The sequence below is a fragment of the Microchirus variegatus genome, assembly GCF_963457635.1.
Source record: "Microchirus variegatus genome assembly, chromosome: 1".
NCBI classification, from domain to species: domain Eukaryota; kingdom Metazoa; phylum Chordata; class Actinopteri; order Pleuronectiformes; family Soleidae; genus Microchirus; species Microchirus variegatus.
The window spans coordinates 39,998,132-40,142,310 of record NC_139802.1 but is presented as its reverse complement, the minus strand read 5'-3'; the positions used below and the strand labels follow the sequence as shown (position 1 = coordinate 40,142,310).

The following is a 144,179-nucleotide window of genomic DNA, read 5'->3' as shown; positions in this document are numbered from 1 at the left end:
TTCGATAAGCAGCAGAAGCTCTGTAGGGTTGGTAGAGGAGGAGGTGGAAAACATGCAGAATAGCCATCCTCTTAATTACTGGGAATGTGTAAAAGCACCGAGGTGTGACCTTTACATTCTCGCCGTATTGGCTCAGATCTTGTATAATGACCAGAAGTGAACAGTGGCTATTGAAAATCCCTGCTCACTGTCTTAAAGGAACAATGAGAAAATGCCTGTTTGTTCTCTCTCTCTGTATATATATATATATACTAGGAGAACTCAGCTCTCTGACCTTGTTCAAGGAAATCACTTTTCTTATCCACCGCTATCCGTCTGTGATAGTGTAACTGCCGGTGGCGCTCACGCCGCAGCACTGTGGGGAAATAAAGAATGGGACAGATAAGGGTGTTTGCAATATAATCCTCGGCCCCCTGAGCGCGTCTGATAGCGGATACGTGCACGCGAGGCCGCCGTTTCCACAGTGATTGAGACCAAAGTGTCGGACCTAAAAAACCCTCGAAGATTATTTTTTCCTTGTTGTCGTCCTCCTCATATGGTACGGGAAGCCTCAGGTGCTCTAGCATCATCATCACCATCATCATCACCATCACCAGTGGCCCGTATCGCCTCCAAATATAGACACCTCCATGATGTCATCACATCCCCACAGGCTACAGTCACCTCTGAGAATAGACGCAGCCCCACGAGAGAGAGGCCAACATTCTCCCTCAGTCTTCTTTAACAATTTACCAGTGGGTAATATCGATAAGGTGCCTTCTAAATTAGTGTTTATGATTAGTGTACGGTGCGGTTTAGCTTTTTAAATGGCCCGTTTAGATCATTTAGATCGTTTCCTTTACACTCTTAGAAATAAGGGTTCCAAAAGGGTCCTTCTACAAGGGCTGAGGTTCTACCTGGAACCATTTGCTCCTGAAAAACCCTTTCCCGAAGAAAGGGGTTTTTCAAGGGTTCTTGGTTCTTCCTGTAAGAACTATTTTGATCCAGAGAACCCTTTAAACACCCCTTTCCTGAATAAAGGGTTTTAAAGGGTTCTTGGTGGAACCTTTATGATAACCCTAACCCTAACCCTGGAGCCAAAAAAGGGTTCTCCTATGAGGACAAGCCTAAGAACCTTATATGGTTCTACTTAGCACTTTTATTTCTAAGAGTGTAGTTTATTACTTAGTTTTATTTCGGTTTACGTCACTGTACAAAACACCTTAAACCTGTCTCATTCCCTCAGAAATCTCAAAAACAGACAATTTTTTTTGCATCTACTTCATTAAAAAACTGTCTTACATTGTTTTTTATGTACGTGTTATTGTATAAAGTATCCATGTGTACATTTATATATTATTCACCCTATTGTGTTTGTATTCTTGTTTCTATTCTTATTTAACTGAAGGGGACAGATAAGGGTTTGCTGCCGCTTAAGGGATGAATAAAAAGTGCTTATCTTACCTTATCTTATCTCCGTTTTTATTTGCTTTAGGTGATTATTCATGTTTTTGAAGCATTAATTTCAGTATTTATAGCCATATAACATAGAGTCACATGTACTGTACGCTCCGCCCCACCATCCCTGCTGAGGGTGGTGTTGGAGTGGGTTTTTAATTAAAAATATTGAAAGTCTCACAACATAACGATCACACGTAAGACCACAAATCCCCCGTGGATTTAACCGGAGCAGTAAACGTCTTGGCGGCGATCAGCCGCAGCTCACGGGTCATTAAACATCGACATCGTCGCCGGACTCAGGTGGACACATTCAACCTCGAGTCAATCCAATAACAAACATCCGCTCATTCTACACGTGTCAGATATTTCTGTCCTACAGTGTATAGGCAATTATACGAAGAAAAAAAAAAAATCACTAAGACGTTCCCCTTGTTTGTTGGATTAATGTTCTTTTCTGGTTTCTCCGTTCAGTGTCAGAAGGACCCGAGGATGGTGGAGAAGATCATGAACGACCTGGACTCGAACAAAGACAACGAGGTGGATTTCAACGAGTTTGTGGTGTTGGTGGCCGCTCTGACCGTCGCCTGCAACGACTTCCTCCAAGAGAAGAAGAAGAAAAGCAAGAACTAAGAATATCTGGCCCCAAAAAAACTGTAAATCTCCTTCAACTGTTAAAAAATAATAACTATAATAATAATTATAATAATAATGATAAGTTGTTTTAGTATTCCAGACAGTACAGAATAATAATAAAAAAAAAATATATAGACTGATTTAGGCACTGCTTTTCCCAATTTTCAGCCTGGAGCTGTTGAAGACGGACTTCGTGATTTCACATTAGTTAAATGTGAACATTTTTGTGATGTAACTTGTTTTATCCCAAACTTTTCTTTTAATCCATATATTATTCCAGTGGTTGTCTTTGGGGGGCGTCTGTTCGTCATCTGTGCATCATTTTCCTTATCTTTTGTCCCACGCAGCAGACGTCCCCGGTCAAAAAGCTTAGAAAAGATTAGAAATGTCAAATGTTCACAATGTCGTATTTTACCCTTCGAGGCAGCCTGGTGGTCACTCTCTGATGCTATACCTTTAGCAGAAAAAAAAAAAAAAAAAAAAAAAAAAGACTTCTGTCCCTTTTGTCAGTCTGGTCTCTGTTGTTCTTCTGTTTGTGCTGGTGCAAAGTTAGACTCATGAAAAAATAAAAACTGGATGGATATTGTTCTGTTTTGTGTCATTGATTGCCCCCCCCCCCTCTGCCATGGTTAGAAATATTGAATGTGAACAGTCACATGTGATAAATCCCAGACACAATTTAAGAATGATTTTGGTTGGAGACCTTCATTCTAACGGCTGTGATGTCATGGAGACTTACTTCAGTCCAGAGTCACGTTATAGACGACCTTTCACGTCTTCACAAATCCAAAATTTGAAAATTCCACTGTTCTTCTACAGCATGACCATGTGTGTCCCATGATTGTTATATTTGGGCTGATTATAATTATATGGTTTATCTGTGGTTTTCCATGGTGCCCCCGCCTTTGTTTGCCCACATCCAGCCCATGTCCAATTAATTCTCGTCTTAAAACTCACTTTTACTCCTTGGCTTTTAACCCAGCCTGAGAATTGTGTGGTCTCTGGTGTCTTTTAGTCTTTTTTATGTCTCTTAATGTTAATTTAGGCTATTAGCGTTTTGTTTATTTAGTCATTGTTAGAGTTCTTTTTATGTATTTTAACTTTGTGCTCTCAATCTCCAATAGTGGGAGCTGAAGATGATTTTTCAGTTATGGTAAATGCATGATAAGGAACGTAAAGGCTAACATGATACAAACACTGTGCAACCTCATTAGGCACAACAATTTTTTTTTTCAATTTTCATTTTCAATTAGCGTTCGCGTTGCAAACCATTGTGATAGTCAGCCACGCCAGTGGTCACAACAGCTAGCTACGCTAATGCTAATTGAAAAAAAAAAAAAATTGCTTTGTGCCTAATGAGGTTGCACAGTGTTTGTATCATGTTAACCCTACGCTAATGCTAATCGTAGCCTCGCTAGCTTACCTTTGGAAACAGGTTCGCCAAGTTAGCCGCAAGATAGTAGCATGCTAATGCCAAATAAATGTGCGCTCACGTATTGTCGAACGGACAAAGACTTTGTCGTTCCGGTATAACACCGTGTTCTGCGTTGAACCGTGTGAAAATGTCTCACCCACCGTGAGGACAGCCTCTTCACTCCCACCTCCGCGCTCCAAACAGCGCAGCCGCTGCTGATGAGCTGCTGCCTGCCTGGTGTAGCGTGATAAATCAGCGAAAATTAAAAGTACTCCAAAAAATGTGAAAATTAAGGATGCACACCATCGGGCCATGCTCAACCCATATCCACAATCTTAGGGCGATCTGATAAATGGTCAGCGAGAGAGACATACAGACATACACATGGACACAACTTGTTTTATAGATAGATGTTCTATATAAATAAAATGGATTGGACTGGATTGAATTAAAGTTTCCTTTACCAGGCGACCTGGATACCAAGTGGGCAGGAGCTTGAAGTGGGCAAATGATGCCGGTCCTATATGGTCTCAGCAACATGGGCCCCACATTGGATTAACTCACTTGGGGCCCATATTGGCAACCTGAATATAACCCTTACATCGACATGCTGGACGTAAAATATGACAAATCTGTCCCCAATTGTAAAAATGTGTTTTGCATTGACTCTGACACAGAGAGAAATCATCATATTGTACTGTTTCAGGCCGTCTCCATGGACCAGTCAGTGATGATGAAGATGATGAACTGTCAGACCATGACGTCACAGATGAGTCCAGAGCTGGAAGAGACAGTGATGACGATAATAAGAGGTGAAGGGATGAACCTCTGAACCGCTGTACCAGTGTTAATTCTTAGTTAATCATGAGTGTCAGACGAGCAGAGTAGAAAAGAAATTCAATTACATGTTATGGGGTAAAACACCAACAAAACTCACACCTCAAAAAAGAGCTTATTAAAGCAGTACGACATGAGAAATTATGGTATTAGGGTCAAATGTAAAAAAAAAAAGGAAAGAAAGGAAAACAGCATGAATTGAATCTAAAAAAAAATGAAACTATTCATAGACAGAGAGGCTGAATGACGCTTCCCAGAATGCACCGAACACCTGCGTTCCGGCAGCGTCGGCCAATCACAGAGGCCGACTCGTCATCTGACCCCCCCCCCCCCCCCCCAGAAACGCTGATGCTCTCACCTTGGGAGGGACAGACGGGAAGTGCCAGAAGACTGAAGCTTTGTGAGGGTGTTCCTCCCACAGATCGCCCCCCCCCCCCGCAACCCATGCCACCACCCCTGAGTTCCCACATGTGGTGACATTTTCGTCTATGACGTGGAGGGAAAATCACTGAAAACGACAACGCGCCGCGGCGAGCGTCCCCCGCTTTTATGCTCGCAGATGGTGCCCTCACTGTTTGCGATTGCAATTTGTCTGTGATTGGCTGTAATCGAGCGCGATAATCACCCAATCTACCACGGGAAGATGCCGCGCGGTAATTATGGATTCTCTTGTACCAGTTTTTAAAAGGTTGCAATCAATCCCGCAAGTGTCATTTGATGATTGTTTTACGTGCGGATACTTCTATTCACCATTCCTATGATTGCCCTCCACTTTCCCACAAAACGTTCACGATCGTCTTTTGCGCTTGTTGACTTCCTGCGAGCGCGGAGGAAACGGCCCTGAGCGGAAAACACGTCCAAGTCCGATCAATTGTGACCTCCTTCCTCAATCTATGTTATTATAAAATAACTGTCAGTTAAAAAAATGTCTAAGAGCGACAGCCAAAGGGACATTTTCTCGGTTTTTGTGCAACATTGGTACGTTTTTTATGGCTGTATGGAATCAAAGGCGGGTGAGTCGACCCTTTTGTGAAAGCACAGTGATTGATGAACCCTTAAAAACAACGTCTTAAAGACTATCACAAGAGGACAGAGGGAAAAGGTACAAGACAGCTGAGTTTTCCTTATCGACAAACAGGTGGGCAAATCAAGATTTGTTTCCAGGACCGTTTCCATCGCTCATCCTCGCTGCTGTCTGTGACAGAGATGTCGAGAAAGCTCACTCCGAGCCCCGAGCCCTTAATCTCACAGATGCTGCCTTTGCCTCCAACCCCCCCCCACCCCTCGTGGCGTCATTGTGTGCGTCATTGTTCGTGTCGTTGTGGCTCATTAGGAGATATATATATATATTGAAACACAGTCCAGTCATAAATTTATGAGTAATTGAAAACGATGAAATATTAGATTAGAAATACAAACAATCCACTACAATTTCTGTATTAGATAAATGGTAAAAGATTACATTTAATTAAATTAAATGGATTAAGGACCCATTTCCAAAAGATGACTCACTTTTTTTTTTTTGTGGTCCTCCTCAGTCTAAGTACAGGAGATAAAACACCACGATGTTGACTTCCGCGCTCACTGGGACGTCATAATGCGCTAACTTCTTGGAATCGTTGTCTCGCTGAGCTCCGCTTTGTCCGTAAAAACACGCGAGAGTGCTGGCGAGGGCAACGGTGTCCGAAAACCGGAAGTCCACTAAAAAGTTCTATTCTTGGCTCCACAGTGCAGCACAGAGTTCTACACAAACTTCCAGCCTCAGAGGATTTATCTGTCCAGTGGATACATGTTATATATGACGGGGAAATGTCACAACATCACTTTTCCAAATGCTAACTGCTGTTAGCTCCCAGTAGCCTCTGTGGCTGATGTCATTTCCTGTCCCTTAAGTTTCGTTTTACTTTTTTTTTTTTTTTAAAGTGGACCTAAAGAGAAAATCATAAAGAGGTAGAATCTAGTAGGATCTGTACAGATAAAATGTTCTCTCAATAGTGGGGACAAATTTGATTTAAATGGCTAAACCATTCCATTACTCGGGGGGGGGGGGCAGCAATAACACAATCTACATAGAAAAGTGTTTTTTAATCTGAGTTTTGGGGATTTCTAAGAGTAATATATTTTTCATATTCTTATAAAACAACAACAACAAAAAAAAACAATAGCTTTATTTATAAAACGTTGAGAGAACGGAAAATAATCAGAACCGAAGAAGCCTCTTCTTCTTAATTCAAGCAAGACCACATGCCGACAGCAAATTACCGAGGATAAACGAAAACACAGATTTGTTTTGTGGGAACATCGATTTTTAGGAAACCATGTCCGATGGTCTGGATGGAAAAAAACCAGAAAGAAATCCCATTTGTTATAATTTTAATGACCAGATTGCAGTTCTACAGTTTAACGTTAAGTAATATAAGCGTTAATATAATGTAATTTAAACATTAATATAATAACGCTTATAATTTACTGGGTTATTACCCAGTATTTTGGCCATTGTTCTTACCTTCTAATTACAGGTTAATACCAAGTAACACATTTCTGTTACCATATATTTACTGGGTAAATAGCTAGTAATTGGTGGCTGTAGCTACTTGCTTATTACCAGCTTATTACCCAATAATACACTAAAATACACCATATAGAAACCAGGTAAATACCCAGTATTTTTGTTTACACTTATTGGTCTGTATCCAGTAATGTCCAATAAACATTTAACAAGCTTAGTCGCTCCTGGATTAAAACTATCAACTGTAATTCATTGCGGGGCCGCCAGAAATGTTTCTGCGGGCCACCATTGGCCCCCGGGCCGCACTTTGAGAACCAATGCACTAAATGATTAGGCTAAAATATGTTTATATTTTTATACATTTTATATGTTGCCATAATATCAACTCTAAGAGTAGATTTTCAAAGTCCAATGGGGGGGGGGGGGGGGCTGAGCTACCTTGGCGGAGGAGGGGAGTAGGGGGGTGTCAGCTGATTCCAGGGCCGGATGACTATCCTTGGACGACTACTTGTTCTGTTGTGATATTTCTGCTTGGTGAGTGGGGCTCAGAGGTGGAAAAAAGTCCTATAATATTGTACTCAAGTAAAAGTACCAATACTTTGATGAAATATTACTCAAGTAGAAGTAAAAGTAGTCATCTGAAAATGTACTCAAGTAGAAGTAAAAAAAGTAGTTCATTTGAAACGTACTTTAAGTAAAAGTTACTTTGCGTGGGGTGTGAGGGTAGTAGAAATAATGACAAGGGGTCAGAAATCCAAAACTATTTTGCAGCTCACACAGGATATTACGTCACTTTTGGCGCGGCGCCCTCTATGTTCACGCACCACTGCTGGTGCTAATCAGAAATTCAGTTTGTGTTCTCTTTGTGCAGGGTTCCAAAATCTGGGCTGCATGTGCATTGCACATTGATAATGCAAAATTGTGACATGTGCACGATGTGCGTTGGGGTAGTATACCGGGACCTTAACCTTCAAAAATGTTTTGCAGGAATGTAGGTTATGGTCAGCTTTGGGGGTTAGTGATGAAAATTCAGATCTGGTTCCAAGATTTCCTCAAATGATCTATTAATCTTGTGAAATAGGGGGAGTGTGAACTAATGTATCAAGCTTGTCAGGAGATGATTTTCCTCCAGTTTGTAACCTTTGCCCCTGTTTCCTGTTTGAATCTCCTAGGGGCTGATTGTGCACTGACCTGTTGCCATCTTCACTGCCTAAACAGTTGAGCAACTTTTTCTGAAGCTGCAAACAAAGGTAAACAAAAACCACAAAGCAAAGAAAACTATGAAACAGAAATAGAGAAGCAGGCCCTGCACTGACATTATTGAGTGTCTATATCTGCTCTAAGCCCCTGCTGAGTGACTGACAAATTATTGATAATTTCCCCTCTCAGAAAGGGCATAGTCAAATGTCATGCTTGATTTTTTTTTTTTCATTCTGTAGAGTATTAGAGTAGTAGAGAAGTTCAGTAGTGCCGTCATCGTTGTGATGAAGTTGTCACTGTTACAACAAAACAGCCCCTTACTAGCGTCATAGTATAAGTGTGATTATAGTTGGGGTCCGGATTCTGCAGACAATTTAACCATCAGAATCACAATCAGAATACTTCATTAATGCCCGGGGGGGGGAATTGTTTTTGTTCCAGATGCTCGGTGCAAAGTGAGTAAGAAGTACAGCATGAGGAAACAAGGGCTAAATATACAGATATAAATAAAGCAGTAAAATAGGCGATAAAATAATACAATAATAAAAAAGACTATCTGGAAATATGAATGATGATGAAATGAGAATTGTAATTGTAATTGGTTTTGTTTTGTTAGTTTTATAGATAGCCAAGAGTCCGATCATCAGAGGGAGGAGTTTGGACGACATAGTGTAGTATGACGTACTACACAGTGTAGTATGGTGTTTTTGTCTAGTTTTGGACCAAAAAAGGTTTTTCAAAAAAATTGTCAGATTTTGGACGACATAGTATAGTATGTCGTTTTTGTCAAATTTTGGACCAAATTTTTTTCCTCAAAAAATGGTCACATTTTGGACAGCATAGTGTAGTATGATGTACTACATAGAATAGTATGATTTTTTTGTCTAGTTTTGGGCCAAGAAAACGTTTTTCAAAAAAATTGTCAGATTTTGGACGACATAGTATAGTATGTCGTTTTTGTCAAATTTTGGACCAAATTTTTTTCTCCAAAAATGGTCACATTTTGGACAGCATAGTATAGTATAACGTACTACATAGTATAGTATGACATTTTTGTCTAGTTTTGGGCCAAGAAAAACGTTTTTCAAAAAAATTGTCAGATTTTGGACGACATAGTATAGTATGTCGTTTTTGTCAAGTTTTGGACCAAAAAAGGTTTTTCAAAAAAATTGTCAGATTTTGGATGACATAGTATAGTATGTCGTTTTTGTCAAATTTTGGACCACATTTTTTTCTCCAAAAATGGTCACATTTTGGACAGCATAGTATAGTATGACGTACTACATAGTATAGTATGACGTTTTTGTCTAGTTTTGGGCCAAGAAAACGTTTTTCAAAAAAATTGTCAGATTTTGGACGACATAGTATAGTATGTCGTTTTTGTCAAATTTTGGACCAAATTTTTTTCTCCAAAAATGGTCACATTTTGGACAGCATAGTATAGTATAACGTACTACATAGTATAGTATGACATTTTTGTCTAGTTTTGGGCCAAGAAAAACGTTTTTCAAAAAAATTGTCAGATTTTGGACGACATAGTATAGTATGTCGTTTTTGTCAAGTTTTGGACCAAAAAAGGTTTTTCAAAAAAATTGTCAGATTTTGGATGACATAGTATAGTATGTCGTTTTTGTCAAATTTTGGACCACATTTTTTTCTCCAAAAATGGTCACATTTTGGACAGCATAGTATAGTATAACGTACTACATAGTATAGTATGACATTTTTGTCTAGTTTTGGGCCAAGAAAAACGTTTTTCAAAAAAATTGTCAGATTTTGGACGACAGTATAGTATGTCGTTTTTGTCAAATTTTGGACCAAATTTTTTTCTCAAAAAATGGTCACATTTTGTACAGCATAGTGTAGTATGACGTACTACATAGTATAGTATGGTGTTTTTGTCTAGTTTTGGGCCAAGAAAACGTTTTTCAAAAAAATTGTCAGAATTTGGACGACATAGTATAGTGTGTCCTTTTTGTCAAATTTTGGACCAAATTTTTTTCTCCAAAAATGGTCACATTTTGGACAGCATAGTATAGTATGACGTACTACATAGTATAGTATGACGTTTTTGTCTAGTTTTGGGCCAAGAAAACGTTTTTCAAAAAAATTGTCAGATTTTGGACGACATAGTATAGTATGTCGTTTTTGTCAAATTTTGGACCAAATTTTTTTCTCCAAAAATGGTCACATTTTGTACAGCATAGTCTAGTATGACGTACTACATAGTATAGTATGGTGTTTTTGTCTAGTTTTGGACCAAGAAAACGTTTTTCAAAAAAATTGTCAGATTTTGGACGACATAGTATAGTATGTCGTTTTTGCCAAATTTTGGACCAAATTTTTTTCTCCAAAAATGGTCACATTTTGTACAGCATAGTGTAGTATGACGTACTACATAGTATAGTATGGTGTTTTTGTCTAGTTTTGGGCCAAGAAAACGTTTTTCAAAAAAATTGTCAGATTTTGGACGACATAGTATAGTATGTCGTTTTTGTCAAATTTTGGACCAAATTTTTGTTCTCCAAAAATGGTCACATTTTGTACAGCATAGTGTAGTATGACGTACTACATAGTATAGTATGACGTTTTTGTCTAGTTTTGGGCCAAGAAAACGTTTTTCAAAAAAATTGTCAGATTTTGGACGACATAGTATAGTATGTCGTTTTTGTCAAATTTTGGACCAAATTTTTTTCTCCAAAAATGGTCACATTTTGTACAGCATAGTGTAGTATGACGTACTACATAGTATAGTATGGTGTTTTTGTCTAGTTTTGGGCCAAGAAAACGTTTTTCAAAAAAATTGTCAGATTTTGGACGACATAGTATAGTATGTCATTTTTGTCAAATTTTGGACCAAATTTCTTTCTCCTAAAATTGTCACATTTTGTACAGCATAGGGTAGTATGACGTACTACATAGTATAGTATGGTGTTTTTGTCTAGTTTTGGACCAAGAAAACGTTTTTCAAAAAAATTGTCAGATTTTGGACGACATAGTATAGTATATCGTTTTTGTCAAATTTTGGACGACATAGTATAGTATGTCGTTTTTGTCAAATTTTGGACCAAATTTTTTTCTCCAAAAATGGTCACATTTTGTACAGCATAGTGTAGTATGACGTACTACATAGTATAGTATGGTGTTTTTGTCTAGTTTTGGACCAAGAAAACGTTTTTCAAAAAAATTGTCAGATTTTGGACGACATAGTATAGTATGTCGTTTTTGTCAAATTTTGGACCAAATTTTTGTTCTCCAAAAATGGTCACATTTTGTACAGCATAGTGTAGTATGACGTACTACATAGTAAAGTATGACGTTTTTGTCAAATTTTGGACCAAATTTTTTTCTCAAAAAATGGTCACATTTTGTACAGCATAGTGTAGTATGACGTACTACATAGTATAGTATGGTGTTTTTGTCTAGTTTTGGGCCAAGAAAACGTTTTTCAAAAAAATTGTCAGATTTTGGACGACATAGTATAGTATGTCGTTTTTGTCAAATTTTGGACCAAATTTTTTTCTCCAAAAACGGTCACATTTTGTACAGCATAGTGTAGTATGACGTACTACATAGTATAGTATGGTGTTTTTGTCTAGTTTTGGGCCAAGAAAACGTTTTTCAAAAAAATTGTCAGATTTTGGACGACATAGTATAGTATGTCGTTTTTGTCAAATTTTGGACCAAATTTTTTCTCCAAAAATGGTCACATTTTGTACAGCATAGTGTAGTATGACGTACTACATAGTATAGTATGATGTTTTTGTCTAGTTTTGGGCCAAGAAAACGTTTTTCAAAAAAATTGTGAGATTTTGGACGACATAGTATAGTATGTCGTTTTTGTCAAATTTTGGACCAAATTTTTTTCTCCAAAAATGGTCACATTTTGTACAGCATAGTGTAGTATGACGTACTACATAGTATAGTATGACGTTTTTGTTAAGTTTTGGAACTAAAAAACGTTTTTCAAAAAAATTGTCAGATTTTGGACGACATAGTATAGTATGTCGTTTTTGCCAAATTTTGGACCAAATTTTTTTCTCCAAAAATGGTCACATTTTGGACAGCATAGTGTAGTATGACGTACTACATAGTATAGTATGACGTTTTTGTCTAGTTTTGGACCAAGAAAACGTTTTTCAAAAAAATTGTCAGATTTTGGACGACATAGTATAGTATGTCGTTTTTGTCAAATTTTGGACCAAATTTTTTTCTCCACAAATGGTCACATTTTGTACAGCATAGTGTAGTATGACGTACTACATAGTATAGCATGATGTTTTTGTCTAGTTTTGGGCCAAGAAAACGTTTTTCAAAAAATTTTACAGATTTTGGACGACATAGTATAGTATGTCGTTTTTGTCAAATTTTGGACCAAATTTTTTTCTCCAAAAATGGTCACATTTTGTACAGCATAGTGTAGTATGACGTACTACATAGTATAGTATGACGTTTTTGTTAAGTTTTGGAACTAAAAAACGTTTTTCAAAAAAATTGTCAGATTTTGGACGACATAGTATAGTATGTCGTTTTTGCCAAATTTTGGACCAAATTTTTTTCTCCAAAAATGGTCACATTTTGTACAGCATAGTGTAGTATGACGTACTACATAGTATAGTATGACGCTTTTGTCTAGTTTTGGACCAAGAAAACGTTTTTCAAAAAAATGGTCAGAATTTGGACGACATAGTATAGTATGTCGTTTTTGTCAAATTTTGGACCAAATTTTTTTCTCCAAAAATGGTCACATTTTGTACAGCATAGTGTAGTATGACGTACTACATAGTATAGCATGATGTTTTTGTCTAGTTTTGGGCCAAGAAAACGTTTTTCAAAAAAATTGACAGAATTTGGACGACATAGTATAGTATGTCGTTTTTGTCAAATTTTGGACGACATAGTATAGTATGTCGTTTTTGCCAAATTTTGGACCAAATTTTTTTCTCCAAAAATGGTCACATTTTGTACAGCATAGTGTAGTATGACATACTACATAGTATGGTATGGTGTTTTTGTCTAGTTTTGGGCCAAGAAAACGTTTTTCAAAAAAATTGTCAGATTTTGGAAGACATAGTATAGTATGTCATTTTTGTCAAATTTTGGACCAAATTTCTTTCTCCAAAAATGGTCACATTTTGTACAGCATAGTGTAGTATGACGTACTACATAGTATAGTATGACGTTTTTGTTAAGTTTTGGAATGAAAAAACGTTTTTCAAAAAAATTGTCAGATTTTGGACGACATAGTATAGTATGTCGTTTTTGTCAAATTTTGGACCAAATTTTTGTTCTCCAAAAATGGTCACATTTTGTACAGCATAGTGTAGTATGACGTACTACATAGTATAGTATGACGTTTTTGTCTAGTTTTGGGCCAAGAAAACGTTCTTCAAAAAAATTGTCAGATTTTGGACAACATAGTATAGTATGTCGTTTTTGTCAAATTTTGGACCAAATTTTTTTCTCCAAAAATGGTCACATTTTGGACAGCATAGTATAGCATGACGTACTACATAGTATAGTATGACGTTTTTGTCTAGTTTTGGGCCAAGAAAACGTTTTTCAAAAAAATTGTCAGATTTTGGAAGACATAGTATAGTATGTCATTTTTGTCAAATTTTGGACCAAATTTCTTTCTCCAAAAATGGTCACATTTTGTACAGCATAGTGTAGTATGACGTACTACATAGTATAGTATGACGTTTTTGTTAAGTTTTGGAATGAAAAAACGTTTTTCAAAAAAATTGTCAGATTTTGGACGACATAGTATAGTATGTCGTTTTTGTCAAATTTTGGACCAAATTTTTTTCTCCAAAAACGGTCACATTTTGTACAGCATAGTGTAGTATGACGTACTACATAGTATACTATGACGTTTTTGTCTAGTTTTGGGCCAAGAAAACGTTTTTTTCAAAAAAATTGTCAGATTTTGGACGACATAGTATAGTATGTCATTTTTGTCAAATTTTGGACCAAATTCTTTTCTCAAAAAATGGTCACATTTTGGACAGCATAGTGTAGTATGACGTACTACATAGTATAGTATGGTGTTTTTGTCTAGTTTTGGGCCAAGAAAACGTTTTTCAAAAAAATTGTCAGATTTTGGACGACATAGTATAGTATGTCGTTTTTGTCAAATTTTGGACCAAATTTTTTTCTCCACAAACGGTCACATTTTGTACAGCATAGTGTAGTATGACGTACTACATAGTATACTATGACGTTTTTGTCTAGTTTGGACCAAGAAAACGTTTTTCAAAAAACTTGTCAGAATTTGGACGACATAGTATAGTATGTCCTTTTTGTCAAATTTTGGACCAAATTTTTTTCTCCAAAAATGGTCACATTTTGTACAGCATAGTGTAGTATGACGTACTACATAGTATAGTATGATGTTTTTGTCTAGTTTTGGGCCAAGAAAACGTTTTTCAAAAAAATTGTCAGATTTTGGACGACATAGTATAGTATGTCATTTTTGTCAAATTTTGGACCAAATTTTTTTCTCCAAAAATGGTCACATTTTGGACAGCATAGTGTAGTATGACGTACTACATAGTATAGTATGACGTTTTTGTCTAGTTTTGGACCAAGAAAACGTTTTTCAAAAAAATGGTCAGAATTTGGACGACATAGTATAGTATGTCGTTTTTGTCAAATTTTGGACCAAATTTTTTTCTCCAAAAATGGTCACATTTTGGACAGCATAGTGTAGTATGACGTACTACATAGTATAGTATGACGTTTTTGTCTAGTTTTGGACCAAGAAAACGTTTTTCCAAAAAATCGTCAGAATTTGGACGACATAGTATAGTGTGTCCTTTTTGTCAAATTTTTGACCAAATTTTTTTCTCCAAAAATGGTCACATTTTGGACAGCATAGTGTAGTATGACGTACTACATAGTATAGTATGGTGTTTTTGTCTAGTTTTGGGCCAAGAAAACGTTTTTCAAAAAAATTGTCAGATTTTGGACGACAGTATAGTATGTCGTTTTTGTCAAATTTTGGACCAAATTTTTTTCTCCAAAAATGGTCACATTTTGGACAGCATAGTGTAGTATGACGTACTACATAGTATAGTATGACGTTTTTGTCTAGTTTTGGACCAAGAAAACGTTTTTCAAAAAAATGGTCAGAATTTGGACGACATAGTATAGTATGTCGTTTTTGCCAAATTTTGGACGACATAGTATAGTATGTCGTTTTTGTCAAATTTTGGACCAAATTTTTTTCTCAAAAAATGGTCACATTTTGTACAGCATAGTGTAGTATGACGTACTACATAGTATACTATGACGTTTTTGTCTAGTTTTGGGCCAAGAAAACGTTTTTTTCAAAAAAATTGTCAGATTTTGGACGACATAGTATAGTATGTCATTTTTGTCAAATTTTGGACCAAATTCTTTTCTCAAAAAATGGTCACATTTTGGACAGCATAGTGTAGTATGACGTACTACATAGTATAGCATGGTGTTTTTGTCTAGTTTTGGGCCAAGAAAACGTTTTTCAAAAAAATTGTCAGATTATGGACGACATAGTATAGTATGTCGTTTTTGTCAAATTTTGGACGACATAGTATAGTATGTCGTTTTTGTCAAATTTTGGACCAAATTTTTTTCTCCACAAACGGTCACATTTTGTACAGCATAGTGTAGTATGACGTACTACATAGTATACTATGACGTTTTTGTCTAGTTTGGACCAAGAAAACGTTTTTCAAAAAACTTGTCAGAATTTGGACGACATAGTATAGTATGTCCTTTTTGTCAAATTTTGGACCAAATTTTTTTCTCCAAAAATGGTCACATTTTGTACAGCATAGTGTAGTATGACGTACTACATAGTATAGTATGATGTTTTTGTCTAGTTTTGGGCCAAGAAAACGTTTTTCAAAAAACTTGTCAGATTTTGGACGACATAGTATAGTATGTCATTTTTGTCAAATTTTGGACCAAATTTTTTTCTCCAAAAATGGTCACATTTTGGACAGCATAGTGTAGTATGACGTACTACATAGTATAGTATGACGTTTTTGTCTAGTTTTGGACCAAGAAAACGTTTTTCAAAAAAATGGTCAGAATTTGGACGACATAGTATAGTATGTCGTTTTTGTCAAATTTTGGACCAAATTTTTTTCTCCAAAAATGGTCACATTTTGGACAGCATAGTGTAGTATGACGTACTACATAGTATAGTATGACGTTTTTGTCTAGTTTTGGACCAAGAAAACGTTTTTCCAAAAAATCGTCAGAATTTGGACGACATAGTATAGTGTGTCCTTTTTGTCAAATTTTTGACCAAATTTTTTTCTCCAAAAATGGTCACATTTTGGACAGCATAGTGTAGTATGACGTACTACATAGTATAGTATGGTGTTTTTGTCTAGTTTTGGGCCAAGAAAACGTTTTTCAAAAAAATTGTCAGATTTTGGACGACAGTATAGTATGTCGTTTTTGTCAAATTTTGGACCAAATTTTTTTCTCCAAAAATGGTCACATTTTGGACAGCATAGTGTAGTATGACGTACTACATAGTATAGTATGACGTTTTTGTCTAGTTTTGGACCAAGAAAACGTTTTTCAAAAAAATGGTCAGAATTTGGACGACATAGTATAGTATGTCGTTTTTGCCAAATTTTGGACGACATAGTATAGTATGTCGTTTTTGTCAAATTTTGGACCAAATTTTTTTCTCAAAAAATGGTCACATTTTGTACAGCATAGTGTAGTATGACGTACTACATAGTATACTATGACGTTTTTGTCTAGTTTTGGGCCAAGAAAACGTTTTTTTCAAAAAAATTGTCAGATTTTGGACGACATAGTATAGTATGTCATTTTTGTCAAATTTTGGACCAAATTCTTTTCTCAAAAAATGGTCACATTTTGGACAGCATAGTGTAGTATGACGTACTACATAGTATAGCATGGTGTTTTTGTCTAGTTTTGGGCCAAGAAAACGTTTTTCAAAAAAATTGTCAGATTATGGACGACATAGTATAGTATGTCGTTTTTGTCAAATTTTGGACGACATAGTATAGTATGTCGTTTTTGTCAAATTTTGGACCAAATTTTTTTCTCCACAAACGGTCACATTTTGTACAGCATAGTGTAGTATGACGTACTACATAGTATACTATGACGTTTTTGTCTAGTTTGGACCAAGAAAACGTTTTTCAAAAAACTTGTCAGAATTTGGACGACATAGTATAGTATGTCCTTTTTGTCAAATTTTGGACCAAATTTTTTTCTCCAAAAATGGTCACATTTTGTACAGCATAGTGTAGTATGACGTACTACATAGTATAGTATGATGTTTTTGTCTAGTTTTGGGCCAAGAAAACGTTTTTCAAAAAAATTGTCAGATTTTGGACGACATAGTATAGTATGTCATTTTTGTCAAATTTTGGACCAAATTTTTTTCTCCAAAAATGGTCACATTTTGGACAGCATAGTGTAGTATGACGTACTACATAGTATAGCATGGTGTTTTTGTCTAGTTTTGGGCCAAGAAAACGTTTTTCAAAAAAATTGTCAGATTATGGACGACATAGTATAGTATGTCGTTTTTGTCAAATTTTGGACGACATAGTATAGTATGTCGTTTTTGTCAAATTTTGGACCAAATTTTTTTCTCCACAAACGGTCACATTTTGTACAGCATAGTGTAGTATGACGTACTACATAGTATACTATGACGTTTTTGTCTAGTTTGGACCAAGAAAACGTTTTTCAAAAAAATTGTCAGAATTTGGACGACATAGTATAGTATGTCATTTTTGTCAAATTTTGGACCAAATTTCTTTCTCCAAAAATTGTCACATTTTGTACAGCATAGTGTAGTATGACGTACTACATAGTATAGTATGACGTTTTTGTCTAGTTTTGGACCAAGAAAACGTTTTTCAAAAAAATTGTCAGAATTTGGACGACATAGTATAGTGTGTCCTTTTTGTCAAATTTTTGACCAAATTTTTTTCTCCAAAAATGGTCACATTTTGTACAGCATAGTGTAGTATGACGTACTACATAGTATAGTATGGTGTTTTTGTCTAGTTTTGGGCCAAGAAAACGTTTTTCAAAAAAATTGTCAGATTTTGGACGACAGTATAGTATGTCGTTTTTGTCAAATTTTGGACCAAATTTTTTTCTCCAAAAATGGTCACATTTTGGACAGCATAGTGTAGTATGACGTACTACATAGTATAGTATGACGTTTTTGTCTAGTTTTGGACCAAGAAAACGTTTTTCAAAAAAATGGTCAGAATTTGGACGACATAGTATAGTGTGTCATTTTTGTCAAATTTTGGACCAAATTATTTTCTCAAAAAATGGTCACATTTTGTACAGCATAGTGTAGTATGACGTACTACATAGTATACTATGACGTTTTTGTCTAGTTTTGGGCCAAGAAAACGTTTTTTTCAAAAAAATTGTCAGATTTTGGACGACATAGAATAGTATGTCATTTTTGTCAAATTTTGGACCAAATTCTTTTCTCAAAAAATGGTCACATTTTGGACAGCATAGTGTAGTATGACGTACTACATAGTATAGTATGGTGTTTTTGTCTAGTTTTGGGCCAAGAAAACGTTTTTCAAAAAAATTGTCAGATTTTGGACGACATAGTATAGTATGTCGTTTTTGTCAAATTTTGGACCAAATTTTTTTCTCCACAAACGGTCACATTTTGTACAGCATAGTGTAGTATGACGTACTACATAGTATACTATGACGTTTTTGTCTAGTTTGGACCAAGAAAACGTTTTTCAAAAAACTTGTCAGAATTTGGACGACATAGTATAGTATGTCCTTTTTGTCAAATTTTGGACCAAATTTTTTTCTCAAAAAATGGTCACATTTTGTACAGCATAGTGTAGTATGACGTACTACATAGTATAGTATGACGTTTTTGTCTAGTTTTGGACCAAGAAAACGTTTTTCAAAAAAATTGTCAGAATTTGGACGACATAGTATAGTATGTCATTTTTGTCAAATTTTGGACCAAATTTCTTTCTCCAAAAATTGTCACATTTTGTACAGCATAGTGTAGTATGACGTACTACATCGTATAGTATGACGTTTTTGTTAAGTTTTGGACCTAAAAAACGTTTTTCAAAAAAATTGTCAGATTTTGGACGACATAGTATAGTATGTAGTTTTTGCCAAATTTTGGACCAAATTTTTTTCTCCAAAAATGGTCACATTTTGTACAGCATAGTGTAGTATGACGTACTACATAGTATAGTATGACGTTTTTGTCTAGTTTTGGACCAAGAAAACGTTTTTCAAAAAAATTGTCAGATTTTGGACGACATAGTATAGTATGTCGTTTTTGCCAAATTTTGGACCAAATTTTTTTCTCCAAAAATGGTCACATTTTGTACAGCATAGTGTAGTATGACGTACTACATAGTATAGTATGACGTTTTTGTCTAGTTTTGGACCAAGAAAACGTTTTTCAAAAAAATGGTCAGAATTTGGACGACATAGTATAGTATGTCGTTTTTTGCCAAATTTTGGACCAAATTCTTTTCTCAAAAAATGGTCACATTTTGTACAGCATAGTGTAGTATGACGTACTACATAGTATAGTATGGTGTTTTTGTCTAGTTTTGGGCCAAGAAAACGTTTTTCAAAAAAATTGTCAGAATTTGGACGACATAGTATAGTATGTCGTTTTTGCCAAATTTTGGACCAAATTTTTTTCTCCAAAAATGGTCACATTTTGGACAGCATAGTGTAGTATGACGTACTACATAGTATAGTATGACGTTTTTGTCTAGTTTTGGACCAAGAAAACGTTTTTCAAAAAAATTGTCAGAATTTGGACGATATAGTGTAGTATGTCGTTTTTGTCAAATTTTGGACCAAATTTTTTTCTCAAAAAATGGTCACATTTTGTACAGCATAGTGTAGTATGATGTACTACATAGTATAGTATGGTGGTTTTGTCTAGTTTTGGGCCAAGAAAACGTTTTTCAAAAAAATTGTCAGATTTTGGACGACATAGTATAGTATGTCATTTTTGTCAAATTTTGGACCAAATTTTTTTCTCCAAAAATTGTCACATTTTGTACAGCATAATGTAGTATGACGTACTACATAGTATAGTATGACGTTTTTGCTAAGTTTTGGGCCAAGAAAACGTTTTTCAAAAAAATTGTCAGATTTTGGACGACATAGTATAGTATGTCGTTTTTGCCAAATTTTGGACCAAATTATTTTCTCAAAAAATGGTCACATTTTGTACAGCATAGTGTAGTATGACGTACTACATAGTATACTATGACGTTTTTGTCTAGTTTTGGGCCAAGAAAACGTTTTTCAAAAAAATTGTCAGATTTTGGACGACATAGTATAGTATGTCGTTTTTGTCAAATTTTGGACCAAATTTTTTCTCCACAAACGGTCACATTTTGTACAGCATAGTGTAGTATGACGTACTACATAGTATACTATGACGTTTTTGTCTAGTTTGGACCAAGAAAACGTTTTTCAAAAAACTTGTCAGAATTTGGACGACATAGTATAGTATGTCCTTTTTGTCAAATTTTGGACCAAATTTCTTTCTCCAAAAATTGTCACATTTTGTACAGCATAGTGAAGTATGACGTACTACATCGTATAGTATGACGTTTTTGTTAAGTTTTGGAACTAAAAAACGTTTTTCAAAAAAATTGTCAGATTTTGGACGACATAGTATAGTATGTAGTTTTTGCCAAATTTTGGACCAAATTTTTTTCTCCAAAAATGGTCACATTTTGTACAGCATAGTGTAGTATGACGTACTACATAGTATAGTATGACGTTTTTGTCTAGTTTTGGACCAAGAAAATGTTTTTCAAAAAAATTGTCAGATTTTGGACGACATAGTATAGTATGTCGTTTTTGTCAAATTTTGGACCAAATTTTTTTCTCAAAAAATGGTCACATTTTGTACAGCATAGTGTAGTATGACGTACTACATAGTATAGTATGACGTTTTTGTCTAGTTTTGGACCAAGAAAACGTTTTTCAAAAAAATTGTCAGATTTTGGACGACAGTATAGTATGTCGTTTTTGCCAAATTTTGGACCAAATTTTTTTCTCCACAAATGGTCACATTTTGTACAGCATAGTGTAGTATGACGTACTACATAGTATAGTATGACGTTTTTGTCTAGTTTTGGACCAAGAAAACGTTTTTCAAAAAAATGGTCAGAATTTGGACGACATAGTGTAGTATGTCGTTTTTTGCCAAATTTTGGACCAAATTTTTTTCTCAAAAAATGGTCACATTTTGTACAGCATAGTGTAGTATGATGTACTACATAGTATAGTATGGTGGTTTTGTCTAGTTTTGGGCCAAGAAAACGTTTTTCAAAAAAATTGTCAGATTTTGGACGACATAGTATAGTATGTCATTTTTGTCAAATTTTGGACCAAATTTTTTTCTCAAAAAATGGTCACATTTTGTACAGCATAGTGTAGTATGACGTACTACATAGTATAGTATGACGTTTTTGCTAAGTTTTGGGCCAAGAAAACGTTTTTCAAAAAAATTGTCAGATTTTGGACGACATAGTATAGTATGTCGTTTTTGCCAAATTTTGGACCAAATTTTTTTCTCCAAAAATGGTCACATTTTGGACAGCATAGTGTAGTATGACGTACTACATAGTATACTATGACGTTTTTGTCTAGTTTTGGACCAAGAAAACGTTTTTCAAAAAAATGGTCAGAATTTGGACGACATAGTGTAGTATGTCGTTTTTTGCCAAATTTTGGACCAAATTTTTTTCTCAAAAAATGGTCACATTTTGTACAGCATAGTGTAGTATGATGTACTACATAGTATAGTATGGTGGTTTTGTCTAGTTTTGGGCCAAGAAAACGTTTTTCAAAAAAATTGTCAGATTTTGGACGACATAGTATAGTATGTCATTTTTGTCAAATTTTGGACCAAATTTTTTTCTCCAAAAATTGTCACATTTTGTACAGCATAGTGTAGTATGACGTACTACATAGTATAGTATGGTGTTTTTGTCTAGTTTTGGGCCAAGAAAACGTTTTTCAAAAAAATTGTCAGATTTTGGACGACATAGTATAGTATGTCGTTTTTGTCAAATTTTGGACCAATTTTTTTCTCCAAAAATGGTCACATTTTGGACAGCATAGTGTAGTATGACGTACTACATAGTATAGTATGACGTTTTTGTCTAGTTTTGGACCAAGAAAACGTTTTTCAAAAAAATTGTCAGATTTTGGACGACATAGTATAGTATGTCGTTTTTGCCAAATTTTGGACCAAATTTTTTTCTCCAAAAATGGTCACATTTTGTACAGCATAGTGTAGTATGACGTACTACATAGTATAGTATGACGTTTTTGTCTAGTTTTGGACCAAGAAAACGTTTTTCAAAAAAATGGTCAGAATTTGGACGACATAGTGTAGTATGTCGTTTTTTGCCAAATTTTGGACCAAATTTTTTTCTCAAAAAATGGTCACATTTTGTACAGCATAGTGTAGTATGATGTACTACATAGTATAGTATGGTGGTTTTGTCTAGTTTTGGGCCAAGAAAACGTTTTTCAAAAAAATTGTCAGATTTTGGACGACATAGTATAGTATGTCATTTTTGTCAAATTTTGGACCAAATTTTTTTCTCCAAAAATTGTCACATTTTGTACAGCATAGTGTAGTATGACGTACTACATAGTATAGTATGACGTTTTTGCTAAGTTTTGGGCCAAGAAAACGTTTTTCAAAAAAATTGTCAGATTTTGGACGACATAGTATAGTATGTCCTTTTTGTCAAATTTTGGACCAAATTTTTTTCTCCAAAAATGGTCACATTTTGTACAGCATAGTGTAGTATGACGTACTACATAGTATAGTATGGTGTTTTTGTCTAGTTTTGGGCCAAGAAAACGTTTTTCAAAAAAATTGTCAGATTTTGGACGACATAGTATAGTATGTCGTTTTTGTCAAATTTTGGACCAAATTTTTTTCTCCACAAACGGTCCCATTTTGTACAGCATAGTGTAGTATGACGTACTACATAGTATAGTATGACGTTTTTGTCTAGTTTTGGACCAAGAAAACGTTTTTCAAAAAAATTGTCAGAATTTGGACGACATAGTATAGTATGTCGTTTTTGTCAAATTTTGGACCAAATTTTTTTCTCCAAAAATGGTCACATTTTGGACAGCATAGTGTAGTATGATGTACTACATTGTATAGTATGACGTTTTTTGTTAAGTTTTGGAACTAAAAAGCGTTTTTCAAAAAAATTGTCAGATTTTGGACGACATAGTATATATAGTATGTCGTTTTTGTCAAATTTTGGACCAAATTTCTTTCTCAAAAATGTTCACATTTTGTACAGCATAGTGTAGTATGACGTACTACATAGTATAGTATGACGTTATTGTCTAGTTTTGGACCAAGAAAATGTTTTTCAAAAAAAATTCAGATTTTGGACGACATAGTATAGTATGTCGTTTTTGTCAAATTTTGGACCAAATTTTTTTCTCAAAAAAGGTCACATTTTGGACGGCATAGTGTAGTTTGACGTACTACATAGTATAGTGTGACGTTTTTGTCTAGCTTTGGACCAAGAAAACGTTTTTCAAAAAAAAGATTCAGATTTTGGACGACATAGTATAGTATGTCGTTTTTGTCAAATTTTGGACCAAATTTTTTTCTCAAAAAATGGTCGCTTTTGGACGGCATTGTTTAGTATGACGTACTACATAGTATAGTATGACGTTTTTGTCAAGTTTTGGACCAAAACTAGACAAAGTTGTGTGTGTGCGCGCATACACACACACACACACACACACACACACACACACACACACACACACACACACACACACACACACACACACACACACACACACACACACACACACACACACACACACACACAGCTAACCTCTTAAGGACCCACACTGATTTATTTGGACAGCCTAAACAAAGCCATATCCCGAACCTTAACGATAACCAGTTAATGTCTAAGTTTAACCTTTACCTAACCACAATTCAAATCTTAGCTGTAAACTTAAGTAGTTCTTCATAAATTACATCTTGACCAGGTTTTTGTCTCCATAAGGAATGCTGGTCATGACAAGGTCAGTGTTGGTGCCAGAAAAGGTCCTAGAACAGACACACACACACACACACACACACACACACACACACACACACACACACACACACACACACACACACACACACACACACACACACACACGTTCTGTTGCACAGATCATGCGTCCATTCATCGTCAACTATAGCTGCAGGTGTCTGTCAATGATAATACACCCGCAGGCCTTCAATCACCGGTCGCCCCATTGGTTTGGGCCATTCCAGCCATCATTTTCACATCTGTCACCTGCTCCACTCTCGCTTGTGACAGTGGGGGGAGTTTCATACCAGAGTCATTGGTATTCCACATCCGCAGGGATGATGAAAAAGCATGAGCTTCTCCCACAACCTTGGTGACACCATGGATGTTTACTACCTCAGGAGAACCACAAGCCCTGAAAAGGTTTATCGTACAGACAATATGTCTAATAAACACTGTTACAGCTTGGTGCATCATCGCCGTGGACAAATCAAAGAAAGAACCACAATCTAGTTCCAAGCTCTAAATAAAGCAGTAACTGCATTGGATACTTCCGCAGAAGGCGATAGCAGGCTTCACCGGTTCAACTGGCTGTGGGATGTGATTCACTGCATTAGAAGGGTGACCAGCAAATGAACACATGGTGTGGCATGGAGCCATGTGGCCAGGACTAGGACAACTGTTAGGGGGGAGCAACCAAGGATTCTGATGCCCAGAGTCATCGGAGTCGCCTGGTGATGGACAGGGCCTGGGAGACCACCAGGGTTCCAGGTGGTTCATCCACTGCAAACTGCAGTGTAGATCCCCCATTGATCTCCATCATGGGCTCAGACAACAGTGGTGTACTGCCAGAGCAGAGACTCTGACCTGTTCCTCCATAGACAATGACGACAGATCTATGTCCTCCATCTGCTGCTGTCCACCAGGGGCAACTGTCTGAGAAAACGATGCGGCGACACACATGGCACTTCAGTGATTCCCGAAGGAAGGCAAACTCAGGGGGTACAAGCAAGCCAGCAGGCAAACCAGAGGTCACAAGACTGTGGAACCCAAAAACTGTTCAGAGCAGGTGCCTGCCACGATCTTCATGGCACCACCGGGAATACATCAATACGCCCTCTTACCTCTGACTTCTGCCCTCCCTGGACCATCCCCGAGGGGTCTGAGCATCCACACACCAAACTCATCACTGACTTCTGACGGGCTCCACAGAACCACTCTCCACTGTGCATCAATGATCTTCCGGTAGAGATCGTCCAGTTTCTGGGTTTGCGCTTCACAGACGACCTGACACGGACTCGAAACACCACCCATATCACAAAGAAAGCCCAACAGTGTCTGTACTGTCTGCGTAAAGCCCATCTCGCATCTCCCATACTAGGGACTATTGAGAGCATCCTCAGAAGCGCCATCATAGCATGGTTTGGCAACTGCGCTGCTGCAGACCGAGGGACCCTGCAGCGGATTGTGAGGGCTGGGGCCTCTCTATCTTCTCTCTCAGACATCTACATCTACACTCGATGCCTGCGCAAAGCCACAAGGATTGCGAAAGACGCCCACGCGGCTCATCCCCATGTACTCTTCGCCCTCCTGCCATCAGGCAGAAGGTACCGCAGTTCCACAATTGGGAATGGCTTCCTTCCCAAAGCTGTCAGACTATTAAACAAAACTTGACGCGCCCTTGCACATTGCACACTGCACCATGACGCACTCTTACACCTTTACCTGTCTGAATTGAACGTGTTTGCCTGTCTCTTACACTATTGAATGTAGCACCAATGTGATCCTGTTGAAACGCCGTTTAGTTGAGTGCATATGGTCGAAATGACAATAAAAACCCACTTGACTTGACTTGACATGACTTTTTCATTCTGCATGTCGCGGTTTGTCAAGTTTCCATTGTGTTTATTTGTCCCCGGGGGCTGCACATGTTTTCATTCCCCCCCAGAGGACTTGTGTTCCTTCCTCGTGATGCGAGAATAAATAAAGACTGTCTCACTGTGGTCGCATCCTCTTCTTCAAGCAAAACACAACTCATTGTTGGGCACCACCCACACATTTGGAGCAATGGAAGTCTGATTTTGGAACAGTGCTAACATATGTATAGGTTTTGAGGGAGCTATTTTAATTAGTGGTGATTATGGAGGAAAGTTGGGCTTTTAATGAGTAGGCACGTGTCATTACACACTGGTGGAATGACCTACCGTGTGCTACCAGAAAAGGGAGGGGTCCCTGTCTATCTTCAAGAAGCTCTTCCAAGAGCATCTTCTGTCGTACCACTTGCGTTACCCCCTCCTTTTACCCCCTCCTTCTGCACTTGGATCCACCCTGGCACTCTCACCCTCTATCCATTCTAGTCCACTGTTCCTATTTAGTGGAGTTCTTTCCAAGACTACTTCAATGCAGCTTATTCCTCTTTTGTAAGTCGCTTTGGATAAAAAAGCATCTCCTAAATGCTTAAATGTGCATTATGTAATAAATCTAAAGCAACTGGCCATAAAATCCTCCTAATATGTCACAGAGACTCAGGAATAATGTTCTTAAACATTCTGAACTGACCAACAACAGTACAGCCAAAATATTTGCATTAAAAAAAAATATTTTGCAGACTGCAAATCATGTTTATGTTTTGAAATCATGTTTTGGCATGTGGCGCCACCTACTGCCGTCTACCAATCATTGCCATCAGTAGAGTCTCAGCTGCCGAGCAACCACGGGTTGCCAGTTAGGTCAAAAAACGAAACCTAAAAGACCCCTGTATTTTGAACGTAGTAACCATTTTTGGCCACATTCTTACATATGGCGCCTTTAAATGTACATCAGCAATACTTTATGAACCTGTTTTGTAGTTTAATCTCTTCACCATTTTAATAAGTCAAAAGTGCACCACTCTACCACAACATCAAATTATCTTGTGGTTGACTGGTTTTATTTGTTGTGCATGTGACTGTTATGGAACTTCCACTGAATGCTGACTATTGTTGTCAGCGCTGGTAAAAGGTTAAAAAGGCAGCAGGCACACATGCATGTTCGCTAACACTTAACAGAGCGTTTTCTGTGACATACAACAGCCAGATGGTGGCCATTACTTGTTGGTTTTATAATGAGCGGAAAATGTTGCCTTCTGAAGTCCTTCAACAACAGTACAAATTGTCCTCGTTGCAGTGCACGACCGAGCAAACCTAACCAGTCTGGGGAAGGTGGAGAAGTAAATACCTCCCATATGTGGTCCTCCACTGGAACTGATGAATTCAAAGCAATTTAATGGGGCAGTGCACAGGACAGACAGGAACAGTTGCAGGAATTTCTTGCCTTTCTGTATGGTTTTCCGGGTTCACCGGCTTCCTCCCACAGTCTAAAAACATGCAATATGGGAATTAGGAAAATTGGACACTCTAAACCACAGGTGTCAATCTTTCATTTAATATATGAAAACATGGCCCACGACCTCACCGTCTTTGAAACACAGTGTTTAGCTTAGGCACAGCTGCCAGTGAGGTGACAGAATATAATGTAATATATGTTTGTTAGCAATGTCAGCAAAGTTGTCCAAAGTTTTTGCCGTTTTGGCGAATTTCGACCATTCGCCACGATACAGGAAGTGCCCTATGACTTTGGCATAGATTGAGTTCCACCTAATTTTCCCCCCGAAACTTGGCGGGAAGACCATGGCCTCAACTCAACAGGAAGTCGGCCTTTTTGTATTTCGGCGCCCATTTTGGTGATTTGCACCCTACGAGCTAGACACATCGAAAAAAGTTGTCGAAAGTTGTGTTTTTTTTTCCCACTTTTTGGTCTCTAGGCCAGCCCCCTATTGACCACACTAGACGCTCATTGGCCACCAGGTCATTAGACTTTGACACCCCTGCTCTAAACTGACCGTAGGTGTGAGATTGGTTGTACTGGCCAACTGTCCACGGTGTACGCCGCCTATTGTGCCATGTCAGCTGAGAGAGGCACAGTAGGATAACGCGGTAGAAAATGGATGGATGGATATCTGATATACATATACTGTATATGTATAACTGATAAAAATGAGCAGACCAAAAGAAAAGCATTAGATAAATAGGTGTATTGTTAGGTTTATTTACAGCATGAAACTTCATTTTAATTTCTTGCTGCTAGAATTTTAGATTACAGTATTCTACTATTTTTTTTTTTTACGTTTTAATATTTGCACATTTTTGGACACAACCGGAACTAGAGTACTGTCATTTAGGATCAAATGATAAGTGGGATGGATGGAAAACACAGGCACCGTTGCATGCTTTGTCATGCAGTATCATTTTATTACAAAAAGGCTTTATACAAACTGCATAATGACAATGAATAGTTGTATTTATTACACTGAAATACAGATTACCCTTCAACATCATTCCGCAAAAATAATCAGAAGGCAACTTTCTTTTTTTTTAGCACCATTCCTTTTCAAGAATGTTGACGAACCCACAACATATTAAAAAAAAACGGAAAGAAAATATGCTGAAATTTTGAGATAATATAATAAATATTGTATTATCTGTGTTTTTCCCATACAGTTATTATTGTCTTTGGATTTAATGAGTGTTGTCTAATGAGAGGGACCGGCCAGGTAGATCTGCTGCCTTTAAAGAAATTCAGTAAAAAAAAAACAAAAAAAAAAACAATTGCCGTCATGTGACACATCTGTCAGGTCGCCGTCCTGCTGTGATCAGTTGTTGAAACAGAAATCCTCCACGTTGTTGAGTTTGATCGTCTGAAGTTCCTGGCTGTCCAGCAGCCGGTAGTTGAACGTCACGCGGCTGACAAACTTCCCGCTGGACACTATCCTCACCACGGTGTTATCACAACCAACCTTCATATGAGCTGCAGGGGGGGGGGGGCAGATAAACAAAGGAAATTAGTGTTAACCTGTAGTTGTGTGTTGAAAGGCAGGGTGAACGGGTGCGTTTACTCACTGGCACCAGTGAAGGACGTGCAGAAGTCTGTGATGGTCAGAAGCTTGGATGTGTCAAGGCCACGTCCTCCCAGCAGCTGCACAAAGTCTCCCGTCTCGGTGCATCCAGGCAGGGATCTCTGCAAAGAAGAACACCACCTTTCAAACACGACACTTCAAAAGGGGACTCAGTGGAGTGATATTGAATTCGTCCGATTCATGCAGATGAAGGGATAGTTTCAGTTTTAGAACGAGTTTGACGCGCGGTGTTTCAATCCGAGCAACAGGATATTGTCAAAGAATCCATTGTTTTGGACCGAAATTACAAGAAGTGATTAATCCAATACTTTGCAGTGTGTCTTTCAAATTTGATATTGTCCATTGTACAGCCGTATTATGAACAGAAGACCAATTTTCATCGTGTTGTCTGTTGTGTTGTTTTGATGTGAAGAGGGACAGCAGAGGACCGATGCAGCAATGCTGTCTTTCAAGCCGAGTTACTTTCAAAATCATTTCGAGATACTTTTTGTTTTTGAGATTAAAGTCAGATCACTGTCAAAGTGCGTCAGGGCAGATGGATAATTTTATGATTTTCAAAATTTTATTAAAATGATTTCTTAAGAGATTTGCAAATATTTTCAACAGATCCTTATTCAGGGCGATGCCGACTATTATGATGCTAAATTTCAAGTAATTCCGAGATACTTTTTTTTTTTTTTTTTGACTAAACTCAGCTCACTGTCAAAGTGTAACAGGGCAAATGGATCATTTCCTGATTTTCAAAAATTCATTAAAATTATTCCTAAGAGATTTGCGAATATTTTCAATGGATCCTTATTCAGGGCGATGCCGACTACTATGATGGTAAATTTCAAGTCATTCCGAGATACTTTTTGTTTTTTTGAAAAAAGTCAGTTCACTGTCAAAGTGCATCAGGGCAAATAGATAATTTCCTGATTTTCAAAATTTCATGAAAATTATTCCTTAAGAGATATGCCAATATTTTCAACAGATCCTTGTTCAGGGCGATGCCGACTATTATGATAGTAAATTTCAAGTAATTCCGAGATACTTTTCGTTTTTTTGAAAAGTCAAAGTGTATCAGGGCAAATTGATCATTTCCTGATTTTTTCGAAAATTCATTAAAATTATTCCTTAAGAGATATGCATATATTTTCAACAGATCCTTGTTCAGGGTGATACCGACTATTATGATGGTAAATTTCAAGTCATTCTGAGATACTTTTTTTTTTTTTTGAGCCTAAACTCAGCTCACTGTCAAAGTGTAACAGGGAAAATGGATCATTTCCTGATTTTCAAAAATTCATTTAAATTATTTCTTAAGAGATTTGCGAATATTTTCAACGGATCCTTGTTCAGGGCGATACCGACTATTATGATGGTAAATTTCAAGTCATTCCAAGATACTTTTAGTTTTTTTTGAAAAAAGTCTGATGAGCGACCTTGTGCACAGACCCGCTGAAAAGATCTTTGATAAAAATGTAATGCTGACGCTTCCAAACAACAAAGCTATTTAATACTGAGGTGAATATATGGCAAATATTGGTTTTTAGCTGCTGAATGACGGTGATACAGAAGTAAATCAGCAAAGCTGTAAAACCAAAAACAAAGAGCTAAAATATACTAAAATGATCAGTTAATTAAGGAGTCAGTAATTCTGTAGTGAGATTTTTAGTTGACATTACAGCTGGATTTGTCCGTTTTCATGCATGCATTAAATGGTCAGTTCAGTAAAATTAGTAATAATAGTAAAACAGTACTTTTGAGAGCTTTCTAATATTTTCAAATGTGTATGATGTAGTTTCCTAGTGTAACCAGACCCAGTAGTATCATTCCTACTAATTGAAACAATCAGCCAAACACAAAAAGCACATTTCCTTCCTTTTTTTTTGAAATTGTTCAATGTTATTTCATGCTACAGCAGCGTGAGTAGTGCTTTGATTCACTCAGACTCTGTTTGTGTCACTCAAACCGATACACGGGTGTGAATGCAAGTTTCTAAACATTATGATCCGTTATTTTATCAAATATCAAAGATTTTCTTCACCTTGGGGAAGTTGTCGTCGTTGTTGTTGTTGCTGATGTGTCCCAGGCTGAACTCAGAGATGTCAATCTCCACGGGATATATGATGGAGAAGCTGCAGTTCCTGTGCTGCTGTGGGATCACCATCGTGTAACTGCCCTCTGGTGACTGGGAGATGGCATTACAGGCTGCAAGGATAACACAAAAGGATGTTACCGCCGTGGTCTCTCCACATGTTGTTTGGGGTTTTTAGCCATTTTGTATAACAGCTTTTGTTATTTTTGAATACATAAGCGAAACGTTTTCAAGAGCATGTTCCATGACCTTCAAAAAAACACAATCTGTATTCAAGTAGACGTACAAAGGGAAAGGATGGACATACGCATATGCAGAATTTAGATACTAAAAGAAAAATCTACAATACCAAATGGTTGTATCAATTTGTTTTAAACCAAAAAGTATTTGCATTTAAAGGTGCATTATGTAATAAATCTAAAGCAACTGGCCATAAAATCCTCCTAATATGTCACAGAGACTCAGGAATAATGTTCATATAACAAACTGAACTCACCAACAACAACAGTTCAGCCAAAATATTTGCATTAAAATTTTTTTATTTGCAAACTGCAAATCATGTTTATGTTTTAAAATCATGTTTTGGCATGTGGCGCCACCTACCGCCGTCTACCAATCATTGCAGTCAGTAGAGTCTCAGCTGCTGAGCAACCACGGGTTGCCAGTTACGTCAGAAAACAAAACCTAAAAGACCTCGGTATTTTGAATTTGAATGTAGTAACCGTTTTTTGGGCCACATTCTTACATATGGCGCCTTTAACAACAGCATAATCTCTGCACACATGTATTCTCAAATGCGTGCCTTTGTGCCATTGTATGCATTTCGTAGCTTTGCGGACTTACGGAAGGGGTTGACGTGCTTCTTGACCGTCAGCGTGAAGCTGCTGCCAGCGTTGTGAACGCGAAAGAAGACCATGGCCACGTTCTGCGAGGAGCGCACGCTCCTCTTCGACGCTCCCGCGTCGCAGTAATCCACGTAGCGCTCGTTCAGAGGCAGAGGGTGATCGTGGGAGCTGGGGAACTTCTCTCCTTTCATCACCCAGCCGTCAAACACCTTCACACAGAGACACGGGGAGGGAAATAAGGACGTTACACTCAAACTCAATCATGACATCAGTGTGTGGCCATGGAGGAGGTCACCTGAAGTAAGTATGTCCATGTAATTGCCTTATGTTAAAGGGGCTTTTCGTCTAATCAGGAAGCTTAGTCAAGCATGTGAAGTGACCACAGTGAAAAATACGCAACAGGCTGCAACTACATTTTGCACACATTTTTTATCACAACTCTAACCCTTACATCGTACATATAGTTTTTTTTTGTTTTTTTTTGTTTACCGTTATGAAGTCTCCTCCCCTGCAGTCGATGTCCACATTTTCTAAATCCACGCTGATCACCTCGCTGGGCTCTGCCATGAGGAACGCGGCACAGCTGAGCTGAGGGTTCTCCGTGGTGAAGGTGAACTGACCCTCCACTGCTATCATGTCCAGACAACCTGAGACACAGACCCGCATGCATTTTAATATTGATGAACATTTTTTATTAGAACCTGCCTTTATTCTTCTTTTTTTTTCTCCTTGTCTAGATTTTTTGATGATTTTTACATCAGTTAAAGTAGATGAAAATTGGAAAAAAGCAACTATCTCACCAAATCATACCATACACTCTTAGAAATAAGGCTTCCGAAAGGGTCCTTCTACAAGGGCTGAGGTTCTACCTGGAACCATTTGCTTGTGAAAAACCCTTTCCTGGAGAAAGGGTTTTCCAAGGGTTCTTGGTAACACTAATGGTTCCAGCAAGAACCATTTTGATCCAGAGAACCCTTTAAAACCTTTTTCATGAATAAGGGCTTTTAAAAGGGTTCTTGGTGGAACCCTCCAAAAGGGTTCTCCTATGAGGACAAGCCGAAGAACCTTATATGGTTCTACCTAGCACTTTTTCTAAGAGTGTACAGTGCATTACTCTAAGGTTGTTGTGTGAGTGTAGTGACAGAAGCACCGATATGTTATTATTATTACTATTATGAATAAAGGTTTCATATTATAGAAAGTCCAACAAGATGAATATATATATACATATATATATACACATACATACATATATATAGACACACATATATACATATATATATACATATACATATATAAATACATATACATATATACACATATATATACATATATACACACACACACATATATATATATAAAGACACATATATATACACACATATATACATATATATATATATACATATACATATACATATATACACATATATATACATATATACACATGTACACATATATACATATATATATAGATTTTCTTTAACTTACGTAAAGGACGACGGTAAATTGACTCTTCAGGTGTTTCTCTCCTGAGCTGAGAGTTGAAAAGTGAAAATAGTTCATCTCTCGAGACGTCGTTGCTCTGAAGAGGAAACACAATAAACGACAAAGTTGAACAGGAACTTCATTCATAATAAAGTGTGTGCGCGTGTGTATGTATGTGTGCGTAAAATAACCTGACCACTCACCTCGATGTATCTGCAGTTTCCTCCCTTGAGCACAGACAAACACAGCACCAGCAAGAAGAGCTGCCCGCGGAAAGTGCGCTCCATGACGCGCATCACTGAGTGCAAGTAATGTGTGTGTGTGTGTGTGTGTGTGTGTGCGGGGAAAAGTGCGCACCTGCTGCTGCTGAGGAGGAGGAGGAGGAGGATGAGGAGGAGGAGGGGAAAGTGTGAGCCTCTCTGCGCCGCGGAGCCGCTTTTTATAGGAACAAGTTCAGTAACGAGTAACGATGCTGTCACCAACCGTGGATCTTCTCCTCCCCCCCACCCTTCACGCAGCCAAGTGCGCGCTTGTGACGAGAGCAAGGATGCACATGCGTGACACACACACGATGAGAGAGAGAGATGGTGATGATGATGATGATGCCAAAAGAAGATGAAACAGCCTAACTCAGGGGTCTGCAACCTGCGGCTCTGGAGCCACATGTGGCTCTTCAGCCACTCTGCAGTGGCTCCTTGTAGCTTTAGAGATCAAGGCGACACATAAAAGTCTTTTAATATCTTGTGCATCACATCCAACGTCGATGTAAAATGCAATATTCAGTACACTTTTGGATGTGTCCTGTCCATCTTTGGATCCACATACCGTTTTCTCGAGCACGAACGACATATAATCCAAATATTTGCTGCATTTATTTCAAAGTGGGTTCATTTTAATTTCATTCATTTGCCACAAACAATGAAACAATGGAAGAATCAGGTCTACAGGGTCTAGAGGTTGGGTATAAACTGAACATGTTGTAGTTCTTAAATGTCATAAAGAGACTATTACTATTGTATATAGTATGTCTATGTATAAAAACCTTTATACATGTTATTATCTTCATTTTTTGGGGGTTTTTTTGCGGCTCCAAAAGAATATTTTGGGTGGAGAGGTGACAAAAATGGCTCTTTTCATCCTAAAGGTTGCAGACCCCTGGCCTAACTGATGATCTCATGATCAATGAATAACTGATCAATGATGTGAATTTAAAGACTCCAGCCTTGATGGGGCCAGAAATGTCCAATGTCACACTTGTTATTTGTGTTATTTACACCAAACCTGCGTCACTCTTGTTTGTTTAGAGGGCAGTAAAATCACAAAAGTATAGCCTCATATAAGGATTATCAGTGATACTGGACTTGGACCAATCAAGTAAACCAGTTTAATGACAGATGTGCACATGTGCACTAAAATAATAACCAATCTTCAACTCTATATCATTCATATATCTGAAGATATTTTATCCGCAGATGCACTCTTATATGTAAATTGCCATGGGAATAAAAAATAACACAACTCCTTATATGGACATCCTGAGGGCGGTTGAATTATGAGCAATAATTGTGCAGAGGGTTACAAAATAAAGTGTTTTTCTTTTCTTTTTGTTTAAAAAAAACGAGCCAAGTGAACTGTGACATATTTCCAAATGTCATAAATTCATTCCAATTTTAAACATTTTGAGTACTTTTTTGCACTCAGGTGTGTTTATATAGTTGGTAGGAGTTGGAAAAGATTGTCTAGATTGTGCTGAAAAAAAGGATATAAGACACTCTATATTGCACATTCCTATATATTCCTCTGTATCAACTATGTAAAAAAAAAATTGTATTGTATTTGTGCAAGTTTAACATAAATCCTTGAGTCCAGATTCATCAAAAAAGTCGATTTAGTTGCATGTAAATTTCTCTTTCAAGAAAAAAAAAAAAACACTCTAACTCTAACACTAACCAACACTTAAATACAGTTAAATATGTCCCCAAATTTAAATCACCTAAAATCATGTGATATCAACAGAAATATGCAGAGATCTTTATGAATCAACTATTTTAGATTACACTCCTTCGTACGACCAAAGCCCCAAATGCACTGGGGTCACATTTTAAATGTACATTCATCACTTCCTCGCCCTAATGGGGCCATAATCAAAACAAAGAGGATGCCATAATTCACCATAATTATAATGAAAATAGCCCGGTGGGGTTAAATGTCAAGGTCAGTCATAAAGTGCTGGCGCTGAGTGAATTTGCTTTCCCTGACAGCTGCGGTGGACGAAAAAAATGCCGATTTATGTTGTGTTCATTCTGACTCGAGCCAAATTATTTATCCCCCGATATCTCAGCTGACATAGGGCATTCGCTAGAGAAGGCAGGAGTGGTGGTCGTACTGCTTCGATTTCTTCAACCTCTCTTGCTGCTTTTATGCTTCCAAACCCCCAGAGCCTCCAATCCACGAGAAGAGGACGTTAAAATGTGAACAATAAACTGTTTGCTCGATATAATTTAGGCCATAATTCGGGGGAAAAAATCAAGGGATTATTATGAACCAGACTCCGGCGAAAAAACGAATTAACATTCAAAATGAACCAAGTCAAACAGCTGATTGGCGAATACATCTGCATGTTGCCACCAGAGACGTCTCCACGAGTCAAGGACGCCGCGTAGCCGTCTTTGCACCTGAGGTCCCCGAGGCGAGCAGGTGCCTCAGTGCTGCTGAAAAGGTCACTCTATTCAAATGCAGAAAGTGGGCCTCAGTGTAATCAGCACTCACACACACAAGCGAGGAGCCGAGATAAGCTTTGTGTCGCGGTGTATTTATAAACTTCAACAATCATAGGGTGGAAAATTCATTAAAAAAACATAACCACAGGGCAACAAGGAAAATATAAACTGAAATAATAGTTCTGATTCAAATAAATAAAAATACTTCCTTTTAGAAAGATTGCATCACATTTAAGGTCCTTAAGGTTTTTTGCAGACGCTGCTCGACGACTGAACGAGCACGTAGTCGGAAGCATAATGAACCCTTTCAGCTATAGACACTATTAAAAATACAGCGGGAATCAAAACACAACATGTTCGGCATGCAAACCCGGCACGTTACGAACAGTATAGGTCCCTGCAGGACATTTCCATTGGTTTCAACATTGTCTCGTTTGTTTGGGAATATTTTATGTTTTGTTTATGTTGTTTTTTCTCTAATTCAGGGTTGCCAGTAAATCCTCCTTCGAGCGAACTTTCCACTGTGTCGAAAGCCGCTGAACTAAAAGAATAAACAACTCTATCACGGATGTGAAATGGCTGTTTGCCAAATGTAATCAGTATTAAGGCAAACTGGCAGCCGTTTTTCAGCCTTTACTAAATAGATTGTTGCACAGCAGTGTAGATACGGAGATATTTAGTCCTGTGGCTGTGAGTCAACCAGGTGAGCACAAGCAATGGTGAGAATAAACTTATACATTACAGATTGTCCTAAAGGTCCCATATTATACCTTATTTCTCAAAGTTAACCTAGTTCCCTGGTGTCCTAATGAACATGTCTGTGACATGCTTTGGTCAAAACACCATTAGGATGAAGCACCACAGCAGTTCAATCACCCTGCCAAAACATCCCTGTTCAGAACGCTCGGTTTAGTAGTATCTCTTTAGGTCCACCTTAAAGGTCCACCTTAAAAAAAAAAGTAAAACAAAACTTAAGGGACAGGAAATGACATCAGCCACAGAGGCTACTGGGAGCTAACGGCAGTTAGCATTTGGAAAAGTGATCATTTTCAGGCTCTAGTATCCACTGGACAGATAAATCCTCTGAGGCTGGAAGCTTGTGTAGAACTCTGTGCTGCACTGTGGAGCCAAGAATAGAACTTTTCACGGACTTCGTTTATTTCCGGTTTTCGGATACCGTCGCCCTCGCCAGCACTCTCAGCACGTGTTTTACGGACAAAGCGGAGCTCCGCGAGACAACAATTCCAGGAATTTCACACATTGTGATGTCCCAGTGAGCGCGGAAGTCAACATTGCGTGTTTGAGTCCCAAATATAAGGATTTAAATGATTAAAAAGTAGATTTTTTGTACAATATGGGACCTTTAATTGCATTGTTTTTTTTTTAGAAGTAATCCAATTCATGTATAATGACCATATTGTCCCAAAGTCACACATCTTCAGTTTAATTCACATTATCAGACATTTGGTGCATTAATGAACACCATCCGCAGGATTTTTATTTACCATCAGTTTCATCAGGTCAGAAGCATCAGCTGCTGTTTATGTACCAATATTCAGTCCGGCGTGCTGCGCAGAAGCCTTATTATTCACAAGGCCAAAGTGTTTTCCATTACAGCAAAAGCACTATGGACAAATATCATTGACATATATTTTAAATCAAAACACACTTTTCATTATGCTTTCCCCCCCCCCCCCCAAGTGTCCAGGCATTTCCCTCTGAACAGTCATAAAAACTATTTCCTGTCGATTTAGTGCGATGTATTCAGGGAATGTTATTCCGCTTCTGAGTGAATTTGGCCACTTACATTTGGCCTGTAGCTTTTCATTAAGCCCTGAGAGGTTTGTATTAAAAGCTAAAAACCACTTAAGAGCCGGGGATGACGCTTCATGAGGTTGCATCAAATCGATGCTCACCCATCGCGTATACCGCCCCTTGACTGAGTTGTCATGGGTTTCCGACTTGGATCTCTTTGCGAAATTGTGTGCAGATCGGTCAACGTATGGCAAAGTTACAGGCCACTTCCTGCTTCGTGGCAAAAACGGCCAGCTAAATTCAAAATGGCTGTCTTCCACGGTTGCCGTGGCCACGCCCTTTTAAATCTGCAAAGCCTTTGGATGACTATCTTTGATTTGTTGAGTAGGGACAAATTGACGAATTGGTACGATTACCGTGGTCAGACGAGATTGTTCATTTACATTGGACGCCATATTCAAAATGGCCGACCTCCTGTTGAGTTGAGGCCATAGTCTGTAGGGACTTTTTTGTTCGTCTTGAGCTGCGGCATGTTTATATAAGTTCCGTTAAATATATGGTGCAACTTAGTTTTGCCTTTGTCCTGTTGGGCTTCACCTTTGGGGCCATTTTGCACCACTTAATTAATTATGTATTATATATTATATATTATACAGTGCTACAAAATCTTGCATTTCTCTCTGCCGATGTTAAAATTTGCATCTGTTGCAAGTCAATTGAAAAAAAACAACAAGCGATGTGTCCCTGCGACCAGACTGGGACCCAGACACTTGATCTCACTGATAAAGCTCGGCTGCTGCCGGCAAGGATAGAATAAAAAAAAATAAAAATAAGATTTTTGCCACTTAAAAAAAAAAGGATCACCTCATATAACTTACCCCTGCGATAAGTCTGCGGTATATTAAAAATCTGCTGTCTGATTTTTTCTTCAGACAGCGTTTTCTTAATGATAAAATCTGCAATTTTAGATCAGGACAAACGTTGATCGACTGCTGCCTCAATCAGCAATTTGAAGCACTTTACAAACTTAAAGGGGTCGTATTATACCCTATCTCTCCAAGTTAACCTAGTTCCCTGGTGTCCTAATGAACATGTCTGTGACATGCTTTGGTCAAAATACCTTAAGGATGAAGCACCACAGCAGTTCAATCACTCTGCCAAAACAGCCCTGTTCAGAACGCTCTGTTTAGTAGTATCTCTTTAGGTCCACCTTAAAAAAAAAGGAAAAAAACAAAACTTAAGGGACAGGAAATGACATCAGCCACAGAGGCTACTGGGAGCTAACAGCAGTTAGCATTTAGAAAAGTGATCATTTGCAGGCTCTAGCAGGCACATTGCCGTCATATATAACAGAGGCTGGAAGTTTGTGTAGCACTCTGTGCTGCACTGTGGAGCCAAGAATAGAACTTTTCGTGTGACTTCACTTACACCCACTGCTTCTTCCGATAATGAAAGCTGATCTGTATTTTTTTTTTTTTGCAGAAGGAACTTCTGTCGGCATCAAAAGTTTATTTCACAGCTGAAATAAATCATCGCAGCAGACAGATAACAGCATCGAACGTTCCAAACGTGACGGTGCGACTGCCTCCGTGACGCTTGTACTGGGAGATTGCCTCAAATCCGCTCGCCCAAACACAGATAAACAGAGCTCACGTCGCCGTTGAAATTACAGGTTCATTTGCAACCTAAATCATCCGTCTTCCAGGTTTCTCCGTGTTGTGCGTATAGTAAGAAAATTGCGTTTCTTATCAGACGGTGAACTGTCACGCTTTACTGATGAGCTCCTGTCAATAATGTGCTGATACTCAGACTCATATAGAGCGGATCAAACGTGTCCAGGTTTGATCATATCACAAACCTGCACTAATAGCTTCCAAGCAGGAAAACAGAACATGTTTGACCCCCTTATCTCCTCATTTGACCACCTTTTCTGACAAGAAACTGAGTAATGTTTTTCACTCCCCCACACCAAACTCCATCTAGAAAATCAGTGTTTTTAGAATTAGTGCAGTGCCCGTAGGAAGTATGTGCACACCGCAAATCAAATACACCTTGTAAAGAGACGGTCACAAAACAGCTAGCTACCCTAATGCTAATCGTAGCCTCGCTAGATTACCTTTGGAAACAGGTTCGCCAAGTTAGCCGCAAAATAGTAGCATGCTAATGCTAAATAAATGGTGAATGGACACCGACTTCGTCGTTTCAGTATGTTGTGACACCATGTTCTGCGGTGAACCGTGTGCAAGTGTCTCACCCACCTCCCCGCTACAGACAGCGCAGCTGCTCCTGATGAGCCACTGCCTGCCTTGGCGCTCGCCTTGCGCTCTCCGAGTGCTTTTCTAGTTCATGATGTGAGCCTTTTGTTGGGGCCACAGCGTTTGCGTTGTGGTTAGCGCCCTTACTTTTGCAGCATTAGAAGCTGCCACTGAATCTAGACAGTCAGTCTCAGCCTGCGGGTCAGTAACATCGCTAAAAGGAGAGAGATTTTAACGTTATTGATATTTTTGAAAATAATCTCTACAGTGTCGTAAAACTCACATTCACATCCCAAACCACGTCTGAGACCGACTGTCCTGATTCAGCCTCTGTGGAGCAGTCGCTCTATTGCTCTTCATGCGTGGCCCTAATACTTCATCTTACATTTCATATATTATATAATATTTCAGCTTTATCGTGCTTTGCATTCAACTGTTACTGAATTGCAATATGATAAACCTGCTGTCTTGAGGCAACTCAGGATGTGGAGAGAGAAGTGAAAACGTACCATGTGAATATATAATGCATCTTTTTTTCCTTTTTTGGTTTTAATTTCTCCGCACGCTGCCCTGAGCGCTCCAAACTGACGGCTGTTCTTTTTTTTCTTTTTTTTTTTAAATGCACAAATGAAATCCTCCTGTGACAGACCCCCCCCTCCCCCTTGACCTTAGACCTCATGTTTACGCACAAATGGACAAACATACAACATACAAGTGAGTGCAAAAGCCTCCTACATGCATCAAAGTGTAACATAAGCAACCTGCACCATGCAGATGTGTTTGCATATGTGTGTATGTGTGTGTGTGTGTGTGTGTGTGTGTGTGTGCACATGCTTGTATTTGTGGTAAAAAAAAAAAAGGATTCAGTTCATCCATGCATAATTCAGCTTTAGGGAAACAAAGGCCTGCTTATGTCACAACAGAGTAAGCTACACACAATCTTGCAAGTTGAGCAGAAGAAGAATGAAATCCGGGCTCCGTGGTAAACAGGATTCAGCGTCTTTAGCCTCATGTGTGTCTTCACTATATACAGAATTATGATGAACACACAAAAGCTTTTCATTTTAGTATTCCATTGAAAAAAAACAACAACAAACAAACAAAAAACTGCTCACTATTCATTTCCTGTTTCATTTAACGTCCAGCTGCTTTGTCATATTTACATTATTATTTCTCTTGGCTGTAACAATTTGAATATTCATGAATGTATTGTGAAAGAAATTACAGAGAAAATAAATAAATAAGTAAGAAATTAAAAGAAAAGAAAAGAAAAGAAAAACACCCTCAAGCTCAGTTTGTAGTGCTCACCTTACTTGCTGTACTTTGCATGCCCTCTGCTGGCCAGCTAGGAAACTACACAATAACGACAATAAAAAATAAAAAAGCAATTAAAAAGAAATATATTATTTCCATTTTCCATTGTAATCTACTAGGTATAAAAATAAAAAAAAAAGATTACTTTCAACTGATTTATTCTTACCTGTCTCTGAAAATGTAGACCTACACCATAAACCACCTGTAACACACAGTGTACACTAGTTATTGTATAAATGCATCTGAATCCCCCTCACTGACCACAAGAGGGAGCTAAGTACTACTAAGTTGCTATGTCTGTACAGTGTTGTATTTTGAATCTCTGTCACTATGGTTACAGTCCTTTAAGTCACAGGTCGTGTTCAAAATAAAAATACAAAGAGTCAGTGAAGGACTTATTATTATTCTGTGAAATACATTTAGGTTTTTTTTTAAGTTTCTCATACTTTTTACTCAGTTTTCGTGTTTGTTTGTTTTCTTAAAATCAAGTGATAATTAAAAAAGATTAAAAAAAAATGGAATTGACAGCATGCTAAAATGCTAATCTTAATGACTAATGAGAAGATGTGAAAAGACAATTAAAATGTTGTATTATTGTTGTTATTATTATTATTATTATTGTTATTATAATTATTATTACTATTATTATTTAATTAACATAATACAAGCTTCCAACACTGTAATATATTGGCATGAAAATGTTAGTAAAGTGCTAAATTTCCTTTCCATTGTCAATCAATCAAACAAACTTTATTCATAAAGCAATTTTCATACAAGGCAATGCAACTGCTGCACAAGACAAAAACATCATCAAAGAACAACAACCTTACAACAACCACCTCTGGTAATTAAAACAATAACGTTTACGGTGGAAATAACATGGAATTACCATAATATAACTTCCCTATTCCACATTACGATCATATATCATGATATAAGTTACTGTCACTTGTTCCCTCTTTGACGGGAACAGATCAGCTCGGTCTATAACTTTGTAAAATAGAGTTTCATATTTAAAAAGCAACAGGTCACATCTTTAGTGTGTCACGATCATTTATTTTTGGTGTGCAGTGGCCTCTCGAGCAGCTCTGTACACTGATCTCCCACCTCTGTTTATTGTTGTTCTTGTGTAGTTACAGTCCATGCTGTGCTGATGTCTGAGGACACTAGGGCCGCACGGACACCGAGTCTGTGCAGGAGGCAGCAGCAGCAGAAACAGAAACAGGAGGAGGTTAAGAAGTTCAGGGGCCGACACTTTCAACTTCTACTACCAGCTCTGTACCAGTGAGACCCCAGCACCTAAAACTGCAGCTGTGTATTATACTGTATATATGTATATGTATATGTATGGACTAGATATCTGTGCCTCACTGTTATTGATCTGAAGGACTTAAATCACTGTGGCTTTAAAACATGAGTGGACTGTCAACAAGAGTGGAGAGTGCTTCATTTGGGAATGGACCACGAAAGGTAGGACTTTATGGCTTTGTATGGGGAGGGGGCACAAATAACTTTTTTTTAATTTATAAAACAAACAAATCATTAAAAAAATAATAACAATTATTTACACATGCTGTAAGTTACTGTTAATCAAAAATCAATAGAAACGTGTACAAATAGATGAAAGTGAGTTTAAAGAAGAGTGTGCTGTTGTGTGTATGGAAAACAATATAGCAGCCTCCATATAGTGCAAATAACTTTATTTAATTTATAAAACAAACAAATCATCAAAAAAATAATAACAATTATTTACACAGTCTGTAAGTTACTGTTAATCAAAAATCAATAGAAGTGTGTACAAATAGATGAAAGTGAGTTTAAAGAAGAGTGTGTATGGAAAACACTATAGCAGCCTCCATATAGTGCAAATAACTTTATTTAATTGATAAAACAAACAAATCATTAAAAAAATAATAACAATTATTTATACAGTCGGTAAGTTACTGTTAATCAAAAATCAATAGAAACGTGTACAAATAGATGAAAGTGAGTTTAAAGAAGAGTGTGCTGTTGTGTGTATGGAAAACACTACAGCAGCCTCCATATAGTGCAAATAACTTTATGTAATTTATAAGACAAACAAATCATTAAAAAAATAACAATTATTTACACAGTCGGTGAGTTACTGTTCATCAAAAATCAATAGAATTGTGTAAAAATACATGAAAGTGAGTTTAAAGAAGAGTGTGTTGTTGTGTGTATGGAAAACACTATAGCAGCCTCCATATAGTGCAAATAACTTTATTTAATTCATAAAACAAACAAATCATTAAAAAAATAATAACATTTATTTACACAGTTGGTAAGTTACTGTTAATCAAAAATCAATAGAATTGTGTACAAATAGATAAAAGTGAGTTTAAAGAAGAGTGTGCTGTTGTGTGTATGGAAAACAATATATCAGCCTCCATATAGTGCACAGGTTATGTGCTCTGACAGGTCTAAAAATAGATCTGCGTCTGTCTCTTATTGAGCTGCAGCTATAAAAGTCAAATATTTATTCGACTTACGTCAGTTTTCGACCACCTCACCGCATAAGAAGGCCTGTTGACGCTCTCTCCTCTGCTCAAACAGTGCAGGTAAAACAGTCGAGTGTGTGTGTGTGTGTGTGTGTGTGTGTGTGTGCTGACAGTTTGTTAGACAGTTTGTTTGACAGTGGAATTTCGTATTTGTCGTCTGCCAGGCTTTGGTCGTCTGTTGTAGTCTATAAATACGGCCTATAGAATGATGTGGCGATATAAGTGCACAGCACAGCTGTGGCAGTGAACTCATGGAGCCTGAATGCTGCTGCTGCTGCTTTGATAAGGAGCTGCTCATCCACACTTTGGACACCAGTGCACAGTGTGTGTGTGTGAGGCCTGTCTGGACTTGTTTTTTTTTTTTTTTTTGCTAATTTTAAACTTTTAATTAAAGGGCCAGAAAGTGTCCTGTCAGTAAGTGCTTTTTCCCCATTTTTTTTCCATAATAACTTTCAATATCGGGCAGTTGTTTACAATTTACCGCAGGTTAAAATAGTGTTTTAACCATTTAAAATGAAGAAAAACGAACATTTTTATATTTTAAAAATAGTAGTTTCGACTCGCCGGCTTCTTGTAACGGCGCAAGCGAAATTACCGTAATAACTACACGCTGGCTTTGACGTGCAACTTGTCAGCTTTCAGAAACCGCTGTCATTTCCCCCATAGCACAAACCGTCTCATAATTATGGTAATGGATTCTGCGTCGCGGTGTTTATCGGTGTTAAAATGCTATAATGACCTATGAGTACTTTAATGGAACATAACCAGAATGCATGTGAGACTTTATATTAGTGCTGTGCGCGTTAACGCGTTACCGTTCCGGTCAGTCGTCGTGGAAATGCATCATGCCGTTAACGCATGATGCGTTGTCATGACGACTGACCGGAAAAAGACGCGCGTGACGCCGTGTTTACGTGACTCCGGATTGTTAAAATGAGTCTCTAAAATAACGCTAAACTTTAAAAACAGAGGCACACATACGCAGTACACGGGTATGCTGATTATTTGTAGCGCTGCTCTTTTCCTTTAATAAACAGGCCACTCCAGTTCCACTGTAGGCGCGCTAACCGGCGCTAAAAGGAGCTAATGCAGCTAACGGAGCTAACGGAGCTAACTGGTAAACGGTGCCTGGACTCGCGGCACGTAAACATGACGTCACGCGGGTCTTTTTCCGGTCAGTTGTTATACTAGTATATTTAAACTCATAAATCATATTACCATACATATTGATATTGAATCCAAGCTGTCAAACAAAGAGTTAACTTTTCCCGGAGTTTTCCCTCTCTTTTTTTCTTTTTTTTTTCTGTCCGTCAGTGATAGAAAATCTTGGGATTTCTTGTCCAGCTGTTCCTCATTAAGGTATTGGTCCCACGAGAGTCACTAAAAAATGAAACAAACTCGTATGTTACTGTGTAAAAATAGCTTTATCAGCTAAATATTGTTTTCACTGGGGTCTTTAACCTTTTACATACTGTGAGAAATGAGCTTCCCTTTACTTAATTTCCGCATGCAAAACAAAAGCGTGTATGTTTATTCCAACAGTCCAATAACTCCACTAACCAACCGGACATCACTTACTGTGCATCACTATATCATGCATCACACTTTTATTGAGTCACTATTTTTGTGTACTTGTACTTGGTTGGGGAATTTTATGCATAAGTATGGTTTAAAATCCTCCTAATATGACACAGAGACTCATATTTGCATTAAGAAAAAATCTTTTGCAGACTGCAAATCACGTTTATGTTTTGAAAATCATGTTTTGGCATGTGGCGCCACCTACCGCCGTCTACCAATCATTGCAGCAAGTAGAGTCTCAGCTGCCGAGCAACCACGGGTTGCCAGTCACGTCAGAAAACGAAACCTAAAAAAGACCTCAGTGTTTTGAATTTTAATGTAGTAACCGTTTTTTGGCCTCATTCTTACATATGGCACCTTTAATTGTCATGTATTGCATATTAAACAGCGAGCAGAGACATTTCCATGGAGCCATGAACGGAGGGAAAAAACTATTTTGACACAGCGCGACAGTGACATAATTTCTGAACATAAGTTTTTAGTTCTGAATACAAAGATGCTGTGATTTTAAAGAAAACGGGATGAAGATCATTTAAAAATCAACACAACAACAGTGATTCCATATCTCCCTCTTATGGCCAAGAATGATAATGAAAGTATCTGAGGATTAGACCTAGTGTTCTGTGGCAAGTTGTTCTAAAGTAAAACAGTTAAAATATAATTTGACACATTTAGCATGGCACTATTTAAAAAAAAAAAAAAAAAAAAAAGTTTGTAATAAAGATATTCATGATGATAGTTAAAAATAGCTTGTTTTGACATGGAATGACGCATACTTCACAATAGTAACACATTTATGATGCAAAATAAACCAAATCTAAAATCAAGTAAATAATAACATGGACAAATGTAATTAAAACACCAAACAAGCTTATATGTATATATGTCATTTAATCAACCAATGTATTATTATTGCTATTATAATATTGCTAGCAAACTTATTTATTATTTTAACCGTAAAATGGCGGGAAAACGTCCTAAAAAAAAATGCTTTTGCCCATTTTTCCAGAATAACGTTCCATCACCTGGCAGTTATTTTACAATTTACTGCATTTTACAATAGTGCATTAGCAATTTAAAACGAGAAAAACAAAAAGGTGTCGTTCTACATTGTCCAATTAGATAAATTATTACAGAAATTCTAACATATTCAAATTACAAAATGAAAATAAACGACATTTTCACTGTATTATCAGGCCCTATGTGCAAATATAATATACGGGCCAAAATATCTGATCATTTCAATGCATGAACGTGACAAATAAACGGCAAATTCTCACTTTTGAGAAGCTGAAAACCAAATAATATTGGCAAGTTTTCTGAATACATTGTCACAGTTTTATGCAGTTGTTGGACTCCAGACGACGGAGTAGTAGTGCAACGTATTCCTTTTTCTACGATGACCCATTCAGGGACGTAAAAATAAAGACGCAGCACATGCTTTGCTTTAGTTTCGTGATAAGCCATAACGGCCAGTTGATAAATGGAGGATTAACCCCGAAACAAATGGATTTCGCAGACCTACAATGCAAACATGTGTCTCATCAGCTAATGACTTGCATGCTGTGAATCACAGAGGTTTAACGAGTAATGAAAAGATTCTACTCATGTAAGAGTACAGTTACTGGACTAAAGTTACACTCAAGTTAAAGTAAGTAATGGTACTCGATTACTTGGAAGGAAGAGAGGGAAATTATTATCCTATTCATTTATTGTCTGGCAAAGGGCGTCCCATGGGCCATATGAGGCCCCCAAATTGATTCAAACTTTAGGGCTTCATAAGCGAGGTAATGACGTAGATACACAGCCAAAAGCAACGTTAATTGGAGCTTCCAGTCTATGTGGCCTTCAGGTCTATCAGCTCTTCACGTGCACTCTTAGAAATAAGGGTTCCAAAAGGGTCCTTCTACAAGGGCTGAGGTTCTACCTGGACCCATTTGCTTCTGAAAAAAAGGTTTCAAGGGTTCTTGGTAACACTAATGGTTCCAGTAAGAACCATTTTGATCCAGAGAACCCTTTAAAACCCTTTAAGGCACTACTCAACCATTTGGTCGACCAAACACTTTAAGTCACCGTATCTCATTGAAAAATGCATCAAGCTGAACTCACTAACACTGAATTAATGTGACGTGTTCTGAATGTCGTACTTTATGAATTATGCAAACCAGGTTTATTGTGAACAGACGTCTCAACCGTTTGGTAGAGGCCTGAATCTGTAATACTGTAGGGTGTAATTAAAAGAAAAAAAAAAAAAAAAAGTGTCATTAGTCAAAAGTGATAGTCATTAATAAGTAAATAAAATAAAATAATAATTAAAAATGCAAAGAAATATTTTTTCCTTTGCTTTTGTCTTGGTCCGTTAAGACCCCTTTCCTGAATAAAGGGTTTTAAAAGGGTTCTTGGTGGAACCCTCCAAAAGGGCACCTGGTGGAACCTTTATAAGAAGGTTCTACCTGGAGCCAAAAAGGGTTCTCCTATGAGGACAAGCCCCGAAGAACCTTATATGGTTCTTTATTTCAAAGAGTTTATATTGGTGTCCTTGTGTCGCCTGGTGATGTTCCCATGCTGCACACAGTTCGTTGTTTGTTGCTAGCCAAAACAGTTGGAGGCTGGAACAACACTGTTAGTAAAGTGATACGGCGAGAACAACAAAAAGTTGCAGTATTCTACAGTTATAACAATATATATATATATATATATATATATATATATATATATATTATAAAATACAAATCATCTTTACACTCCCTCAGTGTTGTCGGATTGTTTGACAAAGCCTATACAGATAGTGTTTCTGCGTTTTTGTTCGCGGAAGCAAAAAACAACAACGAAAACAAACGCGACAAAAGTTACGTACTACAGCTTTAAAATGAAAGAAAGTGAGAATTGGTTGAGGAGGGCAGTAATCGGTTCGTTGATGAAGCCTCCATCACTGTGGCAGCATTATTGTGTCTTAATGTAGCATCGAGTGAGGCCTTTAAAGCGACCTCTGGAGTCAGTGAAATGGCCTCTGGGGAGATTAGAGGGTCATGATGAATAGAAGTGATATAATAGGAAAGAGAGAGAGAGAAGGGGAGAGAAGGGGGGGGGGAGAAAGAGAGAGAGAGATGGACCGTGGCCAGTGATCAGCTGCTGCAGAACAACTGAAGCAGACGACACAGAAGACATGTCTTGAAGCCCTGTGTGTGTCTGCACAGACTGAAAATGCATGTCTCTGAATGAAGGATGAGCGCACGAGACACGGAGCCGGATATGAAGCAAAGGAGGATGAGGATGAGGATGATGATGATGATGATGAGCAGCAGCAGCAACAGCCAGGTGGTTTAGTCTATTTATGAATTCCATTCATTCATGAGTGCATCTTCACTGACAGTGAGAGACAGTGATCGCACGTGCTGCTGCTGCAAACACCTTTCGATGAGGACGGCGCGCACGAGCCCCGGACAGTAGCGGATTGACGGTGCGCGTGAATTTTTATTTATTTAAAAGAGAAAAAAAAAAAAAAAAAAAAAGGAAGACCATCGTCTGCAGCTCACGCTTCCCTCCCTTCATGTGCTCAAACGGGGGGTGTGCGGAGGAGAGAGCAGCGATTCGAGTCCCGCAGCCGATGCCCGGAGGAGAGAGGAGTCCGTGTGCAGGCAGCTGTGGACGACAGGAGGGTGGAGGGTGGTTTCTCTTCTGCCGCCGCCGCCGCCGCCGCTGCAGCAGCTGCTGCTGCTGCAAGTGTCGCCGTTCATTCCCGGGGATCTGACTCTCCCACTGCCGCTGCCGAGGCATGGGCTGCGCTCCCAGCATCCACGTCTCTCAGAGCGGGGTGATCTACTGCCGGGACTCGGACGAGTCCAACTCCCCGCACCAGACCACCACCACCATCTCGCAGGGCACCGCGGCCACGCTGCACGGGCTCTTCATCAAGACCGACGCGGCCGAGACCATCCCGTCCGTCATCACCTACCAGAGCCGACACTCGCGCAACAACTCGCACCGCAAGGAGAACAGCGGCGGACACATCCGCATCGAGGCCGAGACGCAGACGAGCCACACCAGCGTCAAGGTACAGTATGTTTTCCAGAGCAGAGGGTGAAGGTGCAGGACACAGGCACAGACACTGGCACAGACACTGGCACAGACACTGGCATCATCATCATCATCATCATCAGTGTCAGGTAGAGAGTGACAGTCGCACGTGAGGAGGCCCCCCCTAATGTTTGTTTATGATCTGAGGAGGCCCAAACCTTCTTCTGCTCCAATTACAATCTACTAACAGCCATTATGCTCATTCAGTGTCTTTATTAGAGTCTCTCTGCAGACATTACATACAATAGACTAAATAACTGTTGTTATTATTATTATTATTATTATTATTAATAAATTTTTAACAACTAGAAAAGCACTCGGAGAGCGCAGTCCCCCCCGCCCCCTTTGGACTTCCAAAATCTGGGTCGGACAGCGAGTGTTGTAACCAGTGATAGCGTCTATGGATCAGGCCCAAAATTTAATCACTTGTTCCTGGTCCCATTGCGGACATTTCCTGAAATTGTCACCCAAATCTGTTTGTGGCTTTTTCGAGCTATGTTGCTAACTAACAGACCAACAAACAAACTCGAAACGGCGAAAACATAGTAAAGGTAAAAAATACAGTTTCATTCTTGAGTAAATTAGACTGATGGTCTGTATTTGTAGAGCTTTTCTAGTCTCGATGACCAACTAGAGCTGCTTTACACACCACCACAGTTGTGTCATTCACACAGCACATCTGGACAAGCAGAGGTTGGGATAGAACTCGCAACCTTCGAGCTGAAAGACGACTACCACTGAGCCGCTTTGTCCACAACACAGAGGACAATAGACTAAAATGCAATATAAAAGACAACACACAGTGACTTAGGTGTCTTCATGTAATAATAGGTGGTTTCCATCAACTTGTTTTTATGCGCTTTTTTGATTGTGAAAAAATATATCAATGGAAACGTGAATTTTTTTTAAAAGTATATGTGCGTTGGAGAGGTTGAAGAGTTGGTGTATTGATAAAAGGTCGATGTGAACGAGCAATGGAAGCATTTATAGCAAGCACTCGCATGACGCAACACAATGAGGAGATTCCCTTCTTATTAGGATATTGTCATTATTCAAAATATTTGAAGAAAGTATCTTCAAATACAAAGTAATTTGTTTAATTTTCGATTAGCATTAGCGCAGCTAGCTGTTGTGACCAGGCAGGCAGCGGCTCATCAGCAGCAGCTGCGCTGTCTGGAACATGTTTCCAAAGGTAAGGGCACAATTAGCATTAGCATGTTTTATAGCATAACAAATAATACAAACTCACATTGTGCAACCTCATTAGGCACAATGGAGTTTTTAAAATTTTCGATTAGCATTAGTGTAGCTAGCTGTTGAGTCACAAAATAGCTAGCTACGGTACTGTGTCGGCTATGTTATCAGACAAGATTTCCAAGCTTGTGAGGAAAAATGCAATTTTTTTTGTGTGTGTTTTACAGTATTAATGTAGTATTTGTAATTCTGAAGTATTACATGTCATTTAGCAGACACTTTTATTCAGTACTGCCTCCTTCCTCTTTTCTCTCCTTAGTTACTTTCTGCATGGAGCTATTATATGGAACTGAAGAAATCTTTATTTGTCGTTGTAAGAAAAGAAAAACATATATACTGTACATAAATCACCTTATGAGGTCGTCAACAAATATACTACATACTAGACACTAAAACGCTAAAATAATCCCCTAAAATACAACAAATATAAAAAGTAACCATGCGATAATTTTGATGATTTTGGTCACTTTGGTCATTAATGTGCTATAGTTGATTACATGGCAGAGATTGTGTCAGTTCATATGATATATGAACAGTTCATATGATATATGAACTTCATTACATTACCTTCATGGCTCACATTAACATTATTCAGTATCTATATCACACCATAAGTGTTTATTAATGCCTAGTATTTGTTTTCAATAATCACATTTTCTCTTGTTTTAACGGTGGTTTAACCATCGTCTGTTAAATAAATAAACCACAGCCAATATCAGTACATTTTACAGCATTATAGTCCAAATGTGTTGAATAAAGACCAACTCTGACATGTGTAGAGCTATAGTGAAGGCAGAGTTAAACCGCATACTATACTGACTATTGTTTATTACCACTCAGCTCGAGGCCAATGTTCCAAGAAACGGTATCCTCTGTCAAATGAGCAGAAATGTGCATCTAATTGGTTCGTTCTTGAGCGAGCGAAGCACAGAAAGTGTACGTCAAAGTGTCTTCTGTGGTTTTTTAACAACTGGGGGTTTGACTCTTCAGATTGCTTTCATCAGTTGAAAGCTTGAGAGGTTGCTTGATATAGCTCCACATTCGCGTGGCAACATGTAGTTTGAGAGACGCTTAGAGATTTTTGTCCAATTCATCACGACTGGATACATCTAGGATGTAAATAGTTACAGTAAGATGTAAAAAATAGTTAGTTATCTATCTATAAAGCAAGTTTTGTCTGCGTGTGTGTCTGAGAAGGGCATATCTCGCTAACCGTTATTCAGATCGACCTAAGATTTTGGATATGGGTTGAGCATGGCCCGATGGTGTGCATCCTTGATTTTCACTGATTTATCACATTGCACCAGGCAGGGGGCGCTGTCAGGATTGTCTTTCATAGTAAGATACAGTCCCCCTGCTAGGCTAGCTAGGTCTAATTGTGTGGATAGGTGCATAGGTCTCACTTTGGCGATAGTCACGCCGGTAATACACGATCGGGAACCCAAATTCGCTCTGGATTTCCACGCCCCCGAGTAATCTCATCTCATCTGCGAATATCCGAATATTAGCGAGGAACACACTAGCGCTATCGGTGTTTCCACGCCTGAGCGATCTCACCTCATCTGTAAGTCTTGAGCGAATATCAATGTTCAATGTGTACATGTGCTGGATGGGAAGAGTTGCAGACGTTGGCATGCTAATCGGAGATTTAGCTTTTGACGTTGTAGCGGTCCTAGCATGCTAATGCATACTTCCTACGGACACTGCACTAGTTAAGATTAAAGCAAAGTTTAGTCACAATTGGAAAACGCACGTCAACGCACGACGCGTTTCCATGGCGACTGACCGGAAAAAGACGCGCGCGACGTCATGTTTACGTGCCGGGACACCGGAGTCCAGGCGCCGTTTACCAGTTAGCTGCGTTAGCTCCTTTTTAGCCCCATTAGCACGCACCTACATTGCCTACCAGCGTACCCGTGTACTGCGTATGTGTGCCTCTGTTTTTAAAGTTTAATGCTACTTTATAGACTCATTTTAACAATCCAGAGTCACGTAAAACATGACGTCCCTCGCGTCTTTTTCCGGTCAGTCGTCGTGGAAACGTGTCATGCGTTAACGTGTGATAGCGTTGACGCCATTAACGCAGTTAACTGCCGTTAATGCCCAGCACTAATTTAATCACATCTAGAAAAGGTAAACAATGAACTTTTCCACGCAAAACATCAAGCTTTACTGCTTAACATCTTGGTTTTAAAACGTTAAAATTTGAAATAATGTCACAGTCCTGCTGTAGCTTAGCGGCTCTCATTCAGTGTTTTTAGTTTGTTGGTGGGGTAGGGGGGTTGGGGGGGGTTGGGGTTATGTGCACATTAATGTCACATTAATTGTGTGCTTTCTGCTCGCTGATGGATCCCTCTCATGAGAGAGCATGTGAACAGATACTTCCTTATATTTATAATCGAACCCCAGAGGATATAGCTGTGTTTTGGTAAGAAGTAATGTAGCAGATGATCGTGTCATCAGACCCTCACAAACAGGATTAACCCATTCACTCCCCCCGAGCAAGACTTTTCATATGATTTCAATACGTTTTTGTTAAAAAAAAAAAAAAAAAAAGAAGCTTTTTGACACAGTTTTTTTAATAATATAAGTGTAACTAATATAATTCTCTTTTTAATTTATTAATTTGCTGCACATACTTGTTTTGGCTGGTCTTAATATGGAGGCAAAATCAGCGCAGTATGAGTTGGATTGGATTGAATGAAAAATATTCAGTCATCCTAACAGGAGGCTTCTCATCAAATCAAATCAAATCAAAGGCTATGTTTGCAGTAGCTTTAAAGATATTTACGTCCGGCATGATAATACTTTTTATAGTTTTGTGTCATGAGTTTAGGGTGACACAAATAGAGTGTGTGTTTGTGTGTGTGTGTGTGTGTGTGTGTCAGCTGTTCCATTGCGCTCCCACAGTTCCTCTCTGTGTCTGAGGAGTCGGAGAGGATCAATGATACCATTTATTATTAAAACAATCTGCTCTTTCCCTGCAGGATCTTGATAATGTGCCATGGTGTTGATAACGCTCCTGTGTGTGTGTGTGTGTGTGTGTGTGTGTGTGTGTGTGTGTGTGTGTCTGTGTGCATTTTTATATGCACAAGTCATTTGTTTACCCCTCTGGTCAGTGTGGCTGGGGTGTGAACAGTCACATGTGAAGGAGCTGATGCCGGTAGGCCTGTACACATATCCCCCCAGGGCCTCTCACACAGTCACCGACTAAGTATACACAGAAGGACGAGCAGCTTCTCAACATCGCTGCAGCCGGCTCTCGTTCAGACACGGGCCATAAAAGTTCAGTGGACGACAGAAGTGCGGACTCTGAGACATGAACGCCTCACCGAGCTTATCTAAAATAACTTTTTGGCTGAAAATTGACTGATATACAGAGGATTTTTTTTTTTTTTTTGAACGAACCTGCTACACTTAAAAAGGCAATTAACACCATTCCCGTTGCCAGTGGTTGGTCTGTTGGCCCTGTGTTTTTTTTTTCTTTAACTCCTTTGTCTGCTGTTGCGTGAAATGTGATGTCACAGACATACCGCAAAATGTCACAGTAGGTTTTTTTTGTTCAGACTCCACAGTGAGTGAACGGTTTTTAAAGGTCCCTTATTATGCAAAATCAACTTTTTAATCATTTCAATCCTTATATTTGGGACTCTGGACTCCCTATCAGTCGGCAAAGTGTGAAAAAAGATGACTCACTCATGTTTTTGTGGTCCTCCTCAGTCTAAGTACAGGAGATGAAACATGCAATGTTGACTTCCGCGCTATTTGGGACGTCACAATGCGCTAAATTCCTGGAATTGTTGTCTTGCGGAGCTCCGCTTTGTCCGTAAAACGTATGAGAGTGCTGGCTAGGGCAACAGTATCCGACAACCGGAAGTCCGCGGAAAGTTCTATTCTTGGCTCCACAGTGCAGCACAGAGTTCTACACAAACTTCCAGCCTCAGAGGATTTATCTGTCCAGTGGATACATGTTATATATGACGGCAATGTGCCTGCTAGAGCCTGCAAATGATCACTTTTCCAAATGCTAACTTCTGTTAGCTCCCAGTAGCCTCTGTGGCTGATGCCATTTCCTGTCCCTTAAGTTTTGTTTTTACTTTTTTTTAAGGTGGACCTAAAGAGATACTACTAAACAGAGCGTTCTGAACAGGGCTGTTTTGGCAGAGTGATTGAACTGCTGTGGTGCTTCATCCTTATGGTATTTTGACCAAAGCATGTCACAGACATGTTCATTAGGACACCAGGGAACTAGGTTAACTTGGAGAAATATAATATGGGGTATAATATGTCCCCTTTAAGTATGTTAAGCTCTGTCCAAAGTCGTAGAAAAACAAAAGTGGTGCGCTTAAATCAGAGGTGTCAGACCGGCTACTTATTAGCATCATTATTATAATAAAAACATTGGTCGTGACACAGCTGCCGGCACAGTGATCAAACATAGGCAATATTTTTATAATATTAATAATAATACATTTGGTTGTAATTATCACATGATGTATTACTTTAAATGACATATAAGCTTGTTTAGTATTTTAATTACAGTTGTTGATGTTATTATTCACTTGATTTTAGATGAATTTCTCTTTTTTTTTTATGTGAATAGGTTTATTTTGCACCCTAAATATGTTACCATTGTGACGTACACATCATTCCATATCAAAGCAAGCACTTTTACGTTGTAATTCAGTGAAATATCATCATGAATATATCATTCTCACAACCTCATTATAATTTTCTCATATTGTCAACCCACTAGTTTGTTTTGTCTTCACTTTTTCCATCATTGACCCCCGAGGTAATTTTTGTTCAACACCCTATTAAACACACACACAGCTAACCACTATGCTAATTCACCCATGTCTTATGTTGGGCCAGAAAAAAATGAAATTAAACCCTAAGATTAAATAGGGTTTTCTTGAAGTCCTGTCCTTCAAACTAGGGAGCAGTTTTGTGTCTTTAAAGGTCTTTATTTGCTTATACATGCAAAGCTGCAGTTCTACGAATTGAAATATTATGATGACAGAGACAGTATGCTTGTGCCAAAACACAAAAAGTGTACGTCTATGAAGGTTCTCCGTCCTGCAGAGGAAAGTAAGACCGATGTCTGGTGATTACAATAAACACTACTTCACCGTTTAAGATCCATCCATCATCATGTCCGGCTTGTGTTGGGATGTCGTTGACTGATGTTGTTGGGGAGCTGGAGCCCAATCTAAGCCGACACAGGGTGAGAGCATAATCACAGGGTCAGCGTATAAAGACAAACAATGTTCAGACTCACATTAGAACCTGTGATCAATTTAGAGTTAATCCAAGATGGTTCTCGGTCTTAGTGCAGAGGAGGGCGAAGCACATGGAAAATCAAAAATACTGTTGTATGTGTATGTATTGGAAATAAGGGTCCCAAAAAATAGAAGAGGATGATGAAAGGCTAAATTATCTTATTGGGAATAAATCTGCCCCCTGTGAAAAGTCTGTGGCCGACTGTGCTCGGCCTGTTTACACTACATTTATTTTGAACGTTGGTGATAATGGTATAAAAATTAAATTAAAAAAAAAAAAAAACCCCACTGGATTAGAGCATTTAAAGTGGAACTAAGGCCAACTTTACTCACAGTGCCCTTTATTAGACCACATGGTAATTCCTTCAAAGGGTCTGCTGCACTTCTAGGATGTATATTTTGAACTTTGCCCCTAAAGTTCAAATGGATATCCCCAAAAAACGTGCAAATTCTACAAAGAAAGGACTTGACTGAAATGGGATTTAAACAGCAACCTTTGTGCTGCAACTGCAGCACGTGGTTCAATAGCAATGACACATTGTGACGACAACAACAACAACGCTGATTCTAGCACTGATTCAAAACAGGTGCTCAGATATTTTAATCCCATGAATCATAGTCATATAACAGTCCGGGTTCCTACATGTACACAATTATGTTACTTATTATACCAGGCCTGAGTTTGCAAACCATGCATATATAACCCTACGGCCAGGGCAGTACATCAGATTAATGGTTATGTAAATTTTAGTATGCAAAAAACCCCCAAAAAAACAGGTGGGTATAAACAGGTGCAGGGCCGCCTGTTGTTTCAGTTGTTTGCACTCATGTTCTCGTTTTGTATGTATATATATATATATATATATATATATATATATATATATATATATACAAGGCTTTTATTGTGAAATTCAGTCCTGGTACTTAAACGTCATGAGGCACATTTGTTTATGATAATTTCCATTTTCAAAAGAAAACCAAAGAATGATCGGTTATGTCATCATGCATCTCTTTCACACTGTAGAGCTCAACAACATAGAGCATGGATGCAAGGCAAGTGTGATGTGCTTCTAGAGAGTATACTTTTGAATTTTCACAGGTTTTTAAGGCTATTTGATCAGTCAATGAATCATTTTAGTAGCTGGTGGATTCATGGATAGATGGACGGTCAATTAGTTAGGTAACAGAGGTGCACAAGACGCAGCAGATCAGCGAAACAGCCATCGAGTACTGCAGAGGATGCGTTTTGTTTGGAAAGAGTTCAGTGTGGACAAAGTTGGAGCTTGAATGGGGGTAAGAGAGGTGGGTGAGAGCGGGAAACGTCAACCGGACAGTGAAGTGGAAAATAGTTTGGATGTCAGACTGGGAAAAACTGTTTACATGCGCGGACGTTCCTGGAGGTGTGTGTTTACACGTCTGGTATCGCATAAATTAAAGCACAGTTCAGTCCGTTCCAGTCCGATGGATCGGCGGGATTGGGACGCGTTAAGAGTCGGAGCTAATTTTTTCGCAAATAGTCTGTGAATGTGAAAAAAGGGGGTTACTTTCATCGACAGCTACTGTAACATTAGCCGCGTACAGTAATGCCCTCTACACTGGGCTATTATTGGTAGCGCTATGATGATCAAATCTGAAGGTTGTAGTCAAGTAGCCTGCTCACATGACAAAGCTCGCCCACGTCAGGATATCAGTTGATCAGCGAGAGCTTATCGTGTCTAAAGGATAAGAAAGATGATAACTGTAGCGCGGTGTGCAGACGGGCTGCTGACCTCAAGTCCCTTCAGGCACTACAGAAGGACGGACGCCTGTGCTGCAGATAAGCCGAGGCCTTGTTGCAAGGACTGCGTTTGGCGCAAAAAAAACCAAGGCCTGCCGTAAACAACGACAAGAGCGATGCGACGCGATGAAAGGCGACCGCTCGGGGGTTTGATTTATCTGGCAACCGTCCAGAGTAAATCAAGCAACGTCTCACCGGGTCGAGACGCATACGAAGGTGACATAACGCTCGGGATTAGCGGAAGATTTAGCTCTGCTCCGAAGGCCACGATCACGTCATGCTGCATCATTTTCTGATTTCTAAACAGTCTGCCGAGGTTCAAAGTAAGAACGGCACCCAAGGTCAAGTCTTGATGAGAAATCCAACCCCCCCCCTCCCGCCCTGCTCGTCTTTATCACTTACTCAAAATGATTAGACACCATCCGGCGAGTGTAAACAACTCTTTTATTTTTTTTGTTCTCCAGCCGTAATGTAAACTACCCTCTCATCCTCATAACCTACAATCACTGTAAACAGTGAAAACACCCTCAAACGAATATGTTAAACATACCGTTCGTTTGCTACGTTTATTGCGCGCTGAAGTATAAACTGCACAATTATATGTGCAATGAAATATCGGAGTGGGCCTCCACAATGAAACGCAATGTTTAATCTGTGTTCTAACAATGTCAGCGCACTGTATGCAATGACATGATGTACCTGGGCCCCAGTAAGTAAGTAAGTACGGGTTTATTTATACAATACAATTCAAAGCTTACATTTCAAAGTGCTGCCACGAAAACAGGCTGAGACAATAGAATTAGGGCAAAAATGACTCAAGGAAAGCGTTTGGCAAAGAACTGATAGATCGGAGGCCTCGCTCAGATCCGTACTGAGCACTGATTGCTCAAACCACATTTGTTCCATCGCTCAAAGAAGTGAAGTGTTCCTCACTGCAGGATGCTGCATGAGAGATGAAGACGGGGGAGCAGAGAGGCAGGAGAGGCGGTGATACTGTGGACTTTGGTGAAAAGGACAGGTGCTCGCGGATGGCAAAAAGGTTCAATAATGAGATAAAAGTTTAACTCGTTATGACAGATTGTACTCATGGAAATGTAATGATAAAGCCTCTGGCACGAGGAGCAGTTAGTAATTCCCTGACCTGGTTTATCTGGTACCATCCTGCTTTAAAAGTGTATCCCCCAAGTCTTGATAAGGATCCCTAAACCTTAATGTTTTCAACATTCACTATGAAACTGTGCCAATTTTCATTACCTTATACATAGTATTAGACTTGTTCTCAGCAAATACGCATATGTTCACCATGTTCTGACCTAACAAATCCCAAACAAAGCACCAAATGTGTTTTTTGCGCCCACTTATGCCTGTGTGCTATTTCATTATACATGTAGTATACATGTGAGGTCCCACACAGTGGAAATGGTAATATAATGGACATTTTTTCCACCCAAGTACATAAATATGTTTTGTTTTTTTTTACTTTGGAGTCTAGGAATGCCCGATATTGGACTTTTTCTTTTCGGTTCTTGGGTTGATAACCGATACAGATACCGATATGCTTATACATTTTTCTTTGCGCCCAACTGCAACGGTCTTTTAGTCTCTTCTGCGTAGATGAGACTAAAAGGTATCGTAAAAAAAATTATTGTAAAATAAAAATAATACAAAATAAATAGTTAGAGAGGGTGCAAGCATAGATGTAGACAAGGAGGGAGCGGCTTATTCAACCTACTACTTTAGTTAATAGTCAAATATTGGTGTGTTTGCTGATAATGCATTTTAAAGGTGAAGTAAGTAGTTTATAGTGCCATCTAGAGGAGAGGCTGAAATTTACAACAAAGACCTGCTGCTCTGCTCACCCCGTCCCTTCCCTGAGCGCTACGGTATCCGCAGCTGGTCAAATGTCGAACTCGTCGTCTTTCTCCGTGTCAGCAGATGAGGTTCGTGAGGCGAGGGAGAGGGCGAGCTACCGCGGCCGTAGCAGACGAAGCGGAGAGAGAGGAGGCGGGACTTCCGCTACAAGTAAAGAGACGCTTGATTTGTTCTCTCTCGTTTGTCCTTACAGGCTCCGGTAGAAACATGGCGTCTCGCTGCTAACAGTGGCTATGCAACCGCGGCCCGCGACCGTGTTATTTTACATGACTTTTTGAAACACTACGAAAATGAAACAAAAACTATTATACAGCGACTAGACAATGCAGGAGCACATAATATGTATAAAAAAGTGGATTTTGGGTTATATAAACCCATAAATACTACATAGTGTCCCTTTAAAGCAAGTATTTGCAAATACTGATAATTTCATACATCCCTATTAAGAGTCTGTTTACATACCTATTAGGTCCTTAAACCGTAGCGGAGTATAGGCCGTCAAAGTTGGGACTTGGGACAACATAAATCACACAATATTTGTATTTTTATGTTTCTGTTTAAGGCCAGGTAGTAATGTATCAGCACAGCTTAGTTATGTAAAAGATGTAAAAATGACGTACTGATATCTCTGATCATACGGTTGTAGCGACAGCGGGTTAGGTGACCCTACCAGGAGTGTACCGTCCTGCAGATATAGGACCATGTGGTGGAACATTAGAGTCATTTTGCATCCCACATATGATGGAAACTGTCAGGGTGATATGACAGTGTTGGGGTGGGGGTTGCAGAGCGTAGTCTGTCTTTTCTCTGAGGGGGAGTGATGGTTTATCATTGTATATATTTAGCACAGTTTCAGCTGCAGTTCAATTTCTAGCTTTTTTTTTTTTTTAAGCTTATCTATGTTGCCTTTATTGCTAATCTACCGAGTGTCTTTGCTGCAAATAGCGTAGATGTACTGTGCAGCATATACTCATCTTGTGAGCTTATCTGGAAGGTATGTCTTTGTAATCAAAGATAATGAGTTCATCCCTCTTCGCTCCACACAGACAACACATTGTCCCATTTCTTTTAAAAGATCTCAGATTTCAACGCACACTCCTCTAAGAGTAGTTGTGAATCAAGCGTGCAAACACCCAATTTCAGGCCCTATCATTCTCTCGCCATATGCATTTATCTCTCACGTGCTATCGTTTGTGTACTCTGTCCAGCATCTTCCTTCCCCTTCCCATCTTACCGCAAGGAACTCATCAGCTGTCCTACGACAGCCTTCCCTGACACTTCCTCCATCATCTTCTTCCCCCTCTGTCTGATCTCGCTTCCAAACTGTTCACTCCGTGCCGAAGCTGTCCCCATTTCTGCCGACTCACCTTCCTGCTCTGCTTCACATCGGGCCGCGTTGTCGTTCCTGAAGTAGAACAAGTGTTAATGTTCACATGAGGCAAACGCTTAAAGTGGACTGAAAATATTTGGGAGTCTTCTGCTACTAGCGCTCTCACAGAACATTCAGACCCTCAGCGTTGAACCACCAGATGCTCCTTATCTTACTGACTGACTTCGCTGCATCTGTAGCTCAGCATTCCCCCCCCCCCCCCCCGGGCCATCTGTCTCTGGGTTGACCTCATTTCTTTGCCCTCACAATTTTACAGCAAAAACATGAAAAACGATTCCCGCACGGCTTTGGCTACAGCTGGGATGCGAGGTCCACATTGACTCCAAAAATACAATCCTGCATGTATGTTATCATGACGTACAGAGATGCTTTGTATCGTTTGGTTTCTTCAGCATTTTCTAATTCTGTAATCCTCTTTGGAGAACCACCTGTCCGACGCACAATGGTCCACTAACGGCAAAGAACGACGACCGATCGCGATGCTCTCTCAGCTGGTGTGCACTTGCACTACAGACTGCATAGTTTTCTGATTTGTAAGGAAAAGACTAAGAGAAGACTAGCAGTTAGCCACTAGAGGTTGACTCGCTAGCTAGTGGCAAAAACCTTGCACACCTGTTACTATAGTTTTCCTCACCAAATGGAATAGTTCTGTTTGGTACATTACGGTACATATTTATTTTGCGTTTCCATTAGCAATAGTACCAAAATAACCCCAACCATTCCATTCTTTGGCACCCTTCCCTTGGTGTACCAGAGTAAATTGGTACGAAGCAGTCAGGGTGTAGCTAGACTGGCTCCATCCGCGACAGTCAGCTGATTGGGCGACAAAAAAACTCCATTGTGATCGGTGTAAATATCCCAAGGATTGCTTGACCATTTCTGTGGTTAACACGGTAATTTTGGGGGGTTAAAAATCTATAGTTAAGTTCTGGGAACCATCTTCTGTCTCAAAGTCTGATATTATGCTTTTAGATCTTGTGTCTCCTCGTGACATTCCAGCACTGCACACAGGAAGTGACTTGTTTTATGTCAACACAGCGCTAGTAAAGCGAGACGGCTGCAAACGGGTTGGAGGTGTGACTGGAAACACAAAGAAACAAGGCAATCAGAGATGGCAGACTTCAACCCCATTCACGCAAACAAGCCTCTGGCGGCCTCTGTTGGTCATATTGGCAAGTTCAAGTGAGGAAGCACAAAACACAGAGCCACTAAACAATACTTCATTTCCACTCTGTGGGATGAAGTGATAAGATGCTTCAGAAGTGAATTCTACTGCACAAAAAGTAGATTTTTTTTTAGATTAACTGTAATCTATGTAAAGTGTAAGTAAAACATCAGCCACAGACTGTTGATGTGAAGCAGCTCCAGAAACTGTTTTGCTCGCATTAACATCATGCAGACATCCCACACTGCCTTCCCACACCTACTTCCTGATAACAGTTATTGTTGTGTTTGATGCATTTTGTTTATGACATTTAGACAGACCTGTTTTTGATTTAAATTTACAGAGTCAAAATAGAAATCTGCACAGGAAATATGACATTCTGCACATTTTAAAAGGTCATCGACATTTACATTCTCTGTCAGATTATTTGTTCGAGTGATGGAAAAACTAGAAAAATATAATCTATGTTCCGTTTCGCATCTGCCCTATAAATCTATGAAAGTTAAGAGTCACTTTTTTGAGCTTTTACACTGGCAAACACCGGTACAATTTCCCGTTTGGGCTCTAATTCCATTTCAAACCACCGTGCACCAGCCTGTTTTCACATCACAAGTGGAACCATAGTTCAGTGGCAGCATGGCAGATTTGCGACGCATGATTTCCAGTTTTTCCTGCAATTCAGGGCACGAGCAAATTGTCCACTGATGACGTACTGCAGTGGTTCCCAAACTTTTCACAGTCCCGTACCACTTCAGATATTTGGCCTACAGCCATGTACCCCCTGCTTTCCTTTGCAAGGAAAAAGTCAATCTTCACAGGAGTGATCCTAGCTGGAGAAAGACCCAGAGCAAAGTGATCCCTCTACATTTATACCTGAGCAACTCCCCCTTTGCATTCCTGCAATCGACAAAGGAGTCTGCCTTTCCCGGCCATGTTTTCACACCTCTTTGTCCACTGTAGGTATCGGGGAGCCGACTCCCTGCAGATGTTGTAGATAGTTGCAGGTTCAATCTAGACATCCTAATTACACAATATACAATACACAGTACACAAAAGGACCTGGTATTCTCTGTTAGGGAAAGGCTCTAGCTTCTGAGACAAGGGAATTTAATTTACCATTACAGTAAGTCAGGGGGAAAGCAACTAAGTCACTCTTTTCCATGACCTTGTTCTGTATTTTTGACGCAACATGAAATGACACTAGTGCGTTTTTCTTATGTGGCTCTAAAGGCCCTGGATGACGTTGACGGTGACGCGGTGGTTTGTTTGTGGCCAGCCGAGGCTGCGTGTGGGCTGAGGTACGTCCGCCTTGAAGTGTAATCGCCGCGGACAAGTACGACTGAAAAATGACGAGCGGTTGAGTCACCGCGTCTCTCTCTCGCCGCTTGTGCGATCATGCGATCATGTGTCTGTGTGGAACATGTATTATCTGGGAGCTTAGCTGATTAACTGAAACTCCCTCTCCCCAGATCTCTCTGTGTCTCTTTCAGAGGAATCTCAAGTAGAGGTCAACCGATGTGGGTTGTTTTCAATGCAGCCTATAGACGATATAATGTGATGATATTATGCTTTTTTTGATATATTATGGCAATTATCTTCTTTTCTGAATTTGTGTGATTGCATGTTTGTGTACTTTGTATACTCTGTGTACTGTGTGTGTTCCTATTTGTTGCCTCGTTTAGGACCTTTTCTGTCACTGACCTAGTAGTCCTCAAGGTATAAATCAGACATAACTTCATATTTGAGGAAATGGTTAACTGGCACAGATTTGAATTGTGGTTTGGTTAAAGTTAGGCGTTAACTGGTCGTCCTCATAGGAGATCCCTTTTGGAGGGTTCCACCAAGAACCCTTTTAAAACCCTTTATTCGGGAAAGGGGTTTTAAAGGGTTCTCTGGATCAAAATGGTTCTTACTGGAACCATTAGTGTTACCAAGAACCCTTGATAAACCCTTTCTTTGGGAAAGGGGTTTTAAAGGGTGCAGAGTTCCAGGTAGAACCTCAGCCCTTGCAGAAAAACCCCTTTGGAACCCCTTATTTCTAAGAGTGTAGCTGCACAAATCTGTGTGTATGTGCGTGCGTATGCTCAAAAGAAGCACATGTATCCAAGTCACTGATTCACACCAGGATGACGCATGTGGTTAAAACGCCAGCTGAGGCCGCCTGGACAACACACACACACACACACACACACACACACACACACACACACACACACACACACACACACACACACACACACACACACACACACACACACACACACAGCACAGTATGTGATGCTCCTGTAGCAGGATTATACACGTAAACCTGTGAGTCCAGTCTGTGGCTGACTGCTAATACCTTCTAAAGAGGGTTTGCAGCGGACACTAACACCAAGTGTACATATCCATGGCTACAGCATATGAGATGCAGTTGGTAGTAAAGACACCATAGGGTTGGACAATTATTGTTTCTAAAAAAGGCTGTTGCACTCTAGTTTTTTTTTTTTTTTTTATCTCCAACATCTGCCTTATAAGAGGAGACGTTTGTCTTGTTGATGAGGTCATCCACCTCCCACTGGATGTTTTAAAGTGGGAGGTGAGAAAGACGTTGACAGGCGGGTCGTGCAAGGAAAAACAATATGTCAATATGCTTCTGGAAATCAATGGTAAAATGGTAAGAGTTTTGTGTGCGTGTGTGTGTATGTGTGTGTGTGTGTGTGTGCTAACTCTGTGACATTTACTCACCCGTAGTCGTCTATTTCCTGCAGGTTTCAGCGACAGAAGAATGTGTGGGACCGATGAGACTGACCCAAGAGCCCATTCAGGTAAGCGTTGCCGCACTTCGTCACAGGTTTAATGTCATCGTCACACGTGCAGCCTGTTTTTGGAGGGAATACAAATTGAGTTTTAAAGTGCGAAATGAACAAAGTAAACAAATATTGACCCACTGAAGTTGAACTTAATTACGATTTTTTTGATAAATATCACAATTGCGATTTGAAGTCAAGCTTGAGTTTCACGTTGTGATCATTTTTAAACGTGAGATACCATTAAAATATGAACTACTCTATATTCCAGTGAGTGAGTTGTTGAAAAAAAATAGAAGTTTATCTGATACAGTTTGACTTTGTCATATTAACCCCTTTAAAGGGCACTCATTGAAATTGGATTGGATTATTGGAGGATATTTTCAAAATATGTTATTTTCATGTAGACCACATATGGTTCTTTGCCCCTCTATGGTAAAAAATAATAATAATACTAATCTGAAAAGAGTATATATTAGAATATACAAGAAAAACACAAATAAATTGCACATTTAGAACATTTTAGAACAGTGTTTCCCAATCCTGGTCTTTGGCGACCCCTGTCCTGCATGTTTTAGATGTTTCCCTCCACCACACCTGATTGATTTCATTACCTTACCGTAATTAGTTTCTGAGCTATAACCATAGATGCAGAAGAAGACTGAGCCATGTGACTGTACTTTTTGCCTTTTGGAACTGTTTTGGACGTCTGTGGAAGTGACCAAATATAGTTCTTTGCCCGGCAAAGGGTTAAAGTTGTACTAAAATCCTAAAAAAAAACCTTCTGTCTATCCTGTAAAGAACGTCCCCATAACTTGTTTTGGCCTTTATTCGTTGCATTTTTGCATAGTGAGAAACAATTATAGATCAATCACGTGGCAAACCAAATACAAACCACTTGCAGTATGCCATACAATAAATGGGTAAAAAGTAAATACTTTTGGTTGATTTTTTAAAATTCCAAACTCAACTTTATTGACATTTTTAAATATGTTTTTTAGAGGATGTTGAACGAGTGCGGAAGTCAATTGTTCCTGCGAAGAAGGCGCAAGGTGGGGGCAGAGCGGACTCTGGGATTGTCCGTTCTCATCCTCCTCTGATTAGGGATTAGGACACGTGCTGGCCCCGATTTTCACTTATGCAACATAACAAAGTAAGGGTTAGGGTTAGAGGTCCAGCTGAGGTCACCAGCTGATCACGATGTGGACACGGCAGAGCATTTCCTCTTTGTTCCTGGGCTGCTTCAACGTCAGGAACCGGCTACTTTATTAGGTGCTTGTTCACTTGAGTTCGGCCCGGTTCCCGCTCGCATCACATGCGGTGACGTGAGAGGCCCGGCATGCTGCTCGTTTTCATACTGGAGCTACACGATCCTGCTCTAGCCCTTCAACCCCCTCCCTCCTCCTCCTTCTTCTTCACCGTGCCAAATAACATCACACCAGGAATCTCTGGCAGCACGCAGGCAGGTGAAGGGACCGCAGCTTTTAAGACCTCATCTCATGCTCCATAAACCCCCTAAACGTCTTCTGGGTCCATGGCCCGACCTGACCCACTCCTTCAATAACTTCCACTGGAAATGAGAGATGAAGAGAGAGATAAAAAAATGCTCTGCAGGAGAGAGTTAAATGTCGCAAGTTCTCCTCGACAAACGTGGAGAATCTCAGACCCTCCCTCCCGCTTACAGCTTATCACATGATTGATGTGTTTAAAGCAGGGGTTCTCAAAGTTTTGATACCCAAGGGCCAATTTAGGAACCCAACATTGGACTGAGGGCCGCCAAAGGAAAAACCATAAAGAAATCCCATTTGTAATCAATTTAATGACCAGATTACAGTTCTACAGTTTAGCGTTAAGTAATATAAGCGTTAATATAATGTAATTTAAGCATTAATATAATTTACTGGGTAATTACAGTATTTTGGCCATTGTTCTTACCTTCTAATTACAGGTTAATACCAAGTAACACATTTCTGTTACCATATATTTACTGGGTAAATAGCTAGTAATTGGGGGCTGTAGCTACCTGCTTATTACCAGCTTATTACCCAATAATACACTAAAATTCACCATATAGAAACCAGGTAAATACCCAGTATTTTTGTTTACATTGATTGGTCTGTATCCATTAATGTCCAATAAACATTTAACTAGCTTAGTAGCTCCTGGATTAAAACTTTCAACTGTAATTCACTGCGGACGACAGAAATGTTTCTGCGGGCCGCCATTGGCCCCCGGGCCGCACTTTGAGAACCAATGGTTTAAAGCAACACACGTGTTGTATGTTTCCCATGCACATCCCTGCAGTAATTATATGCGTTCACGTACAGTTTTTGTCAACTTGAACGCAGCGTTGATTTCATCCAGGGTGCTTGAAAGTATCAAACTGAAATGATAAATAGAGCTAAAACTAGATGTCAATTATGCTGTTAGATTAAAACAATTGTTGGCAAAACATACTTTTGCCAAAATACTTTTTGGACTCATGTCTGGACGGAAAAGAAACCAATTTAAATGTCAGATTGATGGATATTCCTTGTTCTATTTTTTATGATTTTCTGTCTTTTTATTGGCTAAATTATTAGTCCAAGAAACCTTGAAATTAAACTTTATGTCCTAATTCAGCACAGGCGTCCAAACAGAAACAACGTGGGCTTTACTGTGACAAAATAAGCTGCACTCAAATTCCTGCCAGCTTTTTTTTTTTTTTTTTTACCCCCAAAGACTTCACACAAGAAGTCTGCAACGACAGGGGGATTTTCATTAGCGTAATGTGACTGTCTTTATATTTCAATCTCTAATCTCGCATTGAACTCGAGATAAGAGATAAGCTAATGCTTTCAAACTAAATGGAACGGTGAATTGGTACAGGTCAGCTTTTCTAGTCTTAAGTACTTCTCTATCGCACACGTCGCTCACAGCACAGCTGTCGGGGGGGGGGGGGGGGGGGGAATTTAGAGTTCAGTGTCTTACCCGAGGATACTTCTACAATGTGACCTGGGAATCAAACTGTTGGCTCAGTGGAAGACGGCTGTCTGCAAAAAAACAAAAAGAACAAGTTGTTAAAGCAATCCTGCACACATTTGTTTGTGCGTTTGAGCTTTAATTGTTTATATGTCTTCAGTGAACTATTTTGTTGCCTCTTAATGTAGTCATCTATGAGTCTGCCCAAGGACAACAGACAACAAAAGTATAACTTTTCTAAAAACATGGTCCATAACCCCAACCCAAACCCTAACCCACTTCTTTGATATAAAGTTAGGGTTAGGGTTAACCCTAAGGTTAAGATTAGGGTTACCCTAACCCTAACCCACTTCTTTGATATAAAGTTCGGGTTAACCCGAGTGTTAAAGTTAGGGTTACCCTAACCCTAACCCACTTCTTTGATATAAAGTTAGTGTTAGGGTTAACCCTAGGGTTAAGGTAAGGGTTAGCCTAACCTAATGTTTGAGCTTTAATTGATTATATGTCTTCAGTGAATTATTTTGTAGCCTCTAAATGTAGTCATCTATGAGTCTGCCCAGGCACAACAGACAACACAATTATAACTTTTCTAAAAACATGGTGCATAACCCTAACCCAAACCCTAACCCTAACCCACTTCTTTGACATAAAGCTAGGGTTAGGGTTAACCCTAAGGTTAAGGTTAGCCTAACCCTAGCCTAACCCTAACCCAAGTTTAAGTAAGTTTAATAAATATAGCAAAGAGTCATTGAAGGTTCTCAGTCATCCAACTCATAGTCGTCTTCTGTGGTTAGCTGTAGGTGACTCAAGGAATCCCAATCGCCTACAGTTAACCACAGAAGAAAACAAAGCAAAGATTAAAGCAGCGATGTCGCAGCGTTCAACTCCTTCAACCTTATGTCTCCTTATGACGCACAGGTTGTATAAGATAAAAAGTTGCCTTGAGATTCATACATCATAAGTAACACTGGTGTCCAATATGAGCTGTGCTTAATCGTCTACTTTCATCTAAACGGGGACATAACACGAAATTGCAAAAAGCAAAAACTGCCGAAAGTCGCTTCGTGTGTTTGTGTCATGTACAGTATATAAAATGACACCGTCCACGTTGAGGAGGTACTATAATGGAAAGTAATGAAGTCATGGAAAAGGACGTGGCTGATACCAAACTGAGTTGAGTAGAGTCGAGCCAAGTAGTGCAAGAACTCACTCTCACTCATCTTACCGCTTTATCCTGCACATGAGTGTCACGGAGGGAGGGGGGGGGGGGTGGTGGTGACAATCCCAGCTTATCTAGGGTGAAAGGCAGGGTACACCCTGGACAGGTGGCAAGTCCATGGCAGGGCCACATAGGGACAAACACCCACATCCACTCTCACTCTCACACCAATTTAGAACGTCCAATTTGCCCTAATCCCCAAATCTGCATGTTTTTGGACTGTGAGAGGACACTGGAGAACCCGGGGAAAAACCCACGCACACACGGGGAGAACATGCAGAACTCCATGCAGAAAGGCCCTTGTTCCGACCAGGTCTTGAACCCGGGTCTTCTTGCTGCAAAGGCAAGAGCGCTATCCCCTACACACTTAGGAATAAAAGTGCTGGAGTAGAACCATATAAGGTTCTTCAGCTTGTCCTCATAGGAGAACCCTTTTTGGCTCCAGGTAGAACCATTTTATAAAAGTTCCACCTGGAACCCTTTTGGAGGGTTCCAACCAAGAACCCTTATAAAACCCTTTATTCAGGAAAGGGGTTTTAAAGGGTGTGGAAGCAAATGATTCAAGGAAGAACCTCAGCCCTTGTAGAAGGACCCTTTTGGAACCCTTATTTCTAAGAGTGTACTAGTGCTAGAACTGTATAATGGAAAATGGCCGTATGGCCACTACCTTCAAAAACTTTTAAACTTTTTCTTTAAAGTTAGGGCTAAGTTTGGGGTGAGTCTGTGCAGTGCCATGTCCTAACAAGAATAGTTGCACAAACCTGTGTATGTGTGATCAGACATACATGATGGAGTGCAGCAGCCATGTGTTTGTGTTCGACTGGCTCTACATCTGACGGGGGTATTAGGACCAACGGCGCCCCCCCCTACCACCACCTCCACCACCAGCACCACTACAACCAGGCTTGTCGCTGGTGACATATTTAGGTGGCGGGTCAGAGACGTGTGCGGTCGGCGTGGTCTCGGGGGTCGGCTGGGTGCTCTGTGTGTGTAGAATTTCACATGCTAGCACCATGGTTACACAAAGCAGCGCCACGGTTACACAAGCCGGCGCGGGATCAAAGAGTGTGGACCTTTCACAGGCACTCACCAACACCAGCTCATTTTCTCCTGCTCTTTCTGCCATTCTCTACCTGTTCTTCCCCCATGTTCCATTTTCACTCATCTCCAGGTGTGAAGGGCTGCATCAGTGAGATATTTTTACGCTATCCTTTTTTTTTGTACGAGCTACCCTTTTCATACCCTTTCTCTCTGCTGCACCTACACGCGCTCCCTCCGTCACTCTATCCTTTGTTGTCCTTTCGAGGGAGTCGGGAGGTGATGCTGCTGCGAAGCAGAGCCGAGTACTGTTGGTTCTGGCCGCAGCCCAGCTGCCTGTGTGTGTGTGTGTGTGTGTGTGTGTGTGTGTGTGTGTGTGTGTGTGTGTGTGTGTGTGTGTGTGTGTGTTTTTTTGTATGGGTATCTTTGCTAGGACCACAAAAAACCTATAAACCATTATGGTGTGAAGGTCATTTTGGGAAAGTGAGGACATTTTTGGCTGGTTCTCATGTTCTGTCACCCCTTAAAAGTGCTTTATGAGGGTTAAGACGTTAGAGTTACTGTTAGGCATTTAGTTGTGATGGTTAGGGAACGCATTATGTCCACGAGTGTCCTCACTATGAATGCTGCACAAACGTGTGTACAAGTATTTGTATACTGTATTTGTGAGGACATTTGAAATTTTTTCGGGTTCCCGCAACACTGAAAAACAGATGATTAGGTTTTAGGGTTAGAATTAGGTTTGTCTCTTTAAGTCCTTGACTGGCAAAAACACCATGTCAGGACCAGTAGTACACTCTTTGAAAAAGCGCTAAGTAGAACCATATAAGGTTGTTCGGCTTGTCCTTTTTATAAAGGTTCCACCTGGAACCCTTTTGGAGGGATTCCACCAAGAACTCTTTTAAAACCCTTTATTCAGGAAAGGGGTTTTAAAGGGTTCTCTGGATCTAAACGGTTCTTACTGGAAACATACGTGTTACCAAGAACCCTCGGGAAAGGGTTTTTCAGAAGCAAATGGTTCCAGGTAGAACCTCAGCTCTTGTAGAAGGACCCTTTTGGAACCCTTATTTCTAAGAGTGCACTCATTTAGACCAAAGTCTGGACCTAATGAGGCAATATCTAATTTCTGAGGAATTGTTTAAGTTTGAATTGGGGTTAGGTTAAGGTTAGGCATTAACTGGTTATGGATAATGCTCTGTTTAGGCTGTCCAAATTCATGGAATTCAATGCAGTGTCCTCAGAAGAATTCTTTGCACAAAGCTGTGCGAGTGTGTGTGTGTGCATCAACTGCATGTGTCTCTTGCCGTGTTGCGTTTCCTCACCACTGGACCAAAGGTGGCTGGTGTGTTTGTGGTCAAAACACAGTGTGGGATCAAAAACACTGACTCTGCGCTCTGCAGGCTTCAGGTCACAGTGTCAGAAAGTACAGAAAGAGGTTGAAAGAATACTCGACCAGGGCAAGATGCAACATTTACACGATGTCGACGACAACGACTCGGCTCCGCCGTCCATCTCCGTCACTGTTCAGGATCAGGGGACGAGGCCCGAGTCTGGATTAGCAGATGGCAGAGAGACGCCCTACACAGCAGCGCAGGGAAAACAAGCAAACAGATGAACACACACACACACACAGTTACGGACAGCTCAGACAGACGTCTTCAATTCTCCAGAACTCACATATATTAACCAGTGTGTGTGTGTGTGCACAGACGGAACAGCAGGGCAGAGAGTGAAAACCAGGACTTTCTTGATGAAAGATAGTAAATCTAATCACATAGCTGGTATAGTGGCACTCAGAGAAGTAGTGTTTCTGTAGCTGTGTATTTGTGGATGACTCATCGCTTCTGTCCGTTACTGTTTACATTAAAGGTGCCATATGTAAGAATGTGGCCAAAAACAGTGACTACATTCAAATTCAAAATACCGAGGTCTTTTAGGTTTCGTTTTTCTGACGTAACTGGCAACCCGTGGTTGCTCGGCAGCTGAGACTCTACTGAGTGCAATGATTGGTAGACGGCGGTAGGTGGCGCCACATGCCAAAACGTGATTTCAAAACATAAACGTGATTTGCAGTCTGCGAAATATTTTTTCTTAATGCAAATATTTCGGCTGTACTGTTGTTGTTGGTGAGTCCAGTTTGTTATATGAACATTATTCCTGAGTCTCTGTGACATATTAGGAGGATTTTATGGCCAGTTGGTTTAGATTTATCACATAATGCACCTTTAAATATCCAATGACAGGTTGCTTTTGCAACATTTAAGGGATTAATCCAGACGTTTCCTCCCCTAAATGTAGAAAATCATAATTTGAATTTCAATATGAACAGTTTGTCTGTTAAGGTTTAAAATAGATGCTCTGTTACTTATTCCCTTATTCGTTAAACAGCATATCCTTGTGAGTCGCAGAGGGGCTGGACCTGATTGCAGCTAACATTATATGAGTCTCATACTTTAAAATGACCTCAGACTCCGTCAGGTTTGTGTCCTTACATGCCAAGCAGTCTGGCAGGACCCGCAATGTAATAAATACTTCCAGAGCTTTATGTCCAAAATGACTGCGTTGCTATTGTTGTATCGGTTGCACCGGTTATTACTCGGCCTCATCAATGTCAGTCACCTTGTTGGTGCATAAACGCTGGCGTCAGTACGTTATATTACAGCTGCTCTGGTGAATGTCCTGTCTGAGTAGAAAGTCTCACAGCAGCGCTCTTCACTTTCTGCCCCCCCCCCTCCCCCTCCCCCCCCTCAGGTGCTGCTGGTGTTTGCAAAGGAGGACAGCCAAAGCGATGCGTTCTGGTGGGCCTGTGACCGCGCCGGGTTCAGGTGCAACATCGCACGGACGCCCGAGTCTGCCGTCGAAAGTTTCCTCGACAAGCACCACGAGCTGATCGTCATCGACGGGCGACACTCGCGCTACTTTGAGCCAGAAGCGGTCTGCAGGTGAGAGTTTAGCTCACGACTGATGCCTGTGGTTTTTTTTGTGACTGCGTCCTACACTCTTAGAAAGTGCTAAGTAGAACCATCTACAAGGTTCTTCGGCTGGTCCTCATAGGAGAACCCTTTTATAAATGTTCCACCTGGAACTCTTTTGGAGGGTTCCACCAAGAACCCTTTTAAAACCCTTTATTCAGGAAAGGGTTTTAAGCAAATGGTTCCAGGTAGAACCTCAGCCCTTATAGAAGGACCCTTTTGGAACCCTTATTTCTTAGTGTATTTTCACTCTGAGGGACTTAGTTTTGTCCTCCACTACAGAAATTCCCAAAGGCTGGAAAGTGGGGGGTTCCACCAAGAACCCTTTTAAAACCCTTTATTCAGGAAATGGGTTTTAAAGGGGTCTCTGGATCAAAATGGCTCTTACTGGAACCATTAGTGTTACCAAGAACCCTTGAAAAACCCTTTCTTCAGGAAAGGGATTTTCAGAAGTAAATGGTTCCAGGCAGAACCTCAGCCCTTGTAGAAGGACCCTTTTGGAACCCTTATTTCAAAGAATGTATTTTCACTCTGAGGGACTTAGTTTTGTCCTCAACTACAGAAATTCACAAAGGCTGGAAAATGGGGGGGTCCACCAAGAACCCTTTTAAAATCCTACTTTCGGAAAGGGTTTTTCAGAAGTAAATGGTTCCAGGTAGAACCTCAGCCCTTGTAGAAGGACCCTTTTGGAACCCTTATTTGTAAGAGTGTATTTTCACTCTGAGGGACTTAGTTTTGTCCTCAACTACAGAAATTCACAAAGGCTGGAAAATGGGGGGGTCCACCAAGAACCCTTTTAAAATCCTACTTTCGGAAAGGGTTTTTCAGAAGTAAATGGTTCCAGGTAGAACCTCAGCCCTTGTAGAAGGACCCTTTTGGAACCCTTATTTCTAAGAGTGCATTTTCACTCTGAGGGACTTAGTTTTGTCCTCAACTACAGAAATTGTGGAAAATGTCTACGCACTCCACTCTGATCACATACCTTGATGTATACAGTAGAACAGTATTTCTGATTTTCCCACAAGAGGAAGGTTGCGTACCACAGTTTGAGAACCACAAATCTCACCATCAGTTATTTTTATGTTATTTTCTCCTGTTGGCTTAAAGTAAGTCCACACAGCTCACATGGTCACTGCAGAGTGTGTCTTTACTCACATTCTGGTCACATGACGCTGGTGACGCACGTCTCTCTGTGCAGCCTCTGCCTCTGAAGCATTCATGGGATATTTAGGGCTTTTGAATAAACAGACACTGCATATCATATCGGCTTGTCCCTAATTTTCTCAGTTTCGGAAGAAACTGAGAAAACGTACAAGATCGTGAGGCTCGGTGCAGTCAAGGGTCAAGTGCATGAAAAAGATAAATATACAGACGGAACACTAAAATAACTCCAAGAATGTGCACATGAAATGTTCATGTGCTGTCTAAGACATCTTAGCCAGATCCCAGTATATACTGTGAGTTGTCTGTCTGACCAGTCCTACTTACTAATAGTTCTTGACACCACATTCCCCTGATATATATTATATACTGTATTAACTCTTTACAGGGCACTCGTTGAAATACTTTTAAAATTGGATTGGATTATTGGAGGATATTTTCAAAATGTGTTATTTTCATCTAGACCAGATATGGTTCCTTGCCCCTCTATGGTAAAAATAAACATAAATAAAGTGCACACTTAGAACATTTTAAAAACAGTGTTTCATAATCCCTGTCCTGCATGATTTAGATGTTTCCCTCCACCGCTCCTGATTGATTGCATCACCTTACCATAATTTGTTCCTGAGCTACACTCTTAGAAATAAGGGTTCCAAAAGGGTCCTTCTAGAAGGTCTGAGGTTCTACCTGGAACCATATGCTTCTGAAAAACCCTTTCCCGAAGAAAGTTCTTGGTAATACTAATGGTTCCAGTAAGAGCCATTTTGATCCAGAGAACCCTTCAAAACCACTTTCCTGAATAAAGGGTTTTAAAAGGGTTCTTGGTGGAACCCTCCAAAAGGGTTCCAAGTGGATAAAAAGGTTATACGTGGAGCCAAAAAGGGTTCTCCTACGAGGACAAGCCGAAGAACATTATATGGTTCTACTTAGCACTTAGCAAAACATCCTCACAACATTAAATTAAAATTTAAAATGGGGCCAAAAGGACAGGAACATGAGGAAGTGACTTCCTCCAAAAAAGGGTATATTTCAGGCTAGACCAGGATCGCTGTCCTGGTGAAAAGCATTGATAGTAATTGTTCTGTAATTTCTTCAAGAATTTAAATTGAGTGAACTTATGAAACAAAGAAATGAACAAGAGAAGAAGAAGGCAGAACACTAACATTAGGGATGACATCCGATGTTAAACACCAACAACAAGCGTAAGTCTCCACATCAGACAATCGTAAATCAATACTTACATTTTTGCGATGTGTCTCTTTTTGAACCTAGAGTTCTGGTCCGAAGTCGTTTCACAGCGTACTGTAGTGGAGGACCTGTTTGGCTCCATCTGGTGTTCACTGAAAGCACCACAGGTACATGCAACGAGAAATGGCACGCAATTAACACAGATTACGGTGAATTATCCATTGAAACAGAGTGGCTCTAGAGTGAGCTTAAACTGCATATCGTGAGTTTGTTCAAGTGAAAGCTTGATATTGTTCCAAGGGAGCGAGCAGCTCTTCAGTTGTAGAGGCTTTAAAAAAAAGTTGGTTTTTTGGCCACATTAAAAACCTCTGGCCAATTTTCAGGAAACCCCATTCACTCCCTCGATACTTGTCAGCTGTGTGTAAAGATCACATTAGGAGGACTTGACTGTGTTATGTCTGTTCTCTGTCACTCCCCCACAGTGAATTTCGACATTATTTATCTTGTGTGATGAAATTGGGAGTTCGCATGAATTGCACATGAAGAATAAAAACTGGGAATTCTTCTGCATATTGTAAACTGCATTTCAATTTGGTGAATTGAACGTGGAACTCTGATTTTCTCTACACTCTTCGAAATAAGGGTTCCAAAAGGGTCCTTCTACAAGGGCTGAGGTTCTACCTGGAACCCATTTGAAAAAAAGGGTTTTTCAAGGGTTCTTGGTAACACTAATGATATTGATATTGATATTTTCAAAATGTGCTATTTTCATGTAGATCACATTATGGTTCCTTGCCCCTCTATGGTAAAAATAAACAATGTCCTGTCCTGCATGTTTTAGATGTTTACCTCCACCACACCTGAATGATTCCATCACCTTACCATCATTTGTTTCTGAGCTACACTCTTAGAAATAAGGGTTCCAAAAGGGTCCTTCTGGAAGGGCTGAGGTTCTAACTGGAACCATTTGCTTCCGAAAAACCCTATCCCCTGAAAAAAGGGTTTTTCAAGGCTTCTTGGTAACACTAATGGTTCCAGTAAGAACCATTTTGATCCAGAGAACCATTTAAAACTCCTTTCCTGAATAAAGAGTATTAAAAGGGTTCTTGGTTGAACCCGAGCTAAAAAGGGTTCTCCTATGAGGACAAGCCAGAGAACCTTAAATGGTTCCGCTTTTTTATTTCTAAGAGTGTATGCAGGAAATGGTTTATGAACTGTCAGAAAAAACAGCCCTGATCGTGCAAGGCTGGTTTTTCCGTTAACAGACGTTACGGTGGAAAGACGGCCCTCGATCTCCGAAATGTGCAGTGACACATTTAACCATCACAATGACTACAAAGCACTTAAATTAGGGTTAAAATCCTGCATCGTTCAGCTTTAATTGTCTAAAAATTTCCCCTTCTTGTCCACATTCGTGTCTGGTTCACAGAAACGACACCAATCAGTGTCGATCACGTGTCGTTACCCCACACAACCGCACTTTTTTAAAAGCCTTTTCAAAGCGGAGTCCTATTACCCAAAGTGTTTGTTGCCTTGTGAACACTTTCTAGGCAGATCCATCACAACGAAACATCCGTGTTTTTCCTCAGCCCTTGGTATTAAAGCTGGTGAAATAGTCACAGTCCTTATTATTAAGACTACATCTGTTTACTCTGTCATGACTTCTGCAGACTTCTGGGCTGCAGTCATTGTTAGAGACCCGTCCAAAGTCCTTGATTACACTAAAAGCCACCACTGTATATTTTGCAAAGTGATTTATTGTGAGTGCTTCATTATTTCCCCCCCCTCCCAAGTAAAGGAACAGATCCATTCATCTCTCCTGTCTCCTGATTTGCCACAGCTTGGCAGTCGCTTGACACTACCTCCCATCCTTATCCCCCCCCCCCTCCCACAGGGATCCCTGCCATCATCTGTTCCCTCTGCCCCTCCTTTCATCCTCCATCACTGTCCTCTTGTTCCTCCTCCACCTCCGGGCCGTTTTTTTCCCGTGCGTCCCTGCCAGCGGTGTGGGCTTTGTGGTCGACCCTCTTGAGGCAGATGCACATGTGCTCGGTGTTTTTTCGGTGTTTGAGCGCCGAAATGTTCTGCCCATCAATTTGCGGCCGATGACATCAACCACCACCGAGCTGCCCACATGTTTATCCTGTACCTGAGTCGGAGCCACTTCTCATGAGCTCAGAGTGTGGATGAAGTGACCTCCTGTTGACTCTTAATCCGACATCTGTTTGATTTCCAGGTCGATCCGTGCCACAAAGCCCTCAGAAAACACAGCTATTCTTGCTGTCGTGCCACAGATGTGAGTTTGATTTTTAAACTAAATAGTCCTCCATATAGGTGTGGAAAAGTACAAGCATGTCTTTTTTTTTTGCACATGATAATAATTCTTTACTGTCATTGTATAGACCGCCTGACCAGGACGAGCCATCTGTTCTTCCTCTCCTCTGTGCTGGATTTAGCAGAGTACGTCCAATAACTTGCTTTGACTCATAATTGTGTGTGTTCAAAACAGACAAATGTAGGCTCCGGTGTGTTGTTGCGCATGTTTTCATTGGGCCTCAACGTGGCCTCGGGCGCTAAAATAGCAGCACATCGTACCAGTATTGAAAGAGCCACTTTATTGTCAGCCGTCTTTGATGGTGTGAAAAGTGACGTCGGAGGCTGCAAAACAAGTCGCTACTGAGTGAATCCTGACTCATTCAATTTTTCCACTCGTCTCTCATCCCCTTCTCCTTTCAAACGCCATTTAACCTGGTTTGGCCTCCAGAGGTTTGCGGAGAACAGCAGTGTGTCAGCCTGCTACAATGAGCTCATACAGATGGAGCACGGAGAGGTGCGCTGCCAGTTCAAACTCAGGTACAGCAGAGGAAAAACACCTCCACCACACAAGTCGCACGGTTTCCACATATGCACTACCGATCAAAAGTTTGGGGTCACTTAGAAATGTCCTAATTCTTGAAGGAAAAGCACTTTTTTTTTTCACTGAATACATAGCATTAAATGAATCAGAAATAGACTCTATACATTGTTAATGTGGTTAACGACTATTGTAGCTGCAAAAGGTTTTTAATCGAATATGTACATAAGTGTATAGAGGCCCATTTCCAAGGTTCTAATGGTACATTGTGTTTGCTAATCCAATTAGAAGGCTATTGGATGATTAGTAAACCCTTGAAAACCCTTGTGCAATGATGTTATAGCATAGTTTTGCTGGTTCTTGAGCTGGGTAAAATTATTATTTTGAATACAAATCATTATTTCTAATCTTGTCAATGTCTTGACTATATTTTCTATTCATTTTGCAACTCTTTTGATGAATACAAGTGTGACTTTTAATGGAAAACACCCAAAAATGGTGGCGGTGACCGCAAACTTTTGAACGGTAGTGTATACAAATGTTACAGATATATACATATACAGTTGTGTGCAAAAGTCTAAAGCAGCCATTAGAGTTGTTGTTTTGACTATGTTATAATGAACATTGAAAATAATTTCTCAATCTTTTCAAGCATTTTCATAACAAACTAACTTCTGTTCTGCAGGTTAAAGTGTCATTTATATAGTGTGACCTCCCTGTAAATGGTCTATAGAGCGCTTTTCTAGTCTTAATCACAATTTGCCATTCACCCATTCACTCACACTTTCATACAGCGCATCACCCAACTTTCATACCCATAGCAGTCAGAAGCAACGTGGGGGTTAAGCGTCTCGTCCTAGGACACGTCGGCATGACGCCTAGTGGAGCCAGGAATCAAACCCACACCCTTCCAGTTGAAAGACAACTCACACTACCACTGAGCTACTGTACACTTGAACAACAGCAAGATTCTGTGGAACCCTAATGGTAGCGCTTGTATCCGTGCGACTATTTCATGTAAAAAAATGGCTGCTGTGAAAAGGTTCAGTCCAGACATGCTTGAGAATTACATGTGCAGTACATGACTGGAAGCTTGTTAATACTTTAAGCCAACTTCATACATTTCTATTCCAATCAGAATGTATAAAAGATATAAAATAAATCAGCATTTCCACTCCCAAAGGGAAATTTAACAAGGCTATCGGTGGCTTCAGACTTTTGCAACAACCATAACATCGTTTGATAACAAGTGCCAAAAGGTAATTTATTTGTTGCCGTGGTCTGATTTATCCACAGGGCTTGTAACTCTGTCTTCACTGCTTTGGAGCACTGTCAAGAGGCTGTGGAAATCACCAGTGAGGACCACATAATACAGGTACACACACACTCGCACACAAGATGTAAAAAAAATGACCGTTGATATAACCAAGACAATATGTAGGTCTGTCTCTCAATACTTTCCCTCATCTGTCGGTCTCAGCCTCTTTAATTTTATTTTTAAAAAAAACAGTTTATAAATGTAGACTTTAATTTAGATAAGTAGGTATGATTTCCAAAAACAGCTGCCGCTGCAGTTATTCTTAAAACACAACCCAAACTCTAATGAATATTGTATTTGTTGGCGACAATTTTTTGGCTGTAGATATGATGATCTAGTTCAGTGTTTCCCAAACTTACTACATGGGGACCGAAGATCACGGATATAAACTGTGACAAGAGCAAATGTGTGCCTGAAATAGCAACTAAGTCACAGCTACAGCTACATATGTGTGAAACTCACACTATGTTGAATTGGTAAACAAATCATTTTTCAAAAGAAATTAGGTAAATTCACTTAATTTACAATTCTGTAAATTTGTCAAAAGACACCAAAAACAATCGCTTGGGAGTTGCGGCCTTCTTCGGCTTGTCCTCATAGGAGAACCCTTTTTTCGCTCCAGGTAGAAGGTTCCACCTGGAGCCCTTTTGGAGGGTTCCACCAAGAACCCTTTTAAAACCCTTTATTCAGGAAAGGGGTTTTAAAGGGTTCTCTGCATCAAAATGGTTCTTTCTGGAACCATTAGTGTTACCAAGGACCCTTGAAAAACCCTTTCTTCGGGAAAGAGTTTTTTCAGAAGCAAATGGTTCCAGGTAGAACCTCAGCCCTTGTAGAAGGACCCTTTTGGAACCCTTATGTCTAAGAGTGTACTTACACTAAATCTATAACAGTACAGCACTATGTATACAACTATGTATAAACTATGAACACTTCCCTGGTTTTGTTCCAGTATGTGAACCCGGCATTTGAGCGGATGATGGGCTACCATAAGGGGGAGCTGATCGGGAAAGAATTGACGGAACTCCCAAAGAGCGAAAAGAACAGAGCCGACCTGCTGGACACCATCAACACCTGTATCAAAAAAGGAAAGGTGAGTCACTCGTCGATTCACCCATCCATCCATCCATCCCTCCATGAAATAACACCAACTCTTTTCTAACCGTTTTGTTTTCCTCCAAAGGAATGGCAGGGAATTTACTACGCCCGCAAAAAGTCGGGCGACAGTATACAACAGCACGTGAAGATCACGCCCGTTATCGGCCAAGGAGGGTAAAATCACATAAACAAACAAACCCGAACTGATCTCACACTCTAGATTCTCAAGAGGCAACAAAGCACTGACAGGTTCCTTTTTTTTGTTCTCCACAGAAAAATCAGACATTTTGTAGCAATCAAGAGACCTCACACTGACAACAATAATCAGGTGAGTCAATCAATAAATACACGTTCTTTGTTTGAGCTTTAATCTATGGTTTTGCTGTATGATGTTGTATGATCTAAGAAACTCTGGAAGCTTCCAGCGAGTGCACTTCTAAAAAAAGTCAGACAAGCGATAAAAGAACTAAAAGTGAAACTAAAGTGCAGCAATACAAATCTCTATCTTTTATCAGATATTAGCATATTCTGATACATCAGAATAACATATTCAAACTTCCTCTGCCTGTCCCATGTTCACGATTAATCGTGCCTTTACATAAGCAGCCCTTTGAAACTTGAAACAACTTTCTCTCGAATATGTCCAAAGTGACAGATTTGTAGGTTTCCCATGATAAATCCTCAGCCTACAAGCAGCTCTCTTAGAATGGAAAATACTTCCTTTTTGACATGAATAAGCCCACTTTTCAGGATCACAGTGAGTCAGTTTTGCTGTTGTGTATCTTAAATAAATGTCAGTCCATCAGCGGTCCCTAATGCTACAGTACAGCTTGGCCCAATCAAGCCTGGTAGAGAAATAATTGAGTGAGTCCAAAATGGACTCAGGCATTGATTGCATTAAGTTTTACATAAACCCTTCAAATGAGCTGGAGGCTGAAGTGTCAGATTTAAATACTCCAACAGGGCACGTAGCCTCTGCCAGAACTACTAGCTCTGTTCAGGAGTGTGTGTGTGTGTGTGTGTGTGTGTGTGTGTGCACAGTTGCATTGAAGCAGGTGTGTCATTGCTCTCAGCTGGCTTCCAGGCCAATAACGTCATTCTTTGCTAAGCTAGGGCTAAGCACCGGGATCCACGGCTAAGGCCTGCGAGGGCTAGCAGCCAGGCGCCAGTGCTATTTATACCTCAGGCAAAGCTGCACTGGGACTAGCTTTAGCGCATTGCTCTCTTTCATCATGTGCACATAAGGTGAGTCAGCCGCTGGCGTCTGCTTGCCAAAGCCAAATAGCGCTCATTCCAACCTCGTCGGGATTGGGAATCCTTAGACATGGCAGCAAATGATCCCATTCTCAAAAGCATGGGAGTCTTCCCCAAATGCAAAAACATACTGGATGGTATTATCAGAGTGTCATTGTATGCATTTTGTGCCACAAATCAAAGATAGGAACTGATGCAAAGTTGGAGCAAATGTTGAGAATTCGTTCCATGAGACATGCACTGCATCTTTACAACACCTTCATCCCTATAAAGCTTGGGTCATACCTTTACTGATCTTACTAGCTGGGGTTGTTACGCAACACTTTCCAGTCCAGATGGTAGCTCACTCACGTTTTGGGAGACACAAGTAATCGGAATAAAAGTCTGTACAGTAAACATGACAACGAAACAGTGTTCATAAAAACAGTTGTTCCGATCAGGACTTCCTGGTTTTGTCCGACAGAAAACGTGACATATTTCTGTTTTGTTACTGCTGGAAAAGGACGAAGGGTGCCTGAAGTGCAGTTCCAAAAAAAGTTCCAAAAAAAGTTCCAAAAAGCTCGTTTGCACACCACAATCGGATCATCCAATTTTGGGACCATGTAATTGATGTAACTGCAAATTCCAATCGTAAATAATCTTTTCGGAATGAAGACATCACGCACGAGTAAACATCTGCTGCCTGTATTTACATAGCACTTTTCTAGTCTTGACCACCACTCAAAGCTGCTTTACACCACAATTTCATACCCATTCACGCGCCAGTCGTCAACACGGGTTGCTTAAGTGTCTTGCCCAAGGACACACTGGCATTTGAACTACCACGATGCCTTGAGATGGAAGCCATGGATGCTTGCTTGAGGTTATGCGAAAAGGTTTAGTGGTAACCGCACATGGACAACCCGTTGGTCCAAAAAATGGGGGGTGAAAAATCGCAGCTAACGAGAAATGGCTAGAAACTGTCAGTACACCTTTTAAACAACCAAGCTGTTCACAACACATTTTTCTGATCCGGTGATTTAGCCGAGTATCGTATCAGCTCATCGCCAGCCTCTACTGGACTAGACCGAGTACCCAAAGCTACACTAACGTGGATCCTTATTTTATAGTACCAATGGATCTGCTGCCATTCATGCACATGTGGAACTGCGTAGACGCACCCTGCGGCTGTAGATGCACAATGTATGACCCAGGCCTAACAATCCGAGGCCACAGAGGTTCTTTAAGTACACCACTGATGTGATGCCGCCTCTTTGTTTGGGACACTGTCCTCGTGGCACTTAACAACCCCACGTAATTCCTCATCTTTTTCCCACCCAGGCACTTGGCTACAGACCACCGTTTCCATTTCTTTGTGTTGTTTAGTTAGCAGTATTTGTCTAAGCTCTCCTGACTTAAAGTAGCTTTAGGGTCAATCTTGTTTGTCTTTCCCTTTCAATTAAGGGTCAACTTAATCTCAACTATGGCCCTGGCTTTGGTGAAGTAATTCCAATAGATGTTTTTTTTATTATTATTATTATTATTATTTATTCATTTATTGAAATCTGTTTGTGCTTTGCAGCGCAAGAAGACCATTAAAATGCAGCCAGTTACATCTGGCAACCTTGTATGTCATTAGATGTGTTTATACTATCTTAATCCTATTTACTGAGTATGGGACGCACTGAAGCACTGAGAGCAGGCAACTTTAAAGGAAATTTTTAAAAATACGACTGCAACAAGAGAACATAAGCGACAATGGCAAGCAACAGACATTTAATCTAAATGTTCTGATTTTGTATATTAAAAATGAAGTAATTTACAATTCATTTTTTATGTAACCATCGACTATGTACCAAATAAATGTGCATGAAGCCCCGTCAGGAATATGCTAAGGTGCAGGGAGTCGGTGTGTGAGGAAAATCTCCTGTAAGTGGATTAGAGACTTATATCTGCATATCCTGAGTGTGACCAACACGATGTTCTGTGCATGACGTCACCTGTATGGAAATATATTGTTGTGATGATGAAACGATTTAATGGCTCACCCGTTTGGTTAAATGTGACTCAGAAGCAACAAATACAACAAAATATGTGGTGGGTTTTTTTCCATCACTCTGCACTAAAATGACCAGTGTGTAGGATTTAGTGGCATCTAGGGGTGAAGTTGCATATTGCAACCAGTTCAATGACGTTTTTATTCATGCTGTGTGTGCTTGCATTCTACACTGATGTAGATTTTAAAAAGACAGATTCACACGGTTTATTGGTTTTTTTTTAGGAGATAAAGCACACGAGAGTGCTGGCGAGGGCAACAGAATCCGAAAACCGTAAAGTCCGCAAAAAGTTATATTCTTGGCTCCACAGTGCAGCACAGAGTTCTACACAAACTTCCAGCCTCAGAGGATTTATCTGTCCAGTGGATACATGTTATATAAAATAACTGCAAATTATCACTTTTCCACAATACCAACTGCTATTAGCTCCCAGTAGCCTCTGTGGCTGATGTCATTTCCTGTCCCTTAAGTGTCCTTTTCCTTTTTATTAAGGTGGACCTTTAAGGTGGACCTAAAGAGATACTACTAAACAGAGTGTTCTGAACAGGGCTGTTTTGGCAGAGTGATTGAACTGTTGTGGTGCTTCATCCTTATGGTATTTTGACCAAAGCATGTCACAGACATGTTTAATAGGACACCAGGGAACTAGGTTAACTTGGAGAAACAGGGTATAATATGGGACCTTTAAATTTAGTTATTAGCTTATAGTCAGGATTCCCAACTAACAAACTCAGCTGTGTGAAAATACACCAGCCTGTTGAACCAAGATGTAATCATTCCCCTTGAGTATATTACACCGCTGACTCACCTCATGTCTGTGTTACTGGACAGCGTGTTGCTCTCAAGGAGCAGGAAATCAGACCGACTCTAGTTTAGTTTTCCAGACTTTGACTATAACCCACTCCTGCTCTCTTCTTTTCTTTTGCCAGGTTCACAAATACAACAGAGAAGAGAGATGCAGTGGGGAACATTCTCACTCAGGTAACCTAACACATCTAATGCTGAAGTCAACAGAAGGTTATTACACCAAAGTCTAAATATGTGAAAATGTAAATAACTCCTGCACCAAAAGCCCATGGAGAAAATTGTGCCACAATACTCAGGAGTTGTTGGTCCACTGTTGCCTCCATCATTGAGTTGAAATGTGGCGTGACGTAGGTGTTTCAAATCTAGTTCAGACAGCAGTAGACCAGCAGTTTCTGTGCCTCCACACTCTCAGAAATAAGGGTTCCAAAAGGGTCCTTTTTGATCCAGGGAACCCTTTAAATCCCCTTTCCTGAATAAAGGGTTTTAAAAGGGAGAAAAGTAGAAATTACGTCTCAGTCACCATCTAAGAAACAAGGACACACATATTCTGGTTCACCTTTTGAGGAGTGGGACAATTTGAATAAGAGGCACAACTGGGGCAAGATTTGGGAAACGCTGTCTGAACAATAACTGTCCATGTAACATTCATTATTTTCCCCTGTGCTGCTGCTCCTCCACAGATTGCCACTCTCTACGTCACCGAGACAGGAGGAAAGACTCGATGGACGCCAGATCGCTCAGCTCACGCGGCAGTGACGGTGAGGCTCGTCGCACCCAACCTAATTATCTCATTTAAGTAGACGGAGCTCCACTTCGAGCCGTGCGAGGGAAGACGAGCGGTGAAGGGCGGAGAATGGAAGTGGGGAGATGACGACGACGAGGGGGGGAGGTGGGTGGGGGGGGGACAATAAGCAGGAACACAAAGGAAGAATGGAGCAAAGAGAGAGGGATGAGGAATGGAAGCGGTGTACATACGTGAATGAGTCAGGCTTTGTTATGAAAGGCACTCGAGTTAAAGATTTCCTAAAAAGACGCGGTGTGGGCCGACGACATGATTCCGTAGCTGACTTTGACGCAGCTGCTTCTATTTTCAGTCGAGTGATGCTTCTCCTTCCTTCACCTGTCTCTTTTCTTCTCTAATCAAAACATGAATCTAAGATGTGCAATATGCTTATATACACATATGTATACATATACATATATATACACACATGAATACATATACATACATATACACACATGTATACATATACATATATATACACACACGTATACATATACATATATATACACACACGTATACATATACATATATATACACACACGTATACATATACATACACACACATATACATATATATATACACACACATACACACACATATACATATATATACACACACATAGGTATACATATACATATATACACACACACATAGGTATACAGATTTCAAGCACCCGTATGAACCGTGACTGCAGTTAATGTCTTTGATGCTGAACTGTTGCCATGGTTACTGCTTTGTTTTGCCCGGTCATTAACAAGTGCAGGGTAATTATCCGTCAAATACACACGTAAATATTCAATAATAAATGGGCATATTTATGTTGCATCATGATAAAAAACTGTCTTCCTTGCCAACATACAGGCCTAGTTATTAATTACAATGCTAAATGTGGACTAGAACGTGTCACTAGTTTGTTCAGAATCAGCTGTTTATCACATTTTCGTATTCCTCGTAAAACCACTATACATAAATATACACACATAGGTATATATATACATACATATACATATATATACATATATATACTCACATATGTATACATATATATTCACATATATGTATACATATATATATATTCACATATATGTATACATATACATATATACTCGTATACATATACATATATATACACTCACATATATGTATACATAATATACATATATACTCACATATATGTATACATATACATATATATACACTCACATATATGTATACATAATATACATATATACACACGTATATGTATACATATACATATATATATATATACACACACACATATGTATATGTATACATATACATGTATAAAAAATATATACATATACACATATGTACATAAATATACATATATATACACATATGGATATAATATTTATTTTATCAATTACAGCTTCCAGTTTACAGAATCGAAGATATTCCTCCGTTGCCAGGATTCACTCTATGACCATTGAGGCTCCCATCACCAAGGTACGCTGACCTACTACTTTGTACAGTATGTCCTATGCAAACAAAGCAATGTCAGTTTTCAGTTCATTTCAACTGATCACTTTTGTTTATGCTTACCGATTCAAGGCATCATGTTTTTGGATAGTTTGTGTCATCATTCGTATTCTTCGAAAAATGGCCAAGAAATAGTCAATTCTGCCAGGGTATGTCAACTTATGAGCACAACTGTATATCACCACTTATTATTTAGATTTTAATCCATTGGGTTGATCATTGATTGGCTCAGTGAGGATAGACTGTAAGTTTTCTGCAACAGGTTCATATGGAATCCTTATGCGAGGTTTATCATCACTTTAAAATGCTTCCAGTGACAAGAAATCACTCGGAGCGCAGAGATTCCTTCACCAGCAGTCTTCAGGTTTCTCATGTTGGATTCTCACCAATAATTAAGTTCTTTTGTGGCCCACTACCAGCTTGTTTCACTGCAATATATATATAATTTCACCGTGTCACCTCCATACACTACAACACGAGACCGGTTTGCTCACTTTTATGCGTTTTAGTCAGTTCTGCCCATGCCAAATAGCAATTCAGTGTCCATTACAGCTGTCTTCACTGCCTAAACGTAGTTTGACTGATCCAGTAATTGAGCGTTTACCTCATCAACGTCTAGGTTCAGACGAGGTAATATACGGCTTTTAATAGACACCTAATGTGATGTGAAGCTGCATTGGTCGCATTTTTCAAAAACCCTGTGTACGCGTATAAGGGCATGAACGAGGTCGGCTTGCGCAAAGTGAGGTCTATATCAAGCACTTTCATTGTCCCTTTTCAAGCTTTTCCAGCACAGTACAGCTGTGGAAAGTGACACATGCATACTCAAAATGATTATTTCTCTCAGTGTTTTTGTGTAAACAAACCAATGCAATGTTTATTGGTGGAAGAATAAGCAATGAAATGAAAACTCATGAAGCGGTTTTTATGTATGTGATGTAGGTCAATAAGCAAACTACGCCGCCACAAAGCTGTTTGTTGTGAAAGAAATGTAGTTAAATTATTTTTTTTTAGATTTTCAAGCAAAACTCAAGTACTTTCCAAACATTAGAATTCAAGCATTCTCAAAGATTTCAAGCATTTCAGGCATAAAGTTAATGTCTGTGACGCTGAGCTGTTGCCATGGTTACTGCTTTGTTTTGCCCGGTCATTAACAAGTGCAGGGTAATAAGCCGTCAAATACACACGTAAATATTCAGTAATAAATGGGCATATTTATGTTGCATCATGATAAAAAACTGTCTTCCTTGCCAACATACGGGCCTAGTTATTAATTACAATGCTAAATGTGGGCTAGAACGTGTCACTAGTTTGTTCAGAATCAGCTGTTTATCGCATTTTCGTATTCCTCGTAAAACCACTTGAAGCTCAGCTTAAACTGTTCTCTATGGGATGGCACCACTCGACCGTGATCGGACAAATGCGGCAAAAAACGTGACTTCCGCGGAAGCTCGGCTTCCAAGAAAGTGGATGGGAAGGTGGGCAGGGGCGGACGCTGGGCCTCTGCATAATGATCGGAGGAACTGTCCGAAAGGTGGAAACCGACTTACTGTCTTTATCCAGACAGAACTCCATTCATACACTCGATTATTTTTAAAATGAGTCCCGATAATGGGAAGCTGCTGCTTCTGAGTTATGATTATCTGTTCAGATCCTTAGTGACAGTTCAGTGAATTGTGTGGCCGAGTTAAGGCTATGAAATTCTGATTACTCGAGATAAATATATACAAATATGTGTGTGTGTGTGATGCGAGTGTGTGCAGCTTCCGAGAAAGGAAAGAAACAGCTCGTTGTTTCTCTGCTTTCTAGGCAGCCACAATACTTAGCACATCATGGATAGTAGTTTGCAGAATGGATAACGCTGTGTCGGAGCCTTGTGTCTTTTTTGGACTTGGATGTGTTAAAACTGTAATGCGTGCACTTTTAAATGTTAATAAAGTTGTGTTGTGTTTCACAGCTAAGCAGTGTTTAGAGCTCGTGTTGCCCCCCGGTGTCATTCCAGGGCTACAGGAAGTGGTTCATTTTAAGACCATGGTAGTAAATGGTCTGTATTAATAAACAGAGCTTTTTTAGTCTTGATAACCACTAAAAGATGCTTTACTCGACAGTTTTGTCATTCACCCATTCACACAGCTCACCATTCATACCCATTCACACGTTGCCAGTCAGGGGCAAGTGTCTTGCCCAAGGACACTTTGGCATGTAGACTAGCAGAGCCGGGAATCAAAGCTACCGTTTAACTATATAGCTAGATAGTTAGCTATAGCGATCGGTGTTCTCCAAAGGTTCCACGGCCATGACACCACAAAACCTAAACCAAGCTGAAGGCCGGATCATAACTTGAAGATGTACTGTACAGTATACAGTAGGTCACGTTGCTGCTCTGCATCCGGCATCCTGCAGGTCTTGTGATGTCCTTGTGTGTTTGTGTCTGTATGTGTTAAGTGTCTGTATTTAGCCGTTTTGCCCCAGTCAAGATTTGTCCGGCGTCACATGCACATCTCAGAACGCATAAAGAAAGGAGCGCTCTGTTGTGACGTGCCTTGCAGAGGCCTCTTTTTGCGTGTTTCCATTCTACGTATGTAGCAACTGTTCTGCGATGATTAACGTTCGTGTTTACTCCCCTCCTTCTTCCCCAGGTAATTAACATCATCAACGCAGCTCAGGAGAGCAGTCCGGTAACGGTGGCCGAGGCTCTGGATCGCGTGCTGGAGATCCTGAGAACAACCGAACTCTACTCCCCACAGCTGGCCGCGAAAGAAGACGACCCCCACACCAACGACCTGGTTGGGGGACTCATGAGCGTAAGCAGCTCTCACTCGCAAGGTTTTCTCCAGGTTCAAAACCATGCAGATTTGGGGAGAAGGCAGATTCTAAATTTAGCATCTAAAGAGGTTGTTTGTCTCAATGTGTCGCCCTGACCTGTCCCGGGTGTACCCTGCCTTTGCCCTATGTCAGCTCAAGCGCCCTCCTACAACCCTCATATGGAGGTTAAAGATGATTATCGCAAAATTTGAATGGAATTTTAAAAAGATTCTGCGAAGGAAATTACACATGTATCAGCGTTACTGCTGTTGAGTGAATATTGGGAGTTAGTTCACCAAGATAAGTGGTAGGTTTGCATAAGTCTGTGTATCTGTATCTGTGTCACCGCAGAAGGACAAGAAGTCGCAGCTTTGCACACTGGGTAACTTAGATTTGTATAGCGCCAAATCATACATACAAAACATACATTATCTCAAGATTACAATATTATAAAGAGAATAGAAACCCAACAGTTCACACAATGAGCAAATACTAGGCATCAGTGGAGAGAAATCCCTGACAGAACCAGACTCAAAGATGTGCGGCCATCTGCCTAGACCGGTTGGGGTGAAAGGAAACATGCAGTTGCATAATATAATAATGATGACAATACTACAACTGCTAATGATTATTATATAATAGCCTCACAACGGGATCTTGTTTTTCTTTATAGGATGGACTTCGAAGACTCTCTGGAAATGAATATGTTTTCTGCAAAAGTAAGTTTTAATGAGCCAAAGAATCGTGACAACACGGCACTGATCATTTCATGTACAGCGCTGTCGTATATATCTACACTTCAAAGTCAGATTGGGATCAATGGGCCGTTTGCACAGCAGCTATGTTGACAAAACACTGTTGGAAGATCATGGATGTCGTGCAAATGACTGTGGTTAATGTTAGTGTGGGGCTGTTTGTCTCTTGTATGTTGGTCCTGTGATAAGCTGGTGACCTGTCCAGGGGTTAGCCTGCCCTTCACCCAATGTCAACCTCAAAGGATTAAGTGGTAGATGATGGATGGATGGATGATGGATAGATTATAGTTACCTCTTAGCCTTGCACACTGCTCAAGCCATTTTCACTAATCAAGGCTGATGAGAGTGATAATGCAGTCGGAGATTTGCTGGGAATGAAGTGACATAACTGAACTCCATGTACTAATAAAGATGCAGGTTGTCCAACTTATCGGAGACAAATCAGGACGATATGATAGATGAACCAGAAGACAAGCTGAACATCACTCAGTTAATGTTCGCGTTAACAGCAAGCAGAACACGTTTTTGGCCCGTGGTTCTCCTTCATCACAGGGATTATGAAACATGAGTGAATCTCATGAATAAATATGAAGATGAAGGTGGTTATTATTATGCGGAAAGCTTCACAATGTTCTTTATCCTCCTAGAATGTGAATGCTACGCTTACGGTTATTACAGTCACAAGAGCACTTAAGTTAAGAAGATCTAAATTAAGAGCCTTTTTTTTTTTCCAAGAAACTGTTGTTCATCAAGTTTTTCACACACACCGTCTTCTTGGCAGAGTTTGAAAGGATCAGATTCACTCAGTAAGACAATTAAGCAGTATGTTCGCTCATACAGTATATACTATCAGAGGGCCAAATGTGGTATTTATCCATCAAATCTTTGCCCCATATATGGTGAAATCACCTTTGCGTGTGCGTGTCTATCTGACAGATATGAGTCAGAGCCAGCTGGCCATTCCGGTCACTCTGAGTGACGTTCCTCCATCCATCGCAGAGATGCTGAATGATGAGGAATGCTGGGAGTTCAACATCCTCGAGCTGGAGGCAGCTACGCACAAGAGGTAAAGAAAAAGGCCTAAAGGAGGCTCAGAAAAACAGTATATGAACCCTTTTTTACATGGAAGTTGTCTATCATTTGGAAAGTCGATGTCTTTCTTTGAAAAATGTAGATACCATGTCGTTCAAAAGTTTGGGGTCACTTTCTCAAAGTTCCAGAAAGACACTCTATACATGGTTAATGTGGTAAACGACTGTTCTAGCTGCAAACGTCTGTTTTTTACATACATGGAATATGTACATAGGTGTATAGAGGCCCATTTCCAGAAACCATCTCACCAGTGTTCTAATGGTACATTGTGTTTGCTAATGGCGTTCGAAGGCTATTGGATGATGAGAAAACCCTTGAAAACCCTTGTGCAATGATGTTAGCACAGCTGAAAACAGTTTTGCTGGTTCTTTGACTAAAGCAAATAAGTTTGAAGGGAACAATTGCTATTTTGAATAAAATGTCTTTAGGGTTGGTAAGATTTATTGGATAAAATACATTAAATAAATAGATTATTTTTTCCACTTTTGTTTTGGTTTCAGTTGGATGAGAACACTGATGTTACTCACGTTTACTCGGTGGTTAGGTTAGCTTAGCACAGAGCCACTTCTGCAGTTTGCAGTTTTGCAGGAGAAACAAACAGCTGTGATTTCTGACCTTTTCAAAGGAATTCATTCAGAACATTGGTACTCGAAGTCATTAAAATACAATATTCTGCCTCAGCATTAAAAGTGTGTAACCCTTCTAATTTTAATGTCTGAAGTATTTCGGGTACTAATATCCATGAAGAGGTAAAATTTGGTGCTGATTTGGACATGATCTGGATCTTACACTCTTAGAAATAAAAGTGCTAAGTAGAACCATATAAGGTTCTTCGGCTTATCCTCATAGGAGAACCCTTTTTGGCTCCAATTAGAACCTTTTTACAAAGGTTCCAAGAACCCTTTTAAAACCCTTTATTCGGGAAAGGGGTTTTAAAGGGTTCTCTGGATCTAAATGGTTCTTACTGGAACCATAAGTGTTACCAAGAACCCTTGAAAAACCCTTTCTTTCGGGAAAGGGATTTTCAGAAGCAAATGGTTCCAGGTAGAACCTCAACCTCAACCTCAACCTCAGAGGCATCTATTCTCGGAGCACTTTCCACTTTGTTTTCCGTTGTTTTCTTTATGCTAATATAAGCGAACAAGCTGCAGACGGCCACTTACTATATGGACGGACACGAGTGGTATTGATCTACAAAAGCAAATTTGATCCACAGAAAGTCAGCTGTGCTCACGTTTGAACAACAAACTCTCTGTTTTAGGTCGTACATCGTGTTCTAAAACAAACCTTCAAAGTAGATGAGGATGCATTTAAGACGGCTAAATCAAAAGTAAAGTTGATGTTGCTGAAACCTGCACTGTCCATTTAGATTCACTCTGTGACCCTTGCAGACCGCTGACTTACCTCGGGCTGAAGATCTTCACGAGCTTTGGAGTGTGCGAGTTCCTCAACTGCTCCGAAGCCACGCTGCGCTCCTGGCTGCAGGTGATGGAGGCCAGCTACCACTCGTCCAACGCGTACCACAACTCCACGCACGCCGCAGACGTGCTGCACGCGACTGCCTACTTCCTACGCAAAGAGAGAGTCAAGGTTAGAGGAAATCAAACATGCACATTTGAAATGGTAGCACACATTTCGCCGCTGTAAGCGGTTTTAGCATGAGGGTCAGCATATTGAGTGTCAGTTTGAAGGGACACTCAATATCCTGATAAACAGCTATTGAATTAGACACTGATGAAGCATGAATGAAAATCAGCCAACGCTGCCCAGTAGCTCTTGAATTGTCTCCTCTTTGTAATGCCTTTGTTGTTTCGTTGTCGAGTTTAAATCTGCCTCAACACTATACTCTTTCACCAGTGCCGTGTCTGCTTTTTCGAAAACTCGAACGGGTTAGTTGCCTGCTCTGCCTACTTTGTCGGCCCTGCTCTTTTTTAATTACCTGTAACTACAGGTCAATAACATATTAGCCACGACACAGATTGTGCTGGCTTGTTTCAAACCTACTTAATCGATACCATCCTCTAAAACATGCTCAAATGATCCCAATATCAGTGTGTGATAATCCACTCCTACTAAACCAGTACACCAACATTAGCCTCTGTTTCTTCTGTCTCATTCAGAGCAGTCTGGACCAGCTGGATGAGGTGGCGGCGTTGATAGCAGCCACAGTGCACGATGTGGATCACCCGGGCAGGACCAACTCATTCCTCTGCAACGCTGGCAGCGAACTGGCAATCCTTTACAACGACACCGCCGTGCTGGAGAGCCACCACGCAGCCCTCGCCTTCCAGCTCACTGTCCGAGACAGCAAGAGCAACATCTTTAAGAACATAGACAGGTCTGCAGCGGCAGTTAAAGGGGCAGTGTTTTATTGTAACCATCGATGTACAACATGATGCAAATAATTCTTTATCCTTTTCACGCTCTTTCCTGGTCGACAGGAATCAGTTCCGAACACTGCGGCAGGCCATCATCGACATGGTCCTGGCCACAGAGATGACGAGGCACTTCGAGCACGTCAGCAAATTTGTGAACAGCATCAACAAACCAATGGCTGCCATAGAAGAGACCAGCACAAGTGTAAGTATCGGTGGTCTTTGCCAAGACATGAACTTTTGACGATGTCTGGGCAATATATTGAAAATATTGTAAGGATTTAAACATTCACATATGACAAATACAACTGGATATTGTCCGAGTCAGACTCTGTAGCATCGAGATCACTATCACTTGCTCCTTCTCCTGTTGTATTCTCCCGATGAAACATTATCCAGAGGTTTGACTGAAGGGTTCCACGTTATGTACCCATGGAGAGTCGATTTGCATTTCCCGATCTCATACAGTATTCCATTCCAGTGCCAGATTTTTTACCACCAGGAGTTTGCATTCATAAGGGAAACCATCACATAATCTCAAGCGATCCGTCAATAGTTACTGGCTCCTTTGTGTCTCTTTGGACCAAAACATGAGCACACCACCAACTGGAATGGAAAGTGTTGTCCTACAGGGAGCATGTGCAGTCGACTTTGCGTGGACGCAAACTGGAGGTGTGCTCGCATGTGTCTACCAAGGTGCCATGCCACCCATTGCCGAAATGGCCGAAATGTATCATGTGGATCTAGCAGATATGTGAAACGCGGAATGTATGAGCAACATCACCCTCCCGCACAAAGAAAATAAAAGACAGAAACATATTCCTGGTCCCTTATTTGATAGCAAGGCAATCAGAGATGACAGACTTCACCCCATTTACGCAACAAGCCTCTGGCGGCCTCTGCTGGTCATATTGGCAAGTGCAAGTGTGGAAGCACAAACAAACAGACACACAGAGCTACTAAAAACAATACTTCACTCACACTCTGGGGTGAAGTGATACTTGCAAGACATTAGCTAACAGCAGCCCATGGCCGAGTGGAAGGGAAATGGGCTTCCAGTTTGAATCCCCCACCAAGCCACATAAATCACATATGTGGATCATCTGCTGTGGTGACCCCTAGAAAGGGTCACTGAAAGAAACAAAGCTGAAAGAAACAAACATTTAGTCTTTTGTTTTCCAGGAATGTCTTACGTCTTTTCCTATCTTACAGAGTATCAACAGTGATTGTGAAGGACAGGCCAACATCAAGAACGCTCCAGAAAACCGTTTGCTGATAAAGAGGATGTTGATCAAATGTGCAGATGTGGCCAACCCCTGCAGACCACTTGAGCTCTGCATCGAATGGGCTGGACGGATCTCAGAGGAGTACTTTGCACAGGTTTGTGGACAGAAGAATGACAGAATTGATCTTATTTAAGGCCTCTAACTGTTCCAAGAGCCAACTGTAGCCTGAGTGTTTATTTATTTTCTCTGCTGTCACTTCATGGTGATGTTGTTGTTGTTGTTGTTGTTTGCCCTGCAGACAGATGAGGAGAAGAGACAAGGGCTGCCAGTGGTGATGCCAGTGTTCGACAGGAACACCTGCAGTGTGCCCAAATCGCAGATCTCCTTCATAGACTACTTTATCACCGATATGTTTGATGCCTGGGATGGTAAGGACAACATTTTCTGTTGCAGGCCCTGCAGCGTGTTTGTTTGCCTCTTGATTACCATCTCTGCTTGTTATATACGTGACTTGCGGAGTCATTTCCTTTTCCACTTCAACTTCAAGTGGGATTGCATGTTCCAAAATAAAGTCACATACTGTACGTACTTTTTTTTTTTTACCACGGAGTCTGATGACGTTAGTGAAAGGTCAGGCTTGTGTTTGTCGCTTGTCAGCGAGGTGCTGCAGTGACAGGTTTGCAAGTTCACTTGTTTACTCTCGAAGAACGGAGTACCTGTTTTTCCAGAGAAAGTCATCCTCTCTGGGGATTTTTCATTACTGCATACTTTGTGTTTTGGTAAACATTCATTCAGTTTATATGACATTTGAAAAAAAGTTTCTATAATAATAGAAACTGTACTAAATTCAATTTCTCAAAGTAACACACCCATATTATAGGAATACAAACTAAATTACCAATGCATGAATATGTTCAGTCCACTCGAGAAAAACATGGCGAAATATAGAGCGTTACTTTTGTTGTTATGTTAATGAATGATTGAGAGACACAGAATAGCTACTTTTGAGCTAGCTAGCCACTCGGAAACAATTAAAGGCAAATTTATACTCCATTTTTATCCAAAATAGACATAAACACAAGCTGCTTTTGACCCCTGAATGCAAGTAGTTTCATGAATGGGGAATATAATACACATTGGTGTTGCGGGGGGGAGATTAATAAAAAGCAGTATTTTCAATATTTCCGTATGTTCACCTCAAATTTTGACGACTTGCTTTGCCAGATATCTCCTTGAATTAAACATGCCACGTCCCTTAGCTCAACTGGCAGTCACTCTTTGTTTACCGGCTGCAGGGATAAGCCAACAAACTTTGGCAGACTTTGAATAGACTCTTCTTCATCGTCTCCCTGACTGATTGGACTAGTGACTCTATACTGCCCCCCCACCATTTCTGGTGGTATTGCTGTATACTGTATGGATGAAAGGCTGTGTCTTTTTTGCAAAGAATTAATACTGAGAAGTTAAAAGGGGACACACAGTATCACCACTCAGTGTTAGCGGATGCGGAAAAGACTCATTTCAACATATCGATTCCCCGCTGCACTTTAACACTGGGACAAGGACAGAGTCCAATTACCATAGCTTAACTGTGAGTGGAAACACACACAGTTTATTTTTTTTTTAAACCTCTTCCAGCCCTTCTAGACTACAAAAAACACTTTATTTAACGTTCGTTTTACACAGAGCGCATCGCAGACGACACATTTGTTCAAGCACACTTTGCATTGCCATAATCACCCAACGGTTTATGCCGTTGGAAAAATTCTGGCAGTTTCGGATAGCTGAGAGGTTGCAAGTCAAAGCCAACAAGTAGTTATTACGGTCATTTCACTCACGCTTTTGCAGGAAGCCGGCGAATCAGCGTCTTCGTCACCAGAGAGAAGAGAGTTGGAAAAATACCTGTTTTTGGACAAAAACAAATATTATTTTAAATGTTTTACACTGTTAATGGCAGTTATATAGCACTATATCATCACCATCTTCCCAGTCTTTCCAAATAGGATGCTGTCAATCTGCACTGTAATCGGTCCACACATTATCAAACCCCGCACCACTTAATTTACTGAATTAAAGACTTGCATCATTTGATGTGTCAAGACACTTCCAACAGTGGATTATGTTAACACAATTATTTGCCTCATCTCCCATGCATTATCTCACGTAAATTCAACCTACCCACAATTATCTGAGGTGTAAATATTTATGGCCCTCCTCACCTGATCCATGGGTCAACCATGTCAAAGTAAATTCCCCAGAAGTTTACATTTTCACTGTAAAATGTATCTATTTAGCATCATGAATGAATATTTCTGTTGTAATCTGTTGAACTGAACAATGAAATGTAGTTTTTCTGTTGCTAATGGATATATACAGTATACAATATACAGTACACCCAGAGACTGTTGTCTTTCCAGCTAAGTATCTTGACACTTAGTTAAGATAAAACACAGCTTATCAAGATGCAGACAGTCAAATTGGCCTTATTATTATTACATTACTGCATTGAGATACTCTGTTATTTTTATGGCAAATTGCATTTTGAAGGAAATGACAGAAACAAATTGAAGAAGAGAAGATATGGTGCTTGTAGCTCCTCATTCCCACTGATTTTTTTCTCTTTTAGTTAAGACTTCCCAAGAGGGGACTTGTTTACTGTCAACACAGCTCTGATGTCACGGAAAGATTCCAAATGCCAGTGGGATGGAGAGAGAGAGACTGTGAGGGCGTCAGGGGAAGGGAAGTTGGGGAAAATAGCAGAGGGGATGGGGGTTTACGATCACTGGGTCTGGGGAGGGACGAGCAGTCGAGCAGAACTTCGCTTGCACATCAACACAAAAACACACATGCGGCCGATTCCAGTTCACCGGGGTCACCGGCAGGTCACGGTGATGTCACCTATAGCCCCTGTGATGCAGCGTGGGTCATCTGCAAGTATATGAGGATTTAAACAACGTGGGGTAAGGGGGTAATTGAGGATACACACTCTGTGTGTGTGGGAGAGAGAGATATTTAGCCCTTTTATGTGGAAGTTACTTTACAAAGTGTATGTAACGTTAGCCACTAACTACACCCTCACACAAACACATCTTCATGCTCAATAGATGGTGTGGAATGATAACAAGAAGAAGCAGGTGTGTTCAGTCAGTACAGTCATGTTGCTGTAGGTGTTTCTGCCAAGATACTTATTTAGGAATAAAGAGATGGAGCCACATTTTTTCCCAGTCTGCCTTAAAATAATACTTATACGCCCATTTGTGCACCAAAAGAGGGGCTTGTTGATATACTCATTCCTGCAGTCTGCTCTGGCCCCGAGGACATTCTTTCATAATGTTATCAAAGTGGACAGAACTTTTTGTGTCTCGTTCACTTGACGATAATCAGAGGCTACAGCAGCTACTGAGTTCCCTAACTTAATGCTTTTGATTGAGAATTTGAAATGAGCTGACTATTAAAAGGTCCGGGCCCTTTCCCAAGGGTATCAGGGAACGTTGGTGGCCTTCGCTTCTGCTAGTTTGTCCATTCGGACACCCATAGAAACATGTTGGTGCATGATGGCTGCCTACACAAAGCAAGGTCTTTGCCTATAAAGTACACCAGAGAACCCCTAAGTGTTGTGGAAATTCTCTGCTGCTGGTGAAGAATGAAATATAGACTTCTGCCGGCCGACAAGGTTTTATTTTCTTTGCAAAGGTCAATCTACACATTAGTGGTTGCCTGAAGAAAGACCCTGAGCACGGCGTGACCGTAATCTTTTATACCTTAGGAACACCCCTTTCACATTTGTCTGTTGAAGGGGTCTGCCCCTCCAGGCCGTGCTTTCACACGCCGGATAAATAAGGACAGAGAAATGCAGTTTACACATTACTCCATGTGCCCAAGCCTAAAGCCTGATTTTTAACTGATTTTAAGTTGTATGAGCTACATCCATGTTAGCTTATATGTAATAATTTGATCAGTAATATTTGAAGAGGGCCCAAGTTTAACTGTTAAATGTGTCAATAGAAAATTAAAGTAATTCTGGAAGGTATTCAATGTGAAATAATGTTATTTTTGCACTAAATTTAATGTACTACAGTCAGTTTAAAGGATCAAAAGAGACGTTTTAGCGCATTTGTACAACTTTTTCATATTCAGATACATTACAAATAGCCTTTCAGTAGGATTTGATGTTAAAACAAATCAGTGCATGAATCTAAACTGAAATAATGTATTTTTGCATTTCACAGCCAAAACAGACTAACTATAAAGACCGTTTCAGTGGCGTTCAATAGCTACAAAGCTATATTTTCAACCAACCACACCATTACACTTTGTGTCACTTTCTATTGCTTCTCCTTGAACTCACCCCTCGTTTCCTGTCCGTCTCCCCCACAGCCTTTGCCAGCCTGCCCGGTCTCATGGAGCACCTGTCGGACAACTACAAGTACTGGAAGAGCTTGGACGAGATGAAGTGCAAGAGTCTGCGCCCTCCGTCCCCTTCTTGACCGGGTTCCTGGTAGCCTCCTCTCACCCATCACTCAGAACAGGGCAGGACAGTGAGTGCAGCCCTGCATTTGGAACGGTTCTTCTCAACCGGGCCACGATGAACACTGAGACACCATTTTCCCTCTCAAATCACAGCCTCTTTTCTTGCGTGGTTCCAGTTGGACGTGCTGTTCTGCCAGTAGAGAATAGATTGTCATTTGAGGCCCCCCCGGTCGACGGCGTGTTGCCACGTTGCCACCCCGTTTGTTATTCCCAACGGCACCACGATGAAACTGTGCGGGCCTCGCGGCTCACCTGACAATCCGTACCACACAGTGTAACAAAACCACAAACCTGCACTTTAGCTGATCCTGACAGTTTCATTTGAATCTTCCTCTTGCTTCATTACAGATCCCATATCCGCCCTCCCAAAGTTGTTACTTTCCTTTAACAAAACCCTTCAGTTCTTCATCTGTCTGTTGCTGTAAATGAAACATACGGTGAATACAATGGTGACCAAAGCTAAAAAAGGTACTGATGAAAGATATCTCCTCATACCTGCCAGTGAATGTGTTCATTTTCAAAGTGCCAACTTGTGAAGGTGCTTAGCTTAAATGATCAACTTGTATGAGGTGCAACCAGCGGCACAAAAACTATGACGCGTGTCTAGGACCAAATTCTTACCAATCAGAAGTTCCTGCTGTGTTTAACCCCCCCAAATCCTCCAGGCTAGAGTTAGCCCAAGTACTATGGTTACAGAGGAGGCTAGGCTAGATTACGTAAAGGAAGTTACCGAAAAAACGGGCAGCAAAGTATCTCGCACCAAGAAATCTTCCGTTTCTTCTGCATCGCGGTCTTCTTGTGCACTAGCGAAATAAGCCAGTTGAGACGTTGTGTAAGGCAGAACAAATGGAGGAACAGAATTGCACTGTATCTGAGCTTGTTTGAGTTGGAGGTTTCGGTAACAAGCATAGCTCTGTGTCAATAACTGTAGACACTAGCGAGTCGAAACAAATCGGACTTGTGAGTATCTGAACAATAAGCCTTCCGCTGATGCTACGCTAACTGTTAGTACAGTGTACAAATCTTTCATCTTTGGAAGTGGACCTCGCAGGAGCAGCAGATCCATGTCTGGACCAGCTCAAAACTCTCTAAACCAGCTCTGTCTCTCACATGGTTTCTGTTAAACTGATTTTTTTTTTTCACCTCACAGTAATTGGCTCTTTTTCTTTGGAAGGGGGGGAAAAAAAGGGTGGTTGCACATGATTTTCAAATTATGTGGATTTTAAGTGTCAAACAAGAAGCCGTCAGATCAGAGGATCCGTGTGCTGTCTATTGCTGCCCTCTGGTGGTCAAACTGGGGTTTTGCAGTTGAGCGCCAACCAAAAAAAATAGAACTATCTGAAGGGAGAGTGATAATTGGGATCAGATCCACAGGAAATTGGTTAACGCTCCACAGGGAACAGAAGAGGAAACGACAATAATTTATTATAATTCTGAATAAATACACAACCTCTGAGCTTTAATACACGAGAGCTGTACTCGTTAGCAGTATTATAATGTGTTGATTCATTCATTTCTGTATTTTTCAGAGCACTTTTGTTTTGAATGTTGACCACATGAAAAGCACTACCACCAAATGAAAATGAGATTTGTAGACGGGCGTAAACGACCCGAGCTCCTTTGGGGAAAACGGCGTAATGTCATTTCTGTCCATTACCAGTTGTTGTAACCATGGATTTCGATGACGACGGTCATGAGTGAAGTAAAATAATGTGCGTGTTTGTGAAGGAAATGCACATGAGAGATTTAACCAAAGGCACAGAAAGCTTGCAACAGGTGCCTTATTCTTAGGTCAAACTTCCAGAAACAAAGTTTTGTTGTTTGTTTTGTTTGTTTTTTGTGTTGAAATAGTTCCTCCTCTGAAATAGAGAACACAAGAGAAAGCCATAAATACAGTATTTTATATATTTAAAAGACAAAAGACCTCGGGTACATTGCATTATGGTCTGTGCTACAGCTTTTGCGTCGACTTGGCATGTCAGTGTTAACAGTCCTGTCACGATTGCCCTGATGTTCTTTCACTTCTTTCTAAGACACGGAGAGAATCGGGTGCGGTCAGCCCAAATGTGAATCTCATACTTGATTTGTCTGCTTTGATTTTCATGTCGGTCACGTCCACGTTCAAGTTTCCTCATCAGTGTTGTTATGACGATCAAGGTCTTAATCGACGCCTTAACCTCGTCTTTGTTCTCCGTTCCGCTCACGTTGCAATACACTGTAAAACCACCTGAACGTAAAAAACTGCTGTTTTTGTGTAAATACTCCGCCAATTTATCATGTTTGTGTGTGTGTCGCTTTTGTTTTGGCCGTTTGAATGTTGCAGGGGTGATTTCCAACCTCTCGGAAATAAGATTTTCTTTTTAACTATTCTTATTTTTATGGCTCCAGATTTGAATGTTTCACTGCTATCACCAGATCCCATGAAGATATTTTTGCTAGATTTCTACTCACAAAGATTTACATTGCCTTTTTCTGTGTCGAGCAGTGACTGGTATGTAATGTCAGAAGTTAGTTCAGATTACAGCTTGTTGCTTCGTGTCTCACTTGGAGGCAGAATTAGACTGTGCAACTGCTCGTTATGTAATCCGAAGCCTTCGTCACTTTTCACCGTTTTCTCCACTCCCTCCCATCCTCGACACCGACGATGGCCGTGGCTGCGACGGCGACGTGCCAACTCTGTGTTATGTATACTTCACCAACAGGACAATAACTCGAAAGTGATGTAATATACAAATTATTTTTCAAAGAGGAAATTTCATCGTCATCGCCGGGCCACGAGAACTTAAATGTGTGTTTTACTGCCTCATGCATTACGTAAGTAGTGACAAAAGCTTTCCGTCGGTCACTTAAAAACCTACCATGTCAAGATTTAATGTATTTTGCTCTGGTTTATGATGTCTTATTTTGATGTTTCCTGTCAAACACACATGTATTGTGAGAGACGATTAAAGCATTCTTTAAATATGACCATGTTATATGAACGTGTGGAGGAGTTTTTTAACAGTTTTGAAATTGATTCATCAACTTTTAATACTATTTAAGACACTGCAGACACCCTGCATTGAACAGCAATAAAAAGAAAGCTGTATCTAACCACATAAAGTGCCACATAAATGTACCGCACAGACCTCCTGAATATGAATATGAACCTGACGGGGAAAGATAACACAGCACTTTAACACACCAGGCTGGAAATAAAAAAACATCACAGTTTCCAGATGAGGTATTTACTGAGACTTTATGTTAAAATTTGATTTTCGTGCAAAAAGCAAGCCGTTAAATAATAAGTAAACGCAAACAACAATCATTACATTTATACATATAAATTATTCATGATCAACATCAACCACTAACCTACCACTTCTTCTTCTTCTTCTTCTTTTAAAAAAGGCACAGAGTCAAAGGTTAAAGAGTTCAGAGTCCTCCATTCTCCTCCAGTTTTTGGAAAAGTGCCAGGCTGCGGAGGTGAGACTGCCTCTCTCCGTTCTTCCACAGAATCAGCAGGTGGTCAGTCGAGCAGGTGACCAGACCGTTCTCCTTGAAGCTCACAAACATCTGCCAGAAGGTCAAAGGGATTCTTTATTTTTTTAGCTACTTACTGTCACATCACATATTATGATTACTGTAGGTCTGCACGTGATGACGTGACCGTACCTGGACTGCCCCCGAGTGTCCGATCAGGTCACCCGTCAGCTCCAGTATCCTGATGTTGGGGACTTCCATGACCTTCTTAGACGGGGGACCGGTCTGTTTGTTGGACCGACCAAAATTCCACATCCCAAAGAAGCCTGAGTTAAAAATAATTTAAAGCTGGACATCAACTATGACGGCTGAAGGGAAAATTATTGTTATAGCTAAGCTCAGAATTTAAAGGTCCCATATTATACCCCATTTTTTTTTTTTAAGTTAACCCAATTCCCTGGTGTCCTAATGAACATGTCTGTGACATGCTTTGGTCAAAATACCATAAGGATGAAGCACCACAGCAGTTCAATCACCCTGCCAAAACAGCCCTGTTCAGAATGCTCCGTTTAATAGTATTTAAAAAAAAAAAAAAAAAGAAAAGTAAAACGAAACTTAAGGTACAGGAAATGACATCAGCCACAGAGGCTACTGGGAGCTAACAGCAGTTAGCATTTGGAAAAGTGATCATTTGCAGGCTCTAGCAGACACATTGCCGTCATATATAACATGTATCCACTGGACAGATAAATCCTCTGAGGGTGGAAGTTTGTGTAGAACTCTGTGCTGCAGTGTGGAGCCAAGAATAGAACTTTTCGCCGACTTCCGGTTTTCGGATACCGTTGCCCTCAAGAAAGGGCCAAAAACGGACAAAGCAGCGATTCATATTACTGATAAATCCAGCTGTAGAAAGACAGATTAGCATTCATTTTATTTGAAAGATATTCCAGTAATACATGTCGTTTAGCTCTGTGTTGTCTCTTTGCCAACTGCGATAGTCTGATTGTGTATTTGAAGAGCTTACATGTAACTGCTGAAAACTTGTTAGCAACTAGAAAAGTGAAAATATTTCATGCTGCGAACTCGGCTTAACTTTTACCTACTTTGTTCACTGCTGCTTTCTAACTAGAGGCAACAAAATGTAGTACTGCTGTTTTTAATTGAAAACACCAGCTGAAAACATCACTGACAGCAACATGACAGTCAACAAAAACAGCAGTAGTTGTTGCTTGTAAAACCAAAACAACACGCTAGAAGATGCCAAACAGTTCCACAGAGCTTAGAAGAACTAAAAAGCTCCAAGGTTATCAGAAACTGTGCTCCTTTTCACGTTACTTTGCTGTGTGAAAATCATCAATATTCCAATTTATGGGAAAGCTTTCAGGTTCAAATACACCAAATGTTTCATTTAAAGACTACAGGAGATGCAAGTGATTGGTATCTGGTTGGCCAGAAAGCCAAAAAAGCCAACACCAGACCCAGAATACGTCCCCGCTGATGAGAAGCAGATGATGCAGCCCCGTCTTTGCTCTGCAGCCAATATGTATTCGGAATGAGCACAACTCTGCACCGACTGCAGGCAGGCAAAGACGGACACGACCGCACAAACAAACACTCGTCTTGAGACCACCCCACTCAATAAACCACACATAATAGCGGAGTGCCAGGAGACTACACTCTGCTTTGATAAACACAATACCACATGTGGACTGCATTAGTGTACTTCCACACTGCCCACAACTGTAAACACATACAGGCCGAGTGCAGCCAATTTACCCTCAGCCTTTGAACATTGTGAGTGGGAATGTAGTCCAGTTTTCTTCACAGATGGAAACGGGAAGATGGCCCTGCATATTTGAGTGAGTGAGAGTGTGTGTGTGTGTGTCACCGTCACCTGCAGAGGCAGGTTCAGCAGGCAGAGGCAAATCCTGGATCTCCCACATCCTCACGCTGCCGTCCTCAGAGCAGGACATCAGCTCGCTGCAACAGTCAGAGACAGTGTCAGTGTCCATCAGCTGATGACTTGTGCCCTGGCTCCCACTTTTGCATGCATCTTTATGTTTGTTTGTGTTCTCCGTTGAGCTCCAGGATGTTTGAAATCAGCAAAAGCTTAAAAATAACATTCAAATCAACGAGTGGGACGATAAACTAAACATTCCTGCGTGCTGAGGAATTGGTGCATTACCACTGCTATTTGAGAGACAGGCAGATATATAAATAAAGACAATTGTAAAGAAGAGTGTTTATTGTGAGCTTGATGTTCTTCCAATTTTGCTATTATTGTGTGTTATAGTGTTTTTTTATATATAAAACCTCCGTTTTATCCCTCAACATAATGACATAGAGAGACTGCGTAAAAAAAAGGTCTTAAATATGGATAAATATACAGCTTTTATATTATCATTTATCCCCGTATGAAAAATATAATGTAGCAAATAAACTGGATTACCTCTCAGATACCAGCATGGTGTGCAAGACGTTGGAGTCATGGGCCACCTTCCTGTAGGCCACCACTGTTTTGGTCAGAATGCTGTACACGTACAGACCACTACCCACAGCTGCAAGGATGAGCTAGAACAACCACAAACAAACATTCCGTTACTTTAAGGCTCACAATGGCAAAATAACATCTTAATTTCCTCCCGATCCACCCGTCACGTCCCCTTTAGCACCTTTCCATTGGTGGTCAGATGCTGAATGGACATCTCGCTGGGTTTGGGAGCCCCGAGGCGTATCTCGGCCAGAGCAGAGGGTGGTGACTCTTCCCACAGGATGTGCTCATAGGCAAGAATGTTCCAATCAATCGCGTCCCACAAGATCAACTCGCCCGCATGGGAACCACTGGCAAATAGCCCGTCTGAGGAAAACAACCAGAGCTCGGTTTGTTTCGAAGGAAACACCAGTTCACTTCTACTGTATGTGACAAGTCGGATGAAGTCACTTTGATGTCACTGTTGTTTTCTCAAAGATACCGACCATTGACGTTGATGAGAGCTCGAATCCGGTCCTGGTGGTCGGACAGACAGCGGATTTCAGCCAAAGATATGGAGGAGTCAGTAGAATATGTAAGTCTGTAGATAACTGCAAAGGAAAAAAATACTTCAAATACTCCTGAGTGAAATCATCATCTTTGTTGAATGAGATCCTCAAAATCTTTCTCTTACTTATTTCCTTATCCATCGCAGCAGCTATGCAGTTCTTGGGCAGCTCTATCAAAGCGGTTATTCCTGCAAAATGCCAAAATACAATAATTATATCACAATAACCGCTCTGTGTGTGTGCAAACAGCAGGGTCAGAAAGTCGCACACAGTTGGTGCAACAACCGAGGGATGTTTTTTTTGTGACAGTTATCGACGGATGATTTTGTTTCTCCTCACCAGTGTCACTGTGGTTCTGCCTGTGACACTGCAGCTGAAAGTCTTTGTTCCACACACACAGCTCCTCCCCACCAGAGAGCCACACACACAGCCGCTCCAGCACCAGCAAGCACTGAGAGGGAAAGAGAACATGCGTATAAAGACATGCTATTTTTAAATTTGGACACACAGACGCGCATATAAATCAGTGAAGAAAAGTGTAATTAACCTCCGAATGATGTAATTAACCTCAGACTGTAAAGTGGAAATAGTAATTACCATCACAGCATTATAGAAGAAAATGTAACTGATCAAAGTGTGTTTCACATTACTCCAGCTGGGGCTACTGTTAAAGATATAATATGTAACATTTCTGCATTAAAATGTGATATACTTTTGGAGTAGAGTGCTTACATTAGCCAAAGGGTTTCTAATTCTTTAAATTCATAGAAATCTGTAATGCTAATCAAGTAAATAGGCAGTTTCATTTTTTGTGGCCTTTTAATGACATCCTCCACTTTACAGTCTCTACACTCAACCTATGAATGAGTGAGGAAGGAAAAATTTGGTACTATTAAACCAGTGTGTTGTCTTGTTTTTTTCATTTTGTTGAGCGTATTTGTCAAAATAAATCATCATTGCCCATTGCTGTGTGTTCTCACTGTACGCACAGAGAGCCCAAACAAGACAACAATTCCCATGACCCCATGCTTCTTAATAACGTCAACAAACGTTATTATAGTTTCGGATTGAAAGACTTCCAGCAGCAGATATTACATAACGGGCATGAAAGAAATCCTCTGTTGAAACAAGGTGGCACAAGATGGTGGAAATGACATCAGCCGCAGAGGCTACTGGGAGCTAACATCATTTAGCATTTGGAAAAATTATAATTTACAGGCTCCAGCAGGCACATTGCCGTCATATATAACATGTATCCACTGGACAGACTGGACAGTTTATCAGTTACCTTTACAGAAGACTGAAGATCGGACACAGTCTGAACTCTGTTGCCGGTATCAGGGTCCCACAGCTGACAAATGTGATTAAGGTAAAGTGACTCTGAATTACAAAAACAACAATTACTTGTAGTGTGATAAATGTAGTGTGTAAAGTTTGCCCAATCGTTTGTTCAGAGGATACACTGAGACTTCTGTCTGAGGAGGCCGTGATGAGGAACGTGTGCGACATGAGTACATCACTACAGATGAGCGTTGTTATGGCTGTTATTTGCTGAGAATGGCCCCTCAGCTCCTGCAGCCTCTCACCAGTCTAAAAGCAAGATGGGGAAAAAAAAAAAAGAATTAATGCAGTTAGTGCCACCATGTTTGTGTGTATATAGTCATTACAATAAAAAATGCAATTGTAACATTTTACCTCAACATTCCACACCAAAACAAGGCCATCGTCCCCAGCCGAGGCACACCTGGACAAAAACAAAATGGAAGGAATTAAATTTTATTTGTATCGCGCCAAATCATAACATGCATTATCTCAAGGCACTGTACATCATGCAGAGCAGAGGAGCCAAACAGTTCACACAATGTGGAGAGAAAAAATCCCTTTTAACAGAAGAAGAAATCTCTCTAAGATGTGCGGCCATCTGCCTCGACAGGTGGGGTGAAAGGAAAAATGGGGGACAGAGGAGAGGTGGAACAAGAGAGAGATGAGGTAGATACAGATGAAGGAGACCAGGTGCAAATATCCAACATTTGCATCAAGTTATAAGTTCCAGTTTAATATATCAGCAGTAATTCAACACTCATCCACAATACCTGGGTGTGTTTGTCCAATTTTAAAGTTGCATTATGTAATAAATCTAAAGCAACTGGCCATAAAATCCACCTAATACGTCACAGAGTCTCAGGAATAATGTTCATATAACAAACTGAACTCACCAACAACAACAATACAGCCAAAATATTTGCATTCAAAAAAAATATTTTGCAGACTGCAAATCATGTTTATGTTTTGAAATTATGTTTTGGCATGTGGCGCCACCTACCGCCGTCTACCAATCATTGCTGCCGAGCAACCACGGGTTAACAGTTACGTCTGAGCTACAATGGCGGAGAAAACGAACACCTCGAAGACCTCAGTATTTTTAATTTGAGTGTAGTAACCGTTTTTGGCAACATTCTTACATATGGCGCCTTAAAGAAATGTGTCATTTAAAAGTCTGGTTTTAGTCTGACTAATTACCTAACTAACTAACCATTCGGTTTTCTCTAATGTTATAAAAACATACCGACTCATACCTCAGTGGAGAGCTCATCTTTATCAGGTTGACTAGTCAAACACTGTCAGCAAGACAATCTCCGTTTCTGTCGAGGAATCATTTCCAGTGACTTTATCTCCAACCGAGCAGTCTTAAAAAACATCTGTCCTGAGGCTTACCACTTTCACTTGCCCTTTGACCCTCAACCATCCACACTGCCTGTTCCCAAAATCAACAGACAGGATGAGCATATAAAAAAAAACAGAGATGAAACGAGAATTGAAGGAACTGTCGAGGATACATTTTCAGACTTCAAAAGCAATCCGGAGAGAATTTTCTGCCCTTTGCCCCCAACTGTGGACCTGTGTGTGCGGAGAGGACACGACCCAGAGAAGAGGGTTATTACAGGAGGAGGTCAGGCGTGAAGCGACCCCCACCTCCTGACACACACACACACACACTTAGATCTGTTATAAATCCCAATCTGACCACTTACACAGAGCCACTGTAGCATGCCACAGTGCAGCATGCTTCCACAAAGCTAGAACACTTGCACATGAATGTGTGTGTATGAGCAGCATTAAAGGGCTTTGGTTATACTGTATACTGTGTGTGGACACACTATTGCATTGTGGTGATGATTGGGCTCTTGTCATGCTCTGTAAGTTTGCTGTAGGTGAGGATCTCCTGTCAATCACAGTGGGATCGAGGCCAGCCAAGGGTAGAGAGGAGAGAGGTTGGAGTGTATGAGGGGGAAAAAAAAGGGAGGGGGCGGGGGAGGTTGTGGTCGGCTTACCTGAAGTCATCAATCTGCACCAGAAATCGAACAATGTCAAAATGTCCTTTCAGCACCTGCAGCTCAGTGAACCAGTTTTTGGGCTGTTCCTCTCCAATGCACAACACTGGGCTTTTCTGCAGACGTAAGAGGGAAAGTAGTCAGACAAACAAAAAGCGGAGGTGCAGAGGAGCACAAATGAAGGCTGGAGAAAGTACAGCAGGGACAGACTGTGCTGGGAAGGAACTGAACCTAACATGCAATTGGTTATGTCTGGCGAAAAGAGGTTTGGGCCTTGTAACCTAACATACAATTTTCTTTTAACTGACAGCTATAGTTACGTTCTAGAGTGATGTTTTTGGGGTGTATTAAATAATCCATCATTAAGAATTTGGCATACATCTGTCATGTTAGCACTTAAGTGAAGTATCATTTGCGTATGCATTTTTCACAGTGTCGTAATGTGTACTTTCTTTACGATGACGTGTCTGCAGTCAAATATCTCCTTGTGGGATAATAAAGTTCTATGCTTATTGTGACGATGAATTTAATTATCTTTGGTTTGTGGCTGTTGTCATTTAGAATTTGAGAAATTCTTCACCGTTTCTCACATTCTCTGGACCAAACGATAGAGAAAATTCTCAATAGATTTAGTGAGAATGAGAGCAAGTTAGTTGCTAGTTAATAGCAGTTGCAACTCCAGACGCCAATGATTTCATTACAGGTTCATCTGTAGAGTTTGTCTACATTGGTTCTTGATTTGATCTCTGAAATCCATTCATCCATCCATCTTCTACTGCTTTATCCTCCACAGGAATATTATATAAGAGTTAAGGTGTATTTTCCAATGTCTTGTTTTGTTGAACCAGCAGTCCAAAACCCAAATGTATTAATTTTATGATGATATATGGCAAATAAAAGCAGCAAATCCTTTGTGTGAAAAGCTAGGAATGTTTTTCTTTGATTTAAACCAGTGGCCAAAATAATTTTATTGTGTTAATCATTTGTTGAGTAACTGGTTGAGATGAATAATTGAGTAACTGAAAGCTGATGCTTAGACTCATTCGTCTTAACTAGTTTGTAACCGGAAGTTCCATGCAAAAGCAGCATCTTATTATTTCTGCTATTGGAAGTATTTGAACTACTTTTTTTGTACAATTTGGTTTCGATTATAGCTCCTCACCCACTGCAAATCAGCACATCATCATTGTATGCCCATACAATATGAATAAAAATAACATATTTTATATTACGTATTTACCACTGCCTGAGATAAATTTCAGAGTGACAGTAAAGAGACGGCTTCATGAGTGTTTATTTGTATCTCGCCAGGTGGTCCAAAGCCACTATGTTTAGGAGGGCTGACAAATTTACCACATTGGAGCAGGTCAAGATCAAAAGTCACTACACTGAGGTTTTACAAAAAAAAAATACAAGAAAGTGGTGAGGCTTTTTGACCTGTGGACCTCAGTGAGCCAAAAACCACTATGTTCAGACTTGTCAGATGTGGACCATATTTTCCCCACAGAGCACAAACATGCTTTCAAACCAAGTAGTGATTTGTGAACCCCTTTTATCTTATCATTTATGATAATGCAAAATCTCACAGCTTTTTTAAGACCTTAGACCACATGAACCAAGCCCTAGTAGTGACTGTCTCTAGATTAGTAAAATATAGTCGTCATGTAAACACGTGTAGTGGCGTAAAATGTGCAACATTAGCATTTGCGATGTTGTGGATGAGAAAAACACACAGGGCAAATACATTTCATAGCACATTTAGGTGCAGTACATTAGTAAACATGTCAACTCACCTCCACGGAGCCTTGAGCTTCCCTGCCACCGAGAATCCACCGCAGCATCGTTAGTTAGCAGATAACGTTAGCTTGAAGACACAACACAGACGCGTCGGTAAACACATAGCTTAGCACAACATGTTTGTAAATAGCGCAACATACAAGCTAGCGCTTACAGGCGTCTGATAGCTTACCGGTCATTAGCGGAAATAATGTGCTGTCATTTAATGAAATTCCGTCTTCTATCGCCCACACGACACGAAATGTATAACCATATCACCACATTCGCAAATAAGAAGCAAACAACGTCACATTTAAGCTTCGGGAGAGAACTAATTTCAGTCACAAACCACAACAAACCATTCATGTGACTTTGACAACGGAAGCCACCGTGGGACAAACTTCGTTCTGTCGCAATTAGTAGAAACACATTAATACAGGGAAATGAAATGTTCACGGTACCTTCTTCTAATTTGGACAATGATAGTAAGAGCTAAAATGTTTTCGTTCATTATTCAGACCCTTTACAAAAAGTACTCATGCAGAAGTGAGACAAACACACAACTGGCTTCTATGCTAGTCATAGTATGTCATAATCCTGACATATGCCTTTTTGTTAGATTGAAAAGTATGCTGAACGTATTAAAACTGGCCTACTAACTAAAATATTAAATGAAGTGATGAAACAATCCCTCGCATTTTTCAGCAGAGGGGTTTAGTCTTCATTGGTTTGAGTCAGCTGTGGATGCTGTTGAAATGAGTGTGATTCTCCTTTTTGCAGCTAGATGGCAGTGTGCAACAATCCCATGAGATCATACAGGCCCAAACCTCTACACTAACCAGACATAAGCAAATGTTTTTTACCCAGTGTTTCCTGTTGTACTAATCTAAATTAAGAATATAATAATAAATTTAAAAAAACAATAATATAAAATGCATGTTTTTATTTCAACCATTTCTGCTGGCAGGTTTTTAGTACCCCCCTGTTTCATCTCTTCTTATAGGATTTATTTTGACCTGCTGTCCCTCGACATAATTTTCCTTTACTTTCCTCTCCGTGTCTCCTGTTAACACACACACAGACACACACACCCCGACACAGTCACACATCACCCTGGCTGTATCTACTCCTGCTCCCCCGATTGAGACGACAAGCAAGTGTAGGGCCTGTGACCTTCATGGTGGCTCAGATCTGCGGCTGGCACTGATTTCTGATTTAGTGTCGATCCGCCGCGCTTGTCAGGGGGCTGCGAGGTGCTTTCCATGTGGTAATAGAAAAGCTCAAGGGCAGCTGGAGAAAGGAGGAGGATTAGGGAGAGGGATTGGTTGAGGTGGCCCCGGGAATGGGTTTAAAGATGTGAGGACGGGTGATGCTCTGTTTGTTTAAGTGGCTGTCAGATATCTGAACGAATGGGTCAAACGTGTAGACGGCAGCGGAGGAATAGGAATTTATTCCGAGTCACTATACGCTGAGTAATTAAATAAAAAGAATGTGTAGGAATGTACAGAAGCGGCGGGAGCTGTGTTTGGAGCCATACATGCAAAGTAAAGTTTATCAACATGTCACAGTGACAGTGTTTTGTGGGGAGTGAAATGTCATGTCAATCATTCAATAAAGTCAGGGATTAAGCTCTGGGCGCCACATGGACATTGTATACTAGGGAAAAAATGGACAAACAAAGTGTAAAAATCTGCACGAGCATAATTGTTTATAATGTGTTTCGTTAGCCTTAGAATAATCCTTTTACACTGTATGTATTTTTAAACAAGGGCCACCATCTCACATCACGGTACATTTTGAAGAGGAAGCTTAGATGCAAATGAAGAAGAATGACATCCACTCTGGTATGTGAAGGCCACTGTCGTTTCCTGATGCGAAAAGGGAAGAGTCCTCCATTTACAATATGCAGTCTCACCATCAGATGTCATTAATTCTTACACACAGGACCTTTTTTTTTTACATGCACACTGATAGTTATTCAGTTGAATCGAAGCCTCTGCTGTTTTGTCACCGTCATCCTGGGTGTCCAGGCTTAAGATGTTAAAGGGGACATATGATCCAAAATCCACTTTTTAATCATTTAAATCCTTATATGTGGGACTCTGGAGGTCCTATCAGTCAGGAAAGTGTGAAAAAAAGATGACTCAGTCATGTTTTTGTGGTCCTCCTCAGTCTAAGTACAGGAGATAAAAACACGCAATGTTGACTTCCGCGCTCACTGGGACGTCACAATGCGCTTAATTCCTGGAATCGTTGTCTCGCGGAGCTCCGCTTTGTCCGTAAAAACACGCGAGAGTGCTGGCAAGGGCAACGGTATCGAAAAACGGGAATTCCGTGAAAAGTTCTATTCTCGGCTCCACGGTACAGCACAGAGTTCTACACAAACTTCCAGCCTCAGAGGATTTATCTGTCCAGTGGATACATGTTATATATGACGGCAATTTGCCTGCTAGAGCCTGCAAATGATCACTTTTCCAAGGAACTGCTGTTAGCTCCCAGTAGCCTCTGTGGCTGATGTCATTTCCTGTCCCTTAAGTTTAGTTTTTACTTTTTTTTTTTCTTAAATACTACTAAACGGAGCGTTCTGAACAGGGCTGTTTTGGCAGGGTGATTGAACTGCTGTGGTGCTTCATCCTTATGGTATTTTTGACCAAAGCATGTCACAGACATGTTCATTAGGACACCAGGGAACTAGGTTAACTTGGAGAAATAGGGAATAATATGTCCCCTTTAACATGAAAAGTAACAAGTATTATGAAACTGTGTCAATCTGTCCAAATATCACAAATTTCACTGAATTAGTAGCAACTCGACGTGCAAATCTAACATGTCGACCTGATGGTGGCGCAAGAGGTGATGAAAGTCATCGAGATTCATCCTCTGGAGAGCATGAAGTCTGCAGATCAACATAACCCAATCTTTGAGAATTAGGAACTATATTGCATCAGCTACAACCTTCAAAGACAACAGTGGCTTTTCTTTTCTTTTCAAATGGGACATTTATAGGACAGAAAATTAATATCATACATTATGAGGAGATAATAGGAGCAAAGATGAAGAAAGATTTTGGAAAAACAGAAAGTAACAAGAAGGAGTTGGAGATAAAACAGTAAGTGGTTCCTGAGTGCGGTGGCTCCCAGGCTCAAATAGACACGGTGTCAAACATGACCAATGGCAGGAATCAGCTTAGAGGTGAAGTCCTGATGCGGTGGCCACTAAAGCACTCACCAGCGCATAGAGAGAACAGTCTGACTGCACTGAGGCGATAACCTGAACTGAATCAGCCCCGTCCTCCAGCCTGTAAGGGAAAACAAATTATGATGGTGGAAAAGGAATTAAGCTGTAATTTAACAATGGAGTCGACAAACATATAATTCACCTATTCCGGCTGCTTGAAGGGATCTCGTGTCCTCTCACTGTGTTTTGCTCCACCGTAGTAGACCTGGAACACAACACGTATGGTGGTACTTTTTTTGTAACTCCACCACTGATGGTTAGTGTCTATCATTTCCATTCATTTCAAAGATCAGACCTCCACCTTTCACACTTGAATCAGAATCGAATCAGAATCAACCTTTTCCTTTAAACACAGCGTGTGTGGCGAGGTGATACAATATAGACAGCAACATGTTCATCATAGTAATAATAATAATAATAATAAGACATTTGGTTGCAATTATCACATCATTAAATGTTACACTCAACATTAAATCACACATATATATATATTAATCTTGTTTTAATTACGGTTGTCTACATGATTATTTACTTAATTTTCTATGTATTTCTCTGTTTTCTGTATTAATAGGTCGCGAATGCGTCGTAAATCATGTTGTTATTGTGTATAAGTACAAAGCGTTCCGTATCAAAACAAGCAGCTTACTTTGAAATTCAGTGAAATACCATCGTGAGGGTATATTGCGTTATAATCTCAATATCGCATTGTTCACCCACGACTGAACAGTTCAAACATCTGGATTAGACAATAATGTTAAACAATGTTTGGATTTTAGTTTAGTTCACTTAAACCGTGTTCTTCCATTATATCTTTTAACCTGGAAAAAAACAACTTCACCTCTGTAGAACTGACCCACAGTCAGTTTGTTTTAAATATAAATATCCATATATATGGATATGTATATATACAAATATATGTGTATATATACATATATATCATACATATACATATATGTACACATATATATCATACATATACATACATATATATACATATATATATACATATGTATATATATACACATATATACATATACATATATATACATATAAACATATATACACATACATATATACATATATATATACATATATATATATACATATACATATATACACATATATACATACATATATATGTATGTATATATATATATACATATATATCATACATATACATACATATGTACACATATATATCATACATATACATACATATATATACATATGTATATATGTATATATATACACATATATACATATACATATATATATATATACATATAAACATATATACATATACATATATATATATACACATATATATATATATATATACATACATATATACATATACAAATATACACATATATAGACATATATATATATATATACATATATATATATATATGTATATATATATACACACTGTATACATAACACATGACCATGGAAGATGGGGATCTCCCAGCGAGGATGACTGAGTGGATTCAAGCCTCTGTCACTTTGATTTGTCACATGCATAAGACTGTAATCGCTGTGTTTCAGTCATCATTGGTTAATTGTGAACCTTGACCTATCACATACACACTCTTTACACAGCTTGGACATGCGAACGGCAGTGCTGGGTTTTCCGTGCAGCCCCCCCCCCCCGAAAAGTTAAGACGCCTCGCCATCGCACAAGCAGCGATGAAGAAATAACAATCCTCACTGTCTGTCTGGCTCCTCCTCCCTCTTTCCTCCTCCCTCTCCTCCTCCCTCATTTGCTGACCCGCTAATGTCCTGTTCATTTTCTCTTATGAATAGATAATGGGCAAAAATCAAATCTCTTCATTTGCATGTAATACAATTAAGACCTTTTCAAACAATGACAAATGGAGGGGAGCAAGCGAAGTGTCAGTCAGCCTTCGACAGTGAGGCGGCAAAAACGGCGTTCGGCGAACCCCTTCCACTTTTTAACGGAAATTAATAAAACCTTCAAATGGGATTTTCTCGCCACCATCTGGAATAACAATCACAGAGACACTCCTAGACTCTGGCTGTCAAATGGAATTAAAACCCTCATGAATTTGGATTCAAAGCCACCAACATGTCTCTATATAGCCCCAAAACCGTAAGTATTAGATTTGGTTGTATCAGTAGAATAGAAGCCTCTGTGACCCAAATTCACAGAAAAAATGAATAAAATCAGTCCATCAGTCCTTTGGTAAAGTTCCAAAAAACACAACAAAGAGAAAAACACATTCACCATTCAAAACGGTATAATAGTGTGAAAGGATAGGTTATTGGCAGGTGTTTGCATCTTCCAACAAGCCTCTGGCGGCCTCTGCTGGTCGGAGCGGCATGTGCAGCAAGTGCGGAAAACAAACAAACAAACAAACAAACAATCAAACAGAGCTGCCAAAAACAATACTCCAATCCCACTCCATGGGGTGATTGTTTGTGCTTCCACACTTGCACTTGCCAAAATGACCAGCAGAGGCCGCCATATGCTGCCATCTCTGATTGCCTTGTTAAATATGTTTGTTTATTTTTTTATTACTGAGAATAATCCTTCTGTTCAACTCTGGCATATTGTTTATAATTCATTTTCCCCGAATAAAAAAATCATAAAATAATACAAGCAAAAAAAGCATAGTACATACTGTACACACCATACCATCAACATATATATACATATTCTTATTAAGGGGTAAGGAAATGGGCTTGTTATTAGTAGAGCTGAAACAAATAATCTATTGTTAATCAATTACTAAATTAATTGTGAACTATTTTGATAATCAATTAATTGGTTTGAAGGTTTTTTAGCTTCTTAAATGTGAATATTTTCTTTTCTTTGTCCAACATAACAAATAAATCATTCAAACTGAATCATTTTTGGTTTGTGGACAACACAAGACATTCGACAAGATCATCATTTCCAGGTTTGACAAACACTGATCAACTTTTTTTTTTTTAACGTTTTCTGATATTTTATGGACCAGAAAATTAATCGACAGATGAATCGATGACAAAAGTAATCGTTAGTTGCAGCTCTCGCAAAAATAGGGAGTGAGATATTTCTAATAGAGAGGCGAAATTTATATTCATAAATATAAATGCACAGACGTTCTCCTCTTATACACATCAGGAACACACAAACACATACATGCACAACACAAGCATACAAACTCTCTCTCTCACACACACACACACACACACACACACACACGGGAAAATTAATGAGCTCTCATTCATAATCCGGGACAGAGAGAGCCATATTCACCCTTGGATGGTTTATTGACTGATTTCATTTATTTGTGTGGAATAAACAGGAGGTAAACATTGGCTCGCTCCCACATTTTCTCCCACAGACACACTCGCTGCACAGCATTCTGGGAGAGAGAGCGATCCTGCCAACGGCGGGGGTCACTGATTGGCTGTACCTCGTCAGCGCATGACAAATTACCCAATGAGAAATAGGGTTGCCCGTTTTCACAAACTAGTTAACCCGGGGTGATAGTGAAACAAATTATTACATTTATGTAATATTATTTCACTGTCTGTTGACAGACTGCACCAAAAAAAAAAAAAAAAATCTTTATCTACGTGCTTCCACCGCCCCCTTCAGGGCTTCAACAAAATGACAATAATATACGCAAAATAAAACAAGCAAATAAAATAGTCATATAGTCCAACACAGCGGGAAAAAAAACACAAAATTACGAAAAAAACATCCATTTGTTAATATGCAAATTATTCAAATGTAACACATGTCATTTTATTTCCTTAACATACTAGTTTTAATTGATTTTTTTTAAATGTATAATGTTTGATGTAGGTATAGCCAGGGTGCGACTTCGCCCTACATGTCTGCTGGGATTGGCACCAGCAACCCCCACGACCCCTCGTGTGGAGGAAAAATAGAAAATAGATGGATGATTGCACTACTGGAACGGATGGAAATCAGCTCCTGCAGCTACTTCTGGTTACGTTTGGACTTTTGACGCAGATTTAACGATACGGTGTCGTTTACAAAACGTCTCTTGAATTAAAGTAATGGATTTAAAAAGAAAAAAAGTATGTAAGTCAACATTCCTCACGGAATATTATCAGATAATCTACAAACACTTACTGTGTGACACAGATTCACAGCAGGTGCCTAATTGTCTAACAGCTTATTCTCACAAAATGTATTAAAAAAAAATGTTTTTTTAAATTGTTCAACGTAGGTTTGGTAATTAATCGTGTGCTCGTATAATCAAACAAAAAGGTGAAAAGACAACTTTCGCACTCGACTCAGGTCTCGGTTCGAAGCATCATTAACTTTAACTCGGCGGCAGATTGACGGGAGAGATTCTGCTATTTCTAGATCATGAGGAGGAGTATCAAAAAAAAAAGAAAAAGAAGAATATTAGGTTGGATTCTAAAGGAGAACAGAGATAAACTCGATTAACCAAGCTTTTGTACGGTTGTAAAGTCATTTCAACACATTGTATTTATAAAAATCTGTGATTTACAGTTCATTAATAGGATCTACTTCTTATTTTTAGATGCCTTCATGTGACATAATGTGTCTCAGAAAGTGTTTTGTGAGACACTGCCACCACGTTAAAGCTCTGTCTGTCTGTTTCACGGACGAATTTGGATTAAATTTTCATAAAACGTCCGCAATGGGACCAGGAACAAGTGATTTTTGGCGAATGCTTTTCTAGTTCTATTTGTGTCCAACTCATCCAGTCTGTCATTAATCGTAACGTCCAAGACACTGAACCCATTGCTTACTTGCCCCCAATGGGTGTCTCATTGGGTGTATGAATATAGTCCTGCTAAACTCATACCATTTTCTGAATCTTCAGGGGCTCTAGGATAATCTAGGTCACATTTGAGAAGGCCAGGTATGGTGTTTTTTTATCCAGACCTGGTTTAAAGAGCTCTATAGGCTGAAAAAACGGTTAAATGTGCCTTTATGACGACTGACCGCTTACCAGGGGACCGTACCTATGTTCCCCGGGACCTGTGTTCCCCGGGACCTGTGTTCCCCGGGACCTGTGTTCCCCGGGACCTGTGTTCCCCGGGACCTGTGTTCCCCGGGACCTGTGTTCCCCGGGACCTATGTTCCCCGGGTCCTATGTTCCCCGGGTCCTATGTTCCCCGGGTCCTATGTTCCCCGCTTTGTATGTGACCGGGGAACATAGGACCCTTTCTCTAACCCTAACCCAAACCCTACCCTTTTTCAAAAAAAGGGTCCTATGTTCCCCTGTCACATACAAAGTGGGGAACATAGGACCTTTTTTGGAAAAACGGGGAACATAGGACCCGGGGTACATAGGTACGACCCCCTTACCAGTTAGCTCCGTTAGCTGCATTAGCGCCGTTAGCGCACCCACAGTGGAACTGGAGCGGTCCGTTTATTAAAAAACGAAAAGTGCAGCGCTACGAATAACCAGCGTACCCGTGTACTGCGTATGTGTGTTTAGTTTTAGTAAAGTAAGTTTAGCGTTACTTTAGAGACTCATTTTACCAATCCGCAGTCGCGTAAACATGACGTCACGTGCGTTAACATTGACGCCGTTGACGCACCAACGTTTGACAGTACCAATGTTCACAAATAGAATAAAGGTTCCACAAATCAGAGACGGTGTTTTTATGAATCTTCAGGGTCTGTATGATAATATAGTCCAGATTTGAGAAGGCTAGGTACAGTGTTTTTTGATGTTAGATGGGTTTTTTTTTTTTGGACCTGGGTCCAATGGGGTCTACGGTGAAATCTCCCCTTTAGCATTTTCACAAATCCAAAAAAAGGTTTCACAAATAAAATAGTGGGTGTCAGGCAAAGTAAAAAATGTCTTACCTGGCACCTGGTGTTTTTTTTTTTTTTTTTTTGGTAGTCTACTCGATGCTAAAGCCATGTTTCCACCGAGTGGAATGGTTCTTTCCAGTACGGCACAGTACGACAAACTCTATGTCGAACGGGTGCTTTCCCACCTACAGCATTTAGTACGCACTAACCGCGTTCGGATCCCTCGGTTGGGTTCGTTTTTGCGTATAGGTGTGAATGTAATCTCGGTACTTTGGCGCGCACCAAATCGACCGGTCCCGAGACCTGTCTGAAGGGGGTGGTCTCGGACAGCTTTATCTGCCCTGCTTTGGTTTCGGTTCCTCATGGTGTGAAAGCGACGAAGCCAAACGGGACGAAACGGTATAGTTTAATGGATTATGGGTATGGGAGATGAGATACGGGATTACCCCGAATTTCCACCAGGCACGCCATCGGCGCGGAACGTCAGTTATGCGCCTTCCTCTGCCCGGCGTCAATCCACACCGGCGGATTACGTTCCGCGGCGGTGGAAATCAGGGAGGTGAGTCTGGTTCTGGTGCCGATGGTCTATTTTTTGGTTCGTTTTGAACTATGTGAAAGCAAACCGTACCCACGTCTGTTTGCTACATTGTAACATCAACGCAATCGAACTATAGGTGTGAAAGCGCCCTATGTCTATGTCTAGGTCTGTCACACCATCCACAAAACTAAAAAGCCTCAGTGCCGCTCTCAAAAACATCTCGACCAGTGAAGTAGAAAAGCGAGTGTCTGGCATTTCAGATGTGTTTGAATATAGACAGATAAGCAGAGAGGACGTTGAAGACAGATGTGTTGGTTGTCATGGGATATTTAACACCTATAATGTTCTCACGGTCCATTATTGTTGCACTGTTCCTCCCATCATGTTGCTGCTTCTCTAAAGCAGATTCACTCTCACTGTCCACCTGTTACTCGTACTGTGTCGCTTCGGAAATGTAATTCTAAGTGTAATAAATACATTTATTCATATGAAGTAAGAGAAGGTTTTAACACTCGGCTTGAAAACCATCGCTAAAAGACGCCGTCTGCACAAACAGGCTCTGTTGGTGTTTGACACTGATGCAGCTGAGCCAACCTTACAAACTGCAACCAGGGCAACGCTGACTTCATTTTCTGTGATGGCAGCTGTGGCATTAGAGCAAAGAAAGAAAAGCAAAAAAAAAAAAGAAGCTTTTATCTCTTCTTTTTCCATCACAAATCTCCTGCCTCCTGTTTGTATCTTTCTAAAGGTCAGTCAGAGCTGATGAATCTCTCACAGGAGCGAATCCATTCCAGTTTAAACCGTGTTTCCCCCCCCCCCCCCGACCCTTATGAATAATTATCAATGTTCAAGGTTCACTTTGTTGTCATTCAACGTGTGAAAAAACATGGAGGGCGAAAATTGTTATATACGATACCTAAGTAGTTAAGTTAAGTATAATAGATGATAAATAAAACCAAGCAGCATGTTTAAAAGAGAGAGAGTGCATCAATCACTCCCACTGCCATTATCACGTTTATATCATTTTATATAATATATGATACATTTCCATCTCTTTGTGCAGCTGAGCAGAGGTGGTGTGAGGATTACAAGTGGATTATGTTTCACAACTCACAGTCAAATGATGCTTCATTTTTACGACAGATCCTGAACCAGGAAATCCTGAAACGATAAAACAATGAAGCACAAGAATCAGAAGAGGAGATAATTGTTAAATTTAATAAATCAGTGCTTGAATAATTGATATTAGGTTAAAAAAATTACCTTTTTTTCCTTTTTTGACTGAAAGTCACCACATCAGGAACACTGCAGATTTCAGCAGCAGCAGCAGAACCGGAAATAAGCGTCAGCTTACTCAGACCCCTGACCACCAGGGGGCCCCCAAGAGCATTTAATTTTCTTTCTTTTTTTTAACAATGGTTCTTTACATATGTTGTCGTTAATGTATTTTGTTATCTTGATAATGTTTCTCTTTATTTATTAAGTATCTGTTTATATTATATCAAATACTGTTTTTTGTGCATTTGCACTGATGTGCTGTTTTATCCGACGTTCGTTGTGTTCTTTTTTTATTATTATTTCTTTAATTAATAAATCAAAACTCATTGTACAATAAATGCACTTTCTATCATTTTATTTTGTTACTTTTTCATGAGCCGACACCATATTCACCTTTTAGTACACTCTTAGAAATAGGTAGAACCATATCAGGTTCTCTGGCTTGTTCTCATAGGAGAACCCTTTTTGCTAAAGGTTCCACCTGGAACCCTTTTGGAGGGTTCCACCAAGAACCCTTTTAAAACCCTTTATTTAGGAATGCGGTCTAAAGGGTTCTCTGGATCAAAATGGTTCTTATTGGAACCATTAGTGTTACCAAGAACCCTTGAAAAACCCTTTCTTCTGGAAAGGGTTTTTTTAGAAGCAAATAGTTCCAGGTAGAACCTCAGCCCTTATAGAAGGACCCTTTTGGAACCCTTATTTCTAAGAGTGCACTGTTGAAGAGCGTTCTTCTGAGATTGCAACCATTTATGATTAAAGCTAATGCACTCTTAGAAACAAAAGTGCTAAGTAGAACCATATAAGGTTATAAGTTACCAAGAACCCTTTTAAAACCCTTTATTCAGGACAAGGGTCTCTGGATCGAAATGGTTCTTACTGGAACCATTAGTGTTACCAAGAACCCTTGAAAACTAATGGTTCCAGGTAGAACCACAGCCCTTGTAGAAGAACACTTTTGTATAAGAACATGGCAGGCTGACATTGGGAAACACAAGAATTCCCCCAAAAAGCATCATGTCATTTTTGGCGTTGGGGCCCCAAAACTACATTTTGTTAAGGCCCCATGAACGCTTGGGGCCGGCCCTGAGCAGCAGAATGCACAGCGACAGGTGTTTTCTTCACGATCCTGGACGTGGAACCTTCACATCTGTGGAAAAGTCATCCAGATATTGAATATTCAGTATTAAAAAACAGCAATTTCCTGAAAAACTTCCTGAAATCCATATGTTTTTGGTCTGGTAATGTCACATAAATTGTGCTCCTGATCCTAATGAGGTATTATTAGGTTTTTTATTTGTAAAAACATACATCTTTACTCTCATCATGTGGAATTATTAGGTCATCTTGGCCATAATGTTGGGTTGTTTCTTGGATATCATTTAAATCATGTTTTTAATTTTTAAATAAGTACAAAATTGGGTAAATTCACCTTTACTTTCCTAAAATGGCCATACACTTGTGTTTCAAAGATGCTTTTATATACACAGACAAAAGTCATGTGAATAAAAGGGTTAAAGGGGAAGAGAAAAAAAATGACAATACAGTAATTGTAACGCTCAGATTTCATGACGATCTGTGAGACGCCGTGCATTTTAATTCTGTTTTTCTGCGTCTGCTCTGCGGTTATATATGATGTGTGTGGGGCCGAGATCACTCACAGCCTCCGTCTGACACGAGATTGGACAGAAGATTGGATGGTGAACTCCATGATGGATATTAACCACAGATATGCAAATTTCAAATTTGATATTCATCATCTCGTTTCAATCAAAGTGAACTGATATATGGTGAATCTGGGAATGTGCAACCACGGATGTTTTGGGGCCGAGGATGGACACAAGCTCACTTTTATTTGATTATTATTATAATTATTATTATTATTATTATAATTATTATTCAAGCAGATGTATCCCCTCCCCACACCTCCCCAAATCTTACACTTTTAACTCAAGCAAGAAAGAGGTTTGAATCACCACGGTGCCATAATTGAAAATGATTTTTATTTGACCATTTACACTTAATTGATATAAACATGTCCATGTAAGGAACCAAAATAAAAGAAAATGGCTCAAACATTTAAGGAAAAAGGTCATATTTGATAATCATAATAAGCACAGACATAATCCTGGGAAACAGAATGTATCACAAACTGACCAAATGGGAACAAGAGTGCTTCCCCTACACAAAACATCCTATATAACAGATTATAGTTAGAGTCAGTTTTTCCATGTCTTAGTTGGTAGAATTTCCCTTATTATTATTATTATCATTTTTTATTTTATTTATTTAATCGTTTTTTTGTTCTCCCCCTGGACAGCACATGCAGTCAAGTCCCTTTTTCCAGGCTCCTCCATCTTCCCTTGAATCTTCCATGTGCTCATTCTTTCTTTCTTTTAAAACTTAGGTGTCTTTTGTGTCTTTTTGGCCCCTTCACAGTTGCATGCTGTGCAGCAGGTTTGGGAAAGAAAGAAAGAAAGAAAAAAGAAAAACGTGTCACCTATATAGTTTTGTGTTTCAAAGTATATCCACAAGACTTGTTTTTTTTGTTTGTTTTTTTTTGTCTTCAGAAGTCGTCGAGTCGCCAGTCTGCCCCGCAACAGCAAAAGCGAGGGCCAAATAAATAGATAAATACATAATAAATAATAAATAAATAAATAGCAAAAGGTGGCGGGGGGGGGGGGGGGATTCAAATAAATAGTCGTCATTTACATGCGAAATTATAAATTATAGCAGAAACAGCCCTAAAGCTTCAGTTTTCCCCTCTTTGTGTCTCTGGTGTGGGAGGAAAAAGTAGCGCCAGGTGCGCAGCTGTGGAGCGCTCATGAGGACAGTGTATCCTGGGTGTACTTTTCCCGGCGGATGGATAAGAAGAAGCGAATGCAGAAGGGGAGAATGGGGGGGAAACAACATCAAAAAACCCCGGAAAAACTCTTCTTCGCACTAGGTGAAACTCATGGAAACTGTGTGCTCCAGCGCTTTGCGGCGCAGCGACGCGATGCTTGTCCCTCTCCACATGTCACTGTCCGGGGAGCTACACAGCTGCGGCGAGCCGGTCACGTTGTTGGGGCCGGATAAGGAGGCCATCCCGGGGAAAGTGGGCTGGTAGAGGTGGGACTGCAGCCCGGAGCCGTTGGACGACATGTTGGACAGGCCCATGGAGTTCGGCGGAGGCCCCGCGCCGAGGCTGCACTGGGACAGAGACTGGGCCATGGCCTGCTGGCGGCCCAGCGACGGCGGCAGCTGCAGCTGGGCCACGCCGGGCATGCCCGCCGTGGCCCAGCGGGTGTCGTTGGCGTGGAAAGAGCAGAGGCTGTCGCCCATGGCCGCCGCCGCCGCCGCGGCGGACTGGAACTGGGGCAGGCCGTGGTGCGTCGGCAGCAGCGTCCCCGGCGAGCGGAACACGTTGGTGGTCTTCTTGCGCTTCTTCCATTTGGCGCGACGGTTCTGGAACCAGACCTGGAGAGGGAAAGAGGGATGGAGAGAGGGATGGAGAGAGAGGTGAGCAGGTGTAATGGCTGCACTGACGGGTCACGCAGTCACACATAAAAAAAAAAAAAAGGTCATGACATCAGACTGTGATCATCATGATAACAGCGACCACAACGATAAATCACATCCACACACAGGAGGGAAATAAATAAATAAATAAACACAACAACACAAACCCCACTCTTGCGTGTTTTGCATTCTCCACGTGAACATGAAACCATTGACACATGTTTTCAATATCAATATCATGCGGTTTAGTGTGTTTATTATCGTCTGTTTCCATCTTTAACATTGAAAAAAATATTAGTAATATATATATATATATATATATATATATATACATGCGGTTTAGATTGTTTATTATTATCTGTTTCCATCCTTAACACTGAAAAAAATCTTAGTAATATACATATATATATATATATATATATATATATATATATACACATATATACGTATACATACATATACATACCTATACACATGTATATATATATGTATATACACACAAGTAATAGTTTATATATTGTTACACGAAAACATAATGTAGATGGGTGTTAATTACATGAAATTAAATATAAACAAATAAAATTTTATTTTATGTTTAGTAAAAATATATTTTTGAGTAGTATGTATTTTCTTTTTTCTTTTTTAAGTATGTTTTGTTTTGATTGTTGTCCTTTTCTGGGTTAAATGACCTTGTTTACTCTGCTTGGTTTTGTTTTATTTGGTCTTATTTGGTCATATTCTATCTTTGACTTCTCGTCAAGTCACATTAAATTACATCACGAATTAAAGGGTTGGACAATACAACAACAACAACAATAATAGTTTTATGTTTTGTTTTGTTTTTTTCTTAAATAAACATGTTGATGTAGAATTCAAGTTAACATTTAGCGATTGGAGCAACACACACAGTTCTATATAGAACATAGAGCATTAAAATAAAAATAACGAATATTATTCTGTTATCGGTTATATATATATATATATACATATATATGATGAAATGCCCTAAAAACTGGTTCTTCCCATTTTTTTCCCACGTCATTTGAAGGCAGCACCACAGTCATTTGGATGGAGCTGTAGTAAAGGCGGGTGCGCTGTCGTAATAAAGATCATGTTTCTGCTCTGACAAATAGGCCTCGCTGGCAAACACACTTTATTCGCTGAGTCCTTGAGCTGCTGCTGCTGCTGGTGTGTGCGTGTGTGTGTGTGTGTGTGTGTGTGTGTGAGTGTGTGTGTGTGTGTGTGTCTTTGCTTGTAACTGGCGTCTATGATTAATGTGGAGATTTGGTTGAGAAAGTGGGGGCGCGGTAATAAGAGCGGGGCTCTCTCTCGTTCCCCCTGCATCTCGCGTGGCCATGCAGCCGTGAAATCCGGCCTGAAAACGCATTACACTTCAAAAGGAACGAAAACGCAATTTCTCATTCCGTTAAAAAAAAAAAAAGACACATTGTCCGCCATTAAGACATAGAAAGAGAGAAAGAGAGAGAGAGAGAGAGAGAGAGAGAGAGAGAGAGAGAGAGAGAGTCATAATAGCGGATGAGCGTCATTACACTAATTCTTATTTTATGTAAAACCTACATAGGAAGTGAATTGGCTCCTATAATAACACTTATTATAGGCATTAGAATGAACATTTGCCAAAACGGTTACTACAAAGCAGTGTCATGATATGATTCCTATAATATGGTTGATATTTTATTTGCAAAAAGATGTGCAAAAAGAAGGGAGGAGTCCCTGAAGGCAGCACTACATGCACTGACAGTAAAAAATAAAGCAGATTGGGGCGTTGCATTCACGGCCACCAGGTTAAAATTGACAATTTTATCCAAATAAATCTTCCTTTTTTTATATAAATAAGGGGAAATTAAGAGGTTGGAAATTGTTGAAATGTGTGTTTAAGGCTACAAAATAAAACACACTTTTATAGCGTTAAAATGATAATAAAAGGTTTTTCCTCAACTTGTCTCACATAAATTAAAGGTCTAACACGCTGTTTTATTATGCTCAGCTTCTGTTAGCTTATAATCCACGAGGTTGCTGGTTCAAATCCAGGCGTGGCCCTAAAATCCCACGCTGCAGCAACCACACACACACACACACATACACACACACACCTGGAAATGAGTGCGTCCTTTTCCTTGTATATCTTCTATCTCATCATTATCTTTATTATCCCTTTCCTCTTCGGTGTTCCTCCAAAACATTACGACCTGACTGACAAAATATTTATTTCATCCGTGGCGCGTGAACGGAATAAATTAAATGTGTTATAACACAGGGATGTCATTATTATGTGCGCACGTGTATTTACATTTTTACTGTGTTTTAATTATAGGAGTAAAACAGAAGCGTTGATGGTTTTTTATTTTTTTATTTTTTTATTATTATTATTTCAAGCTATTTCATGTTTTTTTTGGCGCGTGAGTACTTTATTTTCCTCAATTAAAGGGAAAAAATAATCTAGATGGTGGGTTTGATTTCCAAAAAATTTTTAATTTATGTACCATGAGTTATACGATTGTCCCTTTATTGTTGCCGTAGATCCATTAGCAGCTGCAGTTTCATTTGTATTATTTAATTGTATTTATTGTCACATAATACGAATACTAACCCATAATACTTTACATTTATTTATTTTTATTTATTTTAAGTTATGTTAACCTAGAACTGGCCAATAAGAGGGTGGAGATTTGACTGTTGTTGTTGTAATAATAATAAGAATAATACAAACAAACGAAAAAGGCTATTTTTTTGTTTACTTCTTTCTACTAATAAACTATATGTGCTGCTTTAGTCTGAGTCGCTTTAACTTTCGTTTTAACTGATAATTTCGAGTCAAAGTTGACTGATAAATGAATGGATGAATGAACGGGTAAAAAAAAAAAAATGATTACCATGATTCTTACCTGGACTCTGGACTCCGTGAGTCCGATCCTCAGCGCCAGCTCCTCCCGCATGAAGATGTCCGGATAGTGCGTCTTGGCGAAGCTCCTCTCCAGCTCGTTGAGCTGCGCGGGCGTGAAGCGGGTTCGGTGCCGCTTCTGTTTCTGCGATTGCTGTGATCCAGACTGGTTCGGGTTGTTGTTGTTGTTGTTGTTATTTTGCTGTTGTTGTTTCTCTTGATCTTTGCTGTTCACCTGCACCGAGTTGTTGGATCCTCCACCGCCTCCACCACCGCCACCGCCTCCGCCTCCGCCGCCGCCGCTGCTGATGTCATCACCGGGGAGCATCGTGGAGCCCTCGACGCCGTCCGGACCCGGGCCGAGCTCAGCGGAGTGTCCCGGGTCAGGTCCTCCACCTCCTCCTGTGCCTCCGCCGCTTCCGAGCCTGCACTTCAGAGCCTCTCTGTGGCCCAGCAGCTCCGCCGCTGCATCCTTCATCCCTGCACACACACACACAAACACACACACACACACATATGCATAAGAAACACAGCTGTGAGCTTTGTCCACCAGTGAACTTTCTCTGCAGGAGGAAGAAAACAAACACACATGGTTAGGCTTTTATTTTTTGTTTTGTTAATCCAAGCAACATAGACGAAATATTGTTGCATGCATTAAAAACATCCAGGTGCAAAAACAGGAGCTCTCACAGCATGCACACACACACACACACACACACACACACACAATCTGCTCCTTAAATACTCTTAACTCAATTCGATCACACTGATATCTCAGAAAATTGTTAAATCAAATTACGCAGTAATGCCATGATGATAATAATTACTTTCCCAATGAATTAAGCCAGTTTGGTCCACTTTGAGCCGCATTAACACGCGCGTATAACAAGCAGATTGAACAATTTTCTGAGCTTTGATTTTTTTTTTTTTTGAAGGGAAAAAATTAGAGAAGTGACTCCAGCTTACAGTAGAGTTGAAGACCGGAGTTTGGTGACGATAACTCACCGAGGCGAGCATCCAGGAGGTCGGCGTGAGAAAGCATTGCGCACCGCTCCAGGGCGAAATGCTATTCTCACTATGAAAAAGTTTTTTTAGAAAAAAAAAAAGAAAAAATCTCTATGACTTTAACCTATTTAAGAAATATATATAGACCTAAATGAAAGCAAATTCGGTTTGTGGTTAAAAAAGGGAGGTTGGTTGCATTATAATGTAGTTTAGAGGAACGGGGAGGCGCTTAACGACGGAATGAACCCATGAGCTTCTCCCAAACGAGGACCAATCAGAGATGAAGCCTGAGGTATGTGTGTGTCAGCTGCGCGAGACCCTCCCTCCCTCCCTCCCTCCTCCTCCTCCTCCTCCTCCATCCTCTCACATCCACAAGTTCATTCCTCCTCATTCCCGTAATTGGCTTTGATTTCTCCTCCAAATTACATCCAATAAAATAACCTGATCTAATATCTGTGTGAAAAAGCTTCGACCCGTTCGAGAAATGTTGGATCACCACAATATTTGTTTAATTGCGCGTGCTGCTGCTGGTGCTGCTGCTGCTAGTGCGCGCGCTCGTGCTCATATAGGCCGAATTGGATGGTGATTCATACAAAAAAAAACTCAGACACAATCATATTATTATTATTATTATTATTATTATTATTATTATGACCCAAAACTGTTTTTATTTTAATCACGATTTGCAAAATATCAATAAACATCGCGATACAAGTTGATTAAATCCGTCAAATACGATAATTTGTGACACAAATAATAGTAGAATATAATAAAAAATAGCTTTTTAGTGTCATTTGACAGTGGAAAAAAACGCTTATTTGCAAGTAAGTGTGTTTGCACAGTGCATTATAATAACATTAATATATACATATATATATATATATATATATATATATACTCAGCCTCTGTCATATTCATAATGAAGGAAATCATATCATATGATATGTGCTGGTATTGAATTTTTTCGATCTATTTTACGACACTGAACGCCTCTTGGAGACCAAGTAAAAACGCCCTCTGATAATAATATACCTTTAATTCCCACTCTGGCAAACAACAACACCACATTTTTACATACATATATATATATATATACACACATATATATATATATATATAATCCTGAACCAGGCTCATTTTCAAGGCCATTAGGCTTTTATGTAATCAGTGCCAAATCCATACGCCTTTATTGCGAAATATCAGCGCGAGATCAGTATAAATTAGAGGTAATTTACTAGTATTTAGGAGCAACTGTCAGGAGGAGGAGGGGGGGGTGGGGGGGGGCTCGGTGTAAATGATGTGTGAGGCAAATTAATTCGGCGGAAAAGCGCAGGGAGTTTAAACGTGAAGCCGCGAGTGGCTGCCATGCCTTTGATAAAGGGACATACAGTGAATGTAGCCGAACGGCAGCGCGGAACGTGACACCCTGAATGGATGACACGGGTAAACACGCAGACGCGTCCGAACGCACGCGGGAGCCGCTGATTTGGAATTTTTCGCCGAAATCTGAATGAGATCCGGTTTTTTACTGTTTTTCTTTAACTTCAAAAGGAGGAGAGAGTGTGTGTGTGTGTGTGTGTGTGTGTGTGTGTGTGTGTGTGTGTGTGTGTGTGTGTGTGTGTGTGTGTGTGTGTGTGTGTGTGTGTGTGGAATATTAAGGAGAAGAAAAATATAGAGAGACACCTTTACAGACAGATGTCGAGACTTTTATTTATTGTGGGCTGGAGAAAGGAGGGGGGGGGGGGGGGTGAAAAAGTGGCACAAAGGAGGCGTCCGAGCGTGAACCCGGGGGCTCGTTTGGACTCTTTTCTTCATCCACGCCAGCCTTCAATTGCCTCTGCTCATCTTTTATTTGTCTGCAATCTGGTGGCACGAGCGGCAGACTGAGAGAGGAGAGAGGGAGGGAGGGAGGGAGGGAAGGAGGGAAGGAGGGAAGGAGGGAGGTGGAGAGGGAGGGATGGATGGATGAGAGTGGAGTTGTGTGCGGGCGTCTGTTTCGGACGCGTCGCGCGATGAGAAGGAGATTTCGACTTTGCGCTGATGTTTGCGTCTTTTTTGTTGTTGTTGTTGTTGTTGTCATGATGCGGGGCAAGAAAAAAAGAAGAAGATGCGTCTTTGGTGATTTTTCTCATCCACTCCTTTCGTCGAGGCTTCTTATTATGAGGAGGCTTTTTATTATGAGGAGGTTTGAAAGTGGAGTTAAATGTTATTTCAGTTTATTTATGTTCCTTATTATTACGCATGTAAATCTGCACGTTATATTTATTAATTATATGATGCAAAAATTCATATTTTCTTATGTGTTTCGATGTTTTATTTTATAAACTGTGTCTTATTTTTCCTGGCGCGTGGAGATTAGATTATTTCAAATAAATCGCGAGATTTCGGGATGAGTCGATCACCAGGTTCCTTCTGTACTTTAAGGCGTAAACAAACAAACAAACAAACAAGAGCAGCAGCAGCAGCAGCAGCAGGTCATATGTCATCTGAACAACATATATATTTATGCCAAATAAGCAAATATCCAATATTAACATATATTTTAACTCCTGATTCTTGTGTCTTTTTTCTTTATTTACGCAATAAATGTTGTTGATTTTTCTACACACACATAGTATATATAATTACACGACAATTGTATTACATGGGTAATTATTTTATTATTATGATGATTATTATAAAATCATTATTATGATTATAATTGTTGTTATTATTGTTGTTATATATTATTTCATAACTGATTCTTGTCGATTTAATTGTCAGAAAATTTTTAAAAATGTTATTCGGTTATTACCAAACATGGACATGATGATAATGTCCTCACGTGTCTTTTTTTTGTCCATATATATATTTAAAAAATAAAATAAAATAAACAGTTTTAATTTTAAAAGTTTTCTTCGTTATTTGGTGAAAATATTCACCTTTAAGAAGCACTTAACACTCAATTCCGATAAATCGATTAATTTAGTAATCGATGAACAATAATGTAATTGTTTATATTATATACTCATTACACTATATTATATTACACTGTAATAGTAATGTATACACTTAATACTGTATATTTAAACAGAGTGTTTAAACACGGTGATTGATTAATTGCCATTTCTGGGAGTGTGTGTGTGTGTGTGTGTGTGTGTGTGTGTGTGTGTGTGTGTGTGTGTGTGTGTGTGCGTGTGTGTGTGTGTGTGTGTGTGTGTGTGTGTGTGTGTGTGTGTGTGTGTGTGTGTGTGTGTGTGTGTACGTGTGTGTGCGTGTGTGTGAGAGGACCAAAAACTTGTCTTGTCCTTGCAATTTCTAAAGGCTTTTGATGAGTTAAGGCTTAGGGTAAGTGTTAAGTTAAGGCATTTTAGTTGTAATGGTTAAGGGTTCAAAGGTCAAGGTAAGGGACTTAAAAAAAGAAAAGAAAGGTGTGTTCTTGTATTTGTTGCCTCTTGAGGACCTTTTATATATGAGGCTAATTACTGAGGAAGTTGTTAAGTTTAGGACTAAGATTTAAATTGTGGTTAAGTTAAGGATGATGGTGTGGAGAGTCCGTGTCCTCAGAAGAATAGAAACCCGTGTGTGTGCGCGTGCGTAAAAAGGCTGTAATCGTGGGGCTAAACAAGGAGCAGAGTTGAACTCCTTCTGTCCTCGCGCTCGCATCAATCTCATGCACGACACAAATAAATAACAATAATAATAAATAAATGAATAAATAAAAACCCAGACAAACACAAATTCTGCCTCTGTGAGTTAATGCGGCGCATCTGAGTGTAAAGTAGACATTTTCACGCGCTGTGGAGATGAGCAGTGACTTTTAATAAAAACAGAAAGGAGAGGAGGAGGAGGAGGAGGAGGAGGAGGAGGAGGAAAACAAGTCTAATCATCACAGGGATGCAGAGCTGGAGCGTCAGCTGCGGTTTTTTACCTCACATTATGGGATGGTGCTGGACTGATCGGTGTGGTGGGGGAGTCGAACCCGCAACCAAAAGCAGCAGCAGTATATCAGCAGTATATCAGCAGTATATCAGCAGTAGGCCCCGGTGATTTCTGCTCTGTGTCACTGTGATCATCAGCGTCAGTCCGAGATTTCTGAGGAGGAAAAAAACAACAACACACACACACACACACACACACACACACACACACACACACACACACAAAACAATCGATCTTTCCTCCGCTTTAACAAATTCTTCTTTCATGCAGCTGATCTGGCGACAGTCTGGAGGGGATAAGGAGTTAATAATAAGTACGTGCGTGTGCGTGAGCGTGCGCGTGCACGTGTGACGTGAGGAAAGGATGCTGATGCTGCAAAGCTGCACACAACATTCTTCTTTCTTCTTCTGTTCCACTTTAAAGTTTGGAAGCAGCATACGCACATATATGTATATATATATATGTATATATATACATATATATATACATATATGTATGTATGTGTTTATACATGTGTATATCTATATATATATGTTTGTATATATGTATGTGTGTGTGTGTATACTGTATATGTGTATATGTATATATCTATATGTTTTTATATATGTATATTTGTGTGTGTGTATATGTGTTTATGTATATATCTATATATGTTTGTATATATATATATGTGTATATGTATATATCTATATATGTTTGTATATATGTATATGTGTATATATCTATATATCTATACATATATATGTCTATATCTATACATATTTATATATGTATGTTTGTATATATGTATATATGTATGTATATTTAGATATCTAAATAAAGATATCTAATGTGTGTATATATGTATATATACACACATAAATATATACATACCCATATATACATACACATATACACATACATACACATATACAAAAATACACATACATGTATGCATATATGCATATATGCATACACACACACACACACACACACACACACACACACACACACACACACACACACACACACACACACACACACACACACACACACACACACACACACACACACACACACACACACACACACACACACACACACACACACACACAGGATGCGTTCACATCCTCCTGTAAACTACACTTTTACAACCCAGTGTCACAAAATGCATTATACTAATGTTTTGTTATTACTTATTCATCATTATATTTATATTAAATGTTTTTTTTTTTATATGGTGGATTCATTTTTACCCCCATGAAAAATGATAGAGTGAGAGAAAAGTGTGAGTGTGTGTGTGATGTAGAGGAAATATGAAATATGTTGACTTCAGATGTTGACATACTGGACTTCATCTAGAGCAGTTTTTATTATGTTTGAACAAAATGTGTTTAATTCCTTTCCATGGATGAATAAAATACTCTTTTTCACTGCATTATTGGACAATAAAGTTCCTTATAGGTTATTTTAAGAGGCCTTATGTCATCGTAGGGATGATGTATTTGTATTTGTACTTTTACTTCAGTAAGTTTATAGCCTGATATTCTACTCTTTATATACAACTAATAAATAGGATTTAGAGCAATGTTTTCCTAACTTTTTATTTGAGGACCCACTTTTAAAGTTTACTTAACGATTGTGACAAACTTCACAATATAAAAAGAACGGCAGATTAATTTTTATGGATTTTTATAAATAAATCTTGAATAAAATGCTGGAAAATCATTAACATATTTATTTGGTCACATCAAAAATCTTCATTAGTCTATCTGTGGTGTCCTTAGTTAAAAAAAATGCTTAATCCTGTTATTTTTACTTCCCTATTGTGTTGTTAAGAAAAGTGATTAACAGTGGGCCGCGGCCCCCTGGCGAGCCGTGAAGGTACTGCATGTGGGCCGTGAGGTGTCAAAAAAAAATGTCATTAAGCTTCAAATCAAGGTTAAAGGTTTATTTTCGAATGTTTTCCATTAATAAACGTCGATTTAAATCAAAAACTTTCTTTATATTCGATGATAAGTAACACGACTTAATCTTGAATAAGAAAAATAAATATATTTGTATTATTTTGTTTGTTCAGGAAAAATAACATATTGCATTTTTTACAGTGTGGAGGCACAATTAGGAGTTCAAATGTTTTTTTCTTTGCAAATTATTGAAAAATAATATTTAGTTTAGGGCTGTGGTTATAGGTTTTCATCTTGTAGACCTGCTCTAATTCAGTGTATTATGGTGTGTATTATGTTGGCTTTTTGTGCTCTTTATTTCTACACACTGACTGATCTCTGAACATGTGCTTTATACTAAAAAAACAGCAGCAGTATATAAGCAGCAGCAACTGTAGTATAACAGCAGCAGCAACAGTAGCAGTAGTATAACAGCAACAGCAGCAGTATACCAGCAGCAGAAAAACAGCAGCAGTATAACAGCAGCAATAGTATATCAGCAGTATATAAGCAGCAGCAGCAGCAGTATATAAGCAACAGCAGCAGTAAAACAACAGCAGCTGCAGTAGTATATAAGCGGCAGCAGCGGCAGCAGCGGCAGTGTAACAGCAACAGCAGTGTAGCAGCAGCTTATAACAGCAGCATCAGCAGTATATAAGCAGCAGGAGCAGTACAACAGCAGCAATATATAAGGAGCAGCAGCAACAGCAGCAGCAGTATATCAGCAGCAGAAAAACAGCAGCAGTGTAACAGCAGCAGTATAACAGCAGTATATAATAAGCAGCAGCAGCAGCAGCAGTATATAAGCAACAGCAGCAATAACAGCGGCAGTATAACAGCAGTATATAATAAGCAGCAGCAGCAGCAGTAGTATATAAGCAGCAGCAGTGTAACAGCAACAGCAGTGTAGCAGCAGCTTATAACAGCAGCTCACTGTCAAAGTGCATCAAGGTAAGTGGATAATTTCCTGAATTTCAAAAATTAATTAAAATTATTTCTTAAGAGTTTTGCAAATATTTTCAACAGATCCTTGTTCAGGGTTATGCCGACTATTATGATGGTAAATTTCAAGTCATTCCGAAATACTTTTTTTTTTTTTTTTCTTAAGAAAGTCAGATCACTGTCAAAGTGCATCAGTGAAAATGGATAATTTCCTGAATTTCAAAAAATCATGAAATTATGATGGAAAATTTCAAGTCATTCCGAGATACTTTTTGTTTGGATGGATACTTTCTGTTAAAAAAAACAGCCAATGAGCTGTAATTTCACTGATGTTCTGTAATATCAACAGTAAAGCACTGTTTATTTAATAAACAAACCCCCCCCCAAAAAACACCTTAATACTGTTGAAATACAGCTGCAGTGTAGCAGCAGCAATAACAGCAGCAGTTTATCAGTAGCAGTAGTACAACAGCAGCAATATATAAGCAGCAGCTGCAGTATAACAGCAGAAGTGTAACAGCAACAGCAGTGGAGCAGCAGCAGCAGCAGCATGTAAGCAGCAGTGGAGCAGCAACAGCATATAAGCAGCAGCAACAGCATATCAGCAGTAATAACAGCAGCAGCAGTGTAGCAGCAGCAGCAAATAAGCAGCAGCAACAGTATATCAGCAGTAATAACAGCAGCAGCAGTATATAAGCAGCAGCAGCAGTAGAACAGTGGCAGTGTAGCAGCAACAGTATATCAGCAGTAATAACAGCAGCAGCAACAGTATATAAGCAGCAGTGTAACATCAACAGCAGTGGAGCAGCAGCATATAAGCAGCAGTGTAGCAGCAACAGCATATAAGCAGCAGTGTAGCAGCAACAGCATATAAGCAGCAGCAACAGCATATAAGCAGCAGCAACAGCATATCGGCAGTAATAACAGCAGCAGCAGTGTAGCAGCAGCAGCATATAAACAGCAGCAGTATATAAGCAGCAGTGGAGCAGCAACGGTATATCAGTAGTTATAACAGCAGCAGCAGTATATAAGCAGCAGCAGCAGCAGTAAAACAGTAGCAGCAGCAACAGTATATCAGCAGTAATAACAGCAGCAGCAGCAGTATATAAGCAGCAGTGTACCAGCAGCAGCATATAAGCAGCAGCAACATATCAGCAGTAGATCAGCAGCAGCAGTATAACACCTCACACCTCTGCTGCTGCTGCGGCTCCTCCGGTCACATCAGCCCGCAGGTGCAGAGCGCCGCCGCCGCATCTCATGCCTCAATTAGCGCCGCTGCCCTCTGCACGGACTCGATTAGGCCGTGATTTATCCGAAAGAAATATAATTATACCTCCAAATAAAATAATCAGCATTGAAGAGCGATTTCCTTAACGAGATGGAGCGGGGTAGATGTCACGGAGTAGCAGCGCCTCATTAGGGCGGTAATGAGACTTCGGGGTGATCCCGATAATTATCGAAATGTGTAAAATAAGGATCAAGTCAAATGTAACCTTAATTTGTCTGGCAATTGAGTTCATTCATTAGCGCGACTATTTAGGAAGGACTCCCTCAGCTTTAATACAAGGTGTCGTTATTTTAGGCGACGCGTGTGAATGATGGAGCTGCTGCTGCTGATGCTGCGTGCTGTGACGTCACTGCCGGGCCTGCTTTGTCATTCATGGCCAGAACCAACAATGAGTCACGTGACCGACAATGGCTGCACAGAGAATCAAAGTAAACACGACTCATTTCACTGCTGTTAACATAAGTGGAGAATTTCATCAATTTCATCTTAAAATAAAAATAATTAAAACATGATCCTTATAATGTGAAAAGGTTTATCAGTTATTATTTTGCGTTTTAAAAAAAATTAACCCATCAGTTGATCCATTTTCACTCACATAGAGTGGTCCTGTTGCACATATATGTTAGTTATGGAGGTCTACTTACATGCATGAACTTGTTTTTATGGTCAAAAACCTCCTATAGTTGCTGTAAACGAGCCGATAGAAATAATCTTTTCTGAAGGCGTTTCCCAGCCGTGAGATTTGAGACTCGACTCAAGACAGAGTCTTGTGATTGGCCAGTACCCCGGAAGTGACATATTCAGCACACCCGCTCTCAGAAGCGCAGCTCCCCCCTCTGGAACGATGGATGCACTGCTCCTCATTTTTTCAAAACATTGTTTTAACAATGTTTAAAAATATAGCTTCTTCACGACTCGTTCTGCATCCTGTTCATTTTGCGCAACGTTCGGTTAGCGTGCCGTTCGTCCTGCGTGCCTCTCTTTTGCGAGGCGTTCGACACAGCCATTCGTTTTGTGAGGCGTTCAGTTAGCGTGCAGTTCGTTCTGCATGCCACTCGTTTGCGATTGTGTTCGATTTGCGTTCCGCTTGTTTACGCGACGTACGTTCTTGTTTGCTAGCCGTTTGGTTTTGCACACCGTTCGTTTTGTGCGCCGTTCGTTCCGTGTGCCATTCGCTCTGCATGCCTCTTGTTTGCGTTCCACTTGTTTACGTGACGTGCGTTCTGCGTGCGGCTTGTTTGCTAGCCGTTCGGTTTTGCACATCGTTTGTTTTGTGCGCCGTTCGTTCCGTGTGCCATTCGCTCTGCATGTCTCGTTTGCTAGTCGTTCGTTTTGTGAAGCGTACTTTTGCGCGCCGTTCGGTTCGCGTACCGATCGATTTGCGCGCCGCTCGTTTGCTAGCCGCTCATTTGCACGTCTGTCTTTTTAGATGCAAATCGAACTCTGAGCCTTTTTCACTGCAGCTGCTGACACAAAAAATTGAGGAAAGATTGAAGAGATTGAAAAAACAAGGGGGAAAAAAACTGACGTCTAAAGAACTGCCTTCAAAAAATGCAAGCGGTGAATTTTATTTATCATTCGGCTGAGAAAAATAGATAATTGCACATAGATACATAAAACACATACATGTGTGCATTTAATCACATCTAAGTCCAGAGTGTGTGTGAGAAGTTAAATAAAACAAAACACTCGTCCAATGTCGTTTCATTTTTTATTTTCTTCACTGATTTTCCTGTGGGGGGTTTACACATGATGCATGCTCAAATGTGGTGGCATGTTCAAAGTCAACGGTAGAAATAATAACATGAAAGAACACGGAGACGTGGACCCGGGGGCTCTGTTTACCTCCAGGGTCTCCAAACAAGGCATGAAGTTAGGAATGATCATGAACATTTAGTCGAGTGAATCTCACTGTGCGAAACAGACAAGACGTCACAAAATCATCCTTCAAGCTTCACCGAGTCCAGCATTTTTCTGGCTTCTTTGTACTCGTCTAATTCGGCCAAATCCTCCTCCGTTTCCTGAGAAGACACAATCACACACACACAGTTTAGTTTTAGAAGAAAAAAAACACACACCATCGTCGTCTCTGATGCACAAAATTACCAATTAAAGATAAATCCACACGGGTTCAATGTAAACATAGTATTACGAACAAACCTGTCTGGATGTCACTTCATTGACATAAAACTAGATGCCTGAGGTCATACACTACGTCATTGTGTTATCCATCCATCCATTTTCTACCACTTTATCCTCCACATAGTGATAGGCAACAACCATCCACTCTCACGGTCAATTTTGAGTTTACCTAATCCACAATATTGCATGTTTTTGGACTATGGGAGGAAACCGGAGAACCTGGATGAAAAAACAACAACATGCAAACTCCATGTAGAAACTAAGGCCCTTGTTCAGACTGGGTCTCAAACCCGGGTCTTCTTGCGGACCGCCATTGTGTAATATTTTGGTCCAGGTGCCGATGATGTGATTGCATGGCGTTCCGTGTCCTTTAGTCGAGCGTGGACGAGTTGCCGTGGTGACAGCTGTGACGAGCATGTGCAAGAGCGCATGTCTGTCTAATTATTGAGTTTTAATTATTCCTTATTATGAATCAAAGAAAATTTAGAAAGCTTGTTTTAATTATGAAAAATACCCTCAAACCAAGGGTATTAGATTTTATTACACTCATACGTAGTGGCTATAACTTATAGCTCGTTATAACGAGAAACTGTCACGTTATTTCGAGATAAGATGTTTTAACGAGAAACGTGATAGTTTCTCGTTATAACGTAATAGTTTCTCGAAATAACGTGATAGCTTCTTGTTAAAATGTAATAGCTTCTCGAAATAACTTGATAGTTTCTCGAAATAACGTGACAGTTTCTCGAAATAACTTGACAGTTTCTCGTTGTAACGAGAAAGCATCTCATCTCGAAATAACGCGATAGTTTCCCTTTATAGCGTTATAGTTTCTCGAAATAACGTGATAGTTTATCATTATAACGTAATAGTTTCTCGAATTAACGTGAGAGTTTCTCGTTATAACGTGATAGTACCTCGTTATAAAGAGAAAACATCTCATCTTGAAATAACGTGATAGTTTCTCTTTATAGCGTAATAGTTTCTCGAAATGACGCGATAGTTTCTCTTTATAATGAGAAAACAATCTTATTTCGAAATAACGTGATAGTTTATCGTTATAACGAGAAAACATCTTATCTCGAAATAACGTGATAGTTTCTCGTTATAATGACAAAACAGTCTTATCTCGAAATAACGTGATAGTTTATCGTTATAATGAGAAAACATCTTATCTCGAAATAACGTGATAGTTTCTCGAAATAATGTGATAGTTTCTCGTTATAACGAGAAAACATCTTATCTCGAAATAACGTGATAGTTTCTCGTTATAATGACAAAACAGTCTTATCTCGAAATAACGTGATAGTTTATCGTTATAACGAGAAAACATCTTATCTCGAAATAACGTGATAGTTTCTCGAAATAATGTGATAGTTTCTCGTTATAACGAGAAAACATCTCATCATCACATCCAAATCAACCTACACAAACTCCTTTACCTGAAGACTTGGTGCCATAACGTTCTGTTGTATAAGGTTTACTGAGATTGTTTGTTTTTTTCTCCTTATTTTGTTTTGAGCTACGCAACTTCCCACATTCAGACACAGTGACGGCACAGAACATACGTTTGGAGTAGATGTATGAAAAATAGTTGTCTTTGTGACACTAATATAATTAACTATAATGGCAACAAAGCAAATGAACGAAAACATAACAATTTGGTCCAATTGCTGAGATTAAAAACCTACTTCCATTTTAACGGTAAAATATTTCAAGTCGAGTATCTCTCAACGCGGAATGCAAAGTGCTGAAGACATAGCTTAAAAAGAAATGACACGATAATGAACAGACGATAAAAACACAAGCAAATGAAACAAAACAAAAAAGCATTCATAAAATCAGTGACTTACTTCTAGTAACTGAATCAGGGCTGCGTGTGCCTTGGCCAGTCGGTGGTGGCAGTCTGGGATCATCATTCTGGACTCCTGCAAAACCTCTATCTGAAATCACACAAAAGACCACATCAGTTGTCAGATTTCCCCGTTATGTGGAGTAAAGAAACTGGAAAATAGTGACATTTAAGAAGCTGAAAAATCCAGAAGCTTGTTTTAATAATTACAGAGAGAACATACAAACTGATTAATCAATTATCAAAATAGCTGAGTAATCAATTAATAACAGATTATCATGACAGGCTAGGGCTGAACGATTTTGAATAAATATCTAATAATTTTTTTTTTACAGTCTGATTTTTTTAAAATCACGCTACACCAGGCAGGCAGCGGCTCATCAGCAGCGGCTGCGCTGTCTGGAGGTGGGAGTGGAGAGGCGGGAGTGGAGAGGCTGTCCTCACGGTGGGTGAGACATTTTCACGCAAGCACATATTTATTTTGCATTAGCATGCTACTACTTTGCCGCTAACTTGGCGAACCTGTTTCCGAAGTTAAGCTAGCGAGGCCATGATTAGCATTAGCGTAGGGCAAACATAAAACAAACACTGCGCAACCTCATTAGGCACAATGATGACACTCATTGATTAGCATTAGCATAGCTAGCTGTTGTGATGCCGGCTGACAGTGAAAACATTTGCGTTGTGCCTAATGAGGTTGCAAAGTATTTATATTATGTAAGCATTTACGTTCCTTATCATGCATTACCATAACTGAAAAATATTCTTCAGCTCCCACTATAGGAATTCATACTACTAGTTCAAAACATAAACGTGATTTTTTTTTAAATGCAAATATTTTGGCTGTACTGTTGTTGTTGGTGAGTTCAGTATGTTAAATGAATATTATTCCTGAGTCTTTGTGACATATTACGAGAATTTTATGGCCAGTTGCTTTGGATTTATTACATAATGCACCTTTAATGTGCCAGATATAGGAATATTCATTGGCTGTAGCCTTATTCCCGACAGTAACACACAGTGTGTCCCACATACAGCACACGCAGCTGTGGTTAACATCCACCAACAAGCCCGGCAGTATGAAAAATGTTATTGAGTTATCGATCGGGCAGGGAGTCGGGCAGCAGGGGACCACCTCCGACTGACTGCACACCTGAATGAATGAATGAAGAAACCCTGAGCCCGAGGGCGCTGTGATCAAGGCGTGAACAGGTATTTTCTACGCCTGGAGCGAAAACGTGTTATAGCCCGGGGAACTTTTTCCACAGCCACGGCTAATGTGGAATTCCCCCAGCTGGCACCCTAAAGAGCAGAGCAGAGACGGCTAACGCTGTCAGACACACTCGCTCGTGACAGATGCTTCCTCACCTAGCCCCTCTGTCAAAACACGGACTCAGTCACACGCGCGTGTACATTACACGGCTGTGCACAGTAAGAGGCGCCCGAAAATGAACTCGTGCACAGGCACAGCCTGGCAACACTTGACACGCCGTAAGACAACTCGTCGAGCCCGGTTGCCATGTAGATGTGACAAGGTGAGTCAGACTGAGCAGAGGAGAGCAGCAAAACAGAGAAAAGTCACAGTGCCCTCCCAGTGCAGTGGAATGATCCCATCAGCTCTGGATAAAGATGACACTTACACTGTATTGATTCCATTAAAACAAAAAAACCCTCTAATCCATCCTGCCTCAGACCTCTCATCTCCAACCATAATCCATCTGGCCTCCCAAACTCCCCGTTTAACACCAGCCAAGCCTGATGCTCAGCCCCGAGCCGCCGCTCCATGAATGAGCAAACAAAACAAAACACGGGCGGAATTTTAATGCCACCCCGAGACCTCATCAGATGCCGGGGGCCGAAAAAGTGTACACGTCAAATCCAAATTTACTGGGACACTGCTCTCTTGTTAGAGGAAGTGTGGATCATTGTGGGTGGACAAGGACCACTTATTTTGTTACTTTCTCTTTTTTGGAATATAGGTGGGCATTTTACTGGATTTATTAGTGGTGTTTGGTTTCTTTCTTTTT

The 144,179-nt window shown here is 39.9% G+C and overlaps 6 protein-coding genes across 6 annotated transcripts in view; 2 read left to right on the top strand and 4 right to left on the bottom strand.

Annotated features, from left to right (window-relative positions):
• The window catches only part of s100z (S100 calcium binding protein Z), a gene marked incomplete at its 3' end in the record, with an annotated part of 3,266 nt that extends 1,196 nt beyond the window's left edge, over nt 1–2,070 (top strand). Inside the window, exon 3 of the mRNA XM_083886842.1 lies at nt 1,912–2,070. Within this exon, the coding sequence (XP_083742968.1) occupies nt 1,912–2,070 (159 nt within the window). The remainder of the gene's footprint in view (nt 1–1,911) is intronic.
• Nucleotides 2,071–28,835: 26,765 nt separating this feature from the next.
• crhbp (corticotropin releasing hormone binding protein) lies at nt 28,836–33,808 on the bottom strand (the record flags this gene model as incomplete). The annotated part of the gene is made up of 7 exons (XM_083901515.1): nt 28,836–28,990; nt 29,083–29,200; nt 31,129–31,292; nt 32,023–32,233; nt 32,514–32,671; nt 33,516–33,609; nt 33,716–33,808. 7 exons carry the CDS (start codon nt 33,806–33,808, stop codon nt 28,836–28,838), a joined length of 993 nt encoding a protein of 330 aa, XP_083757641.1.
• Nucleotides 33,809–49,431: 15,623 nt separating this feature from the next.
• On the top strand, nt 49,432–100,381 carry pde8b (phosphodiesterase 8B; the record flags this gene model as incomplete). Its single annotated transcript, XM_083900038.1, has 22 exons — nt 49,432–49,710; nt 65,224–65,280; nt 73,232–73,422; nt 78,038–78,097; nt 78,204–78,261; nt 78,566–78,654; nt 79,952–80,030; nt 80,923–81,063; nt 81,154–81,242; nt 81,342–81,396; nt 85,288–85,339; nt 85,846–85,923; nt 87,341–87,417; nt 90,090–90,254; nt 90,929–90,974; nt 91,947–92,076; nt 93,494–93,692; nt 94,223–94,440; nt 94,544–94,682; nt 95,690–95,857; nt 96,002–96,131; nt 100,081–100,381. 22 exons carry the CDS (start codon nt 49,432–49,434, stop codon nt 100,188–100,190), a joined length of 2,610 nt encoding a protein of 869 aa, XP_083756164.1. The 3' UTR covers nt 100,191–100,381.
• A 3,094-nt stretch (nt 100,382–103,475) lies between these two features.
• Nucleotides 103,476–112,200, bottom strand: wdr41 (WD repeat domain 41). The gene is made up of 14 exons (XM_083901302.1): nt 112,036–112,200; nt 111,860–111,930; nt 110,067–110,182; nt 108,430–108,478; nt 108,196–108,324; nt 108,023–108,085; nt 107,074–107,185; nt 106,860–106,922; nt 106,672–106,776; nt 106,368–106,552; nt 106,145–106,266; nt 105,590–105,675; nt 103,888–104,021; nt 103,476–103,788 (listed from the first exon to the last, which is right to left on the bottom strand). Exons 2-14 carry the CDS (start codon nt 111,905–111,907, stop codon nt 103,648–103,650), a joined length of 1,353 nt encoding a protein of 450 aa, XP_083757428.1. The 5' UTR covers nt 111,908–111,930; nt 112,036–112,200; the 3' UTR covers nt 103,476–103,647.
• A 13,417-nt stretch (nt 112,201–125,617) lies between these two features.
• Nucleotides 125,618–130,119, bottom strand: otpa (orthopedia homeobox a; the record flags this gene model as incomplete). Its single annotated transcript, XM_083900518.1, has 3 exons — nt 125,618–126,133; nt 129,082–129,557; nt 130,083–130,119. 3 exons carry the CDS (start codon nt 130,117–130,119, stop codon nt 125,618–125,620), a joined length of 1,029 nt encoding a protein of 342 aa, XP_083756644.1.
• A 9,743-nt stretch (nt 130,120–139,862) lies between these two features.
• tbca (tubulin cofactor a) overlaps nt 139,863–144,179 on the bottom strand; it is a 12,270-nt gene continuing 7,953 nt past the window's right edge. The window contains exons 3-4 of the mRNA XM_083886291.1: nt 142,154–142,243; nt 139,863–140,179 (exon numbers count right to left, since the gene is read on the bottom strand). Coding sequence (XP_083742417.1) covers nt 140,099–140,179; nt 142,154–142,243 — 171 coding nt within the window. The 3' untranslated portion in view covers nt 139,863–140,098. The remainder of the gene's footprint in view (nt 140,180–142,153; nt 142,244–144,179) is intronic.

Bases quoted from the DNA above. Each gene is read 5' to 3' on its own strand.
- wdr41 (XM_083901302.1), bottom strand. From the start codon at position 111,907: ATGCTGCGGTGGATTCTCGGTGGCAGGGAAGCTCAAGGCTCCGTGGAG. The intron at 110,183-111,859 runs GTGAGTTGACAT...TTACGTCTGCAG, and splicing joins AAGCTCAAGGCTCCGTGGAG to AAAAGCCCAGTGTTGTGCAT. The intron at 108,479-110,066 runs GTAAGCCGACCA...GTTTTTGTCCAG, and splicing joins GTGCAGATTGATGACTTCAG to GTGTGCCTCGGCTGGGGACG.